Source organism: Triticum aestivum, chromosome 7B (assembly GCF_018294505.1).
Source record: "Triticum aestivum cultivar Chinese Spring chromosome 7B, IWGSC CS RefSeq v2.1, whole genome shotgun sequence".
Taxonomy (NCBI): domain Eukaryota; kingdom Viridiplantae; phylum Streptophyta; class Magnoliopsida; order Poales; family Poaceae; genus Triticum; species Triticum aestivum.
Window position 1 is genome coordinate 763,160,333 of NC_057813.1, and position 144,179 is coordinate 763,304,511.

At 46.3% G+C, this 144,179-nt stretch overlaps 3 protein-coding genes, 1 long non-coding RNA gene and 1 pseudogene across 5 annotated transcripts; all 5 read right to left on the reverse strand.

Annotated features, from left to right (window-relative positions):
- Nucleotides 1-5,069: 5,069 nt before the first annotated feature.
- LOC123161416 (disease resistance protein RGA2-like) lies at nt 5,070-10,304 on the reverse strand. Its single transcript, XM_044579253.1, has 4 exons — nt 10,174-10,304; nt 9,852-10,007; nt 5,544-9,686; nt 5,070-5,438 (listed from the first exon to the last, which is right to left on the reverse strand). Exon 3 carries the CDS (start codon nt 9,418-9,420, stop codon nt 5,581-5,583), a length of 3,840 nt encoding a protein of 1,279 aa, XP_044435188.1. The 5' UTR covers nt 9,421-9,686; nt 9,852-10,007; nt 10,174-10,304; the 3' UTR covers nt 5,070-5,438; nt 5,544-5,580.
- A 26,511-nt stretch (nt 10,305-36,815) lies between these two features.
- LOC123156489 (uncharacterized) lies at nt 36,816-52,509 on the reverse strand. Its single transcript, XR_006478172.1, has 3 exons — nt 52,358-52,509; nt 48,862-48,866; nt 36,816-36,844 (listed from the first exon to the last, which is right to left on the reverse strand). It is a non-coding gene; the product is annotated as an uncharacterized lncRNA (long non-coding RNA).
- Nucleotides 52,510-81,211: 28,702 nt separating this feature from the next.
- On the reverse strand, nt 81,212-86,658 carry LOC123160587 (disease resistance protein RGA2-like). 2 transcript variants are annotated; one of them, XM_044578391.1, is made up of 4 exons: nt 86,341-86,658; nt 86,074-86,169; nt 81,669-85,892; nt 81,212-81,520 (listed from the first exon to the last, which is right to left on the reverse strand). In XM_044578391.1, exon 3 carries the CDS (start codon nt 85,519-85,521, stop codon nt 81,706-81,708), a length of 3,816 nt encoding a protein of 1,271 aa, XP_044434326.1. In that variant the 5' UTR covers nt 85,522-85,892; nt 86,074-86,169; nt 86,341-86,658; the 3' UTR covers nt 81,212-81,520; nt 81,669-81,705. The 2 variants fall into 2 exon arrangements, with proteins under 2 accessions (XP_044434326.1, XP_044434325.1); XM_044578390.1 differs by having other exon boundaries at nt 86,337-86,658.
- Nucleotides 86,659-104,835: 18,177 nt separating this feature from the next.
- LOC123162263 (disease resistance protein RGA2-like) lies at nt 104,836-114,557 on the reverse strand (annotated as a pseudogene).
- A 3,203-nt stretch (nt 114,558-117,760) lies between these two features.
- Nucleotides 117,761-134,028, reverse strand: LOC123158855 (uncharacterized). Its single transcript, XM_044576676.1, has 5 exons — nt 133,512-134,028; nt 118,727-119,043; nt 118,491-118,619; nt 117,988-118,119; nt 117,761-117,891 (listed from the first exon to the last, which is right to left on the reverse strand). Exons 1-5 carry the CDS (start codon nt 134,026-134,028, stop codon nt 117,778-117,780), a joined length of 1,209 nt encoding a protein of 402 aa, XP_044432611.1. The 3' UTR covers nt 117,761-117,777.
- Nucleotides 134,029-144,179: the final 10,151 nt, after the last annotated feature.

Consider the following 144,179-nt stretch of genomic DNA (forward strand, 5'->3'; position numbering starts at 1 on the left):
TCATGCAACCTGCAAAATGGAAAACAAAATGGATTTCAGTCTCCAAAGCAGAATAGACTGGACAATAGACATACACGTAATGGATTTCAATCGCCGGGGCATCAATGGCTTCACTAAACTAGATCACGACGATGAACAAAAATATTCGTTCAGCTTTTACGCCGGAGAGATGGGTGGCTGCCGCCGTCCGGCCGGGTGTGAATAACCTTTTTTTGCGGCACGTGCAGTCAGGGGATGATTCCTCCTCCAGTTAGGTACGACCAGAAAAGTAGGAACTGTAGAGATCTGATCGGTAGAAAATGAGAGAACCCGATATAATTTTTCTCATAGGTACCCGTTAAGCAAGTACGAATCCCGATGGATCCAACGATAACCAAGGTGGAGGTAACTACCACCCAATGATAGTATGTATTTTTCATATATATATATATATATATATATATATATATATATATATATATATATATATATATATATATATATATATATATATATATATATATATATATATATATATATATATATATATAGGAAAATAGGTTAGTACTCCTGGGAGTACATACTCCTAGCCCACGTGTCCTCCTTTCATTGGGTGCTAATGCTTATTGGGTTTCCGCAACAACACCGCTTAGCGTTCATCGTTTTTTTTTAGCGGTCACTTAGCGCTCATGTAGGAGTGTATGGAGGAGTTCCCGTGCAGTTTGAAAAGTTGTTACGGATTATTAGGAACAAGGCACGTCTAGATTGGAATTTTGTTGGATCTTTAAAACAACCCTCATGCTACATGCATATCTACCAAGCAAAGGCCACGTGAAGCTTAGCTGATGATGCGTTTCGGCTGCACGGCGGCGGCCGGCGGCGACCGATGAGATTCAATGCTTTTTACTCTTTATTTTTTACTGATGCAGCGACACTCCTGATCGCCGATAGCCGGTAGCACTCAGAGAACTGGGACGACTGAATCGGCCCATCTCATTGGAGGCATATACACGTGCTCACCCATATGCATGCATCACCCCTTCCATGCATGCACGTGTGAGTAGCAATCATCTGATTATCCTCAATTTCAGATCCACGTATTTTGCTTGGTTTTGTTGCGTTCTTGATTCAAGGATCATGTTTCATCGTCATCTAGTTATCTCTAAACTGATCATCAATATGTGAACGGATCAGCGGAGGCTTGACAGCGTAGATGAGATGCAAGCGCTGGGAGTCGGACATCGTCGTCACGCAACGACGCGGCCGGCAGCCGAAGGCAACATGGCAAACTGCGACTCGACGGCGAAGATGGGAAGCGGCCATCAAAAGCTGGACGTCCGAGGACACCCTCACGTACTGCCACAAGTGACAGGCGGCGGCTTGACGGCAGCAATGTGTATCCATACTACCATCGATGCATTGTACTCCTATAGGAAATTATATGTACGGGTAGCAGACTATCTTTTTGTTATCGGAACTATGTTTGATGGATACAAATATTCATTTTTTTGAACGTATACTTCCTGGATATACTCTGCTTCTCAAGATTGTATACTTATTTGTTGTTAGTATATTTCCCGTAGTACTAACTCTGAAAATTGTATACTACTCCGAATATTTGAAGACCATTTCCATGTACAAAACATCATTTTCTTAATGGAGTATATAATCAGTTTATACCTAAATAATATACGTCTTACCTGGCATAATGCATGAAGTATATACCCACCAAAAAGTACAGACCCTTACATCAACTTGTCAGTATATACCTACTCATAATATATACCCTTTCGGCAAAAAAGAACATAGTATTTTTCCCTCAACAAAATATACTAATTAATAAAAAAAGGTATATACCCTCACGTCAAAATATGGTCTCCTTCACACAAAAAAGGTATATACTCACATAAGGAAAATGGTAGATGTGATAGAACTTTTTTGAAAACAAAACAAGATGTGATAAAACTAAACTGTTCTTTTGTAAGTAGCTACCTATATAGTATAATCTGGAGTATAGTATACAAAAGGTGTTTCTTCTTTTTGTTCAAAGCAGCTACCTACAAGCAGTATATACTTTCTAATAAAAAAAAGCAGTATATACTCTCCACTAAAGAAAGCAATATATACTCTAGTTATTCCAGGACAATTCGACACTGAAAAATAGGAGTAACATCTACACTACTTTCCATGTGGTATAAAATGTACTGCATGGGCCAAACCAACTAAAAGGATGGCGTCAGACTCCAGTTAATTCAAAACCTGGATAACACGGGTTCGTTCCAAAATTCCAGGGATAAGGGACGCATGCAAAGTAGTACCTCTGGTTGTTAGTTGACGCCGATGGATGTGTCTATCCTACCCGTTACACTAGACCCGCCAGGGATGGGAGTACGTACTCTTGGGAGTATGTGTGTGTGTGTGTGTGTGTGTGTGTGTGTGTGTGTGTGTGTGTGTGTGTGTGTGTGTGTGTGTGTGTGTGTGTGTGTGTGTGTGTGTGTGTGTGTGTGTTGTCCTAAGCAAAAGAAAACAGAACCTAAGCTTGCTATGCTTTTGGTGTATTCTCTGACGAGAAGTTTCATGGCATATGCCTGTGCATGGATGACATTTGACTATGAATGAAGTTGGGAATCTTGCTTGTTTCCAAGTCTTGCGGCTGTATATGATGGTTTGATGAGATGGATGTGAACTGCATCTATGTCCAGTTTAAGCCCATGTAACCTGATTCAGAACAGGAGAATGCCACATACAGATGGCGTCGACCTTGGCCTCCTCGTCGATCTGACTCTGCATTAAGAAAACTTTGCTGGCATCAAGTGTCCCCCTTCCTTCACCGGCAATCTTCCATCGAATTCACATTCATTCATTCATCCAGAAAAAAGAACTGATAGACATTGCCAAGATCTCACAAGAAAGAAGAGAGCAGAGTTGTTCTCAGTTGCGGTTTCAGTTGACCAATCCAAACCACAACTGAGCGGGGTGAGACTAGCAGGCTGACAACTAAATTAATAGGCTCTGCTCCATAGCTGCCCAACACTGTTATTTTCAGACGTACAGTCCACGTTGATTGTGACTAACAAATGGTCTATGGGAGTAAGATTTATGTTTGGCAAATACTAGTGTTTTGTATTGGAGTATACTATTGGCAGCAATCTTTTATGCGTCGGGAGATGTGATTGCCTGGAGAGTAAAGACTATTAGTGATTTCTAGCTAGGCAATTAGTGTTCTTTGAGTTGGTTGCTGTAACCTCAAGGAAGAATCTGCAAACAAAATGGCAGGTGATTACTGAGTTTGTTCATTCATGGTGATTAATGTGTTGGCTGTCCCAGGTAAAGCAGAAAAGAGTGCACAAGCTTTGTCGCTCTACTCCACTCTACTCTACTTAGGGAAGAGAAGAGCAAAGCAGAGCACGGGAGAGTGCAGAAACTTTGTCTGTCGGTATTTTGCATATCAGTCTCCATTTTTCATGATTCTCAAGTAATGTCGGTAATTCCTCCAGGGCGAAGAGTTGATTCTCAATTCCCCTGTCTCCAGGAGTATCATAGTTCATTCTTGAAAAAAAAATGGAAGAGTCTGTTCTTTAGGAATGACACCGATGTCAGTGAGGATCACTACTGTCAACTTTTTCACAAGATAGTTAACCTTGGCTCGGAGGGCAGGTGGCAAGTGTCAACAGGAGTATTTGACAAAAAACTACCACATTTGGGGTTCGCGTCCCACAGAACTACCACTTTTAAAAAGTGACTGATAACTACCAAAAAATTGGAATCTCGTGACTAAAAACTACCACTTTCGGCAAATGGCCCGTTTAGAAGATTTAAACGTGTTTATGACATGTGGGGCCTGTCTGTCAGGGATGACGTGGCAGGAAAGTCAACTCCGTTTACTTTTGACCGTTAAGTTGACCATTATGACAGGTGGGGCCCACATCGATCTTCTTCTTCCTCTTCCTCTCTCTTTTTGGCATTTCAACAAACACTTTTAGTGCATGGAGGCGGTGAGACTAGTGCGGAGGCCACAGGCGAGGTCTGGCTGCTGGCCACGGCCGATAGCTATGACCGGCTAGGTCAAATTCGCGCTGCCGTGGCCCGCCCTCCCCGTCTTCCTGTGGCCGCGGCGGCCAACGACTTCTTCGCCGGGAGATGGAGGGGCGGGTGCTCCCGACGCCAAGCCGCAGCAGCGAGCCGAGCCCCACAGCCATGGCGAGCACCAGCCGCCGGCGACCCCGCGCCGCGCCGCCTTTCCCCGGACCCCTGGATGAGCTCGAGCTCCACGATGGAGGCAGCAACGACAACAGCGCTCCTCTCTGCAGATGTGGTGTTTGTTAAAATGCCAGAGAAAAAGAGAGGAGGAGGAAGAAGAATGACGTGTGGGCCCCACTTGTCATAACGGTCACTTAATGGTCAGACTAAACGGTGTTGACTTTTTCTCCACGTCAGCCCTGATAGACGGGCTCCACCTATCATAAACACGTTTAAATCGCCTAAACTAGCCATTATCCGAAAGTGGTAGTTTTTAGTCACGAGATTCCAATGTTTTAATAGTTATTAGTCACTTTTTTTAAAAATGGTAGTTCTGTGGGACGCGAACCCCAAATGTGGTAGTTTTTTTGTCAAACACTCTGTCAACAGTGGACATCAGTTGGCAAGTGGACAATGTATCATTCTAGATAGTGCCGCCAGACGCTCGGATTGCCAACTGCGATCTCGCCTTGGCTCGGAAATTTGGAATACAACCTGAAGACGACACTATATATAGAGCCTCAAAAGGAGCACGTAGTTGAGGGGAGCTCTCGTGAAAATTGTAATTAAATCAGTTGAGCCTATTGGATTATAGCAATATCATTTCAACTTGTTCAGAGAGCAGCTACGTACTATACTTATTTGCAGCAATTAAGATACCAGCTGCTGCTCTGATGTAGACATGGAAAGTGAAAAATCCTGATACTTCGAACCTGAACTGTTCTGTGATACACTTAAGAACCCAGGTGCATCGGCAGCAGCTGAGAATGAACAATCTCCACCAACAGCTGACAAGAATATAGCAGCTGAGAAGCAGGCGTCTAAAGTAAGCATCAATTCTACAGAGCGTATAAACAGATTGAGTGAATAATGTATAGATAAATAACCTTATTCTATACCAAAGGATAAATAAAGCAACCTCCACGTTGGTCCAAAAGAAACTACCCAAGTTCAGGTACGACCACAGCATACAAAAGATAGCAGCTACAACCAGTACCTACCAAATGTGACACTCCAAGGATAACAAAACAACCGTAATAATATAACAACATACATATTTATGTACACGTCTTGGCAAGAATTGCAGAAATCGGCGATGGAGTAAACTGAGGGGTCGACCTACGACACATGGGAGAGCTGAACGGCATGATGAGAGCCTGAGAAACTCACTCCACCTCATTGAGAGACAGTGGACAAGAGGTGTGGTCCCTGGAGCCATGCTGTTACGAATAAATGAATACATAAGATACTTGAAAGATCAAAAGATTGTGAAATAAAAATTACAAAACGTTATCTCTTTGAGTGAGGGCAGGTGAGGTCTTTACCTTTCTGTTTCTATACAGTTGCAAATCTGGATGAAGATTAATAAAACAGTTTTGAGCGGATATGCTCGATCTTTGGCCAGCTTTCCCCATGAGGTGATTGACAGCTCTTCTTCAAGAGTTCAGAATCCCGCACATATATATGGTCGAGGGAAGAAGGCAAATCAGGTAATGATGATATATTGGAGCATCTTACAATTCGCAGCATCGTCAGGCATGAAAAGGACTTCAGATTTCCTGGCAATGAACTGATTTCACAATCCATAAATAACAGGGTGATGACAGATGATAAATCTGCTGACTCCTCAAATGAAAAGGACTCCTTGCATCCTATAAGACCAAAATGTCTTGGAACATTAAAACCTTCAGCAGAGAGCATGTGGTTGAGCATTACGGGGCTGCTAACATAGAGGTAATCCTGGACTTGCAGCTGTGAGATGCACTTCATATTGAGGTTTGGGACATGTGTAAATATTGCACTGCCAAGTTGCAGCGAAGACAACCCTTCAAGAAAGCACAAGTCCTGTAGATTTTCTAGTGACAATCTTCTGAGGGAGGTCGAATGACCAATCGACAATGATGAAGAGCTTCTGCAGAATGCCATGTCAATAAGTTTCAGTTGTGGCAAGTCACTACTGAGGAAATCAGCTGCGACCACACAATGTCGTATGTAGAGCTTCTCAAGGGACAATGGCAAAAAAACTGATCCACATGTGAAGTCCAAAGAAGGGCAGCTCCATAATGAAATTTCTGAAAGACCGGTAGCAGCTCGTAACCCACCTAATGATCCAAGGCACCAGCACGAGTCGATGCACAAGTTCTGAAGCTTTGTCAACTGCTGGAGGACATCTTCTGACGGAAGTGTAGTTAAAGTCATAATCTCTTTTAGTGATAAACGTCTCAGTGAGGTGAGACCATCAAGGAAAACAGCTAATGCTCCATCCGTAATAATGCAGGAACAAAGGTCAAGCCGAGAAAGCACTGATGGTAGAACCAGTGGCAGGCTGATGTTCCTTGTACAAATGAGCCGTATCCTCTCCTCATGGCAACATATCCATGCCTTGATGATATCCTCTTGTTCCAATACACCATCACCCTCTCTTTTTAGAGTACTTTCAATAGTTTGAAGATGAGGACTATCAACATCCATTGAAGTGATCAACCACTTCAGAGATGAATGTTCCGACAATAGTACTTTCCTTATATTTGATCCCATATCCACCTCCCACATGGAAGAAAACTGCGACTTCAAGTTGTATGTCATAATGGTGTTGTCCCTCTGGCCATGTTGTTCTAGCTCATCATCAGAAATAAACATAATCAACATGCATTTTTCAATTGCTAACTCTTCAAGGCTGTTTGGAAGAGAAGGTAATGTCTTCAGGTTTGGGATATTCTTGAGGCAAAGTGAGGAGCAATTTCCAAGGAGAGTGGGATTGGATGGTAGGATTTCTATGGCGCTGCAATTAACCAGGGAAAGTGATTCCAAATTCTGGAAATAAGAATCCCTGAGTAACCAGCCTGGATATTTTGCATATCTGTAACCTTTGATAGTAAGGCCCCTAATTTGAGGCGGTGGCATCAGACCTTCCAGAATTTCCAAATGTAAACTATCATGTGAACTCATGTCAGCTCTGTAACTCCATTCAAGGTGCAAGCTCTCAAGATGATTTTTTTGATGTAGTTTTGCTTCCAAGGCTTGATCCTTCCCGGGGACATTCTCGAGATTTTGGATACTTAAACTGCCTCCAAGGTGGTTCATGTCCTTCAGCTGCTGCACCTCATGGCCCATCTGCTTTTGCACGCAAAATTGGTTGAGACATTGGAGTGAAGTTAACTTGCCTATGTAAGGGATTTGGCCACAATCCTCAAGATATCTCAACTTATTTAACCTGAATAGTTTTTCAGGAATTTTTTTGACATTCCTACTGAACTTAAGTAATTGCATGTGATAAAGAGCACACAATGATCCAGGCAATTCAGAGATTGAAGTACCTCTGAGGTCCAAGTACCGAAGGTGTTTCAGTTCACCAACAGATTCAGGTACCTTGCTGCTGTTGTAAAAGCTCAAATAGAGTACACGCAACTTCTTTAAATTCTGCAACACCTGCTGGAAAATATCTCTTGCATCATCTGTAAGTGGTTTAATGCAAACAAAGCTACGTAAATTATGTAGCCCGCAAATAGAGTGTTGATGTTGCTTCAAAGTCCTAACACAGATAGATAGATGTCGAACAGTGTGTGGTATTTTTGCCACCTTATCATCTTCTAACCTAAAGCAGACATTTTCAGACAGTAACTCTGCCAAATCATGAACCAGATCATGCATAACACAGTAGTACGGAGATATGCCACCTGTGGATGTGTAAAGTGGTTGAAGGAATGAAACTGAGAGCATCTCATCAAAGCAGTCCCTCCCAATATCTTCAATTCTCTTGTTCACATTGCAGGATTCAATTAGTCCCTCTGCTACCCACATGCGAACCAAATCATCAATGAAATAGGAGTGGCCTTTTGGATATAAACTACAATATAGAAAACACCTCTGAAGACTTGGATCTAACTTCTCATAGCTCCATAGAAGTGCTCTACTGGGGTCGCTTAAGCTGTCAGTCCTTAGAGCATCTTCCCATGCAGCCTTATCCTTTTTCCTGCTCAGCCGTGAACCCACTGTTTTTGCTGCTAGAGGAGATCTTCCAAGTCTTTTAGCAAGCTTTTCTGCAATAGTCTCTAGCTGGTCACGCACCCTCTGGTCCCCGATTGCTGCACCAGAAAATGCATGGTCCTTGAAGAGTGTTAAGATATCAGTATCTTTCATATCTTTCAAATGAATAATTTCATTACAACAAAGAGGAGCTGGGAGTACATTTGATCGAGAAGTTACCAAAATTTTGCTTCCCGTCTGTTGGCATACTAGAGGAGACAATAGTTTTTCCCACTCCACCTCGTTGGTGCTTTCTTCAAACCAGACATCGTCTAACACAAGCAGGAATCTTTTTTTACTCTCCAGTATGTCCCTTAATATGCACTGGAGAGTATCAAGATTATCAATGGGTGGGCACTGCCCTCCTTTTGCTGATTCAATAATCAACCGTGTATGGCCACAGACATCAAGTTTGCGTGAGATGCAGACCCACATCCTGACCTCAAAGTGTTCTTTTACCCTCTTGTCATTACAAACATGTCGTGCCAAAGTGGATTTTCCCATGCCTCCAAGTCCAACAATGGCTACACCAGAATACCTGCTTGTATCACACTCAACATCAATTGGCTTGGTAAGAAGATCTATAATATCATTGCGATCCTTGTCACGGCCGATCACTTTTAGTGGTGCAAATGATGTATCAACTGGAATAGCAGATGCCGGTGCTGGGAAGGCCTCAACACTATTACCAGCAGGTAAGCAAAGCAGTTCACGGAGGCCCCTGGCTTTCGCAAGGATGGCCTTCAGTTCCTTCAGCTGGTCAAGCAGCTGTTTGTTCTTTGGGCACAGATTGGACAGCCTGCTCGACACAGTATGCACATGCTTCATAATAGCATTACTGGAAGATGCATGTTCTATCAAAGAATCCTTCCCACTCTCTGCTTCGCGCTTGAGGATGTTGTACTCATGCTCATCTAGCAGGTCCTCAGCTTTACAGAAGGCGTCTTTGAGCTGCTGGATCCAGTTGTTCAACATTGGCCTGTGAGGGCTCTTGTTAGCTGCCTCAACCAGTAGAGCGAACTGTGGCATGATGTTGGTCTCCAGTTCATGGAGCTCACTCACCATGTCCACACCAAGGCACCTTGCAGGGTCAGCTAGGAGCTTCTTCAAGATCGGTGATACCACCAACTGTAAGCCAGCCCGTGCACCAGCCACAGCCAGCGCCACCTCCGCCATGGAAAGCACACCGTGGGATAAGGGGGGAGGATGTATATATCTCTTTCTTTTTGTTTTCTAGGAAGTAGTAAGAGACATGGTAGGAAAATTGGGATTTTTTTTTCTTTTTTGAGGAATGAAAATAGGGAATATAACAGAGCAAATATGGGAAATGATGCAAAGAAGTGTATCTGGAGGGGACACTGAGACAGAATGGATGGGTAAAGACACTAAAGATGGCTTCTGGAGTGTAAATCAAAGGTTCAAGACAGCAATAGATGGGAAACCTGCATGAGCGGAAACAGGGAGATAAATCAGTGAACTGCAGCAAACAGAGCCGCTGCAAGCTTATTCTTCTTCCTGCTTTTGTGCAAGTTAATATATTTGAGGAAGAAAACAGCAAGAGCAAGACTAACAGTGACAAGAAAGAAAACGAAGGGCATAGAGCTTACTACACTGATGAAGGGTAAAGAATGATGAAGATAGCTATCGATTGTGGGAGAGGCGAACTGGAGGCAGCACAAGACCGAAGGGAAAACGGTAGCATGAGCTCTAATGATGGCCCCTGGAGTGAAAATCAAAGGCTTTTACAGCAATAGTTGAAAAACCTGCAGGAGTAAAAGACAGGGAAATAAATCAGGGAGCTGCATCATAGAACACACTGTAAACAGCGCCGCCGCACATTGATTCTTCTTCTTGCCTTTGTGCAAGTGGGTGTATTTGAAGAAGAAGACTAACAGGGACAATAAAGAAAACCAAGGGCGGCGAGCTTACACAGATGAAGAGGTGCAGCATGACGAAGGTAGCGAGCGATTGCTAGAGCCGGTGTGGCGATGAAGGGGAATGGGAGACTGCGGGAGAGGCGAATCGGAGGCAGCACTAGACCATAAGAGAAATAGGACGCGAGACTCTCCAATGGGGGTCAACAAGACATGAATGGATATCACTGTCTTTAGCGCAACTTGCTGAAAAATTAACCGGTACCCACTGTCTGTAGCGCACTCACTAATCAAACGATGATTAAAATACATGAAGTGGCCTCCTTAGGTATAATTAATAAAAAGAAAGTGCCCATCCACTCATGCTTTTTAACAATGAAACGGTAGGTCATCTTACCTGCTTCTCTTTATTTGTTTCTTTCTTTCTTTTCCATTATCATCACTGGTCCTTTTGTGACACAGAATAAAATTAGGGTTAATTATCCTTTTGCCCTTAGTGGTGTCCATGTGCTCAGTTTTGCCCTCAGATGCAAATTGTCCTCAGTTTTGCCCCTAGTCCGTGCACAGCAACTACGACGAGGCCAAACGGCCATATTTGAGTCCATTCCGTCCGCCGGCGTTAGTAGTTGTGGGTCCGGAGCTTACACGTGGGACCGCGTGGACGTGGGTCCGGAGCTGACATGTAGGCCCCTGCAACTAAATCCCCAAATCATTCTAGCTCACACCCATCCGCCCGGCCGGCTGTCGTGCGCCGCCGCCGCCGCCACCTGCGCCGCGGCCAGCACCTGCCCCGCCACCAGCTGCACGCCCTGCTCCGCCGCTACCTCCCTGCGCCTACGCTCCACGGCTCATTGTGACGCCCACCACCTTCCTGCGACGCCACGGGTGGGGCGCCCGCCACCTGCTCGACCCGCGGCGCGGCCTCCTTCCGTGCGCCCGGCCGAAGCGCTCAAAGGTGGGGGGGCTGCTGGAGCTATTTGAACTAGGAGGAAGAACCCTAGGGCGAAATGGAGAGCAGCGGCGACCCCGGAGTATTTGGCGAGGCAGGCATCGGGCCGGAGATCTGCCGCGTCCACGACTGGGTTCCCGAGGGGTAAGTCTCGCCTCTTGTTTAGATTGAGCTTAGTTGTGCATTTGAACACTCGATTCGAGTAGGTTTGCCCAATTAGTGTGCTGATTGCGTCTCTGTTTTTCGCCGGTTAGGATGGAGTTGCGGTTTGCTTTCATGGTGCACATTAGAAGGGACCGGTACATGTTCGATGCAAAGGATAAGAAGAAATACCAAGGAGGTTTTGATTATCGGTTGCCAATGGCTAGTAATTGGAGTTTCAGACAATTTGGGGAGGTAATTTTTAGCCAATATCCTTGGGGTTTGCTTGATGAAGTGGTTTACAAATACTATGATGGGGGAAAGAATTGGGTGACAGTTAGTAATGATGAAGAGCTAGCTACCATGTTTGTTAGGCATAAAGAGAAAGATAATTTCCATGTGAGGCTGCAAGTTGATGTGCTTGAGCAGGCATTTGGACCTAGGATGGCGGGTGCAACATCTCGGGGAGAATCAAGTCGTCGTAATGGCATCTCTAGCCAGAACAGTTCAGTTGGTGCACGGCGACGTGATGGCTCGACAAGTGTGGGCAACAGCAGTAGGGTCCCCCTTGAAGTGGAGCCTGATGGCTACAATTCTGGGGTTGATGAAGAGAAGTTATATTCTGATGTTATTCAGAATTTACGACGGGCACCTAGGGCTGAAAACCAAGATGAGGCTCACAATGCAGTCCGTGTGGATGATGACGCGATGGGTGAGGACGAAGACCTTGCAGCTGTTCAATGGGACCCTTTGAACCCTCAAATGGAAGAAGGTACAGTTTTTGCATCCATGAATGAGTGTAGAAATGCACTTGTGACATACTGCATCAAGGTAGAACGTACTTTCAAAGTTGACAAGAGCGATCAAGTACGTTATAGAGTGCACTGTCCGACTGAGGGTTGTCCATGGAGGCTGCTTGCAGCTAAAATGCGGAATAGCACTAATGTTCAGGTCAAAGTGAATCCTTTTAAGCACACATGTCAGGAATCAACCCTTAGGAAGGATACAATCAGTAGAGCCAAGTCAAGATGGGTGGCAGAAGAAGTAAAAAAGTGGGTGAAAGAAAACCAGCAAGTGGGTCCAAAGGAATTGCAGAAGAACATCAAAGATAAGTTCAAGATAGATTTACCATACATGAGGTTGTTCAATGGTAAACAACATGCTATGGATTCTATTTATGGTAACTGGCAGGAAAGTTTTCAATTGTTGTATTCATTCAAAGGTGAAGTGGAGAGGACAAGCCCAGGTAGTATTGTAGATATTGATCACCACACCGTGAAGTACACATTCAGGGGAGTGACAAAGACCAAGGAATGTTTTAGAAGGGTTTTTGTCTGCTTTGAGGCTTGTCGCCGGGGTTTTTTGGCAGGCTGCAGGCCTTATTTGGCTATTGATGCCACTTTTCTCACAGGAAGGTTTAAAGGACAGTTAGTAGCAGCTTGTGCAGTTGATGCACATAGTTTTGTATTTCCAGTTGCCTATGGTGTGCTAGAGACAGAGTCTGAGGAGAGCTGGACTTGGTTTTTGCATAATCTCCGCCGGGCTATTGCACATCCCAATGGGTTGGTCATTCATACAGATGCCTGCAAAGGTTTAGAAGTGGCCGTGGACAATGTGTTCCCTGGAGTAGAGCATAGGGAATGCATGCGTCACCTTGCTGCAAATTTCATGAAGAAATTCAAAGGAAAGGTGTATACCGACAATTTATGGCCAGCATCTTTGACATGCAGTGTGAAGAAGCACAACTACCACTTGAGGCAGTTATACATGAATCCCAAAGTGAAAGAATACTTGGAAACACACCACTCCAAGTTATGGGCCAGAAGCCAATTCAGTGAAGTGAGCAAAGTTGACTATGTGCACAATAATCTAGCAGAGTCTTTCAACTCAACAATCCGGAAACTAAAGGGTCATTATGTGGTGGATTTGCTTGACAGAATAAGGATAGAATACATGCAGAAATTTCATTATCGTGCAGGAATAGCCGAGGCAAAATTCATGGGCCACATTATCATCCCTGCCGTGATGAATGAACTGAAGCAGAAGACAACAGGCTTGGAAATGAACATGACGCTTTGCTCGGGTACCACAGCAGAGATATCATATTTGGATAAAGAGAAGAGGGAATGGAGATATCCAGTGGATTTAGAAGCTAGAACTTGCAGTTGTAGGCAATGGCAGATAACTGGGTTGCCATGCATTCATGCCTTGTTTTTCATCACTTCTCTCCCAGGTCCAGCAGGGAACATACAGCAGTATGTGCATGATTACTACTCTGTTGCAAGGTTCAAAGCCACATATGCTTATGCCTTGCCTGCTATGGAGGGAAAACAACAATGGGACATGGTGGACCCTGGATTCAAGCTTTGCGCTCCAGTTCTGAAGAGAGCAGCAGGTAGACCAAGGAAGAGTCGAATAAGACCTCGCAGCGAAGGAGCTGGACTTGGAGCGAGGAAGCGTAAGTGCACAAGATGTGGTGGGTCTGGTCATTTCGGTAAGTATTGTGATAACACAGTAGATCCAGCATTGGAGAGAGTTTCGATGAAGGCTTCGATGAAAATGTTGGTTAGCAGCCGGTTGCCTCAACAGATGATGTAAATGTTGGTCAACAGCCGGTTGCCTCAACAGATGATGAAAATGATGGTCAACAGCCGGATGATTTTGACGATGATCCAAAATATCCTCCAAATAATGATTCAAGTGAGGCTCCAAATGGTAATCCAAGTGAGGCTCTAAATGGTGATCATGGTGATCCAAGTGAGGCTCCAAATGATGATCCAAGTGAGGCTCCAAATGGTGACCAACCTTCTGTTGTTGTGAGTTCTGCTAGGTATGTAAATCTTGCAAGGGTCAAATACTACTGTACATCTATCACTTGACACGATCTCATTACCGTTTATGTTTGGACCCTTTATGTTTTGCACAGCTCTATGGTAGGTTTGAAGAAGACGCGCAAGGTGCCGACAACCAAGAGAAGAAGAGAAGAAACAATGAGCACAAGGTGCACGAGGAGCAAAGTGATGACAAGAAGCTCAAGGAACAGACAGAAGCCCCAACGCTATCTATGAACAATTATGAAACATTATGAATAAGGAATGATGTTGTATTATGAAACATTTATCACTTGACATGTTGTATTTCTGTTGGATGATGTTGGACCTATGTTAGAAGTATGTTTGACATGATGTTTAAATATCTGTTGGATGATGTTTGAATGAGCACATGGTTTTTCCTTTTTTTGATTTTTTTGAATTTTATTTTGCTCATTTAAATTCTGGTCAAACCTAACTTTGACCAAGATTTAAGCAATTCTAAAACATCAAAATGAAAAACTAAGCCTGGATACTTCTTAGTCAATCCAAAATGAAGTTGTGGTGAGGTTTTTGAAATTTTCATGAAAAATGTGCTAAAAAGAGGGGTCCAAAGGTAGGGTAAACGGCCTCATTTCTAAGCAAGGTTTTTTTCGACCTTATCTAAATCAGTCAAATAACTTTCCTACACATATATTCTATATGTACAGACTATGTGCGCTGGTTTTTCCATTTTTTGATTTTTTTTAAATTTGTTTTGCTCATTTGAATTCTGGTCAAACTTAACTTTGACCAAGATTTAAACAAGTGTAAAACATCAAAATGAAAAACTAAGCCTGGATCCTTCTTAGTCACTCCAAAATGAAGCTGTGGTGAGTTTTTTGAAATTTTCATGTTCATTTCCCCAAAACACTTCTCTTCACTTCATACAAGAGAGTTTGAGATACTCGAGATATCATACAATACACATGAACTTATCATTTAAATGTATGTAAAGCTTGTTTATCAACTTAAATCGTTAGTATATGACATAAGAAGACTATGTGTGCAGGTTTTTCATTTTTCTGATTTTTATTTAATTTATTATGCTCATTTGAAATCTGGTCAAACATAGCTTTGACTGCTCCAAACCCCTCCCAAACCCCGCTAACCCGAGCGCTGAATAAGGACCGTTCATCTAACCCTAGCGGTGATCAAGGGCCGTCGATCTAACCCTTCTAGAAGGAATCTGCGGGGAGGAGGGGGGCGATCCGCGAGATGCAATCTGATTGGCTGGGAGATTGTTTTTTTAACAAATATCGGGCGCGCTGGATGGACCGTTGGGCCGTCTCGTTGTCTGGGCCTGAGACTGCAGTAAATAGCCCGTCTCAGCCTTTCTAGGCCTTGCATGCATGGAGGCGGCTACGTGGGTTTGCGCATGCGCGGGAGGCGGCGACGTGCATGCATGCGAGTGAGGCGAGCGAGGCGCGCTAGGCGAGCTAGGCTAGCGAGGCGAGCTAGGTGGTTCAGGGCAGTGGTTCAGGGCAGCGGTTCACATGCACTGCCCGGTCAAAGATGCATCGTTTTCGTGCAAAAATTTAAGTGTGCAAAACGTAACGGATACACACACGCGTCCGGATTCACACACGCACCGTTCTCATCCTTTCTCTCTTCCTCTCCCACCCACAGGCCTATAAATGGGGTGCCTCTCTTCCTCTCCCACCCACAAGCCAGATCCGATCCTCTCCAACTTCAAACACCCAAGCGACCGAGCCCTCCCCAAGCGAGACCAAGTGAAGAAGATGCAGTTCAACGGGCCGACCTTCAGCCGTCCGCCTGTGGTGCCGGAGCTGCGCTACCCACCGGGCGTGCTCGTGGAGAGGGAGCTCCGTGTGTGGGCTATTTCAAGGTGGAGGGGTTCCGTCGAACTCACCCGCGCCTTCCTCAGAGCCGGCTATGCCCACCTCCCACGGGGCTCGCCGAGGATGTTCACCCTCAACGAGGTTCGTGACCGCGGCGGCATCCTCCTACTGCTCACGGTCACCTTCACCAACCCATTTGACGCGCGCGAGCTCCTCGGCCAAGTCTTTTGGTGCGGCTGTGAGGCCATCTTCTTCACCGTCTACAACATCTACACCAACTACGAGCGCATCTACCCCGCTCTAGGCCAGATGCACTCCCTTCCCTACGACGAGGAGGAGGAGGTGTGAAGATGAAGACGGTGTTGAAGGGGCGCGCGCGGCCAAGGTGGAAGAAGGAGGTCAAGATGAAGATGTTCAAGCCCGGAGTCAAGCTCGTCATGTTTGGTTTTTTATTTTGTTGCTTTTCTATGTCGTGTCGTGTCGTGTCATGTTTCATCATGTGTCCGTGAACTGTCCGTGAACTTATCTAAGTTATTGTAATGGTACGGTGTGTTCCATCTTATTATGTGTGTTAAAAAATGTCCGTGCCCAAACTTATCATTTCTTCCCTAAACAAGTCATGAAGTTCGAGAACTTGTGGTTTTCGGAGGGGGTGAGAAGCCCTCTGTTTCATTCAAACAAAAAGTCATGAACTAACATGCAAATTTATTCCCTTTAAATCCTAAACCAAGTGCCACTCTAACCCTAAACCAAGTGCCACTCTGACCAAAATCATGTGGTAGTGCAACATACATTTTCAACCTTCCAACCCTCCAAAATTTAAGTGCAAAACAAAGGAAAACCACTCTCACGCGTGTGCAACATTCACGGTCTCACTATTTTTTTTAAAAAAAAAATTCACAGTCTCACTATGTATACCTTCTTTCCCTACCCATGTCAAAGTCTTGCCATCTGTCCTAGCGGTTACCAGCGTAGCCCTAAACACCACAAACCCACGCGGTCCTGGGTTCGAGTCCCCAGGCGCACCAATTTTTTGTGCATTTTCCACCCTTCATTTTTAGACATATTATGTTTTTCTCAATGTAATGCCCTTAAAAAATGTTCATTTATTTTGACACCTGGCGTAAACCTCTACCAGAGCTGAGGCACATTTTTCATGACATTTTGGTCTTTCATTTAAATCACGGTGTATTTGAATTGGATTAATTAACAGCTCCAAAAAAAATTTAACATTAATTGTTTGGCTCCGGAATAATTCAATTAGCTTCCACAAAAAGTTTCAGCATTATGATTTACTGCCTAAATTAAATCAGAATAGAAAACAGAAAAATACGCAAGAAAACCCCTGAATGGGCCTAATTGGATGCAGTTGGCCCATTAGTCTAGCCTGCACTTGGATCTACGCTCTGAATTTGGCCCAAGAGCAACCTTTTTTGGACAGAAAGGCAGAGCAGAGAGCTGCATTTCATTGATCAAAAGTTTCTGAATTCCTAATTTCTTCTCTTTTTTTCCAACATATTTAAATGTTGGTCACTTCTTCTCTTTTTGTTTCAACATTTAAACAACTTTAACCAACATTTAAACTAGGTGAATTTCTCAAACAATTTCAAGATTACAAATTCCTTCATAATTCATGCCTTTCCATACATTTTCAACATTACAACCAGTGCGATTACCATACCTACAAATGCCCAAAAGTATTTGCAAATGGGTATTGGTAGTGCTTGATCTTCAAGCTTCCTAACCTTCTTCTTCAACATCCTAAGCTCAATAGCTAGCTCTCTGTCAGTGCGTGCTTCGCCATCCATCTCTTCTTCCAGAGCTCGTGGTGTGGCCACTGCCGTTCGTGCAACATGCGCAACCATTCTTCATGCTCTTCTTGCAGTTCATTCATCAGAGTCTTGGCCAGAGCATCGACCCAAAGAAAGAAGCATGTCACCTGCATGAACACTAAACAGATCAACCCATTGCTCAAACATCCCGACGACGAAAATGGTGCAATTGCCCCGATTCTTACCCCATTCTCGCTGCACACGTAGAACGGACGATTCTGGTTCCTCGGTGTCTGAGAAACCCTTCGATCAACGCCCGCCCGGCACCGCGGACAGACGAAGACAGGCATGTCCACACGTGCCCGGCTCTGCATCCGCGAGGTGGCGCGGGAGCTTGAGGAAGACATGGAGCTCGGAGCCGAAGGGGATCTCAATGCCGCCGCGCCCTCCACTGCCAGCTTCCCACCGCCGCGCCCTCCACAGCTAGCTTCCCGCCGCCGTGCTCTCTCTCTCGCCATGGTCACCGCCGTGCTCTCTGTCGCCGTGGTCACCACCGCTGTCGCCCGCTTATATAGCACACCCGCCAATGGCTCTCTGCTCAACGGCTCTTTGCTGGGTCCCACAAGCCACGCGTGCAACGGTCTGAATAAAATTGGCCGTTTCTGCCGCCTGGTCCCACCTGTAAGGGCCGAGTCAAAAGGTTGACCTGACGGAGACGGCAGAGTTCACGGAACGAGTCGGTGCGCACGGACTAGGGGCAAAACTGAGCACAATTCGCATCTGAGGGCAAAACTGAGCACATGGACACCACTGAGGGCAAAAGGATAATTAACCCATAAAATTATGATCTCATATGCCTTCAATTTACAGGATATCTATGGCAATTGACAATTGCAAATGGGTAATATTATGTGCATTGAAGGAAAAACAATGAAGACAGAACATGACATTGTGAAACAGCGAGGAAGTGGGGGATAAGACAGATTATGACAACTGTAGCAGTTTGGGCCTGAAGATAGGTCACCTTACCTGCTTCTCCTTTTTTTTCCATCGCCATCACCGGCCTTTCATAGTTTCCAAGAACAAGCTGGAGCAGGTAGGCCACATCCCTGCATGAACATAGGTGAGAGGTTAACTAACTGCCTCGACGCATGATCAGCACTAAACATAGGTACCCAACATGTTTCATCATCCTCAAAAAAGAAAAACAACGATTGTGTTAGATGTGTATAGTTCATTGTGTACATCCCCATTGTATAAGGGACTTTTCTGCACTTTCTCACACATGTATATGTAATGGCCTTTGGCTCTCAGGAAATACCAGTTGCCATTTCTCCAACATGGTATCAGATACTAGGTTAGCCCCTTCCCTTTGCACGCCGCAACTCCGTGCGCCCCGTCCCTAGTCCGGCCGCCCCCGTCTCCGGCCGTCACTCGTCCCGCCTGGACGCCGCCCTGGTCCCCAGGCGCTGGACTCCTCGTTCCCGCTCCTCCCAGCGCCGCTCTGCTTCAGGCCCGGCCGCCCCCGACCTCTCCTCCTCGCTCACGCTGGTCGCGCGCCTCCTCCTCAACGGGCCACCCCGCTCCTTCTCGCCCAAGCTGCCCGCGCCCCCTCCGAGCCTTCCGCCGCGCGCCTCCTCCTCCACAGCACCACCCCGCTCCTTCTCTGCTTCGGTCGCGTGTGGGCACACCTGGCCCTCGAGCGCTCTCGCTCGATCCAGATCGGGCTTCTCTGGCCTCGCGAGCGCTGCCTCTACCTGCTCCGGATTGGGCCCTACTCGCTCTCTAGCCTCGCGAGCGGCTGTGCCTGCTCCAGATTGGGCCTCCAGTAGCAGTTGACCTCAAAAAAAAAAGAGAGAGAAAGCAAGGCAGCAGCTTCCCCATGTCTTCTTCGGGTTATATTGCTGTTCCTCGGTGCTCAGTGATCTTCGATGGCACCAACTATGCTGAGTTTGTGGGCTTCATGCGCATTCATATGCGGGGTCTCCTTCTGTGGGGTGTTATCTCTGGCGAGGTTCCCTGTCCGCCCTGTCCTGTTGCTCCAGTGGCTCCTTGAGGGAGTCCTGGACTAGGGGGTGTCCGGACAGCCGGACTATTGTCGTCCGCCGGACTCCAAGACTACGAAGATACAAGATTGAAGACTCCGTCCCGTGTCCGGATGGGACTTTCCTTGGCGTGGAAGGCAAGCTTGGCGATACGGATATATAGATCTCCTACCATTGTAACCGACTCTGTGTAACCCTAGCCTTCTCCGGTGTCTATATAAACCGGAGGGCTTTAGTCCGTAGGACACAACATACATTACAACAATCATACCATAGGCTAGCTTTAGGGTTTAGCCTCCTTGATCTCGTGGTAGATCCACTCTTGTACTACCCATATCATCAATATTAATCAAGCAGGACGTAGGGTTTTACCTCCATCGAGAGGGCTCGAACCTGGGTAAAACATCGTGTCCCTTGTCTCCTGTTACCATCCACCTAGACGCACAGTTCGGGACCCCCTACCCGAGATTCGCCGGTTTTGACACCGACATTGGTGCTTTCATTGAGAGTTCCTCTGTGTCGTCACCGATAGGTTCGATGGCATCTTCAACCAATGACGCTGTCCAGGGTGAGACTTTTCTCCCCGGACAGATCTTCGTATTCGGCGGCTTCGCACTGCGGGCTAATTCGCTTGGCCATCTGGAGCAGATCGAAAGCTACGCCCCTGGCCATCAGGTCGGATTCGGAAGCCTAAACTTCATGGACGACATCCGCGGGGACTTGATCTTCGACGGGCTCAAGCCACAGCCAAGCGTGCCGCACTGTTACGATGGGCATGATCTAGCTCTGTCACCGAACAGTGCCTTGGTGGCCGCACAACAATCCGCTCTAGCCCTTAAACCGGAGCCGATCGCCCAGATCGAGGACCGGTGGTTGGACACCGCCTCAGGGGCTGCAATTTCCACGGCGATGGAGCCGAACACCACCCTTGTCCCTCGCGAAGCTCGTGACTCCGAGGTGCCGGACTCCTTGCCGGACTCCGGACCTCCCGCGCCCCTGCCAATCGAATCTGATTGGGCGCCGGTAATGGAATTCACCGCCACGGACATCTTCCAACATTCACCCTTTGGCGACATCCTAAATTCGCTAAAGCATCTCTCGCTATCCGGAGAGTCCTGGCCGGACTATGGCCAGGATGGTTGGGATACGGACGATGAAGAAATTCAGAGCCCACCCACCACCCACTTTGTAGCCACTGTCGACGATCTAACCGACATGCTAGACTATGACTCCGGAGACATCGACGCTATGGACGACGATGCCGGAGACGAACAGGAACCAGAGCCTACAGGGCACTGGAAGACCACCTTGTCATACGACATATACATGGTGGACACCCCAAAAGACGGGGACGGCGAAGAAGCAGCGGAGGCAGATTCTTTAAAGAAGCAGCCCAAGCGCCGGCGTCAGCGGCGCCGCTCTAAATCCTGCCACAACAAGAATGGAGATTCCGGCACAGGAGATAATAATACCCCAGAGAGTGCCGAAGATAATCCCCTCCAGCAAGACTCAGCGCAGGAGGATGCAGAAGCAAGCCCTCATGAGAGGGCCGTAGACGAAGAGGTCGAGGATCATAACTATATGCCTCCCTCCGAAGACGAGGCAAGCCTCAACGACGACGAATTCGTCGTGCCCGAGGATCCCGTCGAACAAGAGCGTTTCAAACGCAGACTTATCGCCACGGCAAATAGCCTGAAGAAAAAGCAGCAACAGCTTCAAGCTGATCAGGACCTGCTGGCCGATCGATGGACCAAGGTCCTCGCAGCCGAAGAGTATAAACTCGAATGCCCCTCCAGAAGCTACCCAAGACGCAAGTTGCTCCCCCGACTAGAGGAGGAAGCGTACATACCTTCATCACCAGCGCACGATACGGCAGACCGACCACCACGTGGTCGCGACAGAGAGGCATCCAGGCCCTCAACCAAAACCGTACCCCGGCATCGCTCCAAAAGTACGAAGCCAAAAGGGAACGCGCCGGACTTGCGGGACGTATTGGAGGACAAAGCAAGGCAATCCAGATCCATCTATGGATCACGAGGGCGCCCCATGACCCGCGACGAATACCATCGCGCCGGACACAATAACCCCGGCCGGGCCGAACACAGCAGACAACGCTCTCTCGGGCTGCGTCGTGATATTGCTCAATACAGAGGCGCCGCACACCCGCTATGCTTCACTGACGAAGTAATGGATCATCAAATCCCTGAAGGGTTTAAACCCGTAAACATCGAATCCTACGATGGCACAACAGACCCCGCGGTTTGGATCGAAGATTATCTTCTTCACATCCATATGGCCCGCGGCGACGATCTCCATGCCATCAAGTATCTCCCACTCAAGCTTAAAGGACCAGCTCGGCATTGGCTCAATAGCCTGCCCGCAGAGTCAATTGGGTGTTGGGAAGACCTGGAAGCCGCATTCCTCGACAACTTCCAGGGCACCTATGTGCGGCCACCAGATGCCGATGACCTCAGCCACATAATTCAGCAGCCAGACGAATCGGCCAGACAATTCTGGACACGTTTCTTGACAAAGAAAAACCAAATCGTCGATTGTCCGGATGCAGAGGCCCTTGCAGCCTTCAAACATAACATCCGCGACGAGTGGCTAGCCCGGCACCTGGGACAGGAAAAGCCGAAATCCATGGCAGCCCTCACATCATTAATGACCCGCTTTTGCGCGAGAGAGGATAGCTGGCTAGCTCGCAGCAACAACCTCCGTAAAAATTCTGGAAGTCCGGATACTAAGGACAACAATGGTAGGTCACGTCGAAGTAAAAATAAACGCCGCATTAACGGCGACGACAAGGAGGATACGGCAGTCAATGCCGGATTCCGAGGCTCTAAACCCGGTCAGCGAAAGAAGCCATTCAAAAGAACCACTCCGGGTCCGTCCAATTTGGACAGAATACTCGACCGCTTATGCCAGATACATGGCACCCCTGAAAAGCCAGCTAATCACACCAACAGAGATTGCTGGGTGTTCAAGCAGGCAGGCAAGTTAATTGCCGAAAACAATGACAAGGGGCTAAACAGCGACGACAAGGAAGAGACCCGACCGCCGAACAATAGAGGACAGAAGGGTTTCCCCCCACAAGTGCGGACGGTGAACATGATTTACGCAACCCATATACCCAAGAGGGAGAGGAAGCGTGCACTAAGGGACGTCTATGCGATGGAGCCAGTCGCCCCGAAGTTCAATCCATGGTCCTCTTGTCCGATCACTTTCGATCGAAGAGACCATCCGACCAGCATACGCCATGGCGGATTCGCCGCATTGGTTTTAGACCCAATCGTCGATGGATTTCACCTCACGAGAGTCCTGATGGACGGCGGTAGTAGCATGAACCTGCTTTATCAGGATACAGTGCGCAAGATGGGCATAGACCCGTCAAGGATTAAACCTACAAAGACAACCTTTAAAGGTGTCATACCAGGTGTGGAAGCCAACTGTACAGGCTTAGTCACACTGGAAGTGGTCTTCGGATCCCCGGACAATTTCTGGAGCGAGGAGTTAATCTTCGACATAGTCCCGTTTCGCAGCGGCTATCATGCTCTGCTCGGACGAACCGCGTTTGCAAAGTTCAACGCGGTGCCGCATTATGCATACCTCAAGCTCAAGATGCCAGGCCCTCGTGGAGTCATCACGGTCAACGGAAATACGGAACGCTCCCTCCGAACGGAGGAACATACAACGGCTCTCGCGGCAGAAGTACAGAGCAGCCTTTTAAGGCAATTTTCGAGTCCGGCCGTTAAACGGCCGGATACAGCAAAACGTGCCCGAAGCAATACCAACCAAGACCACCTGGCACGATCAGAGCACGCGTAGCAATGCGGCCCTGACCCCCGCCCTCGCATGATTGCAAGAACAACCCTCCGCGTACATCATTACGCCTTGGAGATACCATGGGCGCAGGGGAAGGGGCACGATCACAATGGACCCAGAGTGCGACTCGACCACACCAGGGGCTCGCAAGTGTGCCCCCCTTTTTTTATTATTATCATTTTCCTTCTTTGTATACACAGAACTCCGTTAACCAGAGGCCCTGTCCGGCGGTGAACCTGCCGAACTCATGATGCAACAACCAGGGAGGAAAGAAGGCTGCGACGAACACTCGGGTGGTCTCAATTACGAGCATTAAATTCGATTATATACACCAAGTCCGCAGCTCACCCCTGGAGGGGGACATGTTTAATTAGTCCAAATCCCTTGCTTACAGCACTATTTGTATCAGTCCGCACTCATTGCAGATTTCCTTTAATAAATAATGCAGCACTTTTTTGACTGCAATTACATTACTTTTTATACATATGTTCATTATATGACATCTCGCACCCGTATATTTTGGTACGGCCTAATACACCAGGGGCTTATGTTCCCCGCATTATGGTGTGATAAGCCCGAACACTTTCATAAGTGCGGCACCCCGAACTTATAGCATTATATGAATCGGCTCCGAATCATGTCTTGGGTCAATAGTTGGGTTTGCCTGGCTCCCATGTTTTGGTGCCTTACGTTCCGTTCTATCGGCTAAGGTGGCACTGGGAGAACCACTGCGATTGTGCCCCGGTTGAGCCGGGCGAGCGCCTCAGTGGAGAAAGCTAAAACTGACCGGCATGATAAGGCGAGAGACTGGTCACTGTTCGAGAGGTCTTTTCGGGTCCTTAAAGACTCACGCCGCTTCGAGCGAAGTTCCGGACAATGTCCGACGAAGGCGTGGATAGCGCCCCGGATTCGGTCTTCCGAATACCAGGGGCTTCACCGAAATTTAAAATTATAGAATTCTATGGCTAAGTGAGAGTGTTCAAGCATTATAAGTCCGGTTTCCTTGTTCGTTGTGTTGAGCGCCTCCCTAGATGGACCCAAAAATGGGAACAAGAGTGCTCAAAGTTATCCCGAACACCCCAGCACTCGCGGCTCGGGGGCTGAAGCCAACGACTTGCCATCTCTCAGATTTTATAAACGGCCGCACAGAAGGTAATATTTTAAATTATACAAGCCTTGCTTAAAGCGCACATGAACAAAGTTTTCAGCGCACAGGATAATGAATAGCGAGTTTACTCAAAAATTACATCTCTGGGGCACTCATCCGCAATATCGCGGGCTCCCTTCAGGACAGTTTTATAATACATCTCGGGCGTACGATACTCCTTGCCCGGTGGCGGCGGGTCAGTGAGAAGCTTCTCCGCATCCAGCCTGCCCCAGTGCACCTTTGTGCGGGCAAGGGCCCGACGAGCACCTTCAATACAGGCGCAGCGCTTGATGACCTCCACCCAGGGGCACGCATCCACCAGCCGCCGCACGAGGCCGAAGTAGCTCCCCGGCATGGCCTGTCCAGGCCACAGCCGGACTATAAGGCCCTTCATGGCCTCCTCAGCTACCTTGTGGAGTTCGACCAGCTGCTTCAGCTGGTCGCTTGGGGGCACCGGATGGCCGGCCTCAGCGTACTGAGACCAGAAGACCTTCTCCGTCGAGCTCCTCTCCTCGCCACGATTGAATGCGGCGGCATCGGACACACTATGTGGCAGATCTGCAAACGCCCCTGGAGAGCTCCGAATGCGGGTAAGTGTCAGGTAGTTTACATTAACATGCTTGCTTTGCATGAAAAATGCCTTACCCGCCGCTATCTTCTTTAAATCTTCAACCTCCTGAAGGGCCTTACGGGCCTCGGCCTTGGCGGACTTGGCACTTTCGAGAGCCGAGGCAAGCTCGGACTCTCGAGTCTTGGAGTCATGCTCCAAGATCCCATGCTTCTCCATGAGAGCCTGGAGCTCTTGCCGCACTTCCGCCACCTGTGCCTCCTGCTTTTCTCGCTCTGCCAGTTCCGCGGCCGCACTGCGTTCGGCCGCGGACACAGCCTCCTTCAGGGCTGCCACCTCGTTCGTGGCCCCTACAATACTCATATTATCCTTGATAATTTTATCGCAACCTAAATCCTTTTCTGTAAGGTAACTATTCAAAGTGGTCTTACTCACCTTCTTTGTCCTCGAGCCGCTTCTTGGCATGGCCGAGCTCTTGCTCGGACCGCTAGAGATCCTGATTCAACGCACCGACCTCCGCAGTCAATGCGGCAGAGGTCAGCAACGCAGCCTACAAACCCATATTGACATATTTTAAGCAACCCTGCGTATATCTTCTTAGATCCTCACTCCGGCTTTTCTTTCCGAACACCGAATTGAGCATCAGGGGCTACTGTCTATGCGGTATTACATTACATAATTATAACTTCTTACCTCAAAGCCTATTAGAAGGCTGCTGCAAGCTTCGGTCAGCCCGCTCTTGGCGAGCTGAACCTTCTGAATCACCGCACTCATGATAGTGCGGTGTTCTTCCTCGATGGAAGCGCCTTTGAGCGCCTCCAGCAAGTTGTCCGGCGCCTCCGGTTGGACGGAGGCCGCCGGCGTCACAATCTTGCCCCTCTTGCGAAGGGGCCGCCTGCCGGACTCTGGAACCGTTGCAGGTTCCGATGTAGAGTCCGGCGCAAAGTCCGGGAGGCTTCCTGGCGGCGCCTCTGGAGCCTCCTCCTGATGGGTCCCTCTCTGGGATCCCACCTCGGCGTCCTCGTCGGCACGGGGGGTAGAGGCAGTCGGAAGTGAATCCACATCCGATGGGGCCAACGACCCGCTCGATGAAGCGGGGAGATCATCATCGGCGGACTGCGGACAGTATGCGGCATTAATAGGACACTATGTGACACAAAATAAATTGCATATCAGGGATCCGGATACTTACGATCTCGCCGGAGGCCTGGCCCTTGAAGGCCACTCCTCCTCGCCAACGTCGATGTTGGCCGAGCTGTCCGGGGGAATAGTCCTTCCCCTCTTGGACCCTTCGGCCTCCCCTATCGGGGAAGCCTTCCTCTTCTTCTCTCCCTCCTCTGGGAGAGAGTCTTCTTCCTCCTCCTCGTCTTCGGGGGAGGATTCCGCCTCGTCGTCGGACACCTGATTACGGGAACTCTTTCAAGTCCCCGTGGCCACCTTCTTGGCCTTCTTCTCCGGCACCACGTGCGGTGCCGGAACCAGCAGCCCCGCTAGACGGGCGTCCACTGGGTCTTCTGGCATGGGAGCCGGACAGATGAGCTGCTCGGCCTTCTCCATCCATTCCTGTCAAAGGAAAAGAGAGATTGAAACCCTCTTAGAATCAATCTACTTACCACAAGTGTCCCGTAAAGGGGTTGAATCACTTACCTCGTCAGCTAGATGCTGCGAGCAAAATCCGCGATCTTCCGTCGCGGATGCGGGGGCTTCGGCGCCCTTAAACAGCACCCTCCAGGCGCCTTCGTACGTCATGTCGAAGAGCCCACTTAGCGCTCGGTGCTGTTTCGGATTGAACTCCCACAGATTGAATGCCCGTTCTTGGCATGGGAGAATCCGGCGGATGAGCATGACTTGGACCACGTCAACGAGCCTGAGCTGATTGTTCACCAGCTTCTGGATACAGGCTCGGAGTCCCGTCAGCTGCTTCGGATTGCCCCACAACAAGCCCTTCTCTTTCCAGGAGGTGAGCTGCATGGGGATACTAGATCTAAACTCGGGGGCCGCCGCCCACGTGGGTTCGCGCGGCTCGGTGATGTAGAACCACCCCGATTGCCACCCCTTAATGGAGTCCACGAAGGCCCCTTCAAGCCAAAGGACGTTGGGCAACTTGCCCAACATGGCGCCTCCGCATTCCGCTTGCGTGCCCTTCACAACCTTCAGCTTGACGTTGAAGGTCTTGAGCCACAGGCCGAAGTGGGGCCGGATGCAGAGGAAGGCCTCGCACACGACGATAAACGCCGAGATGTTGAGGATGAAGTTCGGCGCCAGATCGTGGAAATCCAGGCCGTAGTAAAACATGAGCCCCCAGACGAATGGGTGGAGTGGAAAGCCCAGTCCGTGGAGGAAGTGGGGGAGGAAAACAACCCTCTCATGGGGCCCAGGGGTGGGGATGAGCTGCCCCTCGTCGGGCAGCCGATGCGCGATGTCGCTGGAAAGGTATCTGGAGCTGCGCAGCTTGGTGATGTGCTCCTCCTTAACGGTGGAGGCCAACCATTTGCCTCCCGCTCCGGACATGATCGGAGAAGGTCGAGGCGAGATGCGCGAGCTTGGGCGTTGGAGCTTGAGTGCGCGGAGATGGATAAGCAAAGGAGGAAGAAGGCGTAGGTGAGAAGGTAAATCCTTATCCCTTATATATATAGGCGGACGGAGACTATGCGTCCCCCACCAGCCTGGTAAAACTCGCTTATCTCCCAAGCGCCACCATCAATGGCGCGGTTGGGTTACCCACGTCCGTATTGATGAGAATCCCGGAATAAGGGGAACACGATCTCTGCTTCGACAGGACGTGCCAAGGAAACCGCTTCGCTAAACGTGCTGAGGTGGTATAATAAAAAACGATTCAAATAAAGGCTTGGTAGCGGTGTGGTGTCATGCCGCATAATACGTCAGTAGATTGGACTGGTGTACATTTTATTCTCTCTACGGTAGGATGTGGAATTTATTTTGCAGAGCCAGACACTATCCTGGTGTTCATGATCTTCTCTGGATTATTCAAGGGAGGAACCCGCCTTGCAATGCCGAACATTATGCGCGCCGGACTTATCATCATTGAAGCCTGGTTCAGGGGCTACAGAGGGAGTCCTGGACTAGGGGGTGTCCGGACAGCCGGACTATTGTCGTCCGTCGGACTCCAAGACTACGAAGATACAACATTGAAGACTCCGTCCCGTGTCCGGATGGGACTTTCCTTGGCGTGGAAGGCAAGCTTGGCGATACGGATATGTAGATCTCCTACCATTGTAACCGACTCTGTGTAACCCTAGCCTTCTCCGGTGTCTATATAAACCAGAGGGCTTTAGTCCGTAGGACACAACATACATTACAACAATCATACCATAGGCTAGCTTTAGGGTTTAGCCTCCTTGATCTCGTGGTAGATCCACTCTTGTACTACCCATACCATCAATATTAATCAAGCAGGACGTAGGGTTTTACCTCCATCGAGAGGGCCCGAACCTGGGTAAAACATCATGTCCCTTGTCTCCTGTTACCATCCGCCTAGACGCACAGTTCGGGACCCCCTACCCGAGATCCGCCGGTTTTGACACCGACACTCCTGTTCCACCGGTTCCGCCGGTGCTTGCTGATGATGCTTCACAGGCTGATCGGGATTTAGCCAAGGCTCTTGATGATGCGGCAGTTGATGCTTATGATCACCAGGTATCTGCATATTCGGATGCTCTCTCTATCTACCGGGATGATCTGTCTGCTTATACTCAGTGGTGCAATGATGATGCTCGAGCTGCTACTATTCTTACTGCAAGTGTCCTCCCTCAGTTTGCTTCGGAGTTCATGGGCCTCGGCACCGTTGCAGCGATGTGGTCCTATCTTTGTTAGCGCTATCAGCCCTCTGGTGATGCTCTATACCTCTCTGTGGTGCATCAGGAGCATGCTCTTCAGCAGGGTGACTCGTCTGTGGATGAGTTCTATTCCCAGTACTCTGCCATCTGGCGTCAGCTTGACTCACTGAGGACAGTTGTTTGTGGCACTTGCCGTTGTTGCCAGATGACGCGGTCTGACTTGGAGTTTCAGAGAGTTCATGAGTTCTTATCTCGTCTCCGCTCTGAGTTTGAACCTCGCCGTTCTCACTTACTTGCTCGTGGTCGTGTTCCTATCTCAGAGATACTTGCGGAGCTTCGTGCCGAGGAGACCCGTCTTCGCTCTGTTGGGCTGCTTCTGGTTCCGTCAGTTTTGGCTGCCCGGGCTCCTATGTCGTCTGCTCGCCTCACTGCTCCTCCACTCCTGCCCACTCCTTCAGGGGGGTGAGCCGTCCTTCTTATGCTGAGAGAGGCACGTCACGCCATGACACCATGTGTGGTTACTGCTCCCGGCCAGGTCACCCAGAGTCTGATTGTCGCCAGAAGAAGCGAGACCAGAGGCGCTCCTCCTCCAGCGGGCCTCCTGTGTCTTCCTCGGCTCCGTCTCTCACTGACCAGGACATTGTTCGCCTCAAGCGTCTTCTTGCTTCCTCAGGCTCCTCGTCAACTAGCTCTGCTGCTGCTGTGACTGCATCCTCCTCCTTGTCATCACAGGCACCTACATAGTCAGGTGCATCTTCGTGGGTTCTGGATTCTGGAGCCTCCTTTCATATGACTTCTGATTCTTCCGTGTTGTCTTCTCTCCGACCTCTTGATTCGCCTGTTAATGTTTTTACTGCTGATGGCACATCTCTTCCTGTTGCTAGTCGTGGTATTCCTTCCACTCCATCCTTTTCTGTTCCAGGTGTTTCACATGTTCCTCGCCTTACCATGAATCTTTTTACCGCTGCCCAACTTACTGATTCTGGTTGTAGGGTCATTCTTGACACTGACTCTTGTTCCATTCAGGATTGTTGCACCAAGGCTTTGGTTGGTGCTGGCCCTCGGTGCCGTGAGTCAGAGAGTCTTTGGGAGGTTGACTGGCTTTGTGTTCCTTCCGCTGCCACCACTTCTGCCAGCTCTCATGCTCTTGCTGCCTCTTCGTCTGCGTCCTTCCAGCAGTGGCATCATCGCCTTGGTCACATATGTGGCTCTTGCTTGTCCTCTTTAGTTCGTCAGGGCCTCTTAGGGTCTGTATCTGGAGATGTCTCCTTACATTGTAATGGTTGCAGACTTGGCAAACAGACTGAGTTACCTTATCCTACCAGTGAGTCTGTATCTCAGCGTCCTTTTGACTTAGTTCATTCTGATGTCTGGGGTCCTGCTCCCTTTGATTCGAAAGGTGGTCATCGCTATTATGTTTTGTTTATTGATGATTTCTCTCGCTACACTTGGCTCTACTTCATGAAATCTCGTAGCGAGATTCTCCCTATATACAAACGTTTTGCTGCCATGGTTCGCATCCAATTTGCCACGCCCATTCGCACTTTTCGTGCTGACTCTGCTTGGAGAGTATATCTCTCAGCTGTTGCGTGGTTTTCTCGCGGAACAGGGTACTCTTGCCCAGTTCTCGTGTCCTGGTGCTCATGCTCAGAATGGCGTTGCTGAACGAAAGCATCGTCATTTGCTTGAGACTACTCGTGCGTTGATGATCGCTGCTTCGCTTCCACCCCATTTTTGGGCTGAGGCTGTTTCCGCATCCACTTTTCTCATCAATATTCAGCCCTCGTCTGCTCTGTAGGGTGGTATTCCTATGGAGTGTCTCACTGGTCGCTCTCCTGACTACTCTGCTCTTCGTATGTTTGGCTGCGTGTGCTATGTGCTTCTTGCCCCCCGAGAATGCACCAAACTGACTGCTCAGTCGGTTGAGTGTGTTTTCCTTGGCTACAGTGATGAGCACAAGGGATATCGATGTTGGGATCCTGTGGGTCGTCGCTTGCGCATCTCGCGTGATGTGACTTTTGACGAGTCTCGTTCTTACTACCCACGTTCTTCTTCCTCGAGTTTCTTGGTGGACGACCTTTCTTTCCCTTTCCTTCCCGATACACCCTGCTATGTGCCTCATATGTCACCTCTTCCTCTGGCACCTCTCCTCTCTTCTCCCTCACCACCGACTCCATCCTCTCCCTCACCACCGACCCCATCCTCTCCATCCTCCTTCTCCACCTCCCCACCATCATCTTCAGTCCGTCGCCCTCTCTCACCGTTTCCTCTCCACTATACTCGTCGCCTTCGTACTGAGGATGTCTCCCCTGATGAGCCTTCCACCTCTGGTGCTCCTCCCTCCACATCTCCCCCGGTTCATAATCTCCGTGTTCGGCCTCGCCCCCCACCTGATCGCTACTCCCCTGATCGGTATGGTCTCTTTGCCATTGCTGAGCCCACTTCCTATCGGACTGCAATGACTCAGCCTGAGTGGCAGCTTGCGATGGCCGAAGAGCTTGCTGCCCTTGAGCGCTCTGGCACTTGGGATCTGGTTCCTCTCCCTTCCGGCGTTCGTCCCATCACCTGCAAGTGGGTCTACAATGTTAAGACTCGCTCCGATGGTTCTCTTGAGTGCTACAAAGCTCGTCTTGTAGCCCGTGGTTTCCAACAGGAGCAGGGACGCGATTATGATGAGACATTCGCTCCTGTGGCACACATGACCACTGTTCGCACTCTTCTTGTTGTGGCTTATGTTCGTCAGTGGTCTATCTCTCAACTTGATGTCCAAAACGCTTTTCTCAATGGCGAGTTGCGTGAGGAGGTTTATATGCAGCCACCACAAGGGTACTATGCTCTTGATGGTATGGTCTGTAGACTTCGCCGCTCTCTATATGGTCTCAAACAGGCCCCTCATGCCCGGTTTGAGCGCTTCGCATCTGTGGTGACCGCCGCTGGTTTCTTGCCCAGTAACCATGATCCTGCGCTGTTTGTTCACACGTCTCCTCGCGGTCGGACTCTTCTCCTTCTCTATGTTGATGACATGATCATCACTGGTGATGATACTGACTACATCGCCTTCGTTAAGGCTCGCCTTCGCGACCAGTTTCTTATGACTGATCTTGCTCCACTTCGCTACTTTCTTGGGATTGAGATCTCCTCGACCTCTGATGGCTTCTACATCTCCCAAGAAAAATATATTCAGGATCTTCTTGCTCGCGCTGCTCTCGGTGATGAGCGCACGGTTGTGACTCCTATGGAGCTCAACATTCAGCTTCATGCCACCGATGGTGACCCTCTTCCTAATCCCACTCGCTATCGTCATCTTGTTGGCAGTCTTGTCTATTTTGCTGTTACGCGTCCTGACATCTCCTATCCTGTCCACATCCTGAGTCAGTTTGTTTCAGCCCCCACCTCTGTCCACTATCACTAGTAGAAAAGGGGCCAATGGTCCAGGCCGCTCCAGCACATTAGTCCCGGTTCAATCCAGAACCGGGACCAATGGGGGCATCAGACCCGGTTCGTGAGCCCCGGGAGCCGGCCGGGCCACGTGGCCCATTGGTCCCGGTTCGTCTGAAACTATTAGTCCCGGTTGGTAGGACGAACCGGGACCAATGGGCCTCGCTCCTGCCCCAAAACCATTGGTCTCGGTTGGTGGCTTGAACCGGGACCAATGGGCTTCCATTAGTCCCGGTTCGAACCTTCAACCAGGACTAAATGGTTGGTACCCGTTGCGACCAGAGTTTAGTCCCACCTCGCCAACCGAAGGGGAACGGGACCGGTTTATAAGCCCCTCCCTCTCTACCTTATTGAGATCCTCCGAAAATGAAAATAGATGCGCTTATATAGGTAATTTAGCATAAATTCATACGGATTTCTCTTGAAATTCGTTATGAATTTAAGTTGAATTTCCTCTATAAGCGCATCTGTACTCATTTCTGAGTAGTTTCTTTTTCTTTTTCTGCTATATTTATTTTTTTCTTTTTATTTCTGAGTTGTAATAAGCCATTAAAAATAAGCATATATGCTCCTTTTTTAGTATAATTAATCACAACTATTTTTTGCTTCTATTCATTTCTGAGTAGTTTTTAATATAGTTTTTTTTCTTTTTCTGCTATATTTATTTTTCTTTTTATTTCTGAGTTGTAATAAGCCATTAAAAATAAGCATATATGCTCCTTTTTTAGTATAGTTAATCACAACTATTTTTTGCTTCTATTCATTTCTGAGTAGTTTTTTATATAGTTTTTTTTCTTTTTCTGCTATATTATTTTTTCTTTTTATTTCTGAGTTGTAATAAGCCATTAAAAATAAGCATATATGCTACTTTTTTAGTACAGTTAATCACAACTATTTTTTGCTTCTATTCATTTCTGAGTAGTTTTTTATATAGTTTTTTTTTCTTTTTCTGCTATATTATTTTTTCTTTTTATTTCTGAGTTGTAATAAGCCATTAAAAATAAGCATATATGCTTCTTTTTTAGTACAGTTAATCACAACTATTTTTTTGCTTCTATTTATTTCTGAGTTGTTTTTTATATAGTTTTTTTCTTTTTCTGCTATATTATTTTTTTCTTTTTATTTCTGAGTTGTAATAAGCCATTAAAAATAAGCATATATGCTCCTTTTTTAGTACAGTTAATCACAACTATTTTTTGCTTCTATTCATTTCTGAGTAGTTTTTTATATATTTTTTCTTTTCTGTTATATTTTTTCTTCTATTTATTTCTGAGTGATTTTTTATATATTTTTTTCTTTTCTGCTACATTTATTTTTTTCTTTTTTTTTCTGAGTTGTAATAAGTCATTAAAAATAAAAAAGAGGCGCAATGCTCGTTAATTTGCTTCAAGCCTTTTGGAATAGTGTCAACTGCACTGCACATAGCTCTGTGCAGTCTACCGTATTCCGCAAGGCTTGAAGCTAACCAACGTGCAGGAGCATTGAGCCTCTTCGTCATTGTATCTGCACTCAGGGCTTATAAACAGCTGCGAGTGCCTCTCGCTTGGCGAGGTGGGACTAAAACAACAGCTGCAGGAAGAATCAACAAAAAAATAGCTGCAGAAAATAAAAAAGTAGTTACACGGGTCCATTGGTACCGGTTCATGCCTCCAACCGGGACCAATGCTGTTCTTTGGTCCCGGTTGGACGCTCCAACCGGGACCAATGCACACCCTTTAGTCCCGGTTGGAGCCCCAAACCGGGACCAAAGGTCTTCGTTTCCCGCCCTTTGGGCTGCTGAAAAGATGCCTTTGGTCCCGGTTGGCGGCACCAACCGGGACTAAAGGAGGCATTGGTCCCGGTTTGTGCCACGAACCGGGACCAATGCGGTTGCTATATATACAGCACTTAGCGCGCCGTCCTCCTCTCCCGACTTCGATCTCTCCGGCCTCTCCTCCTCCGCCGTCGTCGCGTCCCTTGCCGCTACCTCGCCGTCGCCGCCCTTCCCCGACGCCGTCGCCGCCCCGCCCCGACCTGCCCCGCCCCGACGCCATCGCCGCCCCATGCCGCCCCGGCCGCCCCGCGCGCCGTCGCCGCCCGCCCCTGCAGCCGCCCCGGCCCGCGCCGCCTCGACGCCGTCGCCGCCCCGCGCCGCACCTCGCCGTCGCCGTCGCCGTCGCCTATACCTGGCCATATCTCGGGCCGGGCCGGGCTTCGGGCCGGGCCAAAAAAAGCCAATCGTCTATGGGACAGGCCCGAGCCCGGCCCGGCCCGACAAATACCTACGTTTTCCAGGCCCAGGCCCGGCCCGAGGCAAAGCCCGAAAGCCCGAGGCCCGGCCCGACGGCCCGACAAAACAGCAAACACAAGTTTTGATAGTAAACAGCAGTACTAAACTACAGTAGAACATCAGAAAAACAGCAGAAAAACATAACTAGTTTTGACAGCAAAACAGCAGCAAAAAGCACTAGTTTTGACAGCAGAACAGCAGCAAAAGGCAGTAGTTTTGATAGCAGAACATCATAGTTTTGACAGCAGCTAAACATTTCAGATTCGACAATCAGCAATTCAACATGTAAACATTCCAGTTTCGACAATAGCATCTAAAGTTCTACATGTTCCAGTTTCGACAAACACAAGTGCATGAATATCATTACATTCCAGAACCAAAATAAACACTAGTAGATGGCTGGCATGCCTTCTCCAAATATTCTGTTCTCATTGCTCTAGGAGTGTAGCAACAACTCTACAAGATGGAATGAACAGAAAGTTAGCGGTAGTATAAGTACAACTTGACAATTGACAATGACATGAACAAAGAATAGAGATGTTACATTCTTCATCCGAAGATGAATCTTCATCATTATCTAGCACAATCACTTCTTCTGCCTTTCTCTTATTATCTACAACAATAGACTGGGTTAATTATCATTTGAAAGTAAAACATGCAAGTAAGAATGTGAAACAAACAAGATTACAACAGATACCTTCTTTTTTCTGCAGTTTGCAACGATACCAATCTTGCAAACACATTAGGGCCTCAACCGTCTTTGGTTTAAGTGAGTTTCGGTTCGGGGTTATAACCTTCTTACTCAAGCTAAAAGCAGATTCTGAAGCAACACTTGACACAGGAACTGCAAGGATATCACGTGCCATTCTTGCTAGTTTCGGATACCTAGCTGCAGACTTACTCCAGAAATCCAAGATATCGACATTTTCATTCAACTTCTTTGCAGGTTCAGCCAAATACAATTCCAATTCAGATCTCTCTTCATGTGAGCTCGTGCTTTCCACGTACTGATCATAGTCAGAAAAGGCACCAAGTCCACACGTGCTTGATGATGCACTTGTTGCTAAGTTTTCATTGACATGTACACCAGCACCATACTCATTAAATAAAGAAGTCATTGTAGTTTTAACAAGATTAATGCGCTGAAGGGCATCATCACCATCATATAGCTTGGAGTAGGCATATCCTAAAAACTTGAACTTAATGCGGGGATCAAGAACAGCAGCACAAGACAGAAATACGCTATAGTCAGACCAATATTTCATGAATTTCTCCCTCATAACTACCAACATTGGAGCCATGTAACTATTTACTCCAGCACTAGCCTCTATAATAGCAGAATGAACACGATAGACATTCATGAAGTACAAGTTGGCTGTTGGATACTTTGTTCCTGAGAAAGTTGTAGTTACCTTGAAGAAAACCTCCAAGAACTGATACATATGAGATACCTTGGCCCATTCTTCTTCGGATAGCCAAAAGTTCACCTTGAATATGCTGTCCCTCTCAAAATACCAATGCAGCACGTCTCTAAAGTACAAACAGCAGCCAATCATAGTGTAGGTTGAATTCCAACGGATGGGCATATCAGGTTTCAACCTTTTTGTTTCTTCAAGGTTGAAAATAGTTGTAGCAGTACTATAAAACTTATGCAGCCTATTGCTTGAAGCCTTTAGGTACATTATACCATCCCTAAGTTTGTCATCACACTTGTCAATCAATGTCAAACCGGCTTGAACTACCAAGTTCAGTATGTGTGCACAACAACGAATTTGGAAGAATTTACCGGACAAAGGTAAAGCACCTTTTGACAAGTGGGTACGCAAGCAAAGTATCATCCTATCATTATAGGCTGCATTATCCAAAGTGATGCACATCACTTTCTTATCAACCCTCCATTCACGGAAAGCTAGGTGAACCTCATCGGCAATAGATGCTCCATCATAGGGTGGATCAATTTTTTTGAACCATACAATCCTTTTGTTTAGTTTCCAATCAGCATCTATGTAATGGCAAGTAATGCAAATATAGCTATGCTTGGTGACTTCAGATTTCCAATTGTCGGATGTGAAACTAACTCTACCAGGGGCAGCTTGAATAATTTCCATCAATTCCTTTTTCTGGCTAACAAACTGTTGGAAATATACCCTAGAGGCAATAATAAATTGATTATTATTATATTTCCTTGTTCATGATAATCGTTTATTATCCATGCTAGAATTGTATTGATAGGAAACTCAGATACATGTGTGGATACATAGACAACACCATGTCCCTAGTAAGCCTCTAGTTGACTAGCTCGTTGATCAATAGATGGTTACGGTTTCCGGACCATGGACATTGGATGTCGTTGATAACGGGATCACATCATTAGGAGAATGATGTGATGGACAAGACCCAATCCTAAGCGTAGCACAAGATCATGTAGTTCGTATGCTAAAGCTTTTCTAATGTCAAGTATCATTTCCTTAGACCATGAGATTGTGCAACTCCCGGATACCGTAGGAGTGCTTTGGGTGTGCCAAACGTCACAACGTAACTGGATGGCTATAAAGGTACACTACGGGTATCTCTGAAAGTGTCTGTTGGGTTGGCACAAATCGAGATTGGGATTTGTCACTTCGTGTAAATGGAGAGGTATCTCTGGGCCCACTCGGTAGGACATCATCATAATGTGCACAATGTGACCAAGGGTTCATCACGGGATGATGTGTTACGGAACGAGTAAAGAGACTTGCCGGTAACGAGATTGAACAAGGTATCGGTATACCAACGATCGAATCTCGGGCAAGTACCATACCGCTAGACAAAGGGAATTGTATACGGGATTGATTGAGTCCTTGACATCGTGGTTCATCCGATGAGATCATCGTGAACATGTGGGAGCCAACATGGGTATCCAGATCCCGCTGTTGGTTATTGACTGGAGAACGTCTCGGTCATGACTACATGTCTCCCGAACCCGTAGGGTCTACACACTTAAGGTTCGATGACGCTAGGGTTATAAAGGAAGCTTGTATGTGGTTACCGAATGTTGTTCGGAGTCCCGGATGAGATCCCGAACGTCACGAGGAGTTCCGGAATGGTCCGGAGGTAAAGATTTATATATAGGAAGTCCTGTTTCGGCCATCGGGACAAGTTTCGGGGTCATTGGTATTGTACCAGGACCACCGGAAGGGTCCCAGGGGCCCACCGGGTGGGGCCACCTACCCCGGGGGGCCACATGGGCTGTAGGGGGTGCGCCTTGGCCTACATGGGCCTAGGGCACCAGCCCCAAGAGGCCCATGCGCCTAGGGAACCCTAAAAGGAAGAGTCCCAGAAGGGGAAGGCACCTCCTAGGTGCCTTGGGGGGGATGGACTCCTCCCCTGGCCGCCGCCCCCTAGGAGATTGGATCTCCTAGGGCTGGCGCACCCCCCCTTGGGACCCCTATATATAGTGGGGGTAGAGGGCCTCTTGAGGAACCCCTTATGCCTTTGGTGCAGCCCCTCCCTCTCTCCTAAGTCCTTCTCCTCTCCCGTGGTGCTTGGCGAAGCCCTGCAGGATTGCCGGGCTCCTCCACCACCACCACGCCATTGTGCTGCTGCTGGATGGAGTCTTCCTCAACCTCTCCCTCTCTCCTTGCTGGATCAAGGCGTGGGAGACGTCACCGGGCTGTACGTGTGTTGAACGCGGAGGTGCCGTCCGTTCGGCACTAGGATCATCGGTGATCTGAATCACGACGAGTACGACTCCATCAACCCCGTTCACTTGAACGCTTCCGCTTAGCGATCTACAAGGGTATGTAGATGCACTCTCCTTCCCCTCGTTGCTGGTCTCTCCATAGATAGATCTTGGTGACACGTAGGAAAATTTTGAATTTCTGCTACGTTCCCCAACAGTGGCATCATGAGCTAGGTCTATGCGTAGTTTCTATGCACGAGTAGAACACAAAGTAGTTGTGGGCGTTGATTTTGTTCAATATGCTTGCCGTTACTAGTCTTATCTTGATTCGGCGGCATCGTGGGATGAAGCGGCCCGGACCAACCTTACACGTACGCTTACGTGAGACCGGTTCCACCGACAAACATGCACTAGTTGCATAAGGTGGCTGGCGGGTGTCTGTCTCTCCCACTTTAGTCGGATCGGATTCGATGAACATGGTCCTTATGAAGGGTAAATAGCAATTGGCATATCACGTTGTGGTCTTTGCGTAGGTAAGAAACGTTCTTGCTAGAATCCCATAGCAGCCACGTAAAACATGCAAACAACAATTAGAGGATGTCTAACTTGTTTTTGCAGGGTATGCTATGTGATGTGATATGGCCAAAGGATGTGATGAATGATATATGTGATGTATGAGATTGATCATGTTCTTGTAATAGGAATCACGACTTGCATGTCGATGAGTATGACAATCGGCAGGAGCCATAGGAGTTGTCTTTATTTATTTATGACCTGCGTGTCAACATAAACGTCATGTAATTACTTTACTTTATTGCTAACCGTTAGCTGTAGTAGTATAAGTAATAGATGACGACACAACTTCATGAAGACACGATGATGGAGATCATGATGATGGAGATCATGGTGTCATGCCGGTGACGAGATGATCATGGAGCCCCATGATGGAGATCAAAGGAGCTATATGATATTGGCCATATCATGTCACTACTATTTGATTGCATGTGATGTTTATCATGTTTATACATCTTATTTGCTTATAACGACGGTAGTAAATAAGATGATCCCTTACAACAATTTCAAGAAGTGTTCTCCCCTAACTGTGCACCGTTGCGACAGTTCGTGTTTCGAAGCACCACGTGATGATCGGGTGTTAGATTCTAACGTTCACATACAACGGGTGTAAGATAGATTTACACACGCGAAACACTTAGGGTTAACTTGACGAGCCTAGCATGTACAGACATGGCCTCGGAACACAGAAGACCGAAAGGTCGAGCATGAGTCATATAGAAGATACGATCAACATGAAGATGTTCACCGATGTTGACTAGTCCGTCTCACGTGATGATCGGACACGGCCTAGTTGACTCGGATCATGTAATCACTTAGATGACTAGAGGGATGTCTATCTGAGTGGGAGTTCATAAGATGAACTTAATTATCCTGAACATAGTCAAAAGGATTTTGCAAATTATGTCGTAGCTCACGCTATAGTTCTACTGTTTAGATATGTTCCTAGAGAAAAATTTTAGTTGAAAGTTGATAGTAGTTGTTATGCAGACTAGGTCTGTAAACTGAGGTTTGTCCTCATTTGCTTCATAGAAGGCTTATGTCCTTAATGCACCGCTCAGTGTGCTGAACTTCGAACGTCGTCTGTAGATGTTGGGAACATCTGACATACAAATTTTGATAACTACGTGATAGTTCAGTTAAACGGCTTAGAGTTGAGGCACCGAAGACGTTTTGGAATGTCGCAAAACATATGAGATGTTTCGAGGGCTGAAATTGGGATTTCAGGCTCGTGCCCACGTCAAGAGGTATAAGACCTCCGACGATTTTCTTAGCCTGCAAACTAAGGAGAAAAGCTCAATTGTTGTGCTTGTGCTCAGATTGTCTGAGTACAACAATCGCTTGAATCGAGTGGGAGTTGATCTTCCAGATGAAATAGTGATGGTTCTCCGAAGTCATTACCACCAAGCTGCTAGAGCTTCGTGATGAACTATAATATATCAGGGACATATATGATGATCCTTGAGATATTCGCGATGTTTGACACCACAAAAGTAGAAATCAAGAAGGAGCATCAATTGTTGATGGTTGGTGAAACCACTAGTTTCAAGAAGGGCAAGGGCAAGAAGGGATACTTCATGAAACGGCAATTCAGCTGCTGCTCTAGTGAAGAAACCCAAAGTTGAACCCAAACCCGAGACTAAGTGCTTCTGTAATAAGGGGAACAGCCACTGGAGCAGAATTACCCTAGATACTTGGTAGATTAGAAGGCTGGCAAGGTCGATAGAAGTATATTGGATATACATTGTGTTGATGTGTACTTTACTAGTACTCCTAGTAGCACCAGGGTATTAGATACCGGTTCGGTTGCTAAGTGTTAGTAACTCGAAATAAAAGCTACGGAATAAACGGAGACTAGCTAAAGGTGAGCTGACGATATGTGTTGGAAGTGTTTCCAATGTTGATATGATCAAGCATCGCACGCTCCCTCTACCAACGAGATTGGTATTAAAACCTAAATAATTGTTATTTGGTGTTTGCGTTGAGCATAGACATGACTGGATTATGTCTATCGCAATACGGTTATTCATTTAAGGAGAATAATGGTTACTCTGTTTATTTGAATAATACCTTCAAATGGTCTTACACCTGAAATGAATGGTTTATTGAATCTCGATCGTAGTGATACACATGTTCATGCCAAAAGATAGTAATGATAGTACCACCTACTTGTGGCACTGCCACTTAAGTCATATCGGTATAAAATGCATGAAGAAGCTCCATGTTGATGGATCTTTTGGCTCACTCGTTTTTGAAAGGATTGAGACATGCGAACCATGTTTGTTGGTAGATATGCATGAAGAAACTCTATACAGATGGATCATTTGGACTCACTTGATTTTTGAATCACTTGAGACATGCAAATCATACCACATGGGCAAGATGTCTGAAAGCCTCGTTTTCAGTAAAATGGAACTGGAAAGCAACTTGTTGGAAGTAATACATTTTGATGTGTGCAGTCCAATGAGTGCTGAGGCGCGTAGTGGATATCATTATGTTCTTACTTCACAGATGATTTGAGTAGATGTTGAGAATATTTACTTGATGAATCACGAGTCTGAATTATTGAAAGGTTCAAGTAATTTCAGGGTGAAGTTTAAAGATCGTCGTGACAAGAGGATAAAAGATTTATGATATGATCATAGAGATGAATATCTGAATTACGAGTTTGGCACAGAATTAAGACATTGTGGAAATTGTTTCACAACTGATACAGCCTGGAACACCATAGTGTGATGGTGTGTCCGAACATCATAATTGCACCCTATTGGATATGATGCATACCATGATGTCTCTTATCGAATTACCATGAAAGTTTATGGGTTAGGCATTAGAGACAACCGCATTCACTTTAAATAGGGCACCACGTAATTCCGATGAGATGACACCGTATGAACTATGGTTTAGAGAAACCTAAGCTGTCATTTCTTAAAAGTTTGGGGCTGCAATGCTTATGTGAAAAAGTTTCAGGCTGATAAGCTCGAACCCAAAGCGGATAAATGCATCTTCATAGGACACCCAAAATAGTTGGGTATACCTCCTGTCTCAGATCCGAAAGCAATAAGGGATTGTTTCTAGAATCGAGTCCTTTCTCGAGGAAAAGTTTCTCTCGAAAGAATTGAGTGGGAGGATGGTGGAGACTTGATGAGGTTATTGAACCGTATCTTCAACTAGTGTGTGGCAGGGCACAGGAAGTTGTTCCTGTGGCACCTACACCAATTGAAGTGGAAGCTTATGATATTGATCATGAGACTTCGGATCAAGTCACTCCCAAACCTCGTAGGATGACAAGGATGCGTACTACTTCTGAGTGGTACGTAATCCTGTCTTATAAGTCATGTTGCTAGACAACAATGAACCTACGAGCTGTGGAGAAGCGATGGTGGGCCCGGATTCCGATAAATGGCTCGAGGCCATAAAATCCGAGAGAGGATCCATGTATGAAAACAAAGTGTAGACTTTGGCAGAATGGCTCGATGGTCGTAAGGCTATTGAGTGCAGATGGATTTTAAAAGGAAGACGAACAATGATGGTAAATGTCACCATTAAGAAAGCTCGACTTGTCGTTAAGATGTTTTCCGACAAGTTCAAGGAGTTGACTACGATGAGACTTTCTCACTCGTAGCGATGCTAAGAGTCTGTTGGAATTATATTAGCGATTACTGCATTATTTATGAAATCTTGCAGATAGGATGTCAAAACATTGTTTCCTTGATGATTTTCTTGAGGAAAGGTTGTATGTGATACAACCGGAAGGTTTTGTCAATCCTGAAAGATGCTAATAAGTATGCAAAGCCCCAGCAATCCTTCTAAGGACTGGAGTAAGCATCTCGGAGTTGGAATGTATGCTTTGATGAGATGATCAAAGATTTTGGGTTTATACAAAGTTTATGAGAAACTTGTATTTCCAAAGAAGTGAGTGGGAGCACTATAGATTTTTTGATGAATATATGTTGTTGACATATTGTGGATCAGAAATGATGTAGAATTTCTGGAAAGCATGTAGGGTTATTTGGAAAGTGTTTTTCAATGGAAAGCCTGGATTAAGCTACTTGAACATTGAGCATCAAGATCTATAAGGATAGATCAAAACGCTTAATGGTACTTCCAAATGAGCACATACCTTGACATGATCTTGAAGGTGTTCAAGATGGACCAGTCAAAGAAGGAGTTCTTGCATGAGTGGTAAGGTATGAATTTAAGACTTAAAGCTCGACCATGGCAGAATAGAGAGAAAGGACGAAGGTCGTCCCCTATGCTTAAGACATAGGCTCTACAGTATGTTGTGCTATGTACCGCACCTGAAGTGTGCCTTGCCATGAGTCAGTCAAGGGGTACAAGAGTGATCCAAGAATGGATCACAGGACAGCGGTCAAAGTTATCCTTAGTAACTAGTGGACTAAGGAATTTTCTCGATTATGGAGGTGGGAAAAAGAGTTCGTCGTAAAGGGTTACGCCGATGCAAACTTTGACACTAATCCAGATTATTATGAGTAGTAAACTGGATTCGTATAGTAGAACAGTTATTTGGAATAGCTCCAAACAGAACGTGGTAGCTGCATCCAGGAGATGACATAGAGATTTGTAAAGCGCACACGGTTCTGAAAGGTTCAGACCCGTTGACTATAACCTCTCTCACAAGCATAACATGATCAAACCCAGAACTCATCGAGTGTTAATCACATGGTAAATGTGAACTAGATTATTGACTCTAGTAAACTCTTTGGGTGTTAGTCACATGGGGATGTGACCTTGAGTGTTAATCACATATCGATGTGAACTAGATTATTGACTCTAGTAAACTCTTTGGGTGTTTGTCACATGGGGATGTGACCTTGAGTGTTAGTCACATAGCGATGTGAACTGGATTATTGCTCTAGTGCAAGTGGGAGACTGTTGGAAATATACCCTAGAGGCAATAATAAATTGATTATTATTATATTTCCTTGTTCATGATAATCGTTTATTATCCATGCTAGAATTGTATTGATAGGAAACTCAGATACATGTGTTGATACATAGACAACACCATGTCCCTAGTAAGCCTCTAGTTGACTAGCTCGTTGATCAATAGATGGTTACGGTTTCCTGACCATGGACATTGGATGTCGTTGATAACGGGATCACATCATTAGGAGAATGATGTGATGGACAAGACCCAATCCTAAGCGTAGCACAAGATCATGTAGTTCGTATGCTAAAGCTTTTCTAATGTCAAGTATCATTTCCTTAGACCATGAGATTGTGCAACTCCCGGATACCGTAGGAGTGCTTTGGGTGTGCCAAACGTCACAACGTAACTGGGTGGCTATAAAGGTACACTATGGGTATCTCTGAAAGTGTCTGTTGGGTTGGCACAAATCGAGATTGGGATTTGTCACTTCGTGTAAATGGAGAGGTATCTCTGGGCCCACTCGGTAGGACATCATCATAATGTGCACAATGTGACCAAGGGTTCATCACGGGATGATGTGTTACGGAACGAGTAAAGAGACTTGCCGGTAACGAGATTGAACAAGGTATCGGTATACCAACGATCGAATCTCGGGCAAGTACCATACCGCTAGACAAAGGGAATTGTATACGGGATTGATTGAGTCCTTGACATCGTGGTTCATCCGATGAGATCATCGTGAACATGTGGGAGCCAACATGGGTATCCAGATCCCGCTGTTGGTTATTGACCGGAGAACGTCTCGGTCATGACTACATGTCTCCCGAACCCGTAGGGTCTACACACTTAAGGTTCGATGACGCTAGGGTTATAAAGGAAGCTTGTATGTGGTTACCGAATGTTGTTCGGAGTCCCGGATGAGATCCCGAACGTCACGAGGAGTTCCAGAATGGTCCGGAGGTAAAGATTTATATATAGGAAGTCCTGTTTCGGCCATCGGGACAAGTTTCGGGGTCATTGGTATTGTACCGGGACCACCGGAAGGGTCCCAGGGGCCCACCGGGTGGGGCCACCTACCCCGGGGGGCCACATGGGCTGTAGGGGGTGCGCCTTGGCCTACATGGGCCTAGGGCACCAGCCCCAAGAGGCCCATGCGCCTAGGGAACCCTAAAAGGAAGAGTCCCAGAAGGGGAAGGCACCTCCTAGGTGCCTTGGGGGGGATGGACTCCTCCCCTGGCCGCCGCCCCCTAGGAGATTGGATCTCCTAGGGCTGGCGCACCCCCCCTTGGGACCCCTATATATAGTGGGGGTAGAGGGCCTCTTGAGGAACCCCTTATGCCTTTGGTGCAGCCCCTCCCTCTCTCCTAAGTCCTTCTCCTCTCCCGTGGTGCTTGGCGAAGCCCTGCAGGATTGCCGGGCTCCTCCACCACCACCACGCCGTTGTGCTGCTGCTGGATGGAGTCTTCCTCAACCTCTCCCTCTCTCCTTGCTGGATCAAGGCGTGGGAGACGTCACCGGGCTGTACGTGTGTTGAACGCGGAGGTGCCGTCCGTTCGGCACTAGGATCATCGGTGATCTGAATCACGACGAGTACGACTCCATCAACCCCGTTCACTTGAACGCTTCCGCTTAGCGATCTACAAGGGTATGTAGATGCACTCTCCTTCCCCTCGTTGCTGGTCTCTCCATAGATAGATCTTGGTGACACGTAGGAAAATTTTGAATTTCTGCTACGTTCCCCAACAGTGGCATCATGAGCTAGGTCTATGCGTAGTTTCTATGCACGAGTAGAACACAAAGTAGTTGTGGGCGTTGATTTTGTTCAATATGCTTGCCGTTACTAGTCTTATCTTGATTCGGCGGCATCGTGGGATGAAGCGGCCCGGACCAACCTTACACGTACGCTTACGTGAGACCGGTTCCACCGACAAACATGCACTAGTTGCATAAGGTGGCTGGCGGGTGTCTGTCTCTCCCACTTTAGTCGGATCGGATTCGATGAACATGGTCCTTATGAAGGGTAAATAGCAATTGGCATATCACGTTGTGGTCTTTGCGTAGGTAAGAAACGTTCTTGCTAGAATCCCATAGCAGCCACGTAAAACATGCAAACAACAATTAGAGGATGTCTAACTTGTTTTTGCAGGGTATGCTATGTGATGTGATATGGCCAAAGGATGTGATGAATGATATATGTGATGTATGAGATCGATCATGTTCTTGTAATAGGAATCACGACTTGCATGTCGATGAGTATGACAACCGGCAGGAGCCATTGGAGTTGTCTTTATTTATTTATGACCTGCGTGTCAACATAAACGTCATGTAATTACTTTACTTTATTGCTAACCGTTAGCTGTAGTAGTATAAGTAATAGATGATGACACAACTTCATGAAGACACGATGATGGAGATCATGATGATGGAGATCATGGTGTCATGCCGGTGACGAGATGATCATGGAGCCCCATGATGGAGATCAAAGGAGCTATATGATATTGGCCATATCATGTCACTACTATTTGATTGCATGTGATGTTTATCATGTTTATACATCTTATTTGCTTATAACGACGGTAGTAAATAAGATGATCCCTTACAACAATTTCAAGAAGTGTTCTCCCCTAACTGTGCACCGTTGCGACAGTTCGTGTTTCGAAGCACCACGTGATGATCGGGTGTTAGATTCTAACGTTCACATACAACGGGTGTAAGACAGATTTACACACGCGAAACACTTAGGGTTAACTTGACGAGCCTAGCATGTACAGACATGGCCTCGGAACACAGAAGACCGAAAGGTCGAGCATGAGTCGTATAGAAGATACGATCAACATGAAGATGTTCACCGATGTTGACTAGTCCGTCTCACGTGATGATCGGACACGGCCTAGTTGACTCGGATCATGTAATCACTTAGATGACTAGAGGGATGTCTATCTGAGTGGGAGTTCATAAGATGAACTTAATTATCCTGAACATAGTCAAAAGGATTTTGCAAATTATGTCGTAGCTCACGCTATAGTTCTACTGTTTAGATATGTTCCTAGAGAAAAATTTTAGTTGAAAGTTGATAGTAGTTGTTATGCAGACTAGGTCTGTAAACTGAGGTTTGTCCTCATTGCTTCATAGAAGGCTTATGTCCTTAATGCACCGCTCAGTGTGCTGAACTTCGAACGTCGTCTGTAGATGTTGGGAACATCTGACATACAAATTTTGATAACTACGTGATAGTTCAGTTAAACGGCTTAGAGTTGAGGCACCGAAGACGTTTTGGAACGTCGCAAAACATATGAGATGTTTCGAGGGCTGAAATTGGGATTTCAGGCTCGTGCCCACGTCAAGAGGTATAAGACCTCCGACGATTTTCTTAGCCTGCAAACTAAGGAGAAAAGCTCAATTGTTGTGCTTGTGCTCAGATTGTCTGAGTACAACAATCGCTTGAATCGAGTGGGAGTTGATCTTCCAGATGAAATAGTGATGGTTCTCCGAAGTCATTACCACCAAGCTGCTAGAGCTTCGTGATGAACTATAATATATCAGGGACATATATGATGATCCTTGAGATATTCGCGATGTTTGACACCACAAAAGTAGAAATCAAGAAGGAGCATCAATTGTTGATGGTTGGTGAAACCACTAGTTTCAAGAAGGGCAAGGGCAAGAAGGGATACTTCATGAAACGGCAATTCAGCTGCTGCTCTAGTGAAGAAACCCAAAGTTGAACCCAAACCCGAGACTAAGTGCTTCTGTAATAAGGGGAACAGCCACTGGAGCAGAATTACCCTAGATACTTGGTAGATTAGAAGGCTGGCAAGGTCGATAGAAGTATATTGGATATACATTGTGTTGATGTGTACTTTACTAGTACTCCTAGTAGCACCAGGGTATTAGATACCGGTTCGGTTGCTAAGTGTTAGTAACTCGAAATAAAAGCTACGGAATAAACGGAGACTAGCTAAAGGTGAGCTGACGATATGTGTTGGAAGTGTTTCCAATGTTGATATGATCAAGCATCGCACGCTCCCTCTACCAACGAGATTGGTATTAAAACCTAAATAATTGTTATTTGGTGTTTGCGTTGAGCATAGACATGACTGGATTATGTCTATCGCAATACGGTTATTCATTTAAGGAGAATAATGGTTACTCTGTTTATTTGAATAATACCTTCAAATGGTCTTACACCTGAAATGAATGGTTTATTGAATCTCGATCGTAGTGATACACATGTTCATGCCAAAAGATAGTAATGATAGTACCACCTACTTGTGGCACTGCCACTTAAGTCATATCGGTATAAAATGCATGAAGAAGCTCCATGTTGATGGATCTTTTGGCTCACTCGTTTTTGAAAGGATTGAGACATGCGAACCATGTTTGTTGGTAGATATGCATGAAGAAACTCTATACAGATGGATCATTTGGACTCACTTGATTTTTGAATCACTTGAGACATGCAAATCATACCACATGGGCAAGATGTCTGAAAGCCTCGTTTTCAGTAAAATGGAACTGGAAAGCAACTTGTTGGAAGTAATACATTTTGATGTGTGCAGTCCAATGAGTGCTGAGGCGCGTAGTGGATATCGTTATGTTCTTACTTCACAGATGATTTGAGTAGATGTTGAGAATATTTACTTGATGAATCACGAGTCTGAATTATTGAAAGGTTCAAGTAATTTCAGGGTGAAGTTTAAAGATCGTCGTGACAAGAGGATAAAAGATTTATGATATGATCATAGAGATGAATATCTGAATTACGAGTTTGGCACAGAATTAAGACATTGTGGAAATTGTTTCACAACTGATACAGCCTGGAACACCATAGTGTGATGGTGTGTCCGAACATCATAATTGCACCCTATTGGATATGATGCATACCATGATGTCTCTTATTGAATTACCATGAAAGTTTATGGGTTAGGCATTAGAGACAACCGCATTCACTTTAAATAGGGCACCACGTAATTCCGATGAGATGACACCGTATGAACTATGGTTTAGAGAAACCTAAGCTGTCATTTCTTAAAAGTTTGGGGCTGCAATGCTTATGTGAAAAAGTTTCAGGCTGATAAGCTCGAACCCAAAGCGGATAAATGCATCTTCATAGGACACCCAAAATAGTTGGGTATACCTCCTGTCTCAGATCCGAAAGCAATAAGGGATTGTTTCTAGAATCGAGTCCTTTCTCGAGGAAAAGTTTCTCTCGAAAGAATTGAGTGGGAGGATGGTGGAGACTTGATGAGGTTATTGAACCGTATCTTCAACTAGTGTGTGGCAGGGCACAGGAAGTTGTTCCTGTGGCACCTACACCAATTGAAGTGGAAGCTTATGATATTGATCATGAGACTTCGGATCAAGTCACTCCCAAACCTCGTAGGATGACAAGGATGCGTACTACTTCTGAGTGGTACGTAATCCTGTCTTATAAGTCATGTTGCTAGACAACAATGAACCTACGAGCTGTGGAGAAGCGATGGTGGGCCCGGATTCCGATAAATGGCTCGAGGCCATAAAATCCGAGAGAGGATCCATGTATGAAAACAAAGTGTAGACTTTGGCAGAATGGCTCGATGGTCGTAAGGCTATTGAGTGCAGATGGATTTTAAAAGGAAGACGAACAATGATGGTAAATGTCACCATTAAGAAATCTCGACTTGTCGTTAAGATGTTTTCCGACAAGTTCAAGGAGTTGACTACGATGAGACTTTCTCACTCGTAGCGATGCTAAGAGTCTGTTGGAATTATATTAGCGATTACTGCATTATTTATGAAATCTTGCAGATAGGATGTCAAAACATTGTTTCCTTGATGATTTTCTTGAGGAAAGGTTGTATGTGATACAACCGGAAGGTTTTGTCAATCCTGAAAGATGCTAATAAGTATGCAAAGCCCCAGCAATCCTTCTAAGGACTGGAGTAAGCATCTCGGAGTTGGAATGTATGCTTTGATGAGATGATCAAAGATTTTGGGTTTATACAAAGTTTATGAGAAACTTGTATTTCCAAAGAAGTGAGTGGGAGCACTATAGATTTTTTGATGAATATATGTTGTTGACATATTGTGGATCAAAAATGATGTAGAATTTCTGGAAAGCATGTAGGGTTATTTGGAAAGTGTTTTTCAATGGAAAGCCTGGATTAAGCTACTTGAACATTGAGCATCAAGATCTATAAGGATAGATCAAAACGCTTAATGGTACTTCCAAATGAGCACATACCTTGACATGATCTTGAAGGTGTTCAAGATGGACCAGTCAAAGAAGGAGTTCTTGCCTGAGTGGTAAGGTATGAATTTAAGACTTAAAGCTCGACCATGGCAGAATAGAGAGAAAGGACGAAGGTCGTCCCCTATGCTTAAGACATAGGCTCTACAGTATGTTGTGCTATGTACCGCACCTGAAGTGTGCCTTGCCATGAGTCAGTCAAGGGGTACAAGAGTGATCCAAGAATGGATCACAGGACAGCGGTCAAAGTTATCCTTAGTAACTAGTGGACTAAGGAATTTTCTCGATTATGGAGGTGGGAAAAAGAGTTCGTCGTAAAGGGTTACGCCGATGCAAACTTTGACACTAATCCAGATTATTATGAGTAGTAAACTGGATTCGTATAGTAGAACAGTTATTTGGAATAGCTCCAAACAGAACGTGGTAGCTGCATCCAGGAGATGACATAGAGATTTGTAAAGCGCACACGGTTCTGAAAGGTTCAGACCCGTTGACTATAACCTCTCTCACAAGCATAACATGATCAAACCCAGAACTCATCGAGTGTTAATCACATGGTAAATGTGAACTAGATTATTGACTCTAGTAAACTCTTTGGGTGTTAGTCACATGGGGATGTGACCTTGAGTGTTAATCACATATCGATGTGAACTAGATTATTGACTCTAGTAAACTCTTTGGGTGTTAGTCACATGGGGATGTGACCTTGAGTGTTAGTCACATAGCGATGTGAACTGGATTATTGCTCTAGTGCAAGTGGGAGACTGTTGGAAATATACCCTAGAGGCAATAATAAATTGATTATTATTATATTTCCTTGTTCATGATAATCGTTTATTATCCATGCTAGAATTGTATTGATAGGAAACTCAGATACATGTGTTGATACATAGACAACACCATGTCCCTAGTAAGCCTCTAGTTGACTAGCTCGTTGATCAATAGATGGTTACGGTTTCCTGACCATGGACATTGGATGTCGTTGATAACGGGATCACATCATTAGGAGGAGGATGTGATGGACAAGACCCAATCCTAAGCCTAGCACAAGATCATGTAGTTCGTGTGCTAAAGCTTTTCTAATGTCAAGTATCATTTCCTTAGACCATGAGATTGTGCAACTCCCGGATACCGTAGGAGTGCTTTGGGTGTGCCAAACGTCACAACGTAACTGGGTGGCTATAAAGGTACACTACGGGTATCTCTGAAAGTGTCTGTTGGGTTGGCACAAATCGAGATTGGGATTTGTCACTTTGTGTAAATGGAGAGGTATCTCTGGGCCCACTCGATAGGACATCATCATAATGTGCACAATGTGACCAAGGGTTGATCACGGGATGATGTGTTACGGAACGAGTAAAGAGACTTGCCGGTAACGAGATTGAACAAGGTGTCGGTATACCAACGATCGAATCTCGGGCAAGTACCATACCGCTAGACAAAGGGAATTGTATACGGGATTGATTGAGTCCTTGACATCGTGGTTCATCCAATGAGATCATCGTGGAACATGTGGGAGCCAACATGGGTATCCAGATCCCGCTGTTGGTTATTGACCGGAGAACGTCTTGGTCATGACTACATGTCTCCCGAACCCGTAGGGTCTACACACTTAAGGTTTGATGACGCTAGGGTTATAAAGGAAGCTTGTATGTGGTTACCGAATGTTGTTCGGAGTCCTGGATGAGATACCGGACGTCACGAGGAGTTCCGGAATGGTCCGCAGGTAAAGATTTATATATAGGAAGTCATGTTTCGGCCATCGGGACAAGTTTCGGGGTCATCGGTATTGGATCTCCTAGGGCTGGCGCACCCCCCCTTGGGATCCCTATATATAGTGGGGGTAGAGGGCCTCTTGAGGAACCCCTTATGCCTTTGGTGCAGCCCCTCCCTCTCTCCTAACTCCTTCTCCTCTCCCGTGGTGCTTGGCGAAGCCCTGCAGGATTGCCACGCTCCTCCACCACCACCACGCCGTTGTGCTGCTGCTGGATGGAGTCTTCCTCAACCTCTCCCTCTCTCCTTGCTGGATCAAGGCGTGGGAGACGTCACCGGGCTGTACGTGTGTTGAACGTGGAGGTGCCGTCCGTTCGGCACTAGGATCATCGGTGATCTGAATCACGATGAGTACGACTCCATCAACCCCGTTCACTTGAACGCTTCCGCTTAGCGATCTACAAGGGTATGTAGATGCACTCTCCTTCCCCTCGTTGCTGGTCTCTCCATAGATAGATCTTGGTGACACGTAGGAAAATTTTGAATTTCTGCTACGTTCCCCAACACAAACATTGCCATTATCTCTCTTTTTATTGTGTGCCGACCAATAGACTTGAATTGTGGACAACAAGCAGACATCATTGTTCTAAATCCATCTTCTTCAACTGTTGTAAATGGATGAGCACCGGATACAAGATAAATAGAGACCGAATTTCTAGCAACTTGGGCATCAAATCTACCATTTTTAATGCAGCTGTTCCATCATCATTTGTTTCAGATTTCAAGAAAAAATTATTTATTGTCGCTTGTTCAATCTTATGCTTACTTTCAATGTGTCTAAGGAGATGAGATGTGCCATTTGTCGATTTAGTCGACAGTTTAGAGTCGCAATGGTTGCATTGAGCTACAGAAATCTCAGCACCATCTTTCGAGATCTTGGTGAAGTCAAGCCATACCTTTGACTTCTTCAGTTTGGAAGTAGTAGGTTGCGGCTGCGGTTTTGCCCCATTGGCAGTAGGTTCTGCATGTTGTGTTGTTGGTACACTTCCTTCATCTCCATGAACATCAGTTGTTGCCTGTTTTCCCCTTGCTCTTGCACGTTTCTGCCGAGTTCGAGGAGGATCGGCAGGTACAATAAACAATTCCATTGGTCCGTCCTGCCCTTCTAATTCTTCCGGATGGTACTCTGGTTCATCACCCTCCGGTCCTTCTAATTCTCTTGAATTCATCATGATCAAACTGCAACATATACATACAACAACATGTTACTACCGCATCATACGCAAACAGCACAAGTATTAGTATTACTACCGCATCATAGTATAGCCATCTGAACTACATGTTTGCAATTTTCAACAGCACCATCTACCCCATACTCCAGTCCATCCTAACAACACATATCCATCCTAACAGCACCATATCATTACATCTTTGGAGATTTGCAACTACAAAAAATGAACCTTGGAGGCTTGGAGTTGCAGGCAGTAGCCGGCGGCGAGGAAGATCGTTGGTGTGGCCTATAGCCGGCGGCGAGGAAGATCGTCGGAGACGGAGCGGGGCGGTAGCGGTCGAGGCCGGAGCGTGGCCGCCGCGGTCGGGGACGGAGCGTAGAGGCCGCGGTCAGGGACGGAGCTGGGAGGCCGCGGTCGGGGAGGGAGCGAGGCGGCCGCGGCCGGGGACAGAGCGGGGCGGCCGCGGTCGGGGATGGACTAGGGAGGCTGCGGTCGGGGAGGGAGCGAGGCGGCCGCAGTCGGGGATGGAGCGGGGAGGCCGCGGTCAGGGACGGAGCGGGGCCGCCGCGGGCGAGGACGAAGGGCGGCGAGCCGGCGACCAGCAGGGCAAGCTAGGTCTACGTCGGCGCTGCCATGTTCGAGTGAGGAGGAGAGGCTGGGAGTGGGAGGAGGCCAGGAGGGGATTGAGTGGGGGCGTGGGAGGTGGGAGTTAGGGCAGCCAACGACGAGTGGGCTGCTCTTGGGCTGCTGTTTCCATCGGGCATCGGCCTTACGATCGCTAGTGCAGAGATGCTCAGGCCGGGCTGGGCCTAATTTCGGGCCAATATTGAAGCCCAGGCCCGGCCCGACTTGTTGTTCGGGCTGCATTTCGAGGCCCAGGCCCGGCCCGAGGGTTAAGCCCGGCCCGGCCCGGCCCGGAAATTTCGGGCCGGGCCGACCGGGCCGGGTTTCCCATGGCCAGGTATACCGTCGCCGTCGCCGGCTGTGAGCCTCTTTTTTTAATTTTTGTTAGATTTGTTTTTAGATTTTTTTGTAGTTCATAGATTTTTTTTGTTAGATTAGATGTGTAGTAATTTAGATATGTAGTTAATGTAGATTGTGTAATTAATTTGTTCATATTATGTTAGATTTCTTTCTGTTAATAGATTTTTTATGTTAGATTTTTTTCTATTAGATTTGTTCATATTGTGTAATTTAGATCTTTTTGTTAGATTAGATGTGTAGTAATTTAGATATGTATTATATTATGTTAGATTTTTTTTCTGTAAATAGATTTTTTATGTTAGATTTTTTTTCTGTTAGATTTGTTCATATTGTGTAATTTAGATCTTTTTGTTAGATTAGATGTGTAGTAATTTAGATATGTATTATATTATGTTAGATTTTTTTCTGTAAATAGATTTTTTATGTTAGTTTTTTTATGTTAGTTTTTTTTCTGTTAGATTTGTTCATATTGTGTAATTTAGATCTTTTTGTTAGATTAGATGTGTAGTAATCTTGATATGTATTATATTATGAAGTAGTTTATTTAATAATGAAGTAGTTTGTTTTTAGTAAGTACTACTTATTTATTTATAGTAAGTGTTTAGTAGTTGAACTAGATAGTTGATTTAATTAATAAGACTACTTTTATTTAACTATATATAGAAGTACTTCCCGCGTCGACGTCGGCGATGCCTATCCCTCATCCTCGTCGTCGTCGACTCGGCGGTGGAGGCCTGCTTAATCAGGGCCATGTTCGGGACTGGGCTCCGCCGGGTTGGTATTGGGAGGTGCTACCTTCCGGGGGACGTCGGTTGGTGAGGAGGCAGCCCATTGTTGACCCGATCCTTGTTTGGTGGCGGTCGCATGGGCCAGTGACGGTGGTGAGGCATCCGGACACCGCGGAGGTGGTACATCACCGTGTCAGCGAGGAGGATGAGCACGTCCGTCGCTACATGGTTGCATTGGAGGGGAGGTTCGACAATACCTGGCAGGTTCTTTAGGGATCTCACTGGAGCTATGATCCTGTGATGGTTCCTTATCTTTGGGTGTCCACCGCCCGCGTCGATACCCGTCGGGCGCTACGGTTCTAGTTGTATTAGTGATAATATTTGATGATGTACGGACACCAAGAGATGATGTACTTTTGCTTATAATTATTGAATGCATGCTAATTTGAATCCTATACTTTATTTTGTGATTTGGTTTTGCTTATTGAATGCTCATATTGGATAAGTTCTCCTTCATTCCCGTGTGCTAGATAATTTGGTATAATAATGCATTCGGGAATGAAAGAGGAGCTACGTACGTACATCGATCATCGATAGTCAACCCGTGATTAATAATAATGATCTAGTTTAATATTTGAATTATGAACGTAGGCCGGAAATGTCGTACTCATCGGACGACGAAAATCGCCCGGGGGAGTGCGACTGGTGCCACGACGACCGAGGTATGTGCGACAGATTCATTGAGCTGGACGAAGATCGGCGCTTCAGCATTAAGCTCGAGGAGACTTGCGATGTTCATACGGTACGCAACGACGACAATAGTTTTTTTTCGTAATTAAGCACGACTTCAACTATTTTAACGTGTATTTTTCATCTTTTCCAATTCGACTAGCTTATCCCATGCTTTGCAAGACGCTATGTCTTGGAGAGGATGGATTTTGAAGACCATGAAAATTTCGAAACCAAAAAAATTATCCTAAGTACCGAACATGGTGTGGATTTTCAAGTAAAGCTGTACAATGCTCAGAGTGTAACCCATTTTGGTTGCAAAAATTGGGATGCATTTTGCAAGATGTATGGTCTTGATGAGGGTACAATTGAGCAAGAGACACCTTCGATTTGGGTCTTTGTGGATACACCTCCAGTTCTTCCTTCATGTGAGCTAAACATAGTTATTAAGTAATTTATATTGTTTATTTCAAAATATATAGTTGACAACTTATCTCCATTGACAGCTTATTTTCATTCTTCAAAGAATGTGCGGAAGATGGTAGACAGAACGTACTACACCGAAGGCTCCGAATTAACTTATCAGGAGAAAAATCATCTGGTCGGATTTTGTACTGATCTTGAGAATTACAATATCTACAATCAAACTCCTCAACATTATGGTCAATACGTGCCACTAGTGCACGTGTTGAACTACGGTAACTACCATGGAGATACCTTGATAAGATTATTTTTACTATTACAACATCCGTGCATCTTTTTGCACACTTCTAAAACTAGTACATCATTGCTAACTACGAAGTTATTACTATGTTTTTCAACAGATAATCCCGAATGATTGTGTTCCTCATCTGATGTATACGCGTGGTAGCCTTCATGTTTTGAACATACGACCAGGTCGTCCTACGAATCTCAACTGTCCATACCGGGTTTCTAAAAGAAGTGGAGACATAACAATCAAAGAATGGAAAAAATGTGTGGACAGTCGTAAGGAGCTTCTTGGAAGCAATAAGCAGCGAAAGGCAAGAATTGGAGACAGGATGATCGCCATTATTCATAATGGAGAGTCAGGGTCTATATTGTTTTATGCTATTTTACCTTAAGGGTGTTTAGGTCCTATACCTGATACTGATGATCATGTGCTAAGAACAATTATGTAGGGTTGGGTTCGATGACTATATATGAGGATGATGATCGTATGACTTATTATTAATAACGAGTAGAAATTGTATGATGATGCATGATTAGTAGGAGTTGTTATTATATACATATATATGATGATGTATGATGCAAAGCATGCATGAGCATGTCATATCTGCGGGTGCAATGAACATAGCAGCAGCGTTGATAAACCAAGGACGAAGATAAGAGAGGACACTTCTCTCTATTAGCTAGCTATAATAACAACCTAAAAATAACCCCCCAAACCCCTAAAGCAGCCACTTTTGTAAAAAAAAATTGACTTTTGGTCCCGGTTGGAGCCACCAACCGGGACCAAAGGCCCTCTGACTGGGCTCGGTGCACAGGGCCACGTGGAGCCACATTGGTCCCGGTTCGTGTTTGAACCGGGACTAATGGGTGGTGGCATTAGTAACGACCCATTAGTCCCGGTTCATGAACCGGGACTAAAGGCCCTTACGAACCGGGACTAATGGGTGGTTTTCTACTAGTGTATAGTCATCTCCTCCGTGTTCTACGATATCTTCGTGGCACGATCTCTCAGCGCCTTTTCTTTCCCCGTTCCAGCTCTCTTGAGCTCCAGGCCTACTCTGATGCTACCTGGGCTAGTGATCCCTCGGATCGACGCTTGCTGTCTGCTTATTGCGTCTTTCTTGGTGGCTCTCTTATTGCCTGGAAGACAAAGAAGCAGACTGCAGTTTCTCGCTCGAGTATAGAGGCTGAGTTGCGAGCCATGGCTATGTTGATGGCTGAGGTGATCTGGTTATGGTGGTTACTTGAGGACTTTGGTGTGTCTGCTACTACCTCCACTCCTCTACTGTCCGACAGTACCGGTGCTATCAATATTGCGCGTGACCCGGTGAAGCATGAGCTCACCAAGCACATCGGTGTGGATGCCCACTTTGTGCGTGCTGCTGTGCAGGATCAGACTCTCGCTCTTCACTATGTGCCCTCTGAGTTACAGTTGGCTGACTTCTTCATGAAGGCACAGACTCGAGCGCAGCATGGGTTTTTCCTCTCCAAACTCAGTGTTGTTGATCCACCATAAGTTTGAGGGTGGGGGGTGTTAGATGTGTATAGTTCATTGTGTACATCCCCATTGTATAAGGGGCTTTTCTGCACTTTCTCACACATGTATATGTAATGGCTTTTGGCCCTCAGAAAATACCAGTTGCCATTTCTCCAACAGATTGCATCTGAATCGGATGGGTTTTTCCCCACTCTTGGTTAACTTTGCCCCAGGCACGCCGAAGCCACCAACACCAACCTCCCATACATGGATACTAACCTGACCTGACCATAGCGATTTGATCCAGCTAGTTGTGTTTCTTAACTTGAGCTGAGCTCAACATGCTGAAAAAAGTAACAGGAACCCAGTGGTCTGTAGCGCACTCACTAATCAAATGACGTTTAAAATACAACAAGTGGCCCGATCGAGCTGTCGGCCTATGCTATATCTAATAAGAAGTAAGTGCTCATTTGTTCATCTTTTGATGTTACTCGATCAAAGACTGCTTGTTGGCGTGAGGGAGTAAACCGAGGCAAGCAAGGTTTCTACTAGGTTGGACATCAGTCGACGGTTAATTGCAAGGTTCTGCAAACATGAGATCAGCCACAAGATGGAAACATATCGTCAATATTTATGACAGATTGAAGCGGTTAGTTCAAAGTACAAGTTTGGTTTATGTTGAAGTTGTTAACCTGAAGGTTCTCCAATCTGAATCTCAGTAGCTAGTTTGCATACCGTGTAGGTGTAGGTGGTAGCACATGAAAATGAAGAATGTCAGTGAAACTCGTTTTAGATAATATGAACAAAATGGTAGGTAGGTCACTTTACCTGCTTCTTTTTTCTTGCCCTTTTATGTGATTTCCTTGGCTCGAGTTTTGAAAGTTATGACAAACAATAAAATACCATCTCTTTATGCCTTCAATTTACAGGAAATCGACGGCACTATACAATTGCAACTGGGTAACAATGGTATGCATCAAAGGAACAACACTAGAGGCAGATTATGACAAATTGTACCCATTAAGCAGTATGTTACTACCTGCTTCTGTTTCTTTTATGTCACCGTCAGTGGCCGGTTGGTTTCCAAAGAGCAAATCAGTGATAGGTTAAGTATATAATTGCCTCGGCATGATCAGCAGTAAATATAGCAGGTTAACAAATACAGTATGTTTTTACCCTCCTACTAGTACTAGTACTAGTACTAGGAGAAAAAGGATGAATCAACGATTGCATCTGAATCAGTGGCCCAAAAAATTGAGTTGTCTAAGACAAAGTGCATGCATCAATGGTTACAGCAACCTACCTATGCATCTTATCTGCTGATTAAGATTCAGATTCCGATTAAGATGAGCCAAAATCAATTACAATTTAACAAGAGAAGTAGGCGTGATGAGGCAGCCGATGGTGATGAGAGAATGACGCCCCCTCCCGCCCCCTCTCCTTCCTCTCGGGTGAAGCGCCGACGCCGCCATTAATTCCCTCACTTCCCACCCACCCCCACACCTCACCGAGCTCTCCCCGCCCCAGATCCACAGCAGAGAAGAAGCATGACCGGAGCGCGACGCCGCGGCGTGCGGATCCTCCGGCTTGTGCCGGTGGTGCGGGTTGCGGAGCCGCGGGCGCTTCCACCGCCAGCTGCAGCGCCGCTGCCCGAGATCGATCCGCACTCGCCGGAGGCTCGCCGCGAGATGAGGCGGGTGGTGATCAGGGACGGATCCAGCTATATGGCGAGGTTTGGCAGCCGCCATACCTAAAATTTGGCAAAAGTATTGCATATATATACTGTATGTATGAAGCTTTGAGCTGAGTCAATGGATTTTTGGTCAGTTTCGTCAATTTGGAGGATGAATACTCGCAGGGGGCAGGCAACTCATGGCCTCGGATGTATTTCGCCAGGTAGTTGTATTGTTACCTACGTGTTTCTGCCTCATTAGAGGCCTAACTGCCGCTGAAGGAGAGAATTAAGCAATATAGGTGACTTGCATCACATAAGCCCATGACCCACAAGCCCATGTTCTGAACGAGGACACCATTGGCAGTCAATTGCAAATCAATTCACATGTACTCCAGTTGATTGGACATGCTAAAAAATGTACTAGTTGATTGGAGATACACGAGTTGTTTCGTTCAAGCACGGTTGATCAGGAATCGCCTTGCAGTCGCCCCTCAAGCTTGTCTCTAGCTGTGTGATGAGCAGTGCCAACTCCGCGAAACCCAGAGCCTCACCGCTTTCCGTCTCTCCGGTGAAGAAACTAGATCTAATCGGACTCAAATCGTCTGAGGTATTACAATATACAACTAGGAGCAACGGCTACTCCTCCAAACTCATGACAATGTATGTCTTGTTGTGATATTTGTCCCTACTACCGACCGACCGACCGACCCCTAGTCGGCTAACCCCTAAGGCATGCAACAGAGGCAGCGATTACAGAGCAACCACGCGATCTTTAGTCAGCGTGGTGGGCATGGCAGCGATCACCGTCAAGAGATGCAGCAAGCAGGAACGTCACATAGTTATATGTTACTACATTGTTTTTTCCCCTCAAACTCTGCCACACCTAAAAAATATTCCTGGCTCCGCCACTGGTGGTGATGGAGCGCTTCCCCGACCGCGATGAGTGGGGGGAGATCCACATGCACATCCTCCGCCATGCGAACTTCATCGAGCGCGCGCGCTTCATCGGAGACGATGACTGCGAGGATGTGGAGCTCCTCTTCTGGGCGATTCAGGAGGCGGAATCGTTAGATCCGCGGCAGGCCGCCCGCTGGGAGAACTTCAGGACGGCGAATCCCTCAAGGCTCAACATCAGGCCCCCCTCGTGGGAGGGGATTGCCAGGATCCCGCCGGAGTTCATCCCCGCAGGGACCGTCTGGCCTCCGCGTCATCAGTAGAGCGTCTTCCCCAACTGGTTCAGACACAGCGACGAGCCATTGATCCTCCTCCATGGCCTGGTGAGTTGGGTTTACACTTCCGTGCTAATTCAGCTCTGAAAGCTAGACTGCGGGATTTTCGATTGCGTCGCCAGAGAATGCATAAGGGTGCTTGTTTGATTGAGCAATCGGGTTCGGTTCCTAGTACACTAGTTCAGGATGTGGAGATAGATTCGGGGGTTCTCCCTCTGGTTTCTCAGTACGGTAAGGAAACTGCGGCTGCTTCTGCGGTGGGCGAGACCTCGTCGGAGAAGTGCTCCGGCGAGGGACTCGACCAGGTTGCTAATCCTATCCCTGTCCCAGGAACGGGGGCTTCGTACCATTCCCGTGGGGTGAATCCAGCCTTGCTTGGGCCCACAATCAAATTACGCGTTGTTGAGGAGAAAGCGGAAAGCATGAGGGGATTGCGTAAAGCCGATGCCCTAGATAATGTGGAGGAGCACTTTGGCCAGCTCTGGCTCGTTCCCTCCCCCCCTCATCGCCGCCCCCCCCAGAAACCCTACCCCTCGACCTCAAGACCACCAAAAATCCGGATTCCTTTGCTGGATTCGGAGGGACCTTGTTGAGAGCAAAGCCTTTTCGGCTGCAGATTGTTTCCCTGCAAGTCGTCGGCCGTTCGACCCACCCCCCAAACAGGTCAAAGTTGCTCGTGAGGGGATCGGCCCTGGTTCTATCTCCTTCGCTGAAGCTGTTAAGCGTGGGGTGAAGATGGCAGATCGTCGCGCTGGGGGAAGCAACCACCCCACTGCTCCAGCCAAGGGGGTGGGGCAGAAACCTGCTACGCCTGCTGGGCGGAAGCCAACTGCGCCAGCAACAAAGGAGCAGGCTCCTGCCCCCAAGCCTACTAGATCCACAGCTTCTACTGCTGGATCTGCGCAGGTACAGTCATCCCAGTCCGTGGAGGTGGAGGTGGAGCAAGTTCTTGACCCTAGATATAAGGATATGATCTGCTTCAATTGTGGTGGACCGGGACATTATGTTGGGAATTGTGTGAAGCCAAAGGCCTGTTTTATCTGTCAGCAGAATCATAATGTCAACAATTGTGCAGCTTGGTCTAAGGTTCAACCTACGGCTGCTTTCTTTGGTAGTGGAGCTCAAGGTCTTGGTTTGTACCATGTGGATGTCCCTGTTGCAAATGAGTCCAAGTGGTTGAACTTCCAAAACTGTGCAGTGGTTAACATCTTGAAAGGAGAAGTGAATGGTGCCAAGCTGAGGGAATTGCTCTCTGCTACCTTTTGCAAATCCAAAAATTGGCCCTGGCAAATCAGAGGATTATCTAGTAAGACTTTCTTGGTCAGGTTCCCTCCCTGGAAAAAAGTGGAAGACCTTATTGAGCTGCCAGGGTTCTCCCCGCCACAGGATGTCAATGTAACTCTTACTGAATGGAAGGGTGGATGTGAACCATTTGGTGAATTGATTGAAGCTTGGGTGCTGATTGAAGGGATTCCTCCAAAGTGGTGCACTTGGAAAGTATTTGCTCAAATTGCCTCATTGTTTGGGGCCCTTATAGATGTGGATTGGAATGGGATGTCCAGAACCTTTTTTGAGAATGTCAGAGTCAAGATTGCTTGTAGAGACCCTACCAAAATTCCTTTTGAAAGGTTGATTGAGATGAAGAAGAAATTGTTTCTACTTGGCTTCACTGTGGAAGGTTTTGAACAAACTGGTGGGGCTGATTCTGTCATTGATGTTGATGGTGATGAGGAAGATTTTGAGGATGATGAGAAGGCCGAGGAGAACCAGACAAAAGGACAGGAAGGGACCCAAGGTGACCATGTTTCTGATGGTTCAGGAGCTGGTGACACAGCCATTGATGAACTGGACAAGGCCAATTTCTCATCCAAACAGAACTCTGCAAGAAAATCTGATGATCAGAGAAGGGTGGATGCACCCATGAATGAGAACATAGACACTGACCAGGAGAACTTTATTCTGGAATATGCTTTGACAAAGGGTAACTCCAAGGGTTCATCTTCTGATGGACATGGACATGCTTCTGGATATATGTGTGAGTTGACAGATCAAGACATATGCTGTGAAGAAAAAGAGGGGGATGCCTACAAAACTCCTTCTCCAAGTGAAAGAAAATCCAACATAACTTCTGGGAAGAAAACTAAGAACATGGAGTACTGTGAGGATCTGTTAAGATCAGTGGACATGTGTGACTCTGAAGATGAGGGAATAGAGGATGAGCTGGGGGTTCTCCCCCATGAGGCTGTTCAAATTCTCCAAAGTGAAACTTGGAAGAGATCCTTGCTGGAATCACTCTCTCAAGCAAAAAATGGGGAGGCTATTCAGGATAACAAGTCAAGATGGGGGCCTATTGTTGCAAAAATACCTGCTACTAGAGGCCATGGAAATATTAACATTATGGAAAAAGCTGCAGCATATAAGAGGAAGAAGAATCTGGAAATCCCTCCCACATTTAAAGGTAAATCCTTCTCTACTATGGATAAGAATATTCTTACTAACCAGATGAACCAAATGAACTTAGTTATTGGGGGGGGGGATGATAATCAAAAGAACATTACTATTGATGAGATGATAGAGGTAGAGAAAGAGAGGTGTTTGGCTTTTGCCAATAACAATCCTGAAATTGTGTTGCATAATAACCTTGATCTTGATCCCAGTGAGTTAGTTGGGACACCTGATGGTGTGCCTCCCATGGTACCAGTGGGCACTGCTGATGCTTCCAGGGGGACACCTATGGTGCTAACTAAAAGTAAGCCCTGTGGCTTGTCCCACCCGTTTAGAATTAATTAATGATAGGTCTTATCTGGAACATTAGGAGTCTAGGTCAACCTGGAAAGATTCAGTGCCTATGTGATACTATTGCCAAATCTAATCCTGACTTTATTGGTTTTCAAGAGACTAAGAGAGAAATCATTTCTGAGGGTTTCCTCAAGTCCATTGATAAATGTGGTGATTTTGCTTGGCATTTTTTACCAGCTGATAATACTGCGGGTGGGATCCTTGTGGGATTCAAAAAAGATTGTTTTGAAGTGATTGGTTTTATTAATCAAAAGTTTTCAATTGTGGCTACCATTAAAAATAAGTCTGATGGTTTCATTTGGCAATTGGTGTTGGTTTATGGGTCTGCTTACCCTGAATTTAAGATAGATTTTATTACTGAACTACATGATACCTTGTCTACTGCTTCTTATCCAATTATGATATGTGGAGATTTTAATCTGGTTAGGAATGATAAGGAGAAGAGTAGTGGCTTGATCAATCAACAGACTACTTTCTTGTTCAATGATTGGGTCAATAGGTGGGCATTGATGGAGATTTCTATCTCCAATAGGGTGTTCACTTGGTCTAACAATCAGGTTTCCCCTATTTTTGCTGTATTAGACAGAGTGTTCATTTCTGTGAACTGGGATACACACTTTCCTTTCTCTACTCTAGTTGCTCTCCCCAGGGTGGGAAGTGACCATACCCCCTTGATCCTAGACACTGGTGCCAGAGCCCCCACCACCCCCAAGCCATTTAGGTTTGAGAAATGGTGGCTCTCACAACCAGACTTCCATCAAGTGGTGGTGGAAGCATGGAATTCTGTTTCTTCAGACAGATCCTCTGCTGAGAACTGGCTGTGTAAAACTAAGAATCTTAGGGAAAAAACCAAGGGTTGGAATATTAATAGGGAGGCTGCTCTTAAGAAAAAGAAGAGGGAACTCCTTCTGGAGTTTGATATATTGGATGTCATGTCTGAAACTCATCAACTAACTACTGTTGACTATGACAGGATGAGATAGATTAAGAAGGAGTTGGATGAATTGTGGAAGAAAGAGGAAACTGCCCTCTGGCAGAGATCTAGAGATAGAAAAATTTTAGAGGGTGATAGGAACAATGCTTACTTTCATGCGCTAGCCAATCACAGACACAGGAAAAATCACCTCTTTGAGTTGAATAGCCCCAATGGTGTGGTCACTTCAACTGGAGAGATGCTTGAGGTGGCTACCTCTTTTTATAAAGAGTTATTTCCCTTTGAACCTAAACCTGATATCCATTTGGATACTAACTTCTGGTCTGATGATGAAATGGTGAGTGCCGATGAGAGAGAATATCTGGAGAGGCCTTTTTCTGAGGAAGAGATTAAACAAGCTGTGATGAGTTCATATGCTAGTGGTGCCCCTGGCCCTGATGGCCTATCATTTCTATTTTATCAAAAAAATTGGGATTTGATTAAGAAAGATTTCATGTGGATGGTGAGAGATTTTGAAAGAGGTACCCTTGATATATATAAACTCAACCATGCCATTATTACTCTTATCCCCAAAATCCCTATGGCTAAGGACATGAAGAATTTCAGGCCCATTAGCCTTAGCAACTGTGCTGTAAAATTTTTCTCTAAAGCTATGACCACTAGGGCCTCCCCCTTATGCGACAGACTAATTTCCTCTAATCAGACTGTGTTTATCAAAGGGAGGTTTATCTTGGAGAGTGTGGTTATGGCTCATGAGGTCATTCATGAAGTCCATAGATCTGGGACTGCTGGTTTGGTTCTTAAGTTAGATTATGAGAAAGCATATGATAGAGTGAGCTGGGATTTCTTAAAAGAGATGCTTCTTTCTAGAGGATTTGGTAATAAATGGGTGGATTGGGTGATCTCCACCATTCATCAAAGCACCTTCCAAGTTCGGATCAATGATACTAATGGTCCCCAGTTTTCTGGGGGGAAGGGTTTGAAACAGGGTGACCCCCATTCACCCCTTCTTTTTAATTTGGTGGCTGATGTGTTTTCAAAAATGCTGCAAAAAGCTACAAATATTGGTTTAATTCGTGGGCTTCTGCCACAGGCCTTCCCTGGTGGTGTGGTCAACCTCCAATATGCTGATGACACCATCCTATTTTTAGAGAATTCGCTAGAGTATGCAAAAAATTTGAAATGGATTCTTTCATGTTTTGAACATCTGTCTAGGTTGAAAATTAACTTCCATAAGAGTGATTTGTATGTTATTAATATCTCTGAACAGCTGTCTAATGAATTTGCCCAAGTTTTTTGCTGCCAGATGGGGGATTTCCCCTTCAAATATTTAGGTGTCCCCCTCCACTTTAAGAAGTTGAGGAGGGAGGACATACAACCCATTATCGATAGGATTATTAAGAACATTTCAGGTTGGTTGGGGAGATTTCTATCTTATAGAGGGAAACTGATTTTGCTTACCACATGCATTGCTAGTATTCCTGCTTATCTTATGTCTATTATGAAATTTCCCAAATGGGCAATTGACATGATTACTTCTCAAATGTCTCACTTCTTTTGGGGTAACATGGGAGATTCTCATAAATACCACCTTGCTAATTGGGGTCTGATCTCTAGGAAAAAGGAGTTTGGTGGCTTGGGGGTACCCAATCTTAGAGAATTTAATATGGCTCTATTGGCATCATGGGGAAAAAGATTTTATGATGGGAAAAACAGTGAATGGAAGAAAGTGCTGAAATATAAATATAATACCACCTGCCCTAATTTTTTTAATGCTAGGGTAGTTCTTGGTTCTCCATTTATGAAAAGTTTATCCTGGGCTCTTGCAGCTGCTAAGAACTTCTATAGATGGGTTCCTGGGGATGGAACTAGCATTGCCTTCTGGCATGATATCTGGGTAGGAGATTGTTCTTTGAAAACTACATTTTGGGATCTTTACAGCATTTGCCAACAGCAGGAGTCTACCCTGGCCCAGGTCTGGGTAGATGGTGAGCTGCGGTTAACATTTAGGAGGTGTGTTTCAGATGATACATTAACTAGATGAGAGGAACTAACTGAGATTGTTAAAACTGTTTGCTTGTCTGATGTTCCAGATCAGCCTCTTTGGATGTTAGATTCTTCTAACACATACTCTGTAAAGTCCTTTTACAAGTTAATCAACTTTGGTGGGATTCCCTCTGTCATTAAAGATGACATATGGAAGATCAAAGTGCCACCAAACATACATGTCTTTCTCTGGCTAGTTTATTATAACAAGAGTCTGACCAGAGACAATCTAGCCAAGCGCAGGCATGTTGAAGACATGTCCTGTGTCTTTTGCTGTGAACCTGAATCTATTCAACATTTGTTTTTTGATTGTATTGTTGCTAAATCTGTCTGGACCTTAGTTGCTGAGATCTTTTCTATTGATGTTCCTAATTCCTTTGATCAATTAACTTCCTTCTGGAAGAGAAGGAAACATTATGAAGCTTTGAATATTGTTTCTGCTGCTGCCTTGTGGAGTTTATGGCGTCTTCGGAATGATTTTGTTTTCCAGGGGCGAAGATGGCGAGGTATGAGATGTGTCTTGGACCTGTTGGGGGCGATGATCAAGAACTGGAAAGTGTTATGCTCATAAGCTCAGGGTGCGCTACTTCTCCGGTGCTTAAGGCTCTTGGACCACCGAAGAGGGGAATTGCTTAGAATTGCGTGGAGATCTTAGACTCTTTCTTAAGTTTGGCGTTGCTGGAAAATGTAATCGCTACTGCTTGTGTCTGAATAGCCTTGAGCTTGTAATAGGGTAGTCCTAGAACCCTTTCTATCTGCGGCAGCTACTCTCTGTCGTCGAGCGCTGTTTAACAGTCCGTGCCTGGTTGTTTGCCTTGGCTTTTTTAAAAAGTTGGGGTGGGGGGAAACCCCTTTTCGTCAAAAAAAAATTCAGATTAAGATGCCCCTCCCATGGGCCACCGATTCAGATTCAGATTCAGATTACTCCGATGGGCATCAATTGGATGGATCAAGAACCTCTGCATCTGCTAATTAAGACCAAACATATATGGCTCCGTCAGGGGCAGGATGGAGCTCACCTGGTAAGGGCGAATGAATACTCACCTCACCTGACGGAGCTCACCATAGCGGCCGCGCCGGCAGCGGAGGACTCCTCGTCGCGGCCCTAGGTAGCAGATCTGAGAGAGGGCCAGAGGGGGTGGGGAAACAGTCTGGCGGCAATGGGCAGAGGAGGCCCGGCCACCCGCCATCTCCATGCCCGGCCGCCGAGGAGACACGGAAACTAATTTGATTTTCTATGCACGCAAACAAAACAAATGAAATGAAAGCTGATTCTTTTTTTTTGAAATATATGAAATTTTTGATTTCAATTTCTGTGAAACATATATATCCTAACGTTTTGTTTTGAATTAAAAAATATTTTCTTCACTGGTATTCTCATCACATCAGATATTCTTCTCACTAGCAAAAAAAGATTGTTCGCACAAGGTCGCTCCACAAGGGCGACACGGGAGGCCACCTACTCCTATCGCCGCTGTTACCTCAGGGTGGGTGGGTACTCGTGGTACCTCGGTGTGATGCGGGCGAGGTTCCGGGAGAAAGCTCCGCGCTCCGGCGCCAATGGCGGCGATCCTCCCTCTTAAGAGTATTGGTATGGCCCCTCTCTCTGTACCAGGGCTCTGGGTGAAACCCCTAGACCGTCTCTTTGGTCTCAGCAATGGTGATGTGATACGTCGGCACACTTTTCATGGTGTTGACGGGGAGCCCAGGTTCATCTCCTTCGTACCATGTTGTCATCGGTGTGGGTAGGTTGGATCCCTTCTCATAGCCTCTTTGACTCTAGAGTGAGGCCATCTTGCCTTCCTCCTATCTTATATACATGTCCTTGTTGGCACCTCGCTCGTTCCACATTGTTCGCAGGAGATCCTTGACGATGCCAATCTTGCATATTTCTCCGTTGAAGCTCTCTTTCCGACTAGGAGTCATCTTGCAACTAGCACATGTGGTCGGTTGTTTGGAATTGGCTGGCAGTGTTCTTTTGTGCTTGTTGTGGTGAGGGCCCAGCCAATGGCTGGGCACTCTGAATTCGGTGTCGTGTGTGAGTCGTCTGGGTAGCCAGGCGGGGCCATGTGTTGGCTTGTTATGGCGACTTTTTCCTGTTTTTTTAATTAGCTGGGCAATTCTCTTTTTAATTATTATGATATGAGGCAAAACATTACCTCCGCTTGAAAAAATCAATCGGGGATTCCATTCAAGGGAACCGCTTGTAAATATTAATTAAATTGATTAAGAGTAATGCTAGACTCACGGGCAGTCTACGGAGAATTTACGGGGTGGTTAAGGCTAATTGGCAGGAATTTAGACAGGGCCGTCTCCAGGAATTTAGGGCCCCTGTACGAAATGCAAAACGAGGCCCTACTTTTTATTTTACAAATCATATAACTAAAAACTAACATAATTAGCAAAACATACTATCACTTAATTATATAACTAAAAGAGTAAAGGTAGTACTAAAAATTAAATAAAATAAAATAAAAAAGAGACCTCATGTTTTACTGAAAAGCATCATCAAACTGGTCTATGTATCCGTTCTCCACTGCTGTGAATTGTAATGCGATAGACTAGATCCAGTGAGAAATTCTTCTGCTGCACATCACCAACAACAGGTCAAGTAGCTACCGGGAAAGTTATAGAAACAATCAAACCACTGATCGAGCCAATAAACAATCAATCTGCAGATGAAGACCAAGACATAGAACATGGAAGCTGGGCAGACAGCGCGTAGATGAAACGTTGACGCGACGGCTGGACCGGCGTCTGGGCGACTCGTGAATAAGGGCGGAAGAGTGCGCAGGCCTTTTTCTCTCGTGCTATCCCTTGATGGTCTGGCCTGGCCTCCCTCCGTCCTAAAATTCTTGTCTTAGATTTGTCTAGAAATGAATGTATCAAATACTAAAACGTGACTTGATACATTTATTTTATTTTTGAAGGGGGAGGTATAATGAGTAATGACACAGCGATTTGACGGCCCCAGTTTTTCGGGGGCCTGTGCGTATGCACGGCTCGCACATGCCTCTCGACGGGCCTAAATTTAGATAAGTGAGGCGGGCCCACTCCTGAAAATCAAGGAGGACGTACGGATCTCTCGCTGAAGCATTTGGAGTAATTGGGCCAACGCACTAGTGATATTTTTCAAAAATTTGAGTAAAAGGGAAGCGCCTCGGTGATTGAACCTGGGATCACATGGTTGCTTCCATTGGCGGACCTAGCCACTGGGCCAGGGTGGGCCAGCAGTGTACTATACATATACACTTTTTTTAATTTTTTTTAGCTTTCTCCTATGATACAAATGCTGTTTTCAAATCTTAGGGTGGGCCCACCCTGGCCACCCTCTACCACCGCCACTGACTTGCTTCGTTACCCTGATAGCCATTTTGTACTGGTTCTGTGTGTTTTCTTCATCAGGTTTTCTTCATTTATTTTTCCCTCCTTTTACAGTTCTTTCTCTCTTGTTCATTTTTATTCGATTTTCTTTGGTTTTTTGCTTTTTCCTTTCCTTTTTTTGTTTGGTTTTGTTATATCTTCTTCGTTTCTTTGTTTTTTCTTTTCGCTTTTCAATGTTTCTTTCATTGTTTTTATTAGTTTTTCCACTTTTTTGCATTTGTTTGTTTGTTTGTATTTAATTTTCATTTTCCTTTTTCTTTTGTTTATTTTGTTTCTCTTTCGAGTGTCGGATGCTCGGTTTGAGAGAAGCCCAGTTGAGCAGCTGACGAACCCGTCTATTCTCTTGCCACCCCTTTGTCCTTCAAATAATAAACCGTCTATTTTATTACATGCTTATGTGAAAACTAAATTTGGTTGGGGAGGGGGGGGGGGCATTGGACCCCTTTGTCCTTCAAATAATAAACCGTCTATTTTGTTACATGCTTATGTGAAAACTAAATTTGGTTGGGGAGGGGGGGGGCATTGGACCCCTTTGTCCTTCAAATAATAAACCTGAACCTGGATGCCTTGCTCTCTGCCGCCGCGAGCATGCCTTGGCACGATTGAGGCACGCTTCCGCGGATTCACCTGGGGAAAAATAAAGCACTGCTACTCCATCTTTGGCACTGGTAGTAACATCCCCTAGGTAGTGGAACACGAAACACTTCGACAGTTAAGAGCGGATCTAGGGAGACGGAGTAGTTTTCAAGGTGGATTTCGAGAAAGCATACGACAAAGTCAAATGGCCTTTCCTTCAGCAGGCCTTACGCATGAAGGGTTTTGATGAAGCTTGGCGACGCCAGGTTGAATCCTTCACGCAAAAAGGGAGTGTTGGAATTAAAGTGAATGATGACATTGGTCATTATTTCCAGACACACAAGGGCCTGAGACAAGGTGATCCAATGTCTCCTATTCTGTTCAACATTGTGGTTGACATGTTGGCAATTCTGATAGGAAGGGCCAAGGAGGCTGGTCAGGTGGGTGGATTGGTGCCTCATCTGGTTGATGGAGGTGTGTCAATCATGCAGTACACTGATGATACAATCATCTTTATGGAGCACGACTTGGCGAAAGCGAGAAATATGAAGCTGGTGTTATGCTTATTTGAACAATTGACCGGACCGAAGATCAATTTTCATAAAAGCGACTTGTTCTGCTTTGGTAGAGCCAATGCGGTACAAGAGGCTTATAGGCAATTGTTTGGATGCGAATTGGGGGCGTTACCTTTCACTTACTTAGGTATACCCATTCACCATCGTAAGCTGACGAGCAGAGAATGGAAGAGCATTGAAGATCGGTTTGAGAAGAAACTAAGTTGCTGGAAGGGCAAACTCTTGACTTATGGAGGCCGACTAATACTTATTAATTCGGTGCTCACGAGTATGCCCATGTTTCTCTTATCTTTTTTCGAAGTCCCAGTTGGTGTTAGGAAAAGACTGGACTTCTATCGATCCCGGTTCTTCTGGCAAAGTGATGAAACAAAGAGAAAATATCGACTAGCCAAATGGGATATCATCTGTCGACTAAAGGACCAGGGGGGCCTTGGTATTGAGAATCTTGAAGTAAAGAAAGATGTCTTCTCAGCAAGTGGTTGTATAAACTTTCAGTTCAAACCGAGGCCACATGGGCGCAGATTCTTCGAAGTAAGTATCTGCAGTCCAAGACGTTGTCCCAGGTGACAGTGAGACCCACAGACTCACCGTTTTGGAAGGGGCTTATGAGAGTTAAAGCTGCCTTCTTTAATAGAACTAAGTTTATAGTTGGTAATGGCAACACCACTCGCTTCTGGGAGGATACTTGGCTTGGTGAAACGCCGTTGGCGCTTCAGTATCCGTCCCTGTATCGTATTACTCAACGACGTGATGCTCTAGTTGCCACGATTTTGCAGTCCATTCCCCTTAATATTCAGTTCAGGAGGGCGCTTGTGGGCGACCGGTGGGAAGCATGGCTTCACTTGGTGAGTAGACTGATGGAGGTTCAGCTATCTCACCAACCCGATAAGTTGTGTTGGAAGCTTACTAGGTCTGGTGAGTTCTCTGTCAAGTCGATGTATATCGATGTCATTAACTCAAGTGTTATACCTAGTTCCAAAGAGGTTTGGAAAGTCAAAGTTCCTTTGAAAATTAAAGTGTTTATGTGGTTCGTGCATAAACAAGTCATTCTAACAAAGGATAATTTGATTAAACGCAACTGGACAGGATCTACTAGGTGTAGTTTTTGTGATCGGGACGAAACCATCAAGCACCTCTTCTTTGACTGCCCTTTGGCAAAGGTTTTGTGGCACACGGTGCATATTGCCTTTAACATTACTCCTTCGAATTCGGTCAGTACATTATTTGGAACGTGGCTTCTTGGGATAGAGTCCGAAACAGCCAGACACATTCGTGCAGGAGTATGTGCTTTGTTGTGGGCAATTTGGAATTGCAGAAATGATTTGACCTTTAACAGAAAAACGAATATTCATTTTTTGCAGGTTTTATTCCGAGCTACTGCGCTGATCCGTATGTGGTCCTTACTCACTATAATGGAGGCCAGGGAGCGTTTGGTTACTGAATCTGTCCGGTGGGAGATGGTAGCGCGGGATATCTTCAACCGGTTTGGATGGCGGTCATGTAATAGGATAGGCAATTATTTTACCTATCTTTATTTTGCCAGCCGTTTGTGGCTTTTGGGCCTTGTGTTTCTGGCGCTTGTGGCTCTTTGTGAGCTTGCCGTTATTTTGCTTTCAGACGTGACGACCTTGTTGAACAACTTTTATTTATATATTTATGTGGCCGTATGCATCGTTCTGATGCAGAGGCCGGGGAGACCCCCCTTTGCGAAAAAATAGCTAGCTAGGGAGATCATATACTAGATCATTTTGGTAATTATTTTTCCTCTGCTACTAGTTGTGCTTCAAGTCGTAGTTCTCTTGTTATGTCACTGGATACCATTATATCCTTGGGTGATACATTAAACTAGCTAGAAATAAACTAAGCTGGCCGATGCTTGCACCTGTTAGCAGCACGCTAAGGAAATGATTACCTATTAACTGACTGGCTCTTCTGTATATTTCCCTTTCGGTACTGCCTATTGTTTTGATTATTCATTTGTTCAATAGCACGCATGATTTGGATAATTAATTGGTAGCTATGCTTGACAATACACTATATAGCTTTAACCCAGCTCGGGTGTATGCTTGCAGTCATATGTAGTATCTCACCTACTTCAAATCTTGATGTGAGCTGGTGTTAAGGGGAAGTAGCCGCAGATCTTCATCCTAGTGCTTGCTTGGTTACATCAAGTTGCAATGCTGTCATATATTTGGCAGTAAGCGTTTCTGATTGAGAAAACAACTAAAATGACAATCTGCATGTGGGCAGAGTATTTGGTGATTTATATTCTTTCAGCTGATTTTGCTGTAAACCTGAAGAACCTGGGAACGTAATGGCAGTGATTTAGTCTTGTAGTATGTGACAGTAGTTCAAATGATTTGGACAACTGAGTTACACAACCATGTTACTTCTCTAGCTGCTCATCTGCAGCGTGAAATCTGAAGTCCTGTACTAGTAGTAGTACTACCCAACGTTTCAAACAATACTGGCATTAAGGTGCTGCTTCATATTTTTATTGGCAACTAGTTTTTTCTTTTCTTGTTTGGTTGAGAAAACAATTGAGAGTATGTCACAGGTTACCGAGTCTTGTATGCTATTTATGCATAGGTGTTTATTTAGGCACGATTCATTCATTCGGATTCGGTCGTAGCAGCTGTTAGGAGTGAAATTCAGAGAAGAGCAGAGCAGAGCAGAAGTGGGGAGTATCGTGTACTAGTGATTTTGTGAAAGTCAAGGGTCAACATATACACCTGGATTGAAGAGAAGGCACGAACTGCAGAGTGATTTCAGAGACAGCTAGTGAACTAGTGCGTGTCAGGAGCTGAAACTGTAGACTGAAATTTCTGAAGAAATCGATACTTTTGATCACTTTTGTAATCTCGGCCCTTCTCCTCCTGCTAGCTCTGAACGACGACGACCAAAGAGGTTATCAGGAGAAGAAGAGCATGGCAGTCAGCACTCTTGCTAGTTTGCTTGGATTCAGTTTTCTTCACCTTGTTCCATCACTATGCATGGATAATCTCTGGTTTTAGTGCGAGCCTTGGATGCACTGTTGTGATGGTTGGATCATGTGGATATGGACTGAATCTATGTTCAGTTTAGACCAAATGGAACTGGATTGAGAATGGGGGGAAAAGAAAAACGCCGCCTCTGAGGTCTGAACTGTGCAATTTTATTATTGTGGTGCCACAACAACGGCGTCGACCTTGGCCTCGTCGATCTGACCACCCCCCTCATCACGTCCTTCCGTTGCCGATGGTCCTGCGACTGAATTCACTATTAAAAAAAAGAGAGCAGAGAGCAGAGTTGAAGTTACAGTGGCAAAATCAATCAGCTGGGATTCAGTTGATTAATCTAACGATCCTACAAGCACAACTACAAGTAGTGGGTCCAAATTGGGACAAGCGCTCTGTCAAGGAGTAGTATCGTTTTATAAATTCCGTTGTGTTGATTCCTCTGAAGGTATACTATTAATTTCCGCTGAAAAGTAACATGGGCCAAGTGCTTCTATCTCTAGATTTGTTCAGGACAAGAAGTTGATCTGTTCAGGTAGCACTAGGTTTTGTAAATTTCCTCATGCCGATTCCCAGCCAAATGTCAGGTAATTGTTGGTTTTTCCATTCTCGAGTTTGTTCTCCGCAATGCACTTTGCAGGGGTAAGACTAGGTTCTTATTGTAGTATTAGTTAATCCATGCCACAGGCTGTCTTTGTCGTCTCGTCTCGGATGAATCACATGCTTTGGCACTGGTTAATCAAGCTACTAATGCACCCAACAACTTGCTTAAGCGACCCTTGCAGAAAATTAAGAATTACTTAAGCAGATTGGTATTCTTGATCTACATGGCCTGCCTGCATGGTGCTGTGTCACACTATGTTTTATCTTCATAGACAATGCACCAAACAATTAACTTTTTTTTAGGGTCAAACATTGCCGCTTTATTTAACTAAACGAGTTCGGAATTTCATCCGACAGAACAGAAAGAACGAAGTCTGGGGGAGCCCCCAACCAAACCTTACAAAGTTCATCACCCACACCTACTCTAGCAAACTTATGCGCGGCAACATTTGCTGAACGACGGACCCACGAAACCTTAAACTCCTCAAACGATCTCAGCATCGTTTTGATCTCTTCCACCAACGGACCAGCCGCCGAAAGCTCCCTTCCGTTAGCTTGCAGCATGTGCACCACACCCTTGGCATCTAGTTCCACATGAACTCGCTGCACATTCAAATCTCCCGCCACCTCGAGAGCTCGCCTGCAGGCCAGAAGTTCTGCTACTTCAGGGTCAGTAACGCCCAAGAACAAGTGACAACCTCCTGCCCTGAACGCTCCAGAATGATCCCTGAGCACCACCCCTCCTCCGGCGTTGCCAGCCACTTTTGCAATTGCTCCATCCGCGTTGGCCTTGTTCCATCCCTCCTCCGGCGGTTCCCATAGCTGTGTTTCCTGAGTGATCCTCCCAGGCAAAGTCCTGGGGTTAGCCAGCCTCCACTCTGTGATATGCATCATCACCAAGCCCAATATTTCATGTGGCTCCTTCATTCGCTTGCCATCGCGTGTCTCATTCCTTGCTATCCACAGATCATATAGCGCTTGCACCATCACCTGTCTCGCGTCATCCGTGACCTCCGCTAGCCACTCCAACAGCCAGCGCGCCACTTCTCCCTGGGAGTTTAACTGCCATGGGGGGGTCGCCACCATATGTCCCATCTCCGAGCGAAGTAGCTGCCAAAACAGAACCGAGTGCTGACATGACCAGAACCTGTGAATGATGGTTTCTTCGCGCCCACAGACTGCGCAAAAAACGCCCGGTTTAATCCTCCTCCGATGAAGCTCCGATCCAACCGCCAGGCCGTTTGAGATCAATCTCCATAGGTGAATCTTAGCCTTCCCCGGTGCATTAGTGTCCCAAAGAGCCATGTACCCCTTGTGTTTATTGACTGAGCTAGAAGGTTCCGGCCGTCCGGTCCTTGCTCTCAACATGGCCATTCTCAAATGATATGCTGAACGCACCGAAAAGACACCGTTCTTCGTGTGATTCCAAGCTTGATAGTCCACTGCTCCAAGCCCTCCCGCCACAATTTGAAAAATATCCTTTGCATCATCCGGAGAGAACATGTCCAGTACCCGCTGCCTGTTCCAAGTTTTGCCATCTGCCTCCAGGAGATCGGCAACCTTAGTCACCCCCTGCACAAATACCTGTCCAAGTGGCCTCATAGAACCATTCCTCGGGATCCAGTTACTGTGGTGTATGTTGACACGAGTTCCATCACCAATGCGCCACACGAGTCCTTCCCTAAGGAGGTCCCGGCCGTGCAACACGCTCCTGTATGTATATGAGGCTGAAGAAGGGCACGTTGCACTCATGATGGACCCCTCCTGAAAGTAGCGCGCTTTGAGCACCCTTGCAACCAGGGACCCCGAGTTTTGCAGAAGGCGCCAGGCTTGTTTCGCAAGCAAAGCCTGATTAAATGCAACTGGATCACGAAAACCCATTCCTCCATCTCTTTTGGACGTGCACATCTTCTGCCAAGAAATCCAGTGTACCTTACGCTCACCATCTTTTGCCCCCCACCAGAATTTTCAATGGATAGTGTTCAGGTTCCGGCACGTCTTCTTTGTGAGGTGGAAACAACTCATGGTGAAAGTAGGCACGGATTGGAGCCCAGACTTGACGAGAACCTCCCTTGCCTTCTTAGACAGGCCCAAGCCCTTCCAGCCGCTACATTTGCCCTTTGAGCTCTCGGTGACATACTGAAAAGTACCCTCCTTGGATCTTCCAACCAGTGTTGGGAGACCGAGGTACCTCTCACTAAGAGCCTCTGAAGACACACCCAAAGTCGATTTGAGCTCCTCTTTTGTGGTGTCTGGGCATCCCTTGCCAAAGAAAATAGACGACTTCTGCAAGTTTACCTTTTGGCCAGACGCGGCCTCATATGTTGCTAAAATTTCCTTGAGCGTTTGTAGATATTCTGTACGCCCCTCTAGAAACACGATGCTGTCATCGGCAAAAAGAAGATGTGTGATGTGGGGGCCAGTGCCTCCAAACGAAACACCCTTCATCCTGTTTTCAGAGTGTGCTCTCCTCAGAAGCGCCAAAAAACCCTCAACACAGAATAAGAACAAGTATGGCGATAGAGAGTCTCCCTGCCTGAGCCCTCGGGATGGAAAAAATCACCTAGAGCAGGCCCCGTTCAACTTTACCGAAAAACTAGCAGTAGTCACACAATGCATAATCCTCGCTATCCATGGCAGAGCAAATCCAAACCTCTCTAACATGAGCTGCAGAAAGTTCCACTCCACGCGATCATAGGCCTTCATCATATCCAATTTGACAGCACATAAAGGTTTCTTCCTCTTCCTATTGCGAATGGCATGTACACATTCATAGGCCACTAACACATTATCCGTGATCAGGCGACCTGGCACAAAGGCACTCTGCTCCTCTAAGATAAGAACCGGCAGTATACCTTTTAATCTGTTGGCAAGGACCTTTGTTGCAATCTTGTACAGCACATTGCATAAACTGATTGGTCGAAACTGGGATAGCAATTCCGGAGAGTGAGCCTTAGGTATCATAACAATCACCGTATCATTAAAGCCCTCCGGGGTTGCTACACCCTCCAAAAAATCATGAACCACCCTGCATATATCATCCCTAAGAAGCGACCAGTGTCGCTGATAGAAGAGCGCTGGGAGCCCGTCTGGCCCTGGAGATTTAGTTGGACCCATCTGAAATAGAGCCGTCTCTACTTCAGTGTCTGTAATCGGTGCGATCAAAGTTGTATTCATATCCTCCATAACCGCTCCCTGAATATGTTGCAGCACCTCCTCCGCGCCTGTCGAGCCCTCCGAAGTGAACAAGTGTTCATAGAATGACGCGGCCATTGCTCTCATCTCTTCATCCACCGTACATCTTGTTCCATCATCCCTCCTCAAGGCCTTGATCGTGTTCTTCCTCTTTCGGTGCGAGGCCCGATTCTAAAAATATTTAGTATTTTTATCGCCCGCTTTGAGCCAGTCCACCCGAGATGGCTGCCTGTACATGACTTCTTCTCTTTCATACACCTCTCGCAGCTGCTCCTCCAATTCCCTAACCTCATAATGATGTCCAGAAACCAGCGCTCGCTCCTTTGCCTCCAGAAGTTGAGCTTTCAACTGTTTAATTTTCCTCCTGATCGACCCAAACACTTCTCTTGCCCACCTCTGGATAGAACCTGACATTCTTCCCAGTCTCTCCCAGACCGCAGTCAGACCCTCCTCTCCTGTACAAGATGCTTCCCAAGCCTCCTCGATCATCCCCTCGTACTGGTCATGACGGAGCCATGCTTCTTCAAATCTGAACGGCCTGTCCCCCACGCCGGTGCGAACTGGAGCCGTCTCCATAATCCGCACCAAAAGGGCCTGGTGGTCCGACTCTTCACAAAGGAGGTGCTCCACCGACGTCTCCGGAAACATCTCAAGAAAACCATCGTTGCTAGTAGCCCGGTCCAACCTCACCTGGTATTGTCAAGACCATCTCTTTTGTTATCCCAAGTGTAGGGGTAGCCTGAAAAACCAAGATCTGCGAGGCCACACTCTGAAAGGCAATCTCGAAAATCCTCCATCTGATTAAAGCATCTCGGATTTCCCCCTACTTGATCCGTGCGGAAGAGGGCCTCGTTGAAATCCCCAACACAAAGCCAAGGTAGGTTGTCCCGGGCACGGAGGTACCGGAGAGCGTCCCATGACTTTTTACGAAGTTCTGTTTTTGGCTCCCCATAGAATCCAGTGATCCTATGGGTCTTTCCTTCCCACTCCACCTCTGCATCGATGAAATACTGGCTCCACGGCCTTACCTTGACCTGCAAATGATCCCTCCACCACAAAGCTAAACCCCCACTCCTCCCTTTGCATCCCACCGCAACACCGCTAGTAAAACCCAAACTCCACTTCAACCGCTCCATCACTGTCACTGATTTTTTTGTTTCCGAAAGAAAAACCACCGCAGGGTTGTGAGATCGAATAAGATCCCGTAATTCACCAACTGTCGAGTCCAACCCCAGTCCCCGACAGTTCCAAGCTAGGAGATTCATTGTGCTCGGCGGCCCTGAGCCCCAGGGTCCGCCGCTTCATCAGTACACTCTTGGATGCGATCAAACACTGAAGCAGTTTTCTGTCGTGTTTCGCGAATGAACTCATCCTCCCCACTCCTCACTTCAGCATCTCCTTTCACCCTCCACACTTGACTCTGACCCCTCTTCCTACTTCCACCGTCCCTACCTCCAAGTGGCTCCGAATGGTGACGTTGGTAGTATCCTGATCTCTCCTTACGTACATAATAGCCATGTCGCCGATCTCGGGTAGCATGCATGTCGGGTCGCCCCAGTGGGTCAACCCGACCCGCTTCTGCATGGCGCCCGTTAGCGCCCCCTCCCACGTAACTCCTGGAGTGTTCATTGCTTCTGTTCTGCACCATCTTCTCGCGACCCGCCTCCACCTGGCTTCCCAAAATAGGGCCTGTGCGCTTCTCCATAAGTTTGCTTCTCAGGTCCTTCTCCCTCCTAGCTTCTAGGCTGTCACGAAGATCATTCCCTTGCATCCCTTCAGTATTGCCTCTCGCCCTATTTGGGCTAGTTACCTCCACACCTCCTTGTTTGGAGCGATCGCCAGTGCGACCGTCCGAGGTGCGAGAGAATTCAGACTGCAAATTCCTCTTAGTAGGAATATCTCTAGCTCTAGCTTGTCCATGATCATAATTTGCCGTCTCACCAGTGTGAGAGCTAGTCTGGCTGTTATTATAGTTACTATATGATGCTCCTCCTTTCGATCCCTCCTTACCAGAATTGTTCCTCCTTGGGGAGGCCCGTAGCCAGCCACCCCACTGCATTGACGAGTCAACCGGGGGCTCACAGTCTCCCTCCTTATGAACCAGTCTCCCACACTCAAAACAAAAATGCGGGATTTTCTCATAGTAAAAGTCAAACCAAGTCTTATCCCTGTCATCTTTTTGCTTCTTCAAATATATGCCTCTAACCAACGGTTCAAACACAGAGATCTTAGTCCGTACCCGGAAGAACTGACCCCTTGCAAATCCATCTTTGTCCACATCCACACGAACTGTCTCTCCCAACCAATCACCCAAAGCCTTACCAAAAGCTTCCGTCCTCCTGTCCGGTGGCAAGTCCGAGATCCTTACCCATACATCAATCTTATCAAAGATCATCTCGGACGGCCTTACGTTTCCTTCATACTTCTTCATCACCAGGACGCTAAAGTCAAACTGCCATGGGCCATTGTAGATGACGTGCCTGTAATCACCCTCAGAACCAAAGTGCACCTCGAAGATATTCGGCCCAATCTCTGCAAATTTTGCTTCTTTATGCAAACCCCAGGCCCTCGGCAGTGTCTTCTCAACTACTGACATTTTCATCGGATGGGGAGAACAGACTTTACCTACAGCCGACCATCAGTAATCCTTACGGACATGCGGACTTGGATCTTCAAAATCGAATCGTTTCTCTTCCTTGTCCATAAGCACCATGCCGCCTAAACGTGCCGAGAGGCTCGCAGCTGGATCCGGCGTCTTGCACTCGGTCGGGGACCCGTTTGATCCCCCGCTCGCTGATCCCCCCGCCTTTCGCGTCGGCGTGGCCGCCGCAGCCGCCGGAGGGGTCGAAGTAGATCTGTTCGCCGCCGTTGCACCCTTCTCACTCGTTTCTCCCGCCATGTGCGCCGCACCACAGCTCGGAGACTCAAGGCTGATCGCACCCCAGGGAGACGCCGTCGCCACCCCGAGCTTCACCAGATTCCAGCCACCCCAGATCACCTAACCCTAACCCTAGCGACAGGGAGTGGTCGCCTCGACGATCGCCTCCTAATCGCCTCGTAGCGCTTCGTGACTTGGTGGACCCCCGGACGTCGTCGTTGGTTGCTGTCCTGCCGTGCCAACCCACCAAACAATTAACTAGCTAGTAATGCACCCAACAATTGCTTAAGCGTCCGTCGGAGAAAATAGAAAAATGTTACTTTTTTAAAGCAGATTAGTAATCTTCATCCCCGTGGCCTGCGCGGTGCCGTGTCAGTTTTGGGTGTGCCCGTGCACCTAGATCCACCCCGTTGCCATACTTATGTCTCCCATCTCGATTAGCTTCTTCAGAACGCAAGATCCATCTACTTTTCTGATTGACTCCTCTTGACCACATTTATTCTGGCTTAGTTGAGTTGTACCACCACCCCTACACGGGTGTATGGGAAGGGTGGTTTCTCTGCAGCAGCTGCTTATTAGCTTGACGTAATTCTAAATCACAGGGAGAGCATCCCGTCTCCATTCATAGAAAGAAGCCCGAACAAGACCAGGTTCAGAAAAACCAAAGGACTACAAAGCAACGTCCACTGTGATTCAACAGAAGATACTACTGCACAAGTTCAGGCACGATGGTGCATGCAGATTAAAAGATAGAAGCTAGTAGAACAACAACCAAAAGAAACACTATGAGATGAGGATAACAAAACAACACTTATAGTAATAATAACAATACACATATTTATATATATGTCTTGGCAAAGATGGTGGAGTCGTCCAAGGCATGAAAGTGAAATGACGGGTCAACTGCAAGCTGAGAGCTTGAGAGAATCACTCCACCTCACTGACAGGTAGTGGAGACGAGCTGCAGTGTCCTGGAGCCCTGCTGTCCGAAATAAATGGAGAGGGAAAACTTTAAAACTAATGAAGGAAACTTTTAAAATACATATAACATACTGAAAGATCAAAATTTTGTGAAATAAAAAGTACAAAATGTTATCTCTTTGAGAGCGAGTAGATGAGGACTTTACCTTTCTATTTATACATAGTTGCACATCTGGATGAAGATTACCAGATAGCTTTTGAGCGGACATGCTCAATCTTTGGCCAGCTTTCTCCATCAGGTGATTGGCAGCTCTTCTTCAAGAGTTTACATTTCCCCACGGCTATGTGGTAGAGGGAGGATGGCATATCAGGTAAAGCTGATATATTGGGACATCCAACAATTTGGAGTCTCCTCAGACATGAAAAGCACTTCAAATCTGGCAAGGAACTGATTTCACAATTAAAAAATGACAGGCAGTCGACAGATGAGAAATCTGCTGATTCTTTGAATGAAAATGATCGCTCCTTGCAATCTTCAAGGGCGAGATATCCTGGAACTGTAAGACCTTCAGCTGAGAGCACATGGTTGAGTATTAAAGAGCTGCTAACATAAAGAGCACCGAGTTGCAACTGTGAGATGCACTTCATACTAAGATTCGGGAGATCTCCAAAATGTGCACTGCCAAGTTTCAGCGAAGACAACCCTTCAAGAAAGCACAGGTCCTGTAAATTTCGTAGTGATAATTCTACCAGGGAGGTTAAATGACCAATCGACAATGATGAAGAGCTTCTGCACCAACTCATGTCAAGATGTTTCAGGTGTGGCAAGTCACCCCTAAAGAAATCTTCTGCAACCACGGAGTATCTTATGCTGAGCATCTCAAGGGACAATGGCATAAAATCTGATCCATGTGTCAACTCTACAGAAGGGCAGCTCCATAAAGAAAATCCTGAAAGAGTGGTAATAGCTCGCAGCCCCCCTAACGATCTAAGGCACCAGCACGAGTCGATGCACAAGTTATCAAGCTTTGTCAACTGTTGGAGAACGTCCTGTGACGGAAGTGTAGTCAAAGTCATAATCTCTTTCAATGACAGTTTTCTTAATGCAGTGAGACCAACAAGGCAAACCGCTAATGCTTCATCTGTAACGACACATGAATAAAGGTCAAGCCGACAAAGCCCTGATGGTGGAACCAGTTGTAGGCTGATGTTCCTTTTACATATGAGTCTTATCCTCTCCACATGGCAACATATCCATGCGTTGATGATATCCTCTTTCACCAATACTTCACTCCCCTCTCTTTCTAGAGCACTTCCAATGGTTTGAAGATGAGAAATATCAACATCCATCAATTTCATCAAGCGCTTCAGAGATGAATGTTCTGACAACAGTATTTTCTTGATTTCTGGTCCCGAATCCACCTCCCAGGTGGAAGAAAGCCGTGACTTCAGGTTGTATGTCATCATGGTGTTCTCCCTTTGGTCATATTGTTTTAGCTCATAGCTAGAAATAAACATAAGCAATATGCATTTCTCAATCACTAACTCTTCAAGGCTAGCTGGAAGAGAAGGTAATGTCTTCAGGTATGGGACATTCTCGAGGCGAAGTGAGGAGCAATTCCCAAAGAGAGCGGCATTCGATGGTAGGATTTCTAAGGCACTGCAATTAACAAGTGCAAGTGATTCCAAATTCTGGAAATAAGAATCCCTGAGTAACCAGCCTGGGTATTTTGCATATCGGTAACCTTTGATGGTAAGGCTCCTTATTTGCGGTGGTGGTACCAGACCTTCCAGGGTTTCCAAATGTAAACTATCAGGAGCAGTCATGTCATTTTCTTCACTCCATTCAAGGTGCAATCTATCGAGATGATTCTTATGATGTAGCTTTGCTTCTAAGGCTTGATCCTTCCCAGCAACATTCTCAAGATTTGTGACCCTTAAACTGCCACCAAGGTTGTTCATTTCTTTCAGTTGTTGCAGCTCATAGCCCCTTTGTTTTTTCACGCAAAATTGTTCGAGATTGCGGAGTGAAATTAACTTGCCTATGTAAGGGATTTGGCCAAGTCCTTGAAGATATCTCAACTTACTTAAACTGAATATTTTTTCAGGAAAAGTTTCAACCTTTGGACTGAAATGAAGTAATTGCAAGTGGTAAAGAGCACACAATGATCCAGGCAATTCAGAGATCGAAGTTCTTTCGAGGTTCAAGTACCGAAGGTGCTTCAGTTCACCAATAGATTCAGGCAGGTTGCTGCTGTTATAGAATGCCAGAATAAGTACACGTAACTTCTTCAAATTCTGCAGCACCTGCTGGAAAATATCTCTTGCATCATCTATAAGTGGTTCAATGCAGACAAAGCTACGTAAATGATGTAGCCTGCAGATAGAGTGCTGATGTTGCTTCAAACTCTTAACAGAAACAGATAGATGTCGACCAGTGTGTGGCAACATTGCCATCTTATCATCTTCTAATCTGAAGCAGACTTCTTTAGACAATGACTCTGCCAAATCATGAACGAGATCATGCATAACATACCAGTCCATAATTCTACCACCTCTATAAGCTGGTTGAAAGAAAGAAACTGAGAGCATCTCATCAAAGCAGTCCCTCCCAATATCCGCAATTCTCTTGTTCACATTGCACGAATCAAAAAGTCCCTGTCCTACCCACATGCGGACCAACTCCTCCATGATAAAGCCGTTTCCTTTTGCATATAAGCTGCAATATAGGAAACACCTCTGCAGACTTGGATCTAACTTCTCGTAACTCCACAAAAGTGCTCTACTGGGATCACTTAAGTTGTCAATCCTTAGAGCATCTTCCCATGCTGCCTTATCCTTTTTCCTGCTTAGTTGTGAACCCACAGTTTTTGCTGCCAGAGGAGATCTTCCAAGTCTTTTAGCAAGCTTCTCTGCAATCGTTTCTAGCTGCTCATGCAACCTCTGGTCTCCAATTGCTGCACCAGAAAAGGCATGTTCCTTCAAGAGTGCTAAGATATCGGTGTTTTCCATTTCTTTCAAAATAATAATTTCCTTACAGTAAAGAGCAGTTGGAAGTGTCTCGGATCGAGAAGTTACCAAAACTTTGCTTCCTGTGTGTCGAGAAACTAGAGGAGCCAATAGTTGCTCCCAGTCCTCATTGTTGTTCTTTTCGAACCAGACATCATCCAACACAAGCAGGAACCTCTTTGATTTTTCCAGTATGTCCCTCAATATGCATTGGAGAGTATCAAGATTATCAACAGGAGGGCATTGCCCTCCTTTTGCTGATTCAATAATCAATCGTGTATGGCCAAAAACATCAAGTTTGCGCGAGATGCAAACCCACATCCTAAACTGAAAATGTTCTTTTACCCTCTCATCACTGTAAACATATTGCGCCAAGGTGGATTTTCCCATGCCTCCAAGTCCAACAATGGCTAGACCAGAAAACCTACTTGTATCAGACTCAACAGAAATCGGCTTGGTAAGAAGACCTATAATATCATCGCGGTCCTTGTCACGGCCAATCACTTTGGGAGGTGCTATTGATGTGGCCACTCGAATAACAGCTGCTGGCATTGCGGAGGTCCCAGCAGTTAAACAAAGCAGTTCACGGAAGCCCTTGGCTTTCGCAAGGATGGCCTTCAGTTCCTTCAACTGGTGAAGCAGCCGTTTGTTCTTTGGGCGCAGATTGGACAGCTTGCTCGACACAGTATGCACATGCATCATAATAGCATTACTGGAAGATGCATGTTCTATCAAAGAATCCTTCCCCTTCTTTGCTTTGCGCTTGAGGATGTTGTACTCATGCTCATCTAGCAGGTCCTCAGCTTTACAGAAGGCGTCTTTGAGCTGCTGGATCCAGTTGTTCAACATTGGCCTGTGAGGGCTCTTGTTAGCCGCCTCCACCAGTAGAGCGAACTGTGGCATGATGTTGGTCTCCAGTTCATGGAGCTCACTCACCATGTCCACACCAAGGCACCTTGCAGGGTCAGCTAGGAGCTTCTTCAAGATCGGTGATACCACCAACTGTAAGCCAGCCCGTGCTCCAGCCAGAGCCAACGCCACTTCTGCCATGGAAGGAGGGGGGGATGTATCTCTTTTTTTTTTTTGTTCCTCGGGCACAGTAGGACCAGGTGGGAAAATTGAGATTTTTTGAGGAACGAATATAGGGAATATAACAGAGCAAAGATGGGAAATAGGTAAAATTACTCCGAAGACAGATTTCTGTGTGTCTTCGCAGAATCTTCTATTTGGGTGGTGGTTGGGGAAATTGAATGGAATGGATGGGTAATGAAGCGAGTAAGTATATTCGGAGGGGAAAATGAGATGGAATGGATGGGTAAAGACACTAAATGGTGGAATAGGATGAACAGGGAGAAGTGAACAATAGCCGGCGAGAGCATGAGCTCTAAAGATGGCCTCTGGAGTAGCAATAGATGGAAAATCTGCAGTAGCGGAAAAGAGGGAGATAAATCAGTGAGCTGCAACACATAACAAATCATAAACATAGGTGCTGCAAGCTGATTTTTCTTCCTACGTTTGGGCCAGTGGATGTATTTGAAGAAGAAAAACAGCAAGCGGAAGACTAGCACTGCCAAGAAAGAAAATAGAGGGGAGAGAGCTTACACAGATGATGAGGTGCAGGATGACAAAGGCGTCGAGCGATTACTGAAGCCGGTGCGGCGATGAATGGTATGGGAGTGGAAATCAAAGGTGGAAAACCTGCATGAGCGGGAAAAAGGGGGATAAATCAGTGAACAGATAGTAAATAGAGCCGCTACAAGCTGATTATTCTTCCTGATTTTGCACAAGTATATGTATTTGAAGAAGAAAACTGCAAGAAGAAGACTACCACAGACAAGAAAGAAAATGAAGGGCAGAGAGCTTACACACATGAAGAGGTAAAGGATGTCGAAGGAAACTACTGATTGTGGGAGCCGGTGTGGCGATGAATGGGAATGCGAGATCACAGGAGAGGTGGACTGGAGGAAGTGCTAGTCAGTAAGCGAAATAGGACGCATGACTATGATGGACTCAACTTGGATCTGATCCAGCCAGTTGCATATTTTAACTTGAGCTGAGCTCAACTTGCTGAAAAACTAACAGGCACTCACTGTCTGTAGCGCACTACAAAAAGTGGCCTAAGCTGCCGGGCTAAGCTATACTTAATAAGAAAAGAAGCAAGTGTCCATCCAATCATGTTTTGGTGTTACTTCATCACAGAGTGGTTGTTGGCTTGAGGCAGTAAAACCGTAAACAGAGTTTCTGCAAACCTGGTATCAAAAGCAAGGAAGTCAATGAAATTTCCAAGAAGCATAGCTCGAGTGCTGAAAGCTATGACAACGAAAAAAATGTTTTCACATGCCTTTGATTTACAGGAATTCTACTGCAAGAGTCGCTTGTTCTGAGAGTGGCATTTCTTTGAGCTAAGATTGCAACTTCAAGAGAAAGTTCAGCCTGGAAAAAAAAAGTACCTGTCAGAAATCAGAAGTGATTTTACACTATAAACAGTGATGGACTAGACCCATAAAAAACAACCATGTAAACATACACAGGAAGGCATAACAACAGAACAGAGACCATGAATTTTCAGGGAATCAGGGTTATGAAACCATCTACAGGTGTCTATCTGAATGTTACATTCCTTATTCAGAGTCAAAATGTGTACCAGAAAATCTACAAATCTTCTGCTGGTGTTGATACCAAGGCTTCTATAATTCCTCCCCATAGGGCAAAGTTTGACATTTCAAATTGACGAAAACATACACATCCATCCACATCAGAACACACCAAACTAAGCTACAAGGATGGATGCCTTTTATCAGACATGACTCTGAACAAGAAAATATGTTTACAAGCACAAGTATATATATGTCTACATTAATTGCATCCAACTCACAATATAGAATGCTTTTAAGTTCAAAAAGTTTGCTGGTTCCTCTGATGTAATGAGTAAAACACCAAAAGAAGTGACTCAGCTAGTATGAAATTATTTATTTTCTTTTTCTTTCTATGGAAGTACTCCCCTTCACCCACGTGCGCCTTTTCTCGGTATTCCTCAGAGCCATAGCTATCCCCCATACCCCCCTCCCCCACCCCGGTGCCTCTCCACCACCACCAACCATCCCACCCGCTATTCCAGCAGCCTCACCCCTGCAACTCTACACCCTGTACACACCTATCCTATACCCTACCGTGTACTCAACAACTACATGTTTCTAGTTATTCTACCTGGTGATAGCCGAGGCCGAAAGCGTGGTGGAATAGCATGTAAACTATTGATGTGGGACTAAAGCAGTGGTAGCTATGGGTGTGGTCCAACATCCATGAAGATGAAGCATACTCTGATGGAGCACCAAGGAGATGAAGATTACAAATCTGCTTATGTAATTTTTATTTTTCTGTGAGGGCCGCTTAAGCAATTATTGGGTGCATTGGTAGCTACTAGTTAACTTGTGTCATTCGTCGGAGATGACAAAGAAAGGTGTGGTATGGGTTAACTAATACAGTAATCAGGTGAGGCAGATAGTTAGTAACAGATGTGATGTGCCTTTCTCGAGATCTACTAGAAATGTCGAGTTTAGTACCATGGGCAGGCATGAAAAGCGGTAAAAGTGCACTATCGGAACGTGCTGGGAGGGGGCAGGAGCGTGTTGGGTTGGTGAGGTAAGTATGTACTCCACTATAGATCCGGTTCACAGCACCATGCTCTGGCCATGATGGAGATTAGTAATGTGCTTAAGATGGTAATTTTGACTGATATTTATGCGAGGGCTGCTTAAGCAACTGTTGGGTGTATCAGTAGATAGTTAACTGGTGCCAAACCGTGTCAGTAATTCGAGGCGACGAAGACGAGCCTGAACCATGCCTTGGGCCTAACTAATAATACAGTAACTAGTCAGGCAGCTATACTAGTGATGAGAAATAGATGCAATGTAGTAGTAGTAGTACTTTTCTTGAGATCTGGTAGCTAGGTCTAGTTTATTACTCTACCCGGCCGCTGATTCAGATTCAGATTCAGATGCCCCTCCCGTCAATTGGATCAAGAACCTCTGCATCTGCTAAGGGGAATGGCAACCTCCAGGGGCAGGAATAGTATGGAGCGAATGAATCCTCACCTCACCATATCGGCCGCGCCGGTGGCGGAGGACAAGTGCCGCCTCCTCGTGGCGGCCCTAGCTAGCAGATCTCAGAGAGGGGGTGGGGTTGCGCGGCGGCGGAGAAGACAAGACGAGAAGGAGGGGACGCGGCACCGCGTCGAGGACACAGAGACGGCCGCCGAGGCGCAGTGGACACAAAGACGGCCACACAGGAACTGATTTGATTTTGTGTGCAAGCAAACAAACAAATAAAATGAAAGATGAAATATATAAAAACTTGGAGTTGAATTTCTGCAAAACATGTAATACATTCTGATGTTTTGTTTTGAACAAAAAAACATTTTCTCCACTGCTATTCTCATCACATCACAGACTCTTCTCGCTGGCAAAATAAGATTGTTAGCATGAGGTCGCTCCACAAGGACGACACGGAAGGCCACCTAATCCTATCGTCGCCGCCACCTCAGGGGTTGTTTGGTTACGTAGATTATAGAGAACTAGTTTCCCTTAAACTCGATTTCAGTTGTAACAACCAAAAATCTTGTTTGGATTGTCTAACAGAATCGTGGATATGCAAAACTAAGTTTTACAAAAGCCCAAAAACCGAGTTTATGGAAAAGCGACTAATCGACGTTTTTCTATATACTCGTTTTGGCTGAACACGGAGTCGGCCACGAGCACAGCGACGTTCTCCCAGGTACAACCATGGCGACGCTGAAAGTCCACTGGAGGGTGAAACGTTCTATGCCAGGACATCAATGAAGCGCTCGCACCACTGGCGAGCTTGCTGCTAGGGGTCCGGACGTGGCCGCCGTCGTGTTGGGACAGCGAGATGGGAGCGGCCGCCGAGGGCAGGGTGAGCATGGCCGACAAACTCCTCTTCCTATACACCGGCGACGGCTACAACCTGATCTCTCCGGTCGCTGCACTCCAGGCGGAGGTTCATGGGAACTAACTACTGAGTACAAGTTAATCAACCAGCAAGGAAGTAATTCAACAAGCACTTGAACAGCATGAGAACGGAGATGTAGTTGAAGGCCCATTCCAATCCTCCTTTTTGTGAAATTTGTAGCTCAGTAGAGCAGCAAATGCTGCGACGTCACACCAACTGGACTGCTCTCCGCCCTGACATAGCAGGGGGTGCATCCCGTCGCCGGGCGGTAGTGCCTCTGCACCCTACACCCTAGTTCCTCTCCGGCTGCGGTTGAGGCGGGGTCGCGCGGCAAGCCCCCTGTTGCACGCCCTGCGTAGCCGACTAGCCCGCCACTTGGTTCGCTTCGTCCTCGACAACGCCGTTGTCGCGTGGTTCGCTTGGTCCATGGTGACGCCGTCCTCAAGGAACTGGCCCAAGAAGAGAGACTAATCGTGTTTTCTTTTTATTTTCTATCCAAACAAAGAATTGTATACACTCACCTTAACAGAAAAACTAACTAAAACTGGTTTTCCTAAAAATCCTCTGAAAACTGGTTTTCTAAAAACTCACGTCTAATCCTTGGCATCCAAACAACCACTCAGGGTGGGTACCCGTGGTACCTTGATGTGATGCGGGTGAGGCTCCGGAGTAAGCTCCACGCTCCGGCGCCAGCTTGGGAGAATTGGTAAGGCCCCTCTCTCTCTGTACCAGGGCTCTGGGGTGGAACCTCTGGACCATCTCTTTGGCCTCGACAGCGGTGATGCGATACGTCGTCACACTCTTCATGGCGTTGTCGGGGAGCCTAGGTTCATCTCTTTCGTACCACGTTGTCATCGGTGGGCTAGGTTGGATCCCTTCTCGAAGCTTCTTTGACTTTAAAGTTACGCGATCTTGCCTTCCTCCTACTCCCTCCGTCCGGAAATACTTGTCATCAAAATGAATAAAAGGGGATGTATCTAGACGTATTTTAGTTCTAGATACATCGCTTTTTATCCATTTAGATGACAAGTATTTTCGAACGGAGGGAGTACCTTATATACATGTGCTTTTTACCGAAAAAGGCTTTCGCCCCACTTTATAAATAAAGCAAACATATACATGTCCTTGTTGGCACCTCGTTCGTTCCACATTGTTCGCAAGACATCCTTCACGATGCCAATCTTACATATTTCTCTGTTCAAGCTCGCTTTCGGACTAGGAGTTGCCTTGCCACTAGCACATGTGCCCGTTTGTTTGGAATTTATTGGCAGTGTGGGCACTCTGAATTCGAAGTCGCTTGATTGCGGAGTGACGATGACAGCCGTTGTTCCATGTCGTGTAAGAGTCTTCTGGGTGGCCAGGCGGGGCCATGTGTGAAGTTTAGTACCATACCGCTAGTGAAAAAAGAGTTGGACCTCTTTATAAGGTCTGTTCTACCACATGTCATTGGGAGTTTGGGAAAAGAAGTGGTACACACGCGCTACTTCTCCGCCGCCCGCCTGTTTAGGTACCGATATGAGTTGCATAATGTGAATAACATGTTTACTGTTTACTCCTGAATTGGATTAATCGAAAAAAATTGCTAATATTCCTAGCAAGTGCCAAGTTTTAGCTGCTACTCCCTCCGTCCGAAAATACTTGCCACCAAAATGGACAAAAGGGATGTATCTAGAACTAAAATACATCTAGATACATCCCCTTTTATTCATTTTGATGACAAGTATTTCTGGACGGAGGGAGTATATGTGTTTATAAAAATGGAATGCATGGCTTATCTCAGTTATTCCTCAATGGAGTGGATTAAGGTGATGTACGTAAAACTCGAGTTGTGATATCAACATGCCTTTTTTGTATTCGGGAGGTTTCCACTATACAGCGCTGCAGATTGCAAACTGCTATACATTCCAAATCTTAAAAGTTGTATTCTAATTTTGTGGTTGATCACTTTTAATTCCAAATCTTAAGTTGATGAGGTAGAACCTATTGCCCTGTTTATTACCAAACCCTTGGGAGTTACTTCAACGTTATGCTATACTGCTATGCTATGCTCGTAGACGTGGATTGGGTTTGAGTGAATTCATGACAGATGTGAGATTGTTAATTAATGGTTCAACTTAAGGTGGCTACTTAAATACACATCTGGGTGGATTGAGGCACCTGGGAAATCCAGTAGTTGCCTGGTTTTTTTTGGAAATCCCGGGGTTTACCGTGTGATTATACTATGGACCGCCACCCAGGCTCAAAGGGATCATAAGATTATTCATGCTAGAAACTTTCGTGTGCAGCCACAAGCTATTATGGGCTCTAGCATAGTTGATTAAGTCATGTGAACTCTTACAGTGGTAGACTAGCAGATGTGGGGGAAAGTAGATGTAACTGTCTACCCATCATAAGGTGCTAACGCTTCTGAAAGACTGTGTCTCGGTCATCCGTTTCTCAAACACCCTGAAGTGCGAGAAATCCAACGGAGAAGATTGAGTCTTGTGGGGAAAGTGCGCAAACCTCTGCAGAGTGTACAAACTAATCATGGTTAGTTGTGTCCCCGGTTATGGACATCTTGAGTATCTAGTACTTGGATTATCATGTTACTTAATTTAATTTGTTGGGTTGTTAATGATTCTTTTAATTGGGATTGAGAGGGGGTTTACCTTCTCAATGTTTTCAACAAACTTTATAGTTAAATAAAATATATTTCTTTGCAGTAGGAAAAAAAATTGGATTTTCGCAAAAACATTATAAACTTAGAGCTTTTCACCAGCCAAATATGCATGTAGTGATAGCTATTGTTCATCATTTATCCTATGGTGTGAATTTGCCAGTACATTCAATGTACTGACCCTTTGTGGCTGCAACGTCTTATGTTGCAGGAATCTTACAACGAGTAAGTGATACGTTAGGGTTACTATTTCTACACTCAACTTTGCCGTTGGTGTTGATGGGAATCCACAACCTTGTTGTTACTTTCGCTTTTTGGATTAAGGTAATAGTATTTACGTTATTTTATACATGTGATTTACCTTTGTTATAAATCCTCGAGTACTATGTGTGCCAGCATACCGATCCAGGGATGACACTTAAGCACAGAGATTTGATCCATTCGGGTCGGGTCGCTACAATTATTATTTGTCGATGCTCAAATACCTTTGCTAGATAGGTGATTATAACCGTACTATTTAGTACTCCCTCCGTTTTTAAATATAAGTCTTTTTAAGATTTCATTATGGGCTACATACGAAGCAAGATGAGCGAATCTACACTCTAAATATGTCTATATGCGTCTGTATGTAGTCTATACTGGAATCTCTAAAAAGACTTATATTTAGAAACGCATGAAGTATATATCCTCATTTTATATAGGTATAAATAGACATGCGTAAGTCATCACCACTTTCTTTGTTGGAGGAATGTCATCACCACTTCATTGTTGGTTTGCTAGATTGAAAAGATCATAGCCTCTCTTTCTCTGTGTGTTATCACTCAATGTAGTTATGTCCATCCTGGGAGATACCGAATCAAATATCAAATGAGTAACATAGTAAAATTAAATGTGAAATGGATAACTCATTTGTACTTTTAATGATACTATTCAGAAACCATTAACTTAATCCCTTGGTGAATGTGTCAGTTTACTTGGAAATAAAGTAAGCTGGTCGATAAACCTATTTAACAATGTGTCAGTATTTCCTATTGACTGATTGGCTGTGATGTAATTATTGCTTTGGTTGTTCATCCATCCGATGGCATGCGTGATTTGGACAACTTAAGTTACCTGTTCTACACCACTAATAGATGGTTGATAATAGTCGAAAAGCTAGATACAAGGCTTTGGCCCAACTCAACTGTATGCATGCATCCATAATCATATACAGTATCTCATCCAATTTTGATCTTAATGTGTGCAGGTGTTAGGATTTGTCATGGTAATTCATGTGTTGGCTGTCCATACTCTACTCTGCTTGGAGAAGAGCACAGCAGAACTGGGAGATGATCAGCTAACAGATTTGGCATTCACTATGAAGGAAGGAAATGTAGAGTTGAGAATCTGTTAATATTCGGGATGTGCCATCTCACATTTAGAGGAACAGAGTGTGTGTGTGTCTGTGACATTAGTTCAGATAATGGATATCCTGTGATGCGTTTTGCATTTTGAGTAGTGTCCTAAGCACTTTGTGATCTGCTGCAGGTTGCCTGGACCGCTAGCTGGAGGTAAATTGGGGCAAGTGCTCCTATATACAGTTTAATTTGTTCAAGTTAGGTTGCTCTGTTCAGGGATGATTTCCTCGTGTTGATTCCGTGCACCTTTTGTCTGTTGTGACTACGTATCGGAGTACTGCCTTCTGCAAATCAGACTGATTGACTACATACTGTCCCAACACTAGGTTTTCCGAACCTGAAGGTAAACTGGACGACGTGCTTCTATGTTCTAATTTGTTCAGGCCAGGTAGATCTGTTCAGTTAGCAATGGGTTCTATATATATTCCCTGCATCCTGCTCTGTATTTCATGATGTTAAGTAATTGTTTTCTTTTTCAACTCATTCCCTGAATCCCGGAGTTTGTTCAATCCATGTCAGTTTGAATCATATTGTTTCAAATCACTCACAAAGCAATTAGGGTGACTGAATTGCCCAAAAATTAGTTCCTATCACAATACCTCCACCTATGCGTTATTTGGACAATTCAGCCACTACCTCATGGAAACTGAATAATCTTTAGCCTAGCTACATCCTGATTGTTGAATATTGTATTTGTTTGTCTCCTTCGTCAACCACTTGGACACCTTTTGTCCTTTATACCACCACTAGATGACCCGTTGCGCCCATGGCGCAAAGGCCGAGAGCAAGCCAAGCTTTCAACCATGGAAATTGGAATGTTTAGAGACAGGTATTCTTTAAATAGAAGAAAATAGATCATATGTAGAACTATATATTACATTGATGTTAGGTTCATAGGCTAAAGAAAATAGTGAGATCGGTTTATGCTAAGCAAAGCTATTTAGGCGGAGATGCATCATGTAAATTGCTTTGATCACCCAGCTTCTGTTACACAAAGCTACATACGCAGAGATGCATCATGTAGGTTGCTTTGATCACCAAACTTCTAGTAACTAAGATGTGTAGTCTTTCGCCATTCCCAAAATTAACATTTTTGCTTTTCTTGTCCTCCATGCGGTTTCTGCAGAATAAAACTGTACAATAAATGGATAGAAACCGATCATAGTTGCACACACAAAAACATTTGGTGGAAAAACTTTGTAAGGCGACTACCGTTCCATCTAATAAGTAATTTCCTAAGAAAGAGCATCTTCTTTCTCCGAGAAAAAAGAAAATGTTAAAAAAAACTATGCAATGGCATTAGCTTTTAAGAAATACAAACAAACGAAAAAAAAGAATAAACGTACAGCTAGACTAACTGGCATACAGAAGGCAACCTAACAGAACATGCAGGGCAGCCTTATCTGGGCCAAAGGGTGCGACGACCACCCTTTCAGAATTGAAAAGGATAATTAAGTTTACACTAGCAAAAGAGCCCGTGCGTTGCAACGGGAGAAAAAAATAACACACATTCTTAACCCAATAACCATAATATGTTCATGCCCTTTATTTTAGCTAGGCATCATTTTTATGTTGCCGCTTATCCTCCTTCTCACCCTCAGTGGCCTCAGTGTTCACACAAACCAAAGTGTGTTTGAATGTTGTTGTTCCCCTGCCAGTTTTTTCAGAGGTGCTCATGTGTGGTTATCGATGTTTTCTTTCGTCTCTTTATGATTTTAGTGGTTGTTTATTTGCAATCTAGATCGTCGTGGTATGAAAGAAAAAACGGACGTGCCCTATAGGTTACAAATTTGCTTTTAAAATAATATTTTAAAATATTTAATAGGTAAAAATAACATCATATTCATATTCTACATATTTTTCTATTCAAATTTCATATATAACATGTTAAAATCGGAGTTACGATTTAATAGATATGGATAATTAAGAAAAATATTTGTTTGACTTAAATATCTTCCAAAATAATATTTAAAAATATTTAACAAACAAAATAATATCATATTCAGATTCTACACATTTTTATAATCAATTTTCACATATAACATGTTAAAATCGGAGTTACGGTTTAAAAGATATGGATAATTTAGAAAAACATTTGTTTGACTTGTATATGATCGGCGGGTGAATTATCTAATACGTCAGGGGGGTTTCCGTAAAATGTAAAATAACGGTTCGGTTATGACTTAAGTGTGTACTGTGGGTTAATTCATGAAAAATGCAGGGGGTTTTCTACAAAAGTGCGAATATATTCTGGGAGAATAACTGCAAATTTCGTAGCTTTATGTTTCGCATATATTCTGGGAGTTCTTCCATGGTGTAATCCTCCAAGCCCAGATTCTCGAGAGAAGCGATACGCTCCAACACCTTCAACTTTGGGCACTTGGCGATGGCAAGCTTCTGCAGATTGGGGAGATTGGTGATCCTCTCCAGATCGGGGCATCCATTCAGTAAAAGCTCAACAACGGAAGGAAAGCTCTCAATGTAGCTGAGCTGCTTGACATAATGTAGACCTAATATTTTCAAAGAGCTTGCATTTGAGGCAAGGCCTAGAGGAAAATGCCTCAGTTTGCAATCACAGAGCGCAAGGTTCTCCAAACGGCGCATGGCTTGTACTTGCTCCTCCCACTCCCACTCCTCCCATACCAGCATCTTGAACAACTTCAATACTTTTAACCTTGGAAATTAAGCTGTTGTTGACTGCACGAATCCAGTCCCGACATGTTTGATGCATGGAGCACGAAAGACCTGTAGGAGCTGCAGATTTGGGAGCTGGCACAACCCATTGGGAAGTTGTCTGCAACAAGCCAGGTCATCAAACAATAAAGTCTTCAGGTTGTTGAGGGACGCCATTGATGTGGAAATCATCCAGCTCGGGAGTTGCCGGCCAAAATATCCCATGATTTGAAGAAATTCTACACCACGTGGAGGGCAAAGCTTATCGAGAACCTTCTCAATTCGTTGCTGCTCCTCCTCAGAGACATCTTCCTTCTCTTTGACCAACCCGTCATCTCCTAGTTTACTGGTGCAGACCAAGGTTAGCGTGATAAGATGCGTCGAGGTGGCCCCGAGGTGGAGACGATGTTTGCGCCGGGGCCTTTTGCGGCATCGTGTATATATAGAAAAACTGAAGATTAGAAAAATTGAAAAGAATTGAGGAGGAGAAGATGGAATGGGAGTTGAATGTTGCCGATGTCGTCGATGATCACAAGATCCAGATGGATGCAATGCGCTTGAAGATTAGAAAGATTGGAAAATATGCCATTGAAAAAAAGGCTTGATATCATTATGTTGTTGGATCAATTGTTACCTTAGTTGCGATTATGATCACATTTGTTGTTGCATTTAAATGTTTTACATAGTTGTATGTTAGTTTCAATGTATGTTTTAGTTAGATGCTTCAGAGAGATATATGTTGTTCTATGAGAACAAAGTATGAACTTTAATCTGGCTCGGACAATCGGGCTGCAGGCTTGAGCCAATTTACCTCCCGCTCCAGGTTTGAACAAACTGCAGGCCAACAAGCCCTGACGCGCTTCTCATCTGCTATTTCTCTTCTTGAGCCTTAACATTGCCATGACATATCCTGAAACGCACTTGACAATTGAATTGAATGCTGCCCAAACACGACACCTGTCAAAACCATACAACTTGTTGAAAAAGAACCATACAACTTGTACAGCAGCCAACTCAAGGATAGTCATCATACAGCTATGGTATTGTTTACTCAACCCATGAAAGCTTCAGGTTACAGAAAAACAACTGAAATAATACAAATCACAAACACTCCGACTCGATGAAGCTACATTATTAATCGTTTTCTCAATCACATACGCCGAATGGGAGTACATGGCAGCGAAAATAAAGGCAAGCGATAGATACAATGCCATAAAGGCAAGCAACTTCAGGAAAAAGCTCGGCCTACAAAAAGAAAAATTACTTATCAGGAAGCAGAACAAACTTGACCTCGTAATGGACTTATCAAGTGATTTGAATCTACACCAGTGAAGCACTAGACCCACAAAACATAACCATGCATGTAGACACATTAAAAATACATGGGAAGACATAACAACAGAGACCATAAATGTTCCGGCTAATATATGAAGCATGTTGAGTGCTTCTATTACATATTCAGAGTCAAAAAATAAACATATCCTGCTACACAAAACTCTAGATGTACTGTCAATCACTCTGTTATGCACGCCTTAATCATTCGAACTTTCACAACCACTCTAAATGTACTGTCACATGTTTTCTTCTAGAACCAGCTAGTGACAGCGGGCGCATTACGATGACTTATCCATAGTGCGCTAAGCGCTGACAGCTGCTACTATCCAATAGTTCCAAAACACCTACCATAAGCAAACATGACTCGCTGCTATTATATATTTTGTTGAACCTTCAGTTTACAATTTACAGCAACATACCAAGGATACTAATAATCTGCAGTTTTAATACAGCAACAAAGGATATAAGCATGTAGCAACATTATTAGTCGGTTTCTCCACCGCGTAAAAGCTTGTTCACAACACTACCCGTACGTGCCTCAGCTGATCCCGGGGTTGCTGCACTGGGCGCTCAACTGATCCCCGGGAAGCTCCAGTCAGAAGAAGGGAAACAAGCAGCAGAATTCTGAGAATACAATGCTCTTGGCCTGAGGAGGAGAAGCAGCAGAAGGCTGCATCATCACCTCAGCTCCCTCGATTGGTTGTCTGTCGTTGGTGAGCTTCTCATTCCTTGTTTCCATCTCCTAAACCGGGTGCAACTACTACTGGTTCTTGTTCCTCCTATGTGGCCATTAAATCGACTAACCAGGCAAATACTGACGGTGTGCTCTTCTGCTATCGGCCGCACTTTTCTCGTTTCGGAGCCATTTCGAGCCGCAAGAACGGTGGAGAAACGAAGAAAATCGAAGGGAGGGGTGGGAGTGGAGGGGGAGAGAGGAGTTGCTCTCTGCGCTGGGCGGCGCGGCGCGGGCGCAGGGGAGAAGATGCGGGCTGGGGTTCGTGGGTGGGCCGTGCGCCACGGCCCCCGCGGATTTATAATTGTTCGGCTCCTACCGCCATTGTCCTTGGCGGTAGGGTTGCATAGGCTACCGTCGAGGACTCTGGCGGTAGGGTGGACGGCAGGAGACGGTTGCCATTTACTCGGGCCGACGTGCACGAGTGAGCTACCGCCAAGGCCTCTGGCGGTAGCCTATTATAGCCTACTGCCAAGGACCCTGGCAATGGGAATAAGGATCAAATCTCGAAATTCATTCGTACCGAGGTTAGATCCGTCTAAACTTTTCTTTAAAAGGTCAAAACACGAAAATTAGCCCCCTGCAGCAGCATATGCAAAGAAATCCGCCGGTGTTTCTCTCTAAACAAAAGCAACCACCGGTGCAAAAGGTTATTTTTTAAACACAGTATAGACGCAAGCGCTCATACATATGCACATACACTCACCTATGAGTGCACACATGCACATCCTACTCCTATGAGCACCTCCGAGAGACTGAGCCAGCATATCATCTTGAGATTTACAAAGTCTTGCCAGAAATCCTGAAATAAATCCATGAATAATGCGAGCACCAGGACATGAACCCTGATGGATTAGGGATACCACTGTCCCTCTAACCATCCAACCACAGAACCACAGGTTGGTTTGCATCGGTGCAAAAGATTAAACATGTCAGTCAGAGGTTTCTGGTGTCATGGCCGGGGCAAAAACATCACATCTTAATTTTAACACAATCTTTACCAATGTCTAGTTAACTTGTGCAATAAAACTTTTCCTAACTAAATTTTAATTAACTAGTTGCTTATTCCAAGACTGACTGGATAGCTGCAAAAGGACAAAATACAATGATCTTTGTTGGATACACTGCTATGCTCAGTCTTAGAGCACAACTAGGAAATTGCTAAGGCAAACCAAAAGCAGGATCTATTGCATTTTTCTCTCCAGAAAGTTAATGGAGACAGCTCCAGACTACGTGAAAGGCAAATAGCTATGTAGTACTCCCTCCCTAAAGAAATATAAGACCCATTGGTCATTGTTTTACGCGCTAGGGTTTGTTGTGCCACTGCTGCACCGGATTTTATCGACCTGCCCGACCTCCTGCTGCTCCGCCCTTCGCTTCCCTCATCGCCGACACATCCTCCCCTCCCACGATCCATAGCAGCACCCACATCCCAGCGCTTTCCCTTCCCTCCCTCCAACATCCACCTCTACCCCTCCCACTCACCGGCCTTCCATGGTGGGATCCGCCACCTCCCACTCCTTGTGCTCCGATATGCCGAAACTGCACGTGGAGGGTTGCTCGCGATCCTCTTGGAACCCTTCGCCTTGGGCCGCCACCACTAGCTGATAGAGGGCACCACCAAGGCTGAATCATCGTCGCCCATAGCCGGAACCATCGCAGACGAGGAGTACAACGTCCACTAAAAGCACAGGATTCCGGCAGCCGGACGTGAGCAACCACTGTAACCACACATAGCATTTGATATCCTACATATTTGATTTATATTTTGGCTAGAGCACATGAAAATCAATCCAGAGGTAATCAATTTGCTATGTTCACCTGATTAGCTATAAGGAATTTATTACCGCTGTTTATTTGCAAGATACCCTAACCAAAGGTAACGTTTTTTATGGCTTTTAAATTATGTACATGGTATTCTCACGCCTAAATACTTGGATTTTTTGTTCATTGTTAAATCGTTCACGAGGGGTTCATGTAGTGCTTTCGACGGAGACACTAGATCATATGATGTTCATGTAGACAATTTTTATTCAAGCTTTCAAAATGATTGTTTTCCTTTTGTGTGTCCACACAGTTGTTTAGTTGCATCCTATATAAAACGTGTTTTGAATTTCCACCACCTACACCTTTTTCTTATATATTAGTCTATATGAATTAAGCACTTTATAACAACTCCCGTGTTAATTAAAAGGAAAAAAGATCTGAACATGTTTTAATATATGGTGAATACTTTATAAAACACGCTGGACATTTTTAGTAGATGATGGACAATACACGCCAAGCATTTTCTTTGACACGATAAACATTTATTTAATCCTGGTGAATATTTTCTAAGACATGTTAAACATTTTTTTAAATGCGTCAGACTTTTTTAGTACATCCTGAACATATTTGTAAGCATACCAATCTTCATTATAACATGGTGAACATTTTTTAAACATGGTGGACATTTTCTTAGTACATGATAAACATATTTTGAAATAGACGTTGAATATATTGTTACAAAAGCGTGCATGCATTTTTGTGTGAATGTTTGCACATTTTCTAGAAATGTTCATGTAGACTTTAAAAAATGTTTGCTGAACTATTATTATTTTTCAAATATTATGCCTAAAAAATCATGTTTTGTCTGAAATGTAAAAACGACTTAAAACTAAGCCAAACGGTGTAAACAAAAGAAACATTTGTTAAAACAAAAGAATAGGAGAGCTCCGCAAAGAAAACAGGACGCTACATGGAATTGGCATCCGACCCATTAACGTGCCCTGATCGTTGAACGCCCCATATAACGCATTGGCCATCATATAAGTGCACTCATTAATTTATGGAGACCTGTGCGCATGGGCTGTCAGCATGTGACGATAATGAGCAGGGCGTTAAGGTCAAGTAAGTTTTTATGTTGGTTTTTTTTCCCACAAAACCAACTGTGGGATTCCCTAAAAAACTGTAGGATTTTTTAAATAGCTAAATAATTGAAAATCTACTCCCTCCGTTCATAAATATTCTAATATGGGTTTCATACGGACTGAAATGACTGAACAAACAAACTAAAACATGTCTATATAGATCCGATTCAGAAAAAGTTAGAAAACATCTTATATTTATGAATGGAGGGAGATTAAAAAGTAGAAAATAGATTGAAAAATTGTTTTGTATGGCTTTAAAATATTTTCTTTTATATTTATAAAAATAAATCGTATATTAAGAAATGTTCACCGTACATTTAGTAACGGTTAATCTTATATGAAAATCTTGCCATAAATTAATAAAAGCTCACTATGTATAAGAAGTCTACCATATAGCAAATAAATCTTCAATGTGTATTTAAAAATGTTCATCTTATATTAAAAAATATGTAGCAGAAAAATATGAAAAATAAAGAATGTAAAAAATAATAGAAAACCCATATCTAGAAGAAAAAACCCATAAAAACGATATGAAAAATATCAGTATGTTATGTATTCAAAAGTTCACTTTGTTAATTTTAAAGTTTTCTCTCTTCATTTATTTCGAACAGCACCTCGTCTCCACTAATTTTAAAGCTTGTCGTTGCCCAGTCATTTCACTTTTATCGTCAATTTCTGCGATCATCGCCTTCGACGACTCCACCATCCTTGCCAAGATGTGTATATAAATATGTGTACTGTTATTATTACAAGTTTTGTTTTGTTATCTTCATCTCATAGTGTTCCTTTTGGTTTCTGTTGTAGTAGGTCATGAATTTCGCCTAGGACAGATAATCAGATTCCGAAACTTGGAATGCGACGTGGATTCCATGGCGAGCTTGTCTTTACAAACTGGGTGTCAGACCTGCTCGAGGACAAAATTGCTACGCCTTTCCCAGCTCTGGAATTAAACCTGATCCAGGACGTTAGCGAAAGCCTCACCTTGGATCTGACCTCGTCACATCGTGTAAAGATCTGGGCATCACAACAAACAACCAGACACTTAAACTGGCTGGCTACGAAGAGATCAAGGCCATGTCAGATCGGATCTCGGGGAATATTTATGATGATTTCGGATTGTAGTATAGACAATTAATAGCTTATATTGGTGGATATTTATGATGGTCTCGCTTCTTCGTGAGCTATTGCAAAATTGGAGTAATTTGTGAGACAATATGTATGAGGGGTTGGTTGACTTGGACATGTGGTTTATATAATTTTTAGATTCAAAGGGGATAGCCACTATCTGAGGATTAGTGTAAATTCTTATTATGGTGATTTAGCTGAGGATTGGTATAATTTTGATGGTGGCATGGTTGTTTGGCGTAGTTTTGCATTGAGTTTGCTGGCACATCAGTACTTGTAATGCCGAATTATATTTCTTTCGCACCAATTCTGGAGACTCATTTAATCCTATTTTCCTTTTCTTTTTTTCCCTTTCCCCGTTTCCATTGTTTGTTTTCTTACTTCTTTATTTTGCTCCTTCCCCCCTTTATTACCTTTTTCATTAGTAAAAACACATTTGTCTTTGTACGACCCATTAACGTGTCCTGATCGTTGAACGCCCCATATAACGCATTGGCCATCATATAAGTGCACTCATTAATTTATGGAGACCTGTGCGCATGGGCTGTCAGCATGTGACGATAATGAGCAGGGCGTTAAGGTCAAGTAAGTTTTTATGTTGGTTTTTTTTCCACCAAACCAACTGTGGGATTCCCTAAACAAAACTGTAGGTTTTTTAAATAGCTAAATAATTGAAAACCTACTCCCTCCGTTCATAAATATTCTAATATGGGCTTCATACGGACTGAAATGACTGAACAAACAAACTAAAACATGTCTATATAGATCCGATTCAGAAAAAGTTAGAACATCTTATATTTATGAATGGAGTACGATTAGACAAATAGAAAATAGATTTAAAATAATGAATTGTATGTATTTAAAATATTTTATTCTATATTTTAGGAAAATTGTATATTAAGAAAGGTTTACCATACATTTTAAAAAGGTTAATCGTATATGAAAAGCTTACCGTTAATTAATAAAATCTCATTATGTATAAGAAGTTTACCATATAACAAATAAATCTTCAACGGGTATTCAAAACTTTTTCATATTATATAAAATGTTTAGAGTATAAAAAAATAGAATGCAAAAAACAACAGAAAACCGATATCTAGAAGAAAAAACCCATAAAAACAAAATGAAAAATTAATAAATAAAAACTAGAAAGAAAAGAAAAATGAAAACATGAAAAACATGCACAAAAACCATAAAAACACTATTTTTATTTTTATATAATAGATTTGAATGAATATTCATGAATTTTGTAAAGAGGTTTGTGAAACCTTATAAAATATATTTAAAGAGAAAATGTACATAATATGTAAAAATTAAATTAGAAAAGGAAAACAGGAAAGAAACGTGAAAAACAGCAAGCAAAATGATGAGAAAACCCGCAGGAGAAAGAGAAACAAAACAAAAACCCACTGTGGGTTTACGCGGTATGTAGTGCAGAATCGGAAAAGCAGAAAATAAAGCAGAATCGGTAGGTGTGAGTTGGTGTTGGTCGTGTGCATCCTGACTATGCAGAGGCCTGGTGTGCTCATGTGTTATGTATCTTGTTGATGCTTCATTTTGAGTCAATAAGATCCACCCTTTATCAAAAAAGAACTATTGTCAGAGCATTCATCTCTGATGCGCTTGATGCTATTGATGGATGTTGATATTTCTCATCTTCAAACCATTGAAAGTGCTCTAGAAAAAGAGGGAGATGAAGTATTTGTAAAAGATATATCATCAAGGCGTGGATATGTTGCCACGAGGAGAGGATACGACTCATTTGTACAAGGAAGGAACATTGGCCTGCCACTGTTTCCACCATCAGGACTTTGTCGGCTTGAACTTTTTTCATGCGTCGGTACAGATGGAGCATTAGCTGTTTGCCTTGGTACTTCCCTCACAAGAAGTCCTACAAGAGTTGACAAAGCTTCAGTGTACTTGCACCTTGACTCGTGCTGGTGCCTTAGGTCAGTTGGGGGGTTGCGAGCTGGTACCTTATTTATCTGCCCTTCTTTAGACTTGACATATCAGATTACATAGCAGAGCCGAGTTAGTCATGAGCTTGCTAATCTCACCTGGCTCGCTCAATTAATTAACAGGTGTGGTTGCAGGACCACTGAACCGTTAGATTTATCAGCACTTTTCTTCCCTCTAAACTGAATCCCTGACTGATTTTGCCAAGAAAAACTACTCTGCTCTCTTCTTTCTTGTCAGATCATGATGACATGCCAGCTATTTTTCTCAACCAAGGAATCAAGTGTTTCGATGCGGATTCGATAGAAGATCGACGTCCAGGAATGCCTTGTCCATGCCTTCGAGCTTACTTGAGAGCCAGATGGACGAGGCCAAGGGCGATGCGGTCGTCTGTGTCAGCATAACATAGATGAGGCCTGAGGGACTAGAATTTTTTTTTTATTCTGAAGCCACCAGTTCCATGGGTGTAAACCGAACATACATTCAGACCAAACATACATACGTTCTTCTGAATCCAGTTCCATGGGTGTGAACTGAACCATAGCTAGCTAATACTACTAACCCCCAATAGAATAGAGCAAGATGCAGGGAATCGTCCCCTGGTCAGGAAGATGGAATGAGCATGAGGAAATTTATAAAAACATACTGCTAAAATGAACAGATTAAACTGTAGGAGTACTTGCCCCAACTTTACCTCCGGCTCCAGGCAAGGCAACCCCAAATTTATGTAAAATGCATCACTCTGCGCTGTTCGCCAAGCACAATTTAGAGAAGAACGACAGATAACAGTACGTGCAGGTGACAGATAAGTTGATCCGCTCTTACAAAACACTCTTCAGGTTGCACAACCTGAAAAGGATGTATGGATGTCACAAATAGTCTGTTCTTCTCACGACGCATGAAATTAAGTGTGTTGTCGATAATATAAGATACAAATCAGTTGCCTCTGCCAAAGACATGCTAACTAAAAGAAAAGCAGAATAGTAAGTTGATCCAACTTCAGATTCATGTTAAAATTCGGCTTTTGGCTCCATTACTGCATCCATGCATACAGTTAGATGTAACCAAGCAGCAGGATGAAGATCTCCAAGGCTGCCTAGTGTCCTCTTCCACCTGCTCCTACCAAGATTTCAAATTAATTTAGCTGACACTAAATTAATAGAGAAACCAGGAAGAGGACTGCCATTGATAACAGAGGAAACAAAAAGAATAGTACCAAATCGATGCAGTGGAGAAGGCTGTCTGATCTCATCTCCTCAGCTAGCTACCATGCACTTTCTCCTTTCCTCGATCCGCTGGTTGTGCTCGGTGCACTTCCTGTTCCTTGTTTTTATCTCCTGAACTGGATGTAGCTACCACTGCTTCTTCTTCCTTGTTTTTGCCTACTAAGCCAGATGCAACTACCACTGCTTCTTCTTCCTCCTCTGCAGCCATTGTGTGGGCTAACCAAACATATGAAATTAAGATGGAATCATGGAATCAACAGCAGGGAATTACAAAACAATAAAAAAAATAGACAAAGCCAGCATACAAACAAACACACTGAGAGCTGTTTTAATTTACCTCCAGATTCAATCAAGTGCTGGGACAGTATATCCCTCGCCCTGACACCCTCCTCCTCATCTGCTACATGCCACACTTGCTTGATGCGATTATACACCTCATCGCTCGGCATGCCTGCACCGTCCTCCTCCATGTCTATCACTATGTTATGCAACAGGCAGCACGTGTCGACTGTCCAGTACGCCTCAAGTTGATTGTTTGGACGCCACCCTTCTCCCTGCAGGCACTTCCATGTGTCTTTAAACCTTGCTAGCGCCCTCAGCGCGACGGCTCTAGCTGCAGAATGTCTCCTATTGAACTCAACTTCGGCACCTGAGAGTGAGAGGCCATTCTCCAGCTGGTAAGGTGTGAGAAGCCAAGGACGAAGAGGGTATGCTGCACTACCAATTATGTATTCCCTTACTGCCGATCCACCACCTGATGATATCTTCAGCTTGCTACCATTCAGCCGAGTACCCTTCTCGCAGTGCTTGAACATAACAGAGTTGCGCAAACTTGCCGTGATTGACAAATGCAATTGCGACGGCCACATGTCAATGTCTCTGAACCTTGTATCAGGATCAAGGACGGCTTGCATGAGTATGCCTTCATTCTCCTCATTGTCACTGTTTTGTGACCCAAATTTGATGCGAGTTGTATGTACAACACCACAGCAGTTGGGCATGCCATGGACCTTGTTAAACTTGCGCTTGATCTTCTCCATTTTTTGGGAAGAGTATGACCAACGCAAATGGGGCAATGCTCGCTCAAACATAGCCTTAACGAAACTCTGAGTTACTAGTGAGGCAGTTGACTCATTCACACCAATAGAGGATCCTATGGTAACGAGTGAATCACCAGAGTTCAGCATTCTCAGAGCGATGGCTACTCCATCCTGCAAAGACATCACTCTCCCGTCAACAAAGGTGTGATTCCTTGCCATCATATCTTCCAAAAATGGGGTCTTCACCAAGCTGCAGATATAACTGAAGGTACTTCTTTTCATTTTGTACACAGATTCAAACCCTTGTGCATCAACAATAGAAGATGATAAGATTCCTGCATTGAAAAAACATCGGTTACATAATCTCTAATTTACAAGGAAAGAGGTAACATATTACTCTTTATTTGTCATACTCAGGTTAAAGTAGCAGAATACATACAGAAAAAATCACTTTGCAGCATATAGAGATGTGGAAACTAAAGCAATGGTGCGTGTTACTATACCTCCACATTCGATCAAGTGTTGGGACAGTGCATCCCTCACCCTGATGGCATCCTCATCTGCTAACTGCCGCACTTGCTTTCTGTAATTCTCCTCCTCTTGATCCTCCTCCATGTCTATCACTATGTTGTGCAATATGCAGCACGTGTCGACTGTCCAGTATGCCTCAAGTTCGTTATTTGGATGCCACCCTTCTCCCTGCAGGCACTTCCACGTGTCCTTTAACCTTTCTATCGCCCTCGCAGCGACGGCTGTAGCTGCAGAATGTCTCCTGTTGAACATAGCTTTGGCACCTGAGAGTGAGAGGCCATTCTCCAACTGGTAAGGAGTGAGGAGCCAAGGACGAAGAGGGTATCCTGCATCACCAATTATGTATTCCTTGACTTCCGATCCTCCGCCTGATGGTACCTTCAGCTTGCTACCATTCAACCAAGCACCCCTCTCACAGTACTCGAAGAGACGAGATTTGTGCAACATGCTTGACTGGATTATGTTTCGTTGCGATCCCAGTGAAATGCCTGTGAACCTCATATCTGGATCTACCATGGCTTGCATTAGCACGCCATCATTTTCCTCATTCTCATGGTTTTGGGATCCAAATTTGATGTGAGTTGTATGTACAACACTGCAGCAGTTTGGGAGGCCATAAATCTTGTCAAACTTGCGCTTGATCTTCTCCACTTGAGCGGAGCCAAGCAAGCTGATGTGGTGCCTTGCTCGTCCTACCATAGCCTTAACAAACCTCTGAGTTAACAGCGAAACCGTTGACCTGCCCACACCAACAACATCTGAACTGGTTCATGCTACTTGATGCTCCATACCAAATATTCATGAGTACCATCCAACAAAGTACCTTGCTCGCAAGACTTGAAGAGCCAAGAGTCATGCAAAAGACTTGACTGGTTCATGCTACTTGATGCTCCATACCAAATATTCATGAACCTCATATCTGGATCAACGACAGCTTGCATTAGTATGTCAGCGTTCTCCTCCTGCTCAAGGTTTGGTGATCCAAATTTCAAGTAAGCTCTATGTACAACACCGCAACAATTTGGCAAGCCGTGGATCTTGTCAAACCTGCACTTGATCTTATCCATTGTTTGGAAATAGTATGGCCAGTCCAAATGGCGCAACGCTCGCTCCTGAATAGCCTCAATAAATCTCTGAGTTATCAGTGATACAGTGGACTCGTTGACACCAAAAGAGGATCCTACGACCACCGGTGGTTCACCAGAATTCAACATTCTCAGAGCAGTGGCTACTCGATCTTGTAAAGACATCACTCTCCCATTAACAAAGGTGTGATCCCTCGCTATCATATCTTCCAAAAATGGCAACCTCACCAAGCTGCAAATGTAACTGAAGGTGCTTCTTCTCATTTTGTACATAGACTCAAATCCTTGTGGGTCCACCATACAAGATGATAAGGTTCCTGCATGGCAAGAAAATTACAATATGGTTACATGATCACGTGCACTAGAAGACATAGAAGAATATATCCGGTAATCATGCAGTATAAATGGACAAAAAGCAGGAGATAAAATCAAATGACCTTATAAACGGGCAGAATCAGAGTGCCCAAACAAATTAAGACAAAGCTTGTACGTATGTTTGATTTTCTGTACCTTCAAATATGGTAGATCTGCTAATATTTGAATCCAACCTGTAGTTGTCCCCTCTTGTGTACAAAACGTACCATTTTCTTTGGTTTTTTCCATCACGTGCATATGCCTTGACATGCTTCACTTGGCTGAACTTGTCCCACTCAGTGCCGGATTGTCCCGCAGCTACCGCAGAGAGCAACCATAGCCTGCAGAATAACTGCAAATGCCTTGCCTTTATGTCTCGCATGTATTCTGGGAGTTTTTCCATGGTGTAATCCTCCAGGAGAAGCCTCTCGAGTGAAGCGATACGCTCCAGGACCTTCAACTTTGGGCAGTTCTGGATGTTAAGCTTCTGTAGATTGGGGATATTGGTGATCCTCTCCAGGTCGGGGCAATCATTCACTATAAGCTCAACAGAAGGAAAGCTCTCAATGTAGCTGAGCTGCTTGACATGTTCTAGAAATAATATTTTCAAAGATCTTGCATTGGAGGCAAGACCTGGAGGAACATGCCTCAGTTTGCAATTAGTGAGCCCAGGGGCGGACCCAGCAACAAAACTGAGAGGGGGCAAAAAATGTATGTCCATATTTATGAACCAACAAGACAAAGCATCCACATAAACTAAAACACGGGCATAATAATCACTTAATTTTCGACATGGTAACCAAGTTTACTGGCAAGTATCTAAAAAGAAAAAAGATCACTAAAAAGTCTAAGAAAACTAACCATTTCAGAGAAAATTAATTAAATCAATATGACAATATCTTGTTCCGAAGTTGCAAAATAGAACGTTGACACATTGTTCTAACAATGTAATCCACAACCTGCAAGAAAGCAAGCGTTATTAAATTGGGGGAGAACGAAAACATGAAAGAAGGACAATATAAAGGAAATGAGCATTAGTGCATTACCTTTCGTTTCCTGCCATGGTCTTTCACCGCGTGAAAACGTTTAACTAGCACTTCATTAGGAATTTTGTTCAACAAATCTTTTTCTACAAAGTCATTCATAAAATCATCACTCCTTCACAATCTTGATAGCTGAGAAGCACCTCTTAACGTCAAGGATTGTCGTGACAACAGGCAGAGTTAGTGCTAGCTTGATAAGTCCAGAGACTACAGGATGCATCAGAAGTATGCTTCTTTATAGTCACCATTAGTTCAGCCTGATCACCAATAATTTTCAAGCTAGTAAACCTTGTATCGTTGGTTACATTACCTTGTAGTATCTTAGAAGTAGTTGATTTTTTTAACACTCCATTAGCTTCCCTGCAATCAAGTGCCCAAAACTGAAACCTTAAATGAATTTTCATATTATCACAAATCATGAAGATGAAGGGTGATTATCGGAATTGGATTGGAGTCTGTCAATCTGACTGGCAATTTTTTCAATTTAGCAAATTCAAAGTTGCATACTAAAATTTATATGTTACAAAAAAAAGTTTGAAGTTTGAACTAGCCTATAATAATCCAAGGTAAACTATATACAGAAGTTCATGAGATATTGAGAGTAATAGGGTTATTGACTTAGAAATTGCAGACGAACAAAAAAACTCTGAAAAATATAAACTATATACATAACTTGATGAGATACTGACAGTAATAAGGTTTCTAACTTAGAAATTGCAGACGAACAGAAAAAAATCTGAAAAACTCCCTTAAAAAAATCTGAAAAACAAAACATAGATTGTACTGCATTCCTATTTACCTTGAAGTTAATTAGAATTAGGGGACTGTAGAATTGAGGTTTGGTGATGGGGCTATGCTGTGGCGTCGTTGTAGGCAGGCGATTGCCAGCGGTGCGGTTGAGAGAGTTTGCGGCGGCTCCGTTAGAGCTGCTAGGTCAGGAAATCCCTTCCAAGCGGCACGCTATGAGGCAAACAGGGCCTAATGCAAACGTCGGGGCAGCAAGCCAACAATTCTTTATTTTTGTGGGCTGCTAGCTATACTACATGGGCTTTCAAAATACACTTGAAGCTAGGCCTAGTGGGGGCAACGTATGATATCAAGTGGGGGCAGACGGCCTGTACTCCCGATGAAGTATACGCGAACGAAAAAATCGAGTTGGGGCAGCTGCCCCCACAACCATCAACGTGGGTCCGCCCCTGAGTGAGCCAAAGCTTCTCCAAACGGGGCATGGCTTGTACTTGCTCCTCCCACTCCCACTCCTCCCATTCCACCATTCCGATGAAGATCAGTTTATTTAACCTCGGAAATGAACCTGCTGCCACCTGCAAGAATCCAGCCCCAACATGTTTGATGCATGGAGCACGACGGACCTGTAGAAATTGCAGACTGGGGAGCTGGCACAACTCATTGGGAAGTTGTGTGCAACAAGCCAGATCACTAAAAAATATAGTCATCAAGTTGTTGAGGGGCACCATTGATGTGGACATCATCCAGCTCGGGAGTTGCCGGCCAAAATACCCATTGATTGCAAGATATTCTACACCATGTGGAGGACAGAGCTTAGCAAGAACCTTCTCAATTCGTTGCTGCTCTTCCTTAGAGACACCTTCCTTCTCTTTGACCAACCCATCATCTCCCAGTTTACTAGTGCAGATCGACCAGGGATAGCATGATAAGATGCGTCTTCTCGCTGAGCCTAGCATTAGCAGCAAACGAGGCAGCAGATACATTCTCCAATTGAACTAATGCAAGAAATCTGAGCTGGGAAAGAGGCCCTAACTCATCCAAACTGCACCAATCACCATCCATGTGGGCTTGAAACATACTTAGTCTCCTCATATTTGTCAGACCACTAAACCCTCTAGGTACCATACATCCTTTGGGAAGTGAAAGTAACCTCAACTGGCCAAGCTTCACAAAGCTATCAGGAAGATTCAACAATCTTGTACATCCACGAAGGTCAAGGAATTGCAATAGTTTCATCTTGCCAATGTTCCCTGGAATTACAGATATATCATAATTTACTAGTGTTAGATACCTTAGGTGCTTGAGTTGATGCAATGATTCAACCAATACAGCCATATCTCCAGATTCCATAAGCAGAGTTCGCAAACTAGAAAAGGTAGCCAATGAATCACCAGGGTTGATCTTAATGTGGATAGTTGAGATCAATGTTCTCACTGATTGTTGTGTCTGAAGAGATTTCCAATTAAGTTCACCTGATTGTGATCGGTTAGTTTCTATGGACAACCGAAGGAACTTTTGTGAAGCAAGAATATCATTTTCTCCGTCTTGAGTCACGAGTGCTTCATCTTTAGTCATATAATGAGCAAATGAGCGAACAACATCATGCATGCTGCAAACCCATATATTAACATACGATTTATCTGGTTCTATCAGGTTCCTAGATACCAACTCCTTATAGTAATTTTCTCCCAATTCTTCTAAATCATTAGAATTTCCATGAATAAATCCTTCACTAATCCACATTGCAGCAACTTGAGCCATAGTAAAGTTTCTACTTTTAGGAAGAAGAGAGTAGTACAGAAAGCACTGCTTCAGGTAAGAAGGCATATATTCATAGCTTAAGTATACTGCATAGTTGAGCTCATCAGGCATTTTAGTTCTTGACCATTTTGAATCATCCAAAACATGCTGCCAGTCACGACGTAGCCCTCCTCTTTCACGCAAAAGTCCTCCCATTACTTTGATGGCGAGTGGTAAATAACCACATTTTTGAATAATTTTGAGTCCAATATCCTTTAGCGTATTTATGTGGTCTTCATTTATCTCACTTGAGAGTACCTGCAACCATGCAATACAAGGGGCAGCTACAGTTAATTAACCATGAACCAAGCTCCTTTAAGGCACTCAAATTTACCTTCTAAGAGACAAGAATACTAATTGATTTATCTGTCCATTTATTAAGCTAGGTTTGACAATGTAAATATTCATATCACAGAATGTACATGTCAAAAGATGTCATAAATGCATTTACCTATCTTGCTCCTACATACAAATATTTGCGATATGAATTCGACAAATAAAATACATATTTTATACCATTATTAGAAAAAGGCATGCCAGTCTCTGAGCGGTAGCAAAATGACCAGCACATAATGTGCGCATAATTGCACTTAAGTGTGTGCTTTGGTCATAAAAGAGTAAGGCGGTGGCCAGATGCAATGCCTAGCGCTTTTAAAACTTTACTTCGTACCTAGAAAACAATTCTTCCTTTCCTCTTTTTTTTTCAAGAACTGAATGTATTACTAGCAATATATTTTTGCAGTACTCCCGTCATTGAGATAGAAACTTGCACTCAGATCTAGTAAAATCATATAATATTTATTATCTTCCTTATTTTACAGTCACGTGAAGCTATATATCCATCTTCCCATCACCTAAAATGCATAGTACTTACTAGATCAAACAATGTTGGCCAAACTATATAGTGATATATTTCCTTGTTTAGCACAATGCTTTGTTGGCACTAGCAAAGTAATATTAGCCCTGTGAAATTATTGACAGCCTCTTAAGGTAGTAGTAGCACATATAAGCGATTGAAACCACACCTGATTAATTTGGAAGCATCCTAACATTTCTATGAAAGAACTACTTTATACACCTATTAATAAGTAGATGTAGATAGATTATTTGCTTGATAAAGGTAATGTTGTTTAATAGCATACTGACCTGCGTCTTGAGCAATAACCAAGCATCGTCGGGTGCTAATGTGTCGACATGATGGTACGGCCATATAGCTGACACCCCTCGGGCTACACCTTCATCTCTAGTGGTGACGAGGACACGGCTGCCTGGAGCAGCAGCATTGACTAATGGTGTTTTGAGCACATCCTCCCATGCTCTATAGTTCCAAACATCATCCATTATCAAGAAGGTCTTGTGACCAATCAAGGCTTCCTTGAGGGTTCGTTGAAGCGTGGCCTTTGCATTTCCAACTAGCTAAGTGTCTCCTCTGACTTCGATGATGGCTCTTCTCAGCAGCTCAACCTCACTAAAGTTTTGGTTGACGCTCAACCATATCTTTTTGCTGAAGTCACCTTGGATGGCCTCGTCGTTGAAGACCTTTTGAGCGAGGGTGGTCTTGCCAATCCCACCAACACCTACGATAGCGACCACCATAATGTTGTTGCTGGCCTCATTTCCAGAGCGTGTGATCCGGGCCACCAGTGCTCTTGTATCTTCTTCGATCTTATCCCCAACCACACCTGACCTGTCGAGCTCCCCTGACGTCTCACGGCTGGGATTACCATGACGAGAGCTGCTATGTTCCTCGTAGGACCCAAGATTGATGAAGTTAAAAGCAGCACTCCGCTGCTTGATGGAGTCGAGCCTCTGGTTGAGCGCCTTGATGCGAGTGCCGATCTCACGAGCATGGAAAGGATTCCGCAAGCAGAAGAGCAAGGGATTGCAACACCCTGCTTCTACAGAGGATGGCCCACGCTTCTCCATAGCTTTCAGCTGGCAGAGGTCGAGGATGTCAGCAGCTTCGTACATGGCGCGCTTGAGCTGCCCCACCCAGACTTTGACAGTCTCGTCGGTGATGTTCCTCCTATCAGCATCTGCGAGGAAGTTCTTAAGGTCCAGAAGCTTGTCGCCCAACTTGTCGATCTCGCTGGAGACGCCCAGCATCGTTCCGAGCTCATCTTGTACCACCTGCTTGAGGTAGTCCCCGATGTAGGATGCAAAAGCATCCAACACCATCGCCATTGGTCAACTTGTTGGCCTTGTGCTGTGATTACAATTGGAGGCAATTAAAGTGAGTTTTAAGCAGCAGACAGAGACAAGGAAATAAAACTTGAACACTAACTAACTACCTCAAGCACAGAAACTACGTCACCAACCTTTGAGATTGATGGGGTGCACTGCGCGGCACAGCAGTCGGCGGCGACAAATACCAGCGGACGGCGGGAGCGATGGCAGTGCTGGGGAAGAGCTGGAGCATGGAGGGATTGGTATTTGGGAAGCAATGCCACAGCCACAGGGTACTCGTTGGCAGCCGGAGGTGGGTAAAGCATCAGGCGGAGAGAAGCAAAGCAAAGCGGACGGCGGTGGCGGCGGGAGCGATGGCAGTGCTGGGGAAGAGCTGGAGCATGGAGGGATTGGTATTTGGGAAGCAATGCCACAGCCACAGGGTACTCGTTGGCAGCCGGAGGTGGGTAAAGCATCAGGCGGAGAGAAGCAAGCAAAGCAAAGCAAAGCAGCTTCTTTTCCTTTTCCATGGAGGAGTAGATTATTTGACAAAGCAAAGCAGCTGAGCTGAACAGAAGAGGGCATTGATATTTTTTTTTATGGCCACAGGGCAGCTGAGCTTTTCCTTGATGCCAAGACATGCTTTTGCCTCATGCGCACGCCAAATGACAGTGGCGCGCGCTGGGCCGGTTGACACTTCAAGACTTATATATTTCGCATATTAAATAAACGTAACAATTTGTTGTATTTGCAATTCAAATGGTTACAAAACAAGTCCCTATTGAGATAATAAAGAAAAGGTGAAACTTAAGCAACAACTACCATCGCTATTGTATTGTATAACTTGCTGTGATAATAAAGCAAAAGGTGAAACTTAAGCAGGTGGGACTTAATTAGCGCTAAGTGTAATTAGAGAAGACGAATATTAAACTCGATCGAATTACCTCACCAACCTTTGAGATGGACGGGATGTCCTCCTCCTCCTCCTTCAGATCAGGAGGACATTCAACTCAATCATGTTGTGTGCCAGGAAAGTGAAAATAAAAAAGCAGATCTGGTGTTGGAGAGCAAATCTGCTTAACATGTTTTTAACTCTGTCTTCTTATCACAATATTGTCTAGATCCGGTAAACAGATCACACATTTCTAGTGTGAATGGATGCAGCTCATTGCCACCATCACATCTCGTCATTATCTACACTTGATGACTTCATAGTGACAGTGACAAACAGCTGCGCTGGCCCGAGCTAATTAGTTAATCATATAAGGGCAACTCCAATGTCGACCCGCATCCGTCCGCGGACACGGATGCAGGAGGCGGCCATCCAACGCTGCCCGCATACAGTTAATTAATTACACAGATGCCAAGCCACCGTAGCAGTTACACAGCAGCAGTTAAGATGATATGGGGGCAAAAGTTGGCAGCTGGAGCAAAGCATCCCATTCCCACTCCCACCAGCGAAGCAAAGCAAAGCATAGCAAAAGCATATCTCACTCCCAACAGTGGAGAGAAGCAAAGCATCCCATTCATATTTCCACCTGCGAAGACAAGCAAAGGAAAGCACCATGTTCTGGGATGAGAATCTTATGGCCCATGGAACGTTATGTGGGACTCTTTGCCTAGCATATGGGAGGGCTGGACCGGAGCAATTCGGCTTACGAGTTGAATGATGAAAACCGAGCGTACCACCCAACACCGAAATGCTGTCAAATAGAAACAGAGGCAGTAATAAAGTTAACCGCCACAGATCTATAGTCCAATGAATACCGACCATTTAAGCCGCAAAGGAGTCCTCCACTCTTGTCGCAGACACTGCAAGTCAGCACATCTTTCAATTTTCCTTTTTAACCAGTCTCAAGTTAACTTGCGCAATAAAATTTACCCTACACTTGCCTTCTGAAGAGTCGCTTATTCCAGTCTCAAGAAGGACTAGACCCACCAAAACGCAGCCATGGATGTACAGGCATTAAACGTACACAGCAAGACATAACAACATAGACCATAAATGTTCAGGGTTATGTACGCAGGTTTTTGAGCACTTCTGTTGCTCATTCAGAGTAAAAAAGGGTACCCCCACCCAGAAAATTTAAACATATTCTGCTACACAGAACCATGAGCTACCCATTTAGCTAGAAGGGTGCAGGAACAGACCATGAGCTATCCATCCAGCATATTATGCGCCCGCGTCAAGATACTCGGGTGGTATATTTAACTTGGGTTTAGTACCCAGGTACAGTTTAAAAGCATATCGGATCAGGTATACAAGCATGCACCTGGGTTTAACTAATCAAGGTTCTTCACTTTCAATTTACACAGCACAGCAGCTAAATGTATTACCCAAAACATGCATGCTAGTGATCTACTGGAAGCATCACAAAGTTATTGTTTTGCTTTCCACACTGCTACCAGCTAGGTCTATCAGCTTAATTGCTTTCTAAATAAGTGCACAGTATTGATCATCATTGATATCAGTGGCAGATCACAAAAACTATATGTTTTGTTTCGAGGATGAAAGAATGAACCTTGACATCCTAGATGCAGGTAACTTGGGAATCATGACACAACGAATCGTGATGCAGGTAACTCTGGAATCACGACACAACAAATCGTGCTAATCATAACAATTAGCGCAGTGAAACTTAAAATGTAGGCTGCGTTCGGTTTCTCTCCACTCCTTTAACTGCGCTCCCGGAGCGGACCACACTTTAGCCTAATTTGCTGGAGCTGCGAAAACCCAGCTCCCCCAACTCCGCGGAGTGGGGAAGTTCCGAACAGGGCCGTAGTAGGAAAAATAATACCGGACGATGCAGTCAGGATGGTCTGATCTACTAGCTCTGCTTTGTGTTCCTTATCTTCATCCTCTGAGCCAGACAGAAGACGGAATCAGCACGAGAACATCCATAAAGCTACTAAGTGACTGAGAGCAGAGCAACCTGACTATAACAAATTAAACACTTGGCGGAATTTACCTCCAGCTTCAGGTCCCAACAATCTGCAGGCTAACAAGTGCTTCGGCGGTATATCCCTCACCGTGACGCCGTCCTCATCTTCTAACTGGCGCACCCTGCTCCTCCCTGTCAACCACTTTGTATGCAGCATGCAGTACACCTTGATCATTTGAACTGTCACAAACACTCTAGATGTATGGTCACCTCTGTTATTCTCCAAATAGCGACAGCAGACACATTATGATGACATATACAAAACACGCTTGACACTAGCAACTGCTACAATTGAATTTGGCCAAAAACACCTGCCATAAACACTGCTACTGAAGGATATAAACCACAAATAGCCTGTCTCCATGCAGCAAAACTGTTACTTGTTTTCTCCACCGCATAAAAGCTTGCTGCCAATAATATAAAGATAAATTACACAACACTTGTCTTTCACATACATAAGGTTATTTTCGATGGGCTTACATGGAGAAATATATGTGCAAAGTTCTGTATACTCTGTGGTCTATACATAACATCAACAGTTAACCACTTCAAAAACCGCTTCAAGCTTTTAACCCAAGAACCGCACCGTGTCGCGTGCACATGAAATGAAAACTTTCTCTCTATATGACCTTGATCTCCTTGAGCCAAGCTGTGTGGAGCGGGCATGGATCAGGCTTCCCTTCCGCGAGGGCCTTTTCAGTGAGAGAGTAGAACCAACCGTTCCTCCACTTGAACTGTTATGTCGAAATGCTTACATGTTACTAATTTTAAAGACAATGTAGTACAAGTGCAGGTTCCATCGCATAGATTTGGGAGGTAGGAGGACTTGCCTCGTTGACGGCGGTCAGGAAGTGCGCCACTGCTCTGGAGTAGGCGCAGAGCCTCTCTTCCATGCCATCATCGAAAGATAGCCCCCGCTCCGCAGCCGCGGCAGATGCTAGCTGAGCAATGAGGGTGGATACCTGCAAAAGGCTAGAAAAAAAAAAGAATATTGTTGTTTGTTCTCGGACAGTTGCACTGCTAAGCTCAATCCTGGAGCATTATCTACGAAATTGAATTGCTGAAGAAAACTGACGGCATGATCCGATGTAAAAGAAATCAGAGAGGTAACAGATATATACTTCCTCCGTTCCGAATTACTCATCGCAAAAATGGATGTATCTAGATGTATTTTAGTTCTAGATACATTCATTTCTGCGACGAGTAATTTGGAACGGAGGGAGTACAAACAGTACTCCTTGACTGTTTTTTTGGCAACTAACGGAACAAAATAGCTCGTAACTCTGACAGATCCAAGTCATCTTTCATGAGAGACCGGCCGGGAGGAAATCACCTCAGCTCGGTGTTCTTTCTCGACCACACCGACCGTGGCCTGCGGATGCGACGCTCCGACGAGCATGAAGGCTGAAATCCAGATGAGCTTCTCCAGCATTTGCTTCTGGAAGGCGTCCTTCTCAAGCACCTGAGAAATTCCACAGACGAGCATTGCATTTTTTTCAGATATTGGTCAGGACTGTGAGCAGTTTGGAACTTTTTTAAGCTGAAATCCAACGGAAGCTAACTAAGGACCTTGCAGGTGAGGCCGCCGTTCTGGAGGCGGGCGGCGATGGCGGGAGCCCAGTTGCCGAAGGTGGCGGTGAGCCCCTCTGGGTTGGCGTCGGTGATGCCATCGACGGGGGGCTCGCGGAGCTCGGAGACGGCGAAGTAGGCGAGCACCTGGTTGGCGCCGGCGAGGCCCTTGCTCTGCAGCCACGGGTCCAGCATACCGTTCTGGAAGAACACCAGGTCGCCCCACCGGGATTTGGGGGTGGCGTCGAGCACGCCGTCAAGGTCGTCATTGCGGGTGCAGACGAGGATGGGCCTGGCCGGAGGAGGAGGCAGCCCACCTCGAGCGATGGAAGGAGCACTGGCTCCGCCAGGAGCAGGCCGACGGCGAGGAGCAGATGCGCTACGACGCCAAGCTCGAACGCGACGCGGAGGCGCTCCGTCTAGAGGAGGAGGAGGAGGAGCGTGCGCGGCTTGCCGCAATGCCGCCACCCTAGTAGACGCCGGAGGAGGCTGCCCTGGCAGCGTACCAGGGGTGTTCGGGTGGGCTGGCCCATCCACGAGTATGCCTCCTCCGGCCACTTTATGTGTAATTATGTTTATTTATGTTTATTTCGTGCAAACTTTTTTTTCCACGCCGGCACATTTGGGTCGGCCTCCCCGTTGGGCGGTCAAGCCGACCCATTTTAAAATGCGGACGCGCACGTCCGCCTGGCGACCCAAACGGATAAAAAGCGGACGAAATCGCCGTTCGTTTGGGTCGGCCCGTTGGAGTTGCTCTTATATGCACCTATATATAAGAACACACACGTATACAATAGCTCGAAAACTAACTCACGTTATAATACTACTACTCAATCAAAATTAATTCTAACGCTCAGCTGATGCGGCTGTGTTTGCAGACGTTCTCAGTTTGTCACACCAAGCAAATTCTTTCTACGGAAGGGGCTCAGAGTTCAGACAGAATTGTGTCAAGCTAATAAGCAAATTCTTTTTACGGAAGGGGTTCAGAGTTCAGACAGAATTGTGTCAAGCTAATAAGCTAACTGCTGAATGCTGGCTGGCAGCCTGGGAGCATGTGTTCATTCTTCATTGAGCTGAGCTTCAAAGAAGTTGCTGTGAGCAGTAAAGCATTTTGGCGGCCAACGGCAGAAAGAGAGAGGCAGTGACGCTCATGAACTCCCTGATGAAACACTAGCTTCAAACAAGTAGTACTAGTGTTTTGCTTATGATATTGCTAACAGCTAGGTGTATCAACTTGATTTCTTTCTGAATAAGTCACAGTATTGATCCTCAGTGACATTGGTAAAGCTGCAAGTAAACATGCAACTCCAACTCCGCTCTCTTGTTTCTTGTGACATCATGGCAATGTCAGTTATTCTGAATGAATGAATGAATGGGTGAAGTGTTTCGAGCCTGAACAGAGCAAGCTGAGTAGAACAAACTAATATCCGCAGGCCAACAAGTGCTTGACAATTCTCCTCCTCCTCTGCATTCGTGGAAGAAAAGGGGATATGCCAAACCGAGTTGCTCCTCTGCATTACTCAAAAGTTGGAATCAACATGAGGGAATTTATAAAGGCATACTACTATGTACATGGACAGTTCAACCTGATCACTAGAACAAATTCAAATGTACCCACAGCTCTAATCCAGGGCGGCTCGGACAATCTGCAAGCAGCAAGTGCTTGGCAGTTCTCTGGAGTAGGGACAGAGCATCCCTCCCAACAGCTAGGTATACATTTAGTTTCATTGCTTTTGGGAGCAAGTTCAGGAACACTGATGCTGCTGCTGGCTCGACTGGACTGGCCATGAGATCTGAAAAGGCAAGCTCTCGATCGAGTCCTGTTGGATCTACCTACCTGGGTTTGGCAACTTTCCTCCATGTCAATGCACGTCCGTCAGTCAAACTGTGAGAAGCACAGTACGACGACAACATGCATCCAGAGCGTGCTTAACACTAACTAACATCTACTGTATATACTACAACCGAATGCTGCTCAAACAGCTGCCAAATAAACCTGAACATACACGACCCGATTGAATGGGTCTTTTCAGTGTTCTTCCATTTGTGAAGTGCGCCACGGCTCTAGAGTAGGTGCAGAGCAGCTGCAGAGTCATTGAGTCATTGAGTGCAGCTGCAGAGTCATTGAGTCAAGACTGACTGAAACAATCATTGCTTTTGAGATGAAGCTACTGGCTCCAGAGCGCTCAACAGGACTGGCCATGAGATTTAACTTCTTTCTCAATAACTTTTTTTTTTCAAGACTCTACCGGCGGCCGCGTGTTCGTCCACATCCAGCTCCCTCCTTCCCCTACAACTCCGCCCTAGACCCGGTAGAACCCTAGTTCCTACCAGTACTATACATTATTCATTCGATCCGTTTATACATAATATAATCGATGTCTACTTTAGATGGCTACTTCTGAATATATGGTGGAGATTGTCAGTCGGAACGACTGAATCTATGAAAAGAAATTTATCTTCTCGGGATCTTGAGCAGATGTTCAGGTACAGTCCAGCACTGATGCTCGACTGCTTTCTGAATAAGTTGATAGTATGATTCTCTCTCAGTGGCATCAGGTTAGCAAGAACTTCTGTTTACAAGAATAACATAATAAACTTTGATTTTGCGAAACTAAACATGTGTGCCATAGAAAGCCAGTTGCTCATCTGCACTAAGAAAATCGAGCAGAGCAACCTGACTAAACAATGTGAACTCTAGGAGCACTTGGTCCGGTTTTACCCTCAGGCACTTGCCGAATCGTTAGGTTAATCAACATTTCTTCTTTCATCGCACAATAAAATAAAATTTAAAAAAAATCAACATTGTTCTTCCTTCTCAACTGAATCCCTGATTGCTTTTGCGAAGAACAACAACATGGGTGTAAGTGTAGCTGCAACTTCAACTCTGCTCTCTTATTTCTTGCGAGATCATGGCACTGTCTGTTTTTATTCTGAACGAATGAATGGATGAACAAGTGTTTCGATGAGAACTCGATACAAGACCGTCAGCGGAGGAAGCGGAAAATTTCATGCCGGCAAGTTTGCTTGAGAGTCACACTGACGAGGCCGAGGTCAGCGTGGTCGTCTGTGGCACCATTACACAGCTCGGGCAATGAGGGACGAGCACTCTTTTCTCTTCTGAATCCAGTTCCATCGTTGTCAGTGTAGACTGAACATATACATTCAGTACATATCCATATGATCCAACCATTGAGAAACAGTATAATGAGGCGAGCTAGGAGCCTCCACAGCGAATCGCGTCTCTCAGCCGTTGGATCACTCAAACTTACGATGCGGATCAACTCGGTCCACTACCGGAACAGGGCCATACCCCGACGGCCAGAACAATGCCGACGGCCCCCGTCGGCTTCTTCGGAGATATGCCGACAGCCTGGTTCTGGCCATCGGCGTACAAAGGCCGTCGGGTTATGCAGAGATAAGCCGACGGCACCCGTCGGCATAGAACGGTCGTCGGCCTAGCTACATTTACGCCGACAGCTCCCGTCGGCTTACGAAGGCCGTCGGCATACACGTGGGGCCCGGCCACCCCCTGGCAAACGGCGTCAGAGCTATGCCGACGGCCTAGACGGGGGGCCGTCGGCATAGGTCCGCAGGCCACGTCATTGATCCAGGCCGCACCATGCAGAGCCTATGCCGACGGCTGCCGTCGGCATATCTGCCACGTCAGTGATCCGCGGCACGCTGGTCGGATCTATGCCGACGGCTAGGCCGTCGGCATAGTTAGATTTTTTTCCGTACATATTTTTTAATGCTTTTTTGTGTATTATTATATCAACTAACATGTAGCATGTTAAATATAAACATACATATGAATATATATGTAGTTTGTATTTTTTTCATATATTATGAATATATATATATATAGTTTGTATTTTTTCGAGCACGTTAATAATGTGCGGTCATGTTCTTTTAAATATAGATCCTTATATTTTATTAAAATCAAAAACAGCTATGCCGACAGAAGTTTTGTGGCAGTTGCAAACGCCCGACACCCGTCTCCAGAGAGTGACCCCCCTCACATCCGCGGTGTGCCCCCCCTCATGGACGGCGCCGCCGCCGGCACCTGGAGGGGGGAAACGGACGCGTCGGGTCTACACGGAGTGGATGTAGCTGTGGTTTTGGCCCGGATGTTGCTCCCGGGTGTCCCTCTGGGCCGACCTAACACAACCGGGTGGAGAGGTCCACTGGTCAAAGCCCGTCCGTGGGAAGTCAAAAGGCTAGATCTCGTGGTCAACCGCTCCAGGGTTAGGCGGGACGGGGGCCCTGGGGGGTAGCAATGCCACCGGAGCGTCGTAGCGGGCCCTCATACATGCGGGGTGGTGTTGTGGCATGTCCGAAGAGGCGGCACGCGTCTCCGGTGCGTGCCCCCCCCCCACGGACAGCGCCGCCGCCGGCACCTGGAAGGGGGAAACGGACGCGTCGGGTCTACACGGAGTGGATGTAGCTGTGGGTTTGGCCCGGATGTTGCTTCCCGGTGTCCCTCTGGGCCGACCCGACACAACCGGGTGGAGAGGTCCACTGGTCAAAGCCCGTCCGTGCAAAGTCAAAGGGCTAGATCCCGTGGTCAAACGCTACAGGGTTAGCCGGGACGGGGGCCCTGGGGGGTAGCAATGCCACCGGAGCGTCGTACCGGGCCCTCATACATGCGGGGTGGTGTTGTGGCATGTCCGAAGAGGCGGCACGCGTCTCCGGGTTGTGGCCCCCCTCACGGACGGCAATGAAACGGTAGTAGACGTTCTGCGGTAACGATGCAGCGTGAATATTATTAAATACTTGGAGCGCGATAAAATCATGAGTTTTTTACACAACGTGGGCACATGTGCTATAGGACTGATGGTAATTTTTCATAATTTTTTGTGATGGAGAAGTATCTGAACACTTCCCTCTACGCGGATTGCTCTTCGCACGTCTACGACTGTGGCCGGCGGCCTCCGGGGGCTAGCATACCGTCAAATCTTGCGTAGGCGGCCTCTCACAAATCTGGAAGTGTTGAGGCGGTTGCAAACGCCCAGCACGCGTCTCCGGGGTGTGCCCCCCCCCTCACGGACGCCGCCGCCGCCGGCACCTGGAGGGGGGAAACGGACGCGTCGGGTCTACACGGAGTGGATGTAGCTGTGGGTTTGGCCCGGATGTTGCTCCAAAGTGTTCCTCTGGGCCGACCTAACACAACCGGGTGGAGAGGTCCACTGGTCAAAGCCCGTCCGTGCAAAGTCAAAGGGCTAGATCCCGTGGTCAAACGCTACAGGGTTAGGCGGGACGGGGGCCCTGGGGGGGTAGCAATGCCACCGGAGCGTCGTACCGGGCCCTCATACATGCGGGGTGGTGTTGTGGCATGTCCGAAGAGGCGGCACGCGTCTCCGGGTTGTGGCCCCCCTCACGGACGGCAATGAAACGGTAGTAGACGTTCTGCGGTAACGATGCAGCGTGAATATTATTAAATACTTGGAGCGCGATAAAATCATGAGTTTTTTACACAACGTGGGCACATGTGCTATAGGACTGATGGTAATTTTTCATAATTTTTTGTGATGGAGAAGTATCTGAACACTTCCCTCTACGCGGATTGCTCTTCGCACGTCTACGACTGTGGCCGGCGGCCTCCGGGGGCTAGCATACCGTCAAATCTTGCGTAGGCGGCCTCTCACAAATCTGGAAGTGTTGAGGCGGTTGCAAACGCCCAGCACGCGTCTCCGGGGTGTGCCCCCCCCCTCACGGACGCCGCCGCCGCCGGCACCTGGAGGGGGGAAACGGACGCGTCGGGTCTACACGGAGTGGATGTAGCTGTGGGCTTGGCCCGGATGTTGCTCCAAAGTGTTCCTCTGGGCCGACCTAACACAACCGGGTGGAGAGGTCCACTGGTCAAAGCCCGTCCGTGCAAAGTCAAAGGGCTAGATCCCGTGGTCAAACGCTACAGGGTTAGGCGGGACGGGGGCCCTGGGGGGTAGCAATGCCACCGGAGCGTCGTACCGGGCCCTCATACATGCGGGGTGGTGTTGTGGCATGTCCGAAGAGGCGGCACGCGTCTCCGGGTTGTGGCCCCCCTCACGGACGGCAATGAAACGGTAGTAGACGTTCTGCGGTAACGATGCAGCGTGAATATTATTAAATACTTGGAGCGCGATAAAATCATGAGTTTTTTACACAACGTGGGCACATGTGCTATAGGACTGATGGTAATTTTTCATAATTTTTTGTGATGGAGAAGTATCTGAACACTTCCCTCTACGCGGATTGCTCTTCGCACGTCTACGACTGTGGCCGGCGGCCTCCGGGGGCTAGCATACCGTCAAATCTTGCGTAGGCGGCCTCTCACAAGTCTGGAAGTGTTGAGGCGGTTGCAAACGCCCAGCACGCGTCTCCGGGGTGTGCCCCCCCCCTCACGGACGCCGCCGCCGCCGGCACCTGGAGGGGGGAAACGGACGCGTCGGGTCTACACGGAGTGGATGTAGCTGTGGGTTTGGCCCGGATGTTGCTCCAAAGTGTTCCTCTGGGCCGACCTAACACAACCGGGTGGAGAGGTCCACTGGTCAAAGCCCGTCCGTGCAAAGTCAAAGGGCTAGATCCCGTGGTCAAACGCTACAGGGTTAGGCGGGACGGGGGCCCTGGGGGGTAGCAATGCCACCGGAGCGTCGTACCGGGCCCTCATACATGCGGGGTGGTGTTGTGGCATGTCCGAAGAGGCGGCACGCGTCTCCGGGTTGTGGCCCCCCTCACGGACGGCAATGAAACGGTAGTAGACGTTCTGCGGTAACGATGCAGCGTGAATATTATTAAATACTTGGAGCGCGATAAAATCATGAGTTTTTTACACAACGTGGGCACATGTGCTATAGGACTGATGGTAATTTTTCATAATTTTTTGTGATGGAGAAGTATCTGAACACTTCCCTCTACGCGGATTGCTCTTCGCACGTCTACGACTGTGGCCGGCGGCCTCCGGGGGCTAGCATACCGTCAAATCTTGCGTAGGCGGCCTCTCACAAGTCTGGAAGTGTTGAGGCGGTTGCAAACGCCCAGCACGCGTCTCCGGGGTGTGCCCCCCCCCTCACGGACGCCGCCGCCGCCGGCACCTGGAGGGGGGAAACGGACGCGTCGGGTCTACACGGAGTGGATGTAGCTGTGGGTTTGGCCCGGATGTTGCTCCAAAGTGTTCCTCTGGGCCGACCTAACACAACCGGGTGGAGAGGTCCACTGGTCAAAGCCCGTCCGTGCAAAGTCAAAGGGCTAGATCCCGTGGTCAAACGCTACAGGGTTAGGCGGGACGGGGGCCCTGGGGGGTAGCAATGCCACCGGAGCGTCGTACCGGGCCCTCATACATGCGGGGTGGTGTTGTGGCATGTCCGAAGAGGCGGCACGCGTCTCCGGGTTGTGGCCCCCCTCACGGACGGCAATGAAACGGTAGTAGACGTTCTGCGGTAACGATGCAGCGTGAATATTATTAAATACTTGGAGCGCGATAAAATCATGAGTTTTTTACACAACGTGGGCACATGTGCTATAGGACTGATGGTAATTTTTCATAATTTTTTGTGATGGAGAAGTATCTGAACACTTCCCTCTACGCGGATTGCTCTTCGCACGTCTACGACTGTGGCCGGCGGCCTCCGGGGGCTAGCATACCGTCAAATCTTGCGTAGGCGGCCTCTCACAAATCTGGAAGTGTTGAGGCGGTTGCAAACGCCCAGCACGCGTCTCCGGGGTGTGCCCCCCCCCTCACGGACGCCGCCGCCGCCGGCACCTGGAGGGGGGAAACGGACGCGTCGGGTCTACACGGAGTGGATGTAGCTGTGGGTTTGGCCCGGATGTTGCTCCAAAGTGTTCCTCTGGGCCGACCTAACACAACCGGGTGGAGAGGTCCACTGGTCAAAGCCCGTCCGTGCAAAGTCAAAGGGCTAGATCCCGTGGTCAAACGCTACAGGGTTAGGCGGGACGGGGGCCCTGGGGGGTAGCAATGCCACCGGAGCGTCGTACCGGGCCCTCATACATGCGGGGTGGTGTTGTGGCATGTCCGAAGAGGCGGCACGCGTCTCCGGGTTGTGGCCCCCCTCACGGACGGCAATGAAACGGTAGTAGACGTTCTGCGGTAACGATGCAGCGTGAATATTATTAAATACTTGGAGCGCGATAAAATCATGAGTTTTTTACACAACGTGGGCACATGTGCTATAGGACTGATGGTAATTTTTCATAATTTTTTGTGATGGAGAAGTATCTGAACACTTCCCTCTACGCGGATTGCTCTTCGCACGTCTACGACTGTGGCCGGCGGCCTCCGGGGGCTAGCATACCGTCAAATCTTGCGTAGGCGGCCTCTCACAAGTCTGGAAGTGTTGAGGTGGTTGCAAACGCCCAGCACGCGTCTCCGGGGTGTGCCCCCCCCCTCACGGAAGCCGCCGCCGCCGGCACCTGGAGGGGGAAAACGGACGCGTCGGGTCTACACGAAGTGGATGTAGCTGTGGGTTGGCCCGGATGTTGCTCCAAGTGTTCCTCTGGGCCGACCTAACACAACCGGGTGGAGAGGTCCACTGGTCAAAGCCCGTCCGTGCAAAGTCAAAGGGCTAGATCCCGTGGTCAAAGACTACAGGGTTAGGCAGGACGGGGGCCCTGGGGGGTAGCAATGCCACCGGAGCGTCGTACCGGGCCCTCATACATGCGGGGTGGTGTTGTGGCATGTCCGAAGAGGCGGCACGCGTCTCCGGGTTGTGGCCCCCCTCACGGACGGCAATGAAACGGTAGTAGACGTTCTGCGGTAACGATGCAGCGTGAATATTATTAAATACTTGGAGCGCGATAAAATCATGAGTTTTTTACACAACGTGGGCACATGTGCTATAGGACTGATGGTAATTTTTCATAATTTTTTGTGATGGAGAAGTATCTGAACACTTCCCTCTACGCGGATTGCTCTTCGCACGTCTACGACTGTGGCCGGCGGCCTCCGGGGGCTAGCATACCGTCAAATCTTGCGTAGGCGGCCTCTCACAAATCTGGAAGTGTTGAGGCGGTTGCAAACGCCCAGCACGCGTCTCCGGGGTGTGCCCCCCCCCCTCACGGACGCCGCCGCCGCCGGCACCTGGAGGGGGGAAACGGACGCGTCGGGTCTACACGGAGTGGATGTAGCTGTGGGTTTGGCCCGGATGTTGCTCCAAAGTGTTCCTCTGGGCCGACCTAACACAACCGGGTGGAGAGGTCCACTGGTCAAAGCCCGTCCGTGCAAAGTCAAAGGGCTAGATCCCGTGGTCAAACGCTACAGGGTTAGGCGGGACGGGGGCCCTGGGGGGTAGCAATGCCACCGGAGCGTCGTACCGGGCCCTCATACATGCGGGGTGGTGTTGTGGCATGTCCGAAGAGGCGGCACGCGTCTCCGGGTTGTGGCCCCCCTCACGGACGGCAATGAAACGGTAGTAGACGTTCTGCGGTAACGATGCAGCGTGAATATTATTAAATACTTGGAGCGCGATAAAATCATGAGTTTTTTACACAACGTGGGCACATGTGCTATAGGACTGATGGTAATTTTTCATAATTTTTTGTGATGGAGAAGTATCTGAACACTTCCCTCTACGCGGATTGCTCTTCGCACGTCTACGACTGTGGCCGGCGGCCTCCGGGGGCTAGCATACCGTCAAATCTTGCGTAGGCGGCCTCTCACAAGTCTGGAAGTGTTGAGGCGGTTGCAAACGCCCAGCACGCGTCTCCGGGGTGTGCCCCCCCCCTCACGGACGCCGCCGCCGCCGGCACCTGGAGGGGGGAAACGGACGCGTCGGGTCTACACGGAGTGGATGTAGCTGTGGGTTTGGCCCGGATGTTGCTCCAAAGTGTTCCTCTGGGCCGACCTAACACAACCGGGTGGAGAGGTCCACTGGTCAAAGCCCGTCCGTGCAAAGTCAAAGGGCTAGATCCCGTGGTCAAACGCTACAGGGTTAGGCGGGACGGGGGCCCTGGGGGGTAGCAATGCCACCGGAGCGTCGTACCGGGCCCTCATACATGCGGGGTGGTGTTGTGGCATGTCCGAAGAGGCGGCACGCGTCTCCGGGTTGTGGCCCCCCTCACGGACGGCAATGAAACGGTAGTAGACGTTCTGCGGTAACGATGCAGCGTGAATATTATTAAATACTTGGAGCGCGATAAAATCATGAGTTTTTTACACAACGTGGGCACATGTGCTATAGGACTGATGGTAATTTTTCATAATTTTTTGTGATGGAGAAGTATCTGAACACTTCCCTCTACGCGGATTGCTCTTCGCACGTCTACGACTGTGGCCGGCGGCCTCCGGGGGCTAGCATACCGTCAAATCTTGCGTAGGCGGCCTCTCACAAGTCTGGAAGTGTTGAGGCGGTTGCAAACGCCCAGCACGCGTCTCCGGGGTGTGCCCCCCCCCTCACGGACGCCGCCGCCGCCGGCACCTGGAGGGGGGAAACGGACGCGTCGGGTCTACACGGAGTGGATGTAGCTGTGGGTTTGGCCCGGATGTTGCTCCAAAGTGTTCCTCTGGGCCGACCTAACACAACCGGGTGGAGAGGTCCACTGGTCAAAGCCCGTCCGTGCAAAGTCAAAGGGCTAGATCCCGTGGTCAAACGCTACAGGGTTAGGCGGGACGGGGGCCCTGGGGGGTAGCAATGCCACCGGAGCGTCGTACCGGGCCCTCATACATGCGGGGTGGTGTTGTGGCATGTCCGAAGAGGCGGCACGCGTCTCCGGGTTGTGGCCCCCCTCACGGACGGCAATGAAACGGTAGTAGACGTTCTGCGGTAACGATGCAGCGTGAATATTATTAAATACTTGGAGCGCGATAAAATCATGAGTTTTTTACACAACGTGGGCACATGTGCTATAGGACTGATGGTAATTTTTCATAATTTTTTGTGATGGAGAAGTATCTGAACACTTCCCTCTACGCGGATTGCTCTTCGCACGTCTACGACTGTGGCCGGCGGCCTCCGGGGGCTAGCATACCGTCAAATCTTGCGTAGGCGGCCTCTCACAAATCTGGAAGTGTTGAGGCGGTTGCAAACGCCCAGCACGCGTCTCCGGGGTGTGCCCCCCCCCTCACGGACGCCGCCGCCGCCGGCACCTGGAGGGGGGAAACGGACGCGTCGGGTCTACACGGAGTGGATGTAGCTGTGGGCCTGGCCCGGATGTTGCTCCAAAGTGTTCCTCTGGGCCGACCTAACACAACCGGGTGGAGAGGTCCACTGGTCAAAGCCCGTCCGTGCAAAGTCAAAGGGCTAGATCCCGTGGTCAAACGCTACAGGGTTAGGCGGGACGGGGGCCCTGGGGGGTAGCAATGCCACCGGAGCGTCGTACCGGGCCCTCATACATGCGGGGTGGTGTTGTGGCATGTCCGAAGAGGCGGCACGCGTCTCCGGGTTGTGGCCCCCCTCACGGACGGCAATGAAACGGTAGTAGACGTTCTGCGGTAACGATGCAGCGTGAATATTATTAAATACTTGGAGCGCGATAAAATCATGAGTTTTTTACACAACGTGGTCACATGTGCTATAGGACTGATGGTAATTTTTCATAATTTTTTGTGATGGAGAAGTATCTGAACACTTCCCTCTACGCGGATTGCTCTTCGCACGTCTACGACTGTGGCCGGCGGCCTCCGGGGGCTAGCATACCGTCAAATCTTGCGTAGGCGGCCTCTCACAAGTCTGGAAGTGTTGAGGCGGTTGCAAACGCCCAGCACGCGTCTCCGGGGTGTGCCCCCCCCCTCACGGACGCCGCCGCCGCCGGCACCTGGAGGGGGGAAACGGACGCGTCGGGTCTACACGGAGTGGATGTAGCTGTGGGCTTGGCCCGGATGTTGCTCCAAAGTGTTCCTCTGGGCCGACCTAACACAACCGGGTGGAGAGGTCCACTGGTCAAAGCCCGTCCGTGCAAAGTCAAAGGGCTAGATCCCGTGGTCAAACGCTACAGGGTTAGGCGGGACGGGGGCCCTGGGGGGGGTAGCAATGCCACCGGAGCGTCGTACCGGGCCCTCATACATGCGGGGTGGTGTTGTGGCATGTCCGAAGAGGCGGCACGCGTCTCCGGGTTGTGGCCCCCCTCACGGACGGCAATGAAACGGTAGTAGACGTTCTGCGGTAACGATGCAGCGTGAATATTATTAAATACTTGGAGCGCGATAAAATCATGAGTTTTTTACACAACGTGGGCACATGTGCTATAGGACTGATGGTAATTTTTCATAATTTTTTGTGATGGAGAAGTATCTGAACACTTCCCTCTACGCGGATTGCTCTTCGCACGTCTACGACTGTGGCCGGCGGCCTCCGGGGGCTAGCATACCGTCAAATCTTGCGTAGGCGGCCTCTCACAAGTCTGGAAGTGTTGAGGCGGTTGCAAACGCCCAGCACGCGTCTCCGGGGTGTGCCCCCCCCCCTCACGGACGCCGCCGCCGCCGGCACCTGGAGGGGGGAAACGGACGCGTCGGGTCTACACGGAGTGGATGTAGCTGTGGGTTTGGCCCGGATGTTGCTCCAAAGTGTTCCTCTGGGCCGACCTAACACAACCGGGTGGAGAGGTCCACTGGTCAAAGCCCGTCCGTGCAAAGTCAAAGGGCTAGATCCCGTGGTCAAACGCTACAGGGTTAGGCGGGACGGGGGCCCTGGGGGGGGGGGGGTAGCAATCCCACCGGAGCGTCGTACCGAGCCCTCATACATGCGGGGTGGTGTTGTGGCATGTCCGAAGAGGCGGCACGCGTCTCCGGGTTGTGGCCCCCCTCACGGACGGCAATGAAACGGTAGTAGACGTTCTGCGGTAACGATGCAGCGTGAATATTATTAAATACTTGGAGCGCGATAAAATCATGAGTTTTTTACACAACGTGGGCACATGTGCTATAGGACTGATGGTAATTTTTCATAATTTTTTGTGATGGAGAAGTATCTGAACACTTCCCTCTACGCGGATTGCTCTTCGCACGTCTACGACTGTGGCCGGCGGCCTCCGGGGGCTAGCATACCGTCAAATCTTGCGTAGGCGGCCTCTCACAAGTCTGGAAGTGTTGAGGCGGTTGCAAACGCCCAGCACGCGTCTCCGGGGTGTGCCCCCCCCCTCACGGACGCCGCCGCCGCCGGCACCTGGAGGGGGGAAACGGACGCGTCGGGTCTACACGGAGTGGATGTAGCTGTGGGCCTGGCCCGGATGTTGCTCCAAAGTGTTCCTCTGGGCCGACCTAACACAACCGGGTGGAGAGGTCCACTGGTCAAAGCCCGTCCGTGCAAAGTCAAAGGGCTAGATCCCGTGGTCAAACGCTACAGGGTTAGGCGGGACGGGGGCCCTGGGGGGGTAGCAATGCCACCGGAGCGTCGTACCGGGCCCTCATACATGCGGGGTGGTGTTGTGGCATGTCCGAAGAGGCGGCACGCGTCTCCGGGTTGTGGCCCCCCTCACGGACGGCAATGAAACGGTAGTAGATGTTCTGCGGTAACGATGCAGCGTGAATATTATTAAATACTTGGAGCGTGATAAAATCATGAGCTTTTTACACAACGTGGGCACATGTGCTATAGGACTGCTGGTAATTTTTCATAATTTTTTGTGATGGAGAAGTATCTGAACACTTCCCTCTACGCAGATTGCTCTTCGCACGTCTACGACTGTGGCCGGCGGCCTCCGGGGGCTAGCATACCGTCAAATCTTGCGTAGGCGGCCTCTCACAAGTCTGGAAGTGTTGAGGCGGTTGCAAACGCCCAGCACGCGTCTCCGGGGTGTGCCCCCCCCCACGGCCGCCGCCGCCGCCGGCACCTGGAGGGGGGAAACGGACGCGTCGGGTCTACACGGAGTGGATGTAGCTGTGGGCCTGGCCCGGATGTTGCTCCAAAGTGTTCCTCTAGGCCGACCTAACACAACCGGGTGGAGAGGTCCACTGGTCAAAGCCCGTCCGTGCAAAGTCAAAGGGCTAGATCCCGTGGTCAAACGCTACAGGGTTAGGCGGGACGGGGGCCCTGGGGGGGGGGGTAGCAATCCCACCGGAGCGTCGTACCGGGCCCTCATACATGCGGGGTGGTGTTGTGGCATGTCCGAAGAGGCGACACGCGTCTCCGGGTTGTGGCCCCCCTCACGGACGGCAATGAAACGGTAGTAGACGTTCTGCGGTAACGATGCCGGCGGCCTCCGGGGGCTAGCATACCGTCAAATCTTGTGTAGGCGGCCTCTCACAAGTCTAGAAGTGTTGAGGCGGTTGCAAACGCCCAGCACGCATCTCCGGGGTGTGCCCCCCCCCCTCACGGACGGCGTCGCCGCCGGCACCTGGAGGGGGGAAACGGACGCGTCGGGTCTACACGGAGTGGATGTTGCTCCCAGGTGTCCCTATGGGCCGACCTGACAGAACCTGTGGCCCCGCTCACGGTCGGCGATGACACGGTAGTAGACAGATCAGGCGCTCGTATAGTTACCGGATCAGGCACTCGGTAACGGTACCCCTCAGTCAGTTGCTCTCCTATGTATCACCTTTCGCGAGACCATAGAAAATATTTATATTATAATGAAATGTTGTTGACCATAGAAAAAATTCGGTTCAAAAAAAATTCAAGAACGTGTATTTGAAAATATTTAATATGTACGTACAAATATTTTATATGTATATGAAACTTTTCAATGCGTATGAAAATAATATACACTAAAAATATATTTGAAGACAGCTAATAATATATGCTGTAATTAACATGTATACGGCTAGTTTGTAATTAACATGTATAAAAAAAGAAATAAACCTATGCCTACGGCTTAGCCGTCGGCATATATGCCACGTGGCATTATTTATATATGCCGACGGCTAAGCCGTCGGCATAGGGCGCCTTATCCACTCGCCGGTCAACCCGCGCGCAGCCATCCACTCGTTCTCTCCTCCACTCGCCGCTCAACCCCGGCCGCACCGTCCGCCGACCCGCCGCCGCTCCAACCGCGCCGCTCCTCGCCGCCCGCTCCACCCGCGCCCCTCCCCTTCCCTCGCCCCTCCCCGCCTCCACCCCGACCCTCTCCGCCCCCTCCTCGCGGCGTCGCCGTCCACCCGACCCAGCCCCGGCCTCACAACGCCTCCGTCCAGCCGCCCCGCAACGACCCCGTCTCGCGCCGCCGCCGGCCGCAGGGCTCCCAGCCCCTGGCTCGGCCTCCCGGAGCCCGCGGGCTGCCCCGACGAGCACGCGTGGGCGCGGCTTCGGCCGGCCCTGCTCGTTTCCTCCCGCGCCAGGGAGCACCTCCCTCCACCGCTGGACGCCGCCGTGCCCCCTCCCAGCCCCAGTGAGCACCCCCTCCCACAAATCGTTGTTGCCATTGCTTGTGTTCATGGTGGCTGGATGAATAGATAGATGCTAGATAGATGGATGGATGCTAGATGAATAGATAGATGGATGGATACATATTAGATAGTTTTGTGTAGTTTTATTAGGTATTTAGATACATACTAGATAGTTTTTACTAAGTTTGTGAATATAGATGAATTAGATGTTGGGCAAGTTTGTGATAGATGGATGGATATTGGTCAAGATAGTGTTTTGGTAATGTTGATTCATATATAAGAAGCAAATCAAGGCACATGGTTTCTAAAATACTTAATAAAGATTTTTTTTTGCAATTTGACATGTTGTTTCATGTCGATTCATAATGTTGTGCCAAATGGTTAATGTGATATGATGACCTAATTTTTTTTCACTCGGTGTAATTAACAGGATTTGTGGTGTTCCATCTTCGCGGAGTGATCATCGACGTTGGAGGTGTTGGTCCACGATCGTCCCTCTCCTTTGATCGACTACATCGGAGGGTGAGCAACAATTCCATGACCTCGTCCACTTTTTTTTCCATGTCACTAGATTGAATTTTCACATCAAGTCGCGTAACCTAGGTCTCCCGTCCGAAAGGGTTGCATCGATAAATATGCATTCAATTGCATATTTATCACCGCAGCTCTTTCGGATTGTCCAGCGCTTTCCACGGACAGCCCGAGGATGTGTAGATTGGGTACGTTGTTCATGCTCTACCCCGTTCCGAGACAGGATTTCGGCGGCGCCTCCCTGTTGTTCTCCGGATGCACATTCTCTCGGCATTTTGCCGAGACGTGTATTTGGAGAACAGCGGGGAGGTGCTGCCGAAATTTTGTCTCGGAATGGGGTAGAGCATGGACCGTACTCAATCTACACATTCTCGGGTGGGATTAGGACCCATCTTTACCTATTAGAGATGTAGGTGGATTACTCGTCAACCTTGTAAAAAATAAAATATTGATGTTGGTAATTAAAATGAATCCTTAATTTTGTTGTGTGGCTTCCAATAAAGCAGAGATGGCAGATAATCAGTGGATGTATAGTGGGTTTTTCCGTCGGAATCAAGTAACAACAGAGTGGGTCGAGAAAACTGATGTGTTTTTGAAAGAGATATTCCGTAGTCCAATGAGGATGGTGCCAGAATGCCCGTGTGCCAGATGTAAGAGACGTATCCGCAGAGATAAGAGTGAGATGACTAAGCACCTTCGCACGCATGGATTTATGCCCAACTTTAATATGCCGATAAACTTTGCCCAGCGGGACCGTGGTAGAGAGGATGTGATACGACAACGCATCGCTGGTTATGAGGACGATGGGGTTAGAGACATGCTAGATGATGTCTTTGCTGCACAGCCGACACCTCCGTCACATTCAGCGAATGAACCGGAGGAGCCGGAGGAAACCGCAAAGGCCTTCCTGGAAATCTTGGCCTCGTCAAAGAAACCTCTCTATGAGGGTGCCAAGCTGTCTGTGCTGGATGCCATCTCGCAACTGATGGCAGTGAAGGCTGAGTACGACTGTAGCCGAGGTTGCTTCGAAGCATTTCTGGGAGTATGGGCTAACAGCCTGCCCGAGGGCCATGAACTGCCGAAAACCATGTACGGTACGAAGAAAATCATGAAGGCGCTCTCCATGGACTATGAGAAAATACATGTTTGTCCAAAGAATTGCCTTTTGTGTAGACATGAGTATGCGGATGACAACTACTGTAGGAAGTGCGGTTCCTCTCGGTATATTGAGGTGGTCGATAAGCATGGTCAGAAGCGGCAGCTAAAAATCCCTGTGAAGGTTCTTCGGTATCTTGATTTTATAAAAAGACTGCAGCGCCTTTTCATCACCGAGGAGTCTGCCAAAATATACGAGCTTACATTCAAACTTGGCCGCGAACACCTAAGTCTCACTGTGTTCAAATGCCGATGGTTCGACCCCAAAAAGGGCCTGAGACATACGCCTTCTATTGGTTTAGTTGAAGTTAAACCATCAACCGTCTATGCCGGAGCTGATCTCTTTATCGCCGCTACCCAGGCCACACAAGTATATTATCTGCCTTACCCATGCCAGAAAGAGTACCTAAAGGGTTGGGAAGTTGTGTTCAAGGTGTCGCCGCATGGTAAGCTACCGGACCCGAACGATGATGATTACTACAACATAAACCCCATGACATACGAGGGAGTGTTCTATCAAGAGGAACATGATGACGTGATCCGAAACAACGAGGATGATGACTTGGGTTATGTTGACCTGGACCCAAACGACGACGATGCAAGGATTGATGGTGAGGCAGTTGTGAATCAAAGAGACATAATTATGCTTGAAAAGTTAAATGAAGACGCTGACGATGAGGAAGAGCCTCCACCTCTGTCAGACAACGAAGAAGATATGCGTGATAGTGATGATGAGACCGCTCCACAAATAGATTACAATAGTGATGATTCATATGGGTTCTAGAAAATGTAAGTTCTTTTAATGATCATTACAATAGTATGCTTAATATGCACTTCTGGTATTAATGTTTTTCCTGTATGCTTGTTTAATTGATATCCTTACTAATTGTTTATTCTCTTCTCAATGCAGGTTTGCTAATCATGGGCAAGTCCAGTGGTGCCAGTTTCCTCAGTAAACTCAAAGGAGGACTTACTCGGAGTGGACGAGCCCACAAGGTTCCCTCCCGACTACGCGAGGATGGCACCTCACAGGGAGGTGGAGGGGTCGGGGGAGGAGACCCTAGAGGAGGAGGCGGTGGGGGGAGAGCCCCTAGAGGAGGAGGAGGTGGGGGGAGAGGCAGCCGGGGCAAAAAACTCCGGGCCGTGTCCGAAATAGGAGGGTCTTCTTCGATGCCCTCCCATACAGAGGCACCTTCTGAGTCTGAGGAGGAGGAGTATGTTCCTGATGGCGAGGAGGAGGAGGCCGAGGAGGAGGGTGAGGAGGAGGAGGCCGAGGAGGAGGGTGAGGAGGAGGAGGCCGAGGAGGAGGGTGAGGAGGAGGGCGAGGAGGGTGGAGGGGAGGTTGATCCCGAGTTGTGGGGTGACTTGCCACCGGGTGCTCCGCAGGGGTGGCTGCGTGGTAATGCCGGACTACCTACACCACCTTCTATCGAGGAGCACAAGTGGATCATTGAACCTGTGGGGACAGAGTAAGTGCCTCTCAATCATATTTTCAACACATGACAACATTTTCTTATTGTACACATGGCAATCATTTGATTCTTTTGCAGAAACTGGATCCTTCGCGGAAATGGCCGTAAACCGAACGGCCTTATCACTGTCCTGTTGAAGCACTTTTGGCCTGGCCTATTCTGCCCGCGGCCAGACAGGGACCCGCAGCTGCGGGTTTTGGCCACGAGCTGGGCCCACTACGAGGCTTGCAGCAACGCGGAGTACGGGACAGCCGCTAAGGCCGTGATCACCAAATTTTGGGTAAGTTCTCTTCTGAATCACTTGTCTTCAGTTTCGTTCATAGTTTATCATTGGATCACTCAACTCATGCCTTGTTTGCTTCTGGTTTATGCAGCAACTCTATAGAGTTCTTGACGAGCACAAGGCCAGAGCCGACGTGGTCTTGCTTGCGGCTGCGAAGAAGAAAGCTCGTCAGTTGCAGTACGAGGTGCGCTGGGTTGCCGTCTCGCAGTACTACCACTACTACCTGCACCAAAAGATGACCAAAAGTCAAGCGCAGAAGCAGCGACTTACCTTGAACAGGGAGCAGTTCATGATGGTAACTATTACTAACTTTTCATTGTTTCAAGCAGTCAACTCTATGTTTCGTGCTCACATGTCATGCTTCCAAAATTTGCATAGGTTGTTCCTCGTTGGTGCTATGGAAGGCATGACGGATGGGCGAGTTTGGTGGATAGGTGGCTCGGCGCCGATGCAGAGTTTGCTGCCAAGAGCATCAAGGGCCGGGCTAACCGTGGAGCCGACGGGACACACGGCCAAGGAAACAGGAACCACTGGAGCTTCAAGGCCATGAAGGTATATCTATGTGCATGATGCATTTTTGTTCTTCTTTACCGTCATGTTCTTATGTATGGCTAACTTCTATTTGACGTTGTAGGAGGACAAGTTGAAGAGGCCGCTCTCAGACATGGAGTCGTGGAAGCTGGCCCGCGAGCGGAGTCGTCGCAAGGAGGGCGAGAGCCAGTACTACGGCAAGACCGAGGAGCACCTGGGGTCTTACATTCATCACTATCAGGAGTTGCATCCGGATGTTCCTGTTGCCGAGGTCGCCCAGTCTCAGATCGACGACACGGCGGTGGTGGCCATCCAGGGGAAGAAGAATGGCCGGTATCCGTGTTTCGACGGCTTGATCACTCCTTCGATCTCGTACACACAGCTTCGGGCTAGCAACCCGAGCCAGTTAGAGAGTACGGGGCGTTCACAGACTCCTTTAGCCCGCCAGCATGCTGTAAGTACTTCCTCTTTATCTTTTTCTATCTAGCATTCTCAGTTTATTTTCAGCATTGCTCACTTAGAAACAATCTAAATTATGTAGGCATATAAGGAGTTTGTCGAGCATAGGAATCTCGAGGTGCGGGAGTACTTGAAACGAGTGAAGGCAAACGATGATTACAACCGTCAGATGATGACGGTTAGTTCTCCCCTCTTAAAACCAAGCTAAATTTTTGCACTTTCATTCCTTCTGATCTTCTAGTTTGCTTGTTTAACTAACATTCAGGCTATGTTGGCGGCTTGGAGTAACGGCACGGGTCCACCACAAATGGGACCCCCACCACCACCTGCGGGAGAACCCCCACACGTGCCCACGTTCGATGAATGGGTGGCACTAGGCAGTGATGGTCCGGTTAGTACATTTGCCTAACTACTGACAAACTAGTTCTCGTTCATTCAACACTATCATATCATATTTACTGTTAGAATCTTTTCTGAAACATGTAGGGGACCGGTGGCTCGACTCCTGCTCCGTCGACCCCAGTCACTCCGATCTGGCAGAGTGGTGGTGGTCGCGATGGCAGTTTTGGCGGAGGTGGTGTTGGTTTTGGCGGAGGTGGTGGTGGTTTTGGCGGAGGTGGTGGTTTTGGCGGAGGTGGTCTTGCTTGATGATTCCGTGCATGTGGCCATCGTGCCATGCCTTTCATATTCCTACTTTTATTATGTTTCATGTCTTGCACTACTTTTATGTTCATGAACTTGAGTCGGTGATGATCTTTAGATGATGTGATGAACTTGAGTATGTTTAGATGATGATGGTGAACTTGAGTATGTTTAGATGATGAACTGTCATATTTCTGCATAATTTCATATTGTTCTGTTTTGAAATGCTGTCAAATGAATTGGAAAAGAGAAAACAGGGAAAATAATAATAAAAAAACTATGCCTACGGCAAAGCCGTCGGCATATATAAGCCCAGGAGTCACCAGGGCTCGCCACGTGGCAGATCTATGCCGACGGCTTTGCCGTAGGCATACCTCTGCTGCCAGGAGTAACCAGAAGACGACACGTGGCAGGGCTATGCCTACGGCAAAGCCGTCGGCATAGATGAATCTATGCCGACGGCTTTGCCGTAGGCATAGCCCTTCCACGTGGCATTGCATGATTCGTCCGCGTTTTTGACGGCGTCGTCCGTTGCCGTCAGACGAAAAAGACTGCCGATGGCTATACTATGCCAACGGCTGACGCTAGGCCGTCGGCATAGGCCCCTATGCCGACGACTTTACTATGCCGACGGTCTGACAAGACTACGCTGACGGCATCTACGCCGACGGGTCTATGCCGACGGCAGCCGTAGGCATAGACCTATGCCGACGGCCCTCGGCCGTAGGCATAGACCGCGAGTCCGGTAGTGGTCATCCCACGTCGTCCACACACGTTCGACGAACCGTCTCGCGGGCTGCTGCTCCGTAGAACGAGCTCCTGTTTCTCTCCTTAAACGGGCCGTCCAAGGCCCAGGTCTTTCATTAGCACGCCAAATAGGCCAGGTCGTCCAAGTTCCAGCGCTATTCCCCCGAACGAACAGCTCCTTCCTACGCGAGGCGCCGCCGTTTCATCCTCCGCGATGCGCCGTCGCCGTCGGGAAGCTTCTGCTGCACGACTGAGTCGGCGTCGGTGCTGTTCATGCTCCTGTACTCTTCCTCCGAAGCCCCTTCTTTACTCTCTTTTAGTTTCATGTCTTGCAGCGCTCTTCCATGGCAGCACGGCGCCCGCCCCCGTCATCGTCGTCCATCGCCGGCTGTACTTCTCCTGCATCCGCCTCCACGCGTTGCAGCTGTACAACGCATCAGTTCCCATTCCATAACTGAAGCTGACATGCGTCGTCACTAATCTCAGCTTCATAGGTAAACACATCTCTCCATACACTTTGCTTGGATTGCTATGGAATCACATACTGATTGGTTTGAGCCCTCGTTTTGCAGTCCGTTGAGAAGAAATCTTGCCCCGTTAAATGTTATTCATTTTTTCTTTTGTGAGTTCCATGCTTATATTGGTTTTCTTGGTTCATGTTTATTTTTCCTGTTGGGATGGAGAATTGGGAAATAAATCAATGAATTCTACTATAAATTGATACGGAAGTTAGGGGGCTGGAATACCATTTGCCTTTCATCATGATGCTGTTAAGCATGTGATGTTGAGTAGAGAGAGAGAGATTTGCTGTGTTCAATTCTATAACCTAGCAAGTATCTGAGGTGATAAGAAATTATGTGTGTTGACAGTTGAGTGTGGTAAGATGCAGATGTTGATTGCTTGCGGGCTTCCACGTTGCTTATCGTGTCAGCCACTATTGGTGCATAATGATTAGGCTCACGCTGCATTGCTCATCTCCAGGCGAATTATGTAATGCCTGCATCATAGGCAATGTCTGAAGGTATTCTCCCACTTCCTGATTATTCCATGTGTGATATTGTAGTAGTTGAAAATATTCCCTTCTATTGCCAATTTTCATTTGCCAGATGTGCTCTTGTTTGATTAATATCTCATTCTAGACATTGGAGATTAATCAAGAACTTGCAGTTGTGGGTATTTCCTGAGTGACTAAAAGGACATAAGCATGGAAATTAAGAGACAGTTACACGACGTGAGCTATGCCCCTCCACAACATTTTGACATCCTCTGTTCGATCTATAGAAGCATGGTCATGATTACATTTGGGTTTTATTAGTATGACTCTCCTCCCCTTGTAGTATTCATTAGCCGACACTAATTATTATTTTAAAATATGGTTCAAACCATTTTAGCTTACTAAGGTTGAACCAGGGAAAGCTTGTGAAGGCATATTTGTCAACAATTTTAAAGCCTGCATCTATATTTCCATTAAGGGACGGGCGCGGCAAAGCGCGCCTTTATGATCTAGTCACGTATGTACAACCGCAAGAGTTACAGAGAATCAAGATGCCAACTTAAACACGTAGCATTTTTGCCTACCTCATTGCTAACAGTTGTGTGGGATTAACTGCTTTCTGAACAAGATAACACTATGATTCTCAGTGACATCAGTGGCATATACTCCCTCTATCCCGAATTACTTGTCACAAAAATGGATACAGAAGAACAAACTTTTCCTTTTTAGAATGACAGAATAGACTTTGATAGTATGAAGGATTAGTATCGGAAGAAGGGCATGCCAAACCCAGTTGCTTCTCTGGGTTACCCATGTCCAGTCAGATTAAATACCGGACCAAAGATACACGGGAGAAATTTATAAAGGAATACTCCCTTCGTCCGGAGTCGAACAAATTTCTAGGGGTTTAGGGTCTAGTGCTCCAGGCTCGAACAAATTTATAAAAGGGGGTGTATCTAGATGTATTTTAGTTTTAGATACATCTCTTTTTATCCATTTTGATGACAAGTATTTTCGGACGGAGGGAGTACTAGTGCTCCAGGCTCGGACAATCTGCAGTCTAGCAATTCTCCTCCTTCACGTCAATCTGCAGGCTAAGTACAGTACGACCACAATCGAATGGTGCCCAAACCCCTGTCATGCAGCTACATTCAGGTTACAGCAAACCAGCTATACTGTTTTCCTTTTTTCCGAAATGTTCTCACAAATATAAGTGAAATAATTTCGAAAAATGTTTCATATGCTTCTAACTTTATAAAAATACTTTACTCCAATTTTTATAAACTTTCACCGCACATTTAAAAATATTCATACAGTGTACATATTTGTTCACACAATGTTAAAAATATTCGTATCTTTCAAAAAATGCTTGAGACGTTTAGAAAATGTTCACACATTTAAACTGTATTCATAATATATTTATGCAAAAGTCCACGTAAATTTAAAAAGTTGTTCACCTGATTCGTAATAAATGTTCATGAAATGTGAAAAATAGTTAAAGGAATTTCTGAAAAAAATGTTCAATATGTTTTAGAAAAATTCAACGTCACTTCCAAAAGTTCTCAACATGCATCTGAAATATATTTAGCATGTACTAAAATATGTTCAACATATATCTGAAAAAAATACCTAATGTGTATTAAAAAAATCAGCGTAATTTTTTTTCAATTTATGTTTGAAAAATGTTTACCGTGTATCAAGGGAATGTCTATACGCTAAACCGAGCTGATTAAAAATCATGAATTTTAAAAAATAAGGAAAAGCAGAAAAGAAAGGACAGAAAAAAAATTGAACAGTAAATAGAAAACCGAAAGGAAAACAGAAAATGGTTAAAATAAACGGAAAAGAGAAAAAAAACCACGAACCTTCCTCAAACCAGCAAAACTAGAGAACAAGCTTCCAAAATCGTGCTGAATGCGCTGGCCCATTCAGCACTCCATCTAGGCGAGGCTACCGTAGGTATCGCATTAAGCGCTGTATAACATGACGTGCTAAATAATCTGAATTTACTGAGTGCTATCCTTGGGCTGAGAAAAAGATATCCTGTCAGAGAAGAGACTGTTTATTCATGTACTTGCTAATCCACGTTGAAAAAATAAATGGACTCGCTCTGTCTCAAAATAAGTGTGTTAACTTTATACTAAATATACTAACTTTAGTATAAAGTTGTACTAAAGTTTAGATAATTATTTTTGGACGGAGGGAGTACTTGCTAATCTCGGAATCCATGTGGTTGATTTTGTGAAGAAGGAGGACATGGTGGTTGGTGGCGTAGCTGCCAACTCGTCTCTCTTGTCTCCTGATCAAAACAGACTCTGGATTTTCTTCCTTCCTTCCTGCCCTTCTTTCACCATATGCCATATGTAAGCTGATTGGATTTAACCAAGCACCAGGATGGAGATCTATCCACAAGCTAGGTCGGCTAGCCTTTCTTTCACCTACTCACATAAGGATCCTCAACTGGAAAAACACAAGAACTCAATGCCCCAGTTTCTGAAGTCCCGCGGAACAGGAAAAACCCGAAACCATAGGATTGACTGTCTGGACAAAACTTTTGAAAATGCACATGAATCAGATGAGAGATGTGAACATAACAGGAAAAAAACAAGAGGTCTACCTCTTGGTAGGAAACTAAGAGTCCTTCTAAATTCCTATGGCACAATCCATTCCATAGGAATTTGACAAGGAGAAGTGCATTTTTCCTTTTACGAAAGACATCTATAAGAAAATGTTGTTACAAGTAAAATTCTTCAAAAGTTCTACTTTTTTTGATAGAAAAAATATAAAATCCTACAAACAAGTGAGCCCCGAGTGTTCTCTTGTTTCACAACACCCAACCGTAACAGTCGCATCACCAGATCAATTGCACCAGCAGGCATCTAGTAGTAGCCGTACTTGTGCCCAAGCATACAGGTCATTCCATATTCGATGCGGACTTGATCTAGACTTGTCACCCACCACCGCATGCTGCTATTTGCCTTCCTTGTCGATTAATAACTTCGTCGGTGATTATATTCCACAAAAATGATAGCGCAGAGGGACCAACCGCGACTTTGTTGTGCCATATGATGGGGGACAAGCGTTACCCCAACAAAACAACATTATCGATGATGTCACGTGTAGGGAGGAGTGTGGCCTGGGTATGGATGACATCAGTGTAGAGGACGACATCTCTCTGGTGTGGTGCCATGTGACCCTTGGGCTCCTATCTGTTGCCCCAAAATTTAGGGATGGAATAATGAAAACAACGTGATCTCTCCTGAAATTTAGGGATGTAATGTCCAACTGCATCATAGGACCCCATAAATTATTATCTAGAAGTTGATCAAAGTGTGGGAACAAAGAGTAGCAACAATGCAGCAATCAATCTCTCTCTAGTGCTGAAC

Coding starts and splice junctions, on each gene's coding strand:
- LOC123160587 (XM_044578391.1), bottom strand. CDS start 85,521: ATGGCAGAAGTGGCGTTGGCTCTGGCTGGAGCACGGGCTGGCTTACAG.
- LOC123158855 (XM_044576676.1), bottom strand. CDS start 134,028: ATGAACACAAGCAATGGCAACAACGATTTGTGGGAGGGGGTGCTCACT. Junction 119,044..133,511: donor TGCCGACGGCTTAGCCGTCG/GCATATATAAAT, acceptor CCATCGCTCGAG/GTGGGCTGCCTCCTCCTCCG. Junction 118,120..118,490: donor AGAAAGAACACCGAGCTGAG/GTGATTTCCTCC, acceptor AGCCTTTTGCAG/GTATCCACCCTCATTGCTCA.
- LOC123161416 (XM_044579253.1), bottom strand. CDS start 9,420: ATGGCGGAGGTGGCGCTGGCTGTGGCTGGTGCACGGGCTGGCTTACAG.